This window comes from Pempheris klunzingeri, chromosome 2, assembly GCF_042242105.1.
Source record: "Pempheris klunzingeri isolate RE-2024b chromosome 2, fPemKlu1.hap1, whole genome shotgun sequence".
Classification (NCBI taxonomy): Eukaryota; Metazoa; Chordata; class Actinopteri; order Acropomatiformes; family Pempheridae; genus Pempheris; species Pempheris klunzingeri.
The window spans coordinates 20,991,097-21,115,698 of NC_092013.1; the positions used below are offsets into that span (position 1 = coordinate 20,991,097).

At 42.5% G+C, this 124,602-nt stretch overlaps 1 protein-coding gene across 1 annotated transcript; it reads right to left on the reverse strand.

Moving 5' to 3' along the window:
- Positions 1-20,957: 20,957 nt before the first annotated feature.
- Positions 20,958-105,170, reverse strand: arhgef10la (Rho guanine nucleotide exchange factor (GEF) 10-like a). Its single transcript, XM_070846118.1, has 23 exons — positions 105,100-105,170; positions 102,352-102,447; positions 102,125-102,252; positions 99,876-99,984; positions 98,640-98,740; positions 98,088-98,165; positions 96,626-96,805; positions 95,321-95,437; positions 89,469-89,561; positions 88,475-88,645; positions 85,724-85,869; positions 84,647-84,819; positions 81,694-81,809; positions 80,292-80,419; positions 71,006-71,106; positions 59,490-59,611; positions 44,608-44,694; positions 40,777-40,991; positions 39,732-39,889; positions 37,424-37,566; positions 28,351-28,522; positions 22,752-22,874; positions 20,958-22,185 (listed from the first exon to the last, which is right to left on the reverse strand). The coding sequence occupies exons 3-23, from the start codon at positions 102,248-102,250 to the stop codon at positions 21,635-21,637; spliced, it is 3,210 nt and encodes a 1,069-aa protein (XP_070702219.1). The 5' UTR covers positions 102,251-102,252; positions 102,352-102,447; positions 105,100-105,170; the 3' UTR covers positions 20,958-21,634.
- Between the last annotated feature and the right edge of the window lie 19,432 nt (positions 105,171-124,602).

The following is a 124,602-nucleotide window of genomic DNA, read 5'->3' on the forward strand; positions in this document are numbered from 1 at the left end:
CCATGCTTCACAGTAGGTATGGTGTTCTTTGGGTGCAACTCAGCATTCTTTCTCCTCCAAACACGACAAGTTGAGTTTTTACCAAAAAGTTCTATTTTGGTTTCATCTGACCATATGACATTCTCCCAATCCTCTTCTGGATCATCCAAATGCTCTCTAGCAAACTTCAGATGGGCCTGGACATGTACTGGCTTAAGCAGGGGGACACGTCTGGCACTGCAGGATTTGAGTCCCTGGCGGCGTAGTGTGTTACTGATGGTAGCCTTTGTTACTTTGGTCCCAGCTCTCTGCAGGTCATTCACTAGGTCCCCCCGTGTGGTTCTGGGATTTTTGCTCACCGTTCACCCCACGGGGTGAGATCTTGCGTGGAGCCCCAGATCGAGGGAGATTATCAGTGGTCTTGTATGTCTTCCATTTTCTAATAATTGCTCCCACAGTTGATTTCTTCACACCAAGCTGCTTACCTATTGCAGATTTAGTCTTCCCAGCCTGGTGCAGGTCTACAATTTTGTTTCTGGTGTCCTTTGACAGCTCTTTGGTCTTGGCCATAGTGGAGTTTGGAGTGTGACTGTTTGAGGTTGTGGACAGGTGTCTTTTATACTGATAACGAGTTCAAACAGGTGCCATTAATACAGGTAATGAGTGGAGGACAGAGGAGCCTCTTAAAGAAGAAGTTACAGGTCTGTGAGAGCCAGAAATCTTGCTTGTTTGTAGGTGACCAAATACTTATTTTACCGAGGAATTTACCAATTAATTCATTAAAAATCCTACAATGTGATTTCCTGGATTCTTTCCCCCCATTCTGTCATAGTTGAAGTGTACCTATGATGAAAATTACAGGCCTCTCTCATCTTTTTAAGTGGGAGAACTTGCACAATTGGTGGCTGACTAAATACTTTTTTGCCCCACTGTATATCTATATCTTATGCTGCGACATAGCCTAAAAGGTATTGTTGTTGTGCTCAGTATGAACTAAAGTGTGGCTGCCAGCTTTTTGATGTTGTGCACAAATGTTGCCAGTATGTATTTACAGCACGTGTCTCTGTGTGTGCGTAGACACTGAGAGAAAAGCGGAGAAAGCATCGGCGGTGCACAGGTGCATGCAAGCATACAGTATGTGTACATATGTTGTGGAAGTGCAATTGATGTTTTGCCTACATCACCACAGGCTCTCCTCACTTCATGCTTCGTTGCTGGAACTAGTATAGCTGCAAACATCGCCGGCACAGACATTGATCTGTTGGTTTGATTTTAGCCTACTCCAAACCAGTACGCTCCCAAGTGGTTTCTAATTATCATCGCCGTAACACATGAAGAGGTGAGTTGACTGCAGCACGTTGGTAGCTCTCTCATTAAGTCCTGGAGCAGGAGAACGCCTTTACATGCAGTCGCGTCGAAAGAGCAATTAAAGCTCGACGCCACAGCAGACTGTACTCTTTTCCACCAGTTTACATCATTAGGGCTCAAAGGTGCTTCACTCTGCCTCTGGGAACTTACTCCCAAGTCCTCTGAGCCATCTCATGTATCAAAAGGATGTTTGAATGTGCTTTGATTGCCGCACAGTTTCAGAACAGGTGCAGACAAGAAAAAAAAAAAAAGCTGTGTTCTGCCATGAAATTGAAAATCCGCTTGCTGTCTAAAGTGCCATTAGGATATCGAGTGTCAGCTGCTTATGTTTCGTAGCTAAACTTTAGAGTGAAACTATTTTTAAAAAGTCTGACACCTCAGTGAAAATTAACACACAAGAACAATATGCGTTGGCAACAAACGTATGCAGTGAATGTTTGTAAAGCATTTGCCAGTCATACAGTGAGCGAATAATCTGTTCAGGGACGTTTTGCAGCTAATTTATACCACAGTAATATTTTGTGAGCGTTAATATTGTTTACTGACATCATAACTCTCATCATAGTTTAAGACAATTTCTGTACTGTAACATTTTACATTCTGAATAAACAAGCAAAAATGTACCTACAACTCCACCATCCTAAGATTAAAAAAAAAAAAAGTGCCACCGTCTCATTTCATCAAGTGGCTTTCTTTCCTAATTCCAGTTCTGTGAGCATAAAACTGAAAAGCCTGAATAAGACATTTGTTATTGTTAATGCTTAATGCAACTCAGCAATTTAGCAGGAAATGTCTGTGTTCAGCAGGACAGCATAGAGAATGAAAGCAGGATCAACAACTGAATTTTACTGAACATGTATGTCATCATGTATGTATGGGGGCTTAGAACATGTCTGCTAGAGCTGAGCTTAGAGTGGATTCTGGTGCGTTATTTCTAACATCACAATAATACGTTAGCACCACTCTACCACTGTGAAATGAGAGGTCTGAATATTCACATCATAGCTATTTTGTCATAACTTAAAAGAGGCTTCTGACTGCTACTTTTCACAGTTGCTGTTGATACAAAATGACCCAATTCTGGACCAATACCCAGCACAGGTAATGTTCACCAGCAGTGACGAAGACAAAGAAGGGGCACTGACTCAAGTCCACGTCCAAATTCTCCAAAACCAACTCGTGGTTCCAAAGTGCCTCAAAGTGCCGTAGTTCCCAGCCTCGTGCCTCCTCCCATTCTTCATCCACATTTCTCAACTGGGGGCTGTTTGTCATGAACTCTTATCCCAGTGTCTTCTCCATCCTCCATTTACACACTATCTCTGTCTCCTCTTTTTTGGGGAAATGGTACTGATAAATTGTTATCCATTTCATTAGAATTGAGCCAGAGATGGATACAGTTATTCTCATTGACAAATATGCACCGACTAGGCATTTGTTACACTAGCACTACTTACCTTCTTCCTATGCATAGGCAATACTTCATTTTAATCCCCAGTCTATGAGATGCTACCCTTATTTCCATGAAAAAAATACTGGCCTACAAATGATAATGACACCTAGAACATGAGCACGAGAACATGAATTGATAATGTGTAGTTTTGATGAGGCCTGGAAATCAATTCTGCACGTATGCGGAGATTTTTATCAGATTCATCAAACAGGCAGAAATACTGTACATCTGGCCGGCAATCCCTTAAAAATTTGTACATCAAAATCACACTGTAAGATTAACAAACAACATGCAAGGAAAGGTCAGTGAAGAATCATTAGTGTGTACTAAGATTGAACCTTGAGATGAAGGGAAATCAACAGATTTGAACAGATTTTACCTCGGAAGCTTCAGAAAATGCAAAGAACAAAGTAATGTATCATCTGGCTCTTTGATGCTAGAAAAAACAAGGTTACGGTAACAACTGAGAAGATTCCAGTATATTCTGTTATTGTGTGCATTTCCCTTTCAAGGATACTGCGGGCCATTAAAGGACAACAGCTTTTATTGGCCCTATCGTCCTGTTTAGGCGTGGGACTTGGTATCACAGTTGCCAGAAATATACTGTAAATACACTGACACACTTACACATGAACACATCATATTATACAGCGAAAGGAACGATGCAAGGCCTGTACAGCTGGCAGAACTATATACATATATATAAATATATATATCATCCTCTAAAAATGGAGTCACTTTATTGTACGCAGCCTACAGAGACAGCTTCAAATATAGAGTGATCACGGTTGTAGAGCAAGGAATGGTTAGTGTGTAGTCATCCAGACAGTTTACCAGGATGGGGTTATAGTGAGCAAAATGAGGAGCAGATTAGGAAGATTGTGGAACATGGGCATAATTCCCGGGTCTGGAAAGTCTGATAGTGTGCAAAAAACCTATGTTGACAGGCAGCGTAAGATAAGTGCATCCCTGCAATAATGCTTCAGCAGTAATGCATATCATGGTTATACAGGGCAGGGCAGGAATACAAGTCGCAGACAGCTCTGTAGGTGGTGAAGAGGAATCTGGAGTTTGTGTGTGTGTGTGTGTGTGTGTACTGTAGCACTAGTGGGAATACATTACTGGGAGAATGGCAGTCATATCGGGCCAGTGGAGAATTTTACTGTATTGTATATTTTTGTAGAAAAATATGGCAATGCAGAGTATAGACTTTAGTTACACTTATGTGAAAGTTCTGGCTGTTTTTTGATTTCTGTCTGCGGCGTGAATGTGTGGGATCAGCGTCAGGACAGCTGCAGGATAATATCCTTAAAATTGAATTTCCAATTTGTTTACTTGTGAGTTAATCAGTATTTCGACTGACAGATTACTACTACGTTATTAAAAACTAAAAAAAAAAGCTACAATTTCTTTTGAAAAGAGCAACAGTTTTTCCCTTCACATATATAGTGAGCTAATTCTAGTGATAGTTGTGTGCAGCGGCTATGTTATGTTGTCGTATCATTCACGTGGGAGAACATGAACACTGCATATTTCAAAGCATTCAAAGACTGCAGCGGTCTTTACAGCTACAGAGGCAAAGCACAGGACTGAGCACTTAACATTATTTTTGCGCACCCTTCCCCTGTGACTGATAGTACGTTAAACGTTGGATAGTCTTTTGGATGGAATAATTAAAGGTCATGTATATTTTCGGAACAATGACCACTTAAGTGCTGTGTAATATGCACATTAGCCTCGTACAGTATACACTCTGACACACTCGTGGTTGTCACAGGCACTGCAATGGCATTTCTTAGTTTGAGAGTACAGTTTCCTTTTTCAATTATAGGACAAAAGCACAAAAAGGAAAGGTCTTTTTTATATTGTGAATTCACACTTCGGGGACTGTTAATGTTAAAGGTCCACAGCCTGCAGTTGTACCACAATGAGAATGTGATAAGATATCTAACATAAAATATTGGTTCTAGTAAATCAGAGGTCTGCGAGCCAGAACCGCCCGCAGGATAATAGCCTATTTCCTTTTTCTTGGGCACGAGCTAACCTTATCCACAGATTAATAATTTCTGGGTCCCACTGTGAGGACACACAGCTGAATTGTTCTGATCTGGTGGTAGCAGTTGGGTTAAATGGGACGGGATATGGTTAAATAACTTATTTAGAGGTTATAGGTGAGTTAAAAATATGGATTTTTGATGCAAGGAAACTGAAATATAGGGCAGCCAGCAAACACTTTTAACCTAAAAGCTTTTCTGCAACTTAATAGTGAAAGTGAAAGGATTCATCTCATTTCATGACCCTTGAAATGTGTGTATGTGTGTGTGTGTGTGTGGGGGGGGGGGGGGGGTCCACTACAAAACACATATCTGCTCTGTAAATCACAAAACAGAAACCAAGATGGAGATGTGTTTATTTTTCTTTTTTCGGGTCCCATGATGGCACGTCCTTGTTTTGAATTCATTGTCATAAATACCGTTGTGTTATTCCCCTGCATAGACGGAGAGCTTATTTCAACACAGCCAATCAAATCTTGCACAAAGCAGTGATGTCAGTGATGTCAGGTTTATCACAGAGCAGACAGCCACACTGCAACACAACAAACTTTGAACAACAACCCACATTAGCTTTCCTGATAGAGTCTCCTTCTTATCTAACTTATAAACACAAACACACATCTCGCCCCGCAGCTTTGCTTGTCGAGTAAACACAAGTGCACCGCTAATGTGAGGTTGCAGCAAGACAGCTAATTGGCTGCTATATTAAACAGCATATCAGCGTGGTTGCAAATGTCACTTTGGTCCGGTTAAATGCTGGTGTAGACCACTTCAGTGCCACTAACAACACGCTGTCTGCCCGTGACATGTAGGCTCTTTTGTTTACTTTGTCCTTAGTTCCCCACGGTGAAACACTGACATTGGAAACCTGCCAGTTGCTGTTAAACACAGACAACAGCATGCCCCCTCCAGCCGTACCCAAAGACTTTCCTTTTATGGAAAATAAATAAATAAAATTACTTTTAAAGACACCTTTGAGGGACTAACCTTTGGGCAGGCCAATATTGCCATCCTAAGAGTTATACCATTGCTGTGGCTAAAAATGTCATTTGGTTTGTCACTCTCAAAAAGTGGGTAAATGAACAGGCAATTGACTGCTCTGTTAATTTTTTGTGATTACTTTATAAACAACAGCACACACTATCTTTTACTAGTCATGCTGATAATGGAGCCAGTGGCTCTAAAACTGTGGGTCAGACAATGTACTTTGCAGACACGTCCCTTGATACCATGAAAGGAATACTCCAGTGTATCTGACTTTTATTGCCCCTCGTGACCTACATACTGTAGTTAGGCCAGTTGACCTTCTCGTCATTGACGTACATGAAAAATAACAGAAGAGGCCACTTGTCCGTGGAGCTGTCGTCAGTCCCACCTCAGACGAAGACACTCATGACTTGGTCATTTGTAAATAACAAAAAAAAAACAAAAAACGACCATTTAAAGCCCTTAATTGGAATGACAAAGGTTATTGTAATGGCCATATTGTGCATTTAGCAAGAAACAAGGCCTAATTGTAATTGATGATCTTCTTCTCTCTCTCTGTAACATGTTTGTTATTGCACTTGAACTTGCCAAGTTATTGTAAAAAATATGATTTGTGGGTTATTGACAAATTGTTTTGTTGTATGTATAGCCTGTTACATTATAAATAATATTATTTATTACTTTTCTAAAACCTAAAGCACTGCTGGAGACATTCTTTTTGTAAGAACAATGTAGTGTATATATAACAACAAAACTGATTTTGTTTTGATAAAATATTATATAATTTGTATGAGATGCAATATAGCCTCTATAAACATTTACATCATACAGTATATTACAATACAATATATATATATATATTTGAAGATACATACATCAATAGTTGGAGTTTTAAAAAAAAAATGGTGTGCCTTGGAAATTTCATCTTCATAAGGATATGCCTTGGGACAAAAAAGTTTGAAAACCACCAAATTAAGCTATCCTTCTTAATGCTAAGCTAAGATAAGATAATCCTTTATTGATCCCCCAGAGGGGCTGAATGTGGCGGTTACAGCAGCACAAATACAGAAATAAGTGCAGATAGATATAGAAACTTAAAAAATAAATAATCATAAGTATACAGAATAAAAATAAGACTAGAATAAAATAGAAACTATGCAAGAGCAATTAAACTCCAAACAGGCGATGATAACAGGGTGAACAATACCAACGGCTCAATTAAAGTAACATTAAGAGCAGCAAAGTCAGCAAAGTATGTTGGATTAATATGATACAGTCAGCTACAGTGTCCATCAGAATATTATATGATTATGTAATTATACATTAATGAAACAAATCAGGATGCTCTGCAGACATTTATACCACATCTCTGGTTGAAATAGTGCTTTGATACACTTCAGTAGAATGGACACACTCAAAATTTGGTTAACTCAAAACTTCTTCCGACTATTTTCATTTCTGTTATTAGTTTTCAAATAATATTGTTTTCATCTGACTAACACCACAGCCAATAAATCCTGTCTGTTACTGGATATATTGAATCATCTGTTCCACAGCTACACCCTTATGCTGCACTTCGCACGGCATGTCAATATAGAAGATAAGGAATAAATGTGGTCAATACAAGCTCTGTTCTTTCCAAAGCCACTTTGTTGGTCGACAAACAGACCAGAATGCTCCTGAATATCAATACTGTCACTCATTAAGACTCCCAGCGTAACATGAACACAGATAATAAGACTTATCCTCTTCAATTCAAAGGAACTCTAGAATAATTATGAATGCCAAACTGAGGTAGAGAGAAAATTACCTCACGTGGAAATAAACTAGGTAGTTTCAGTAGTTTATTAGTATTATTAGTTTATCAAAACCAGTTGCTTTTCTCAGTACACCAACTGCTCTTTTAATTTCATCTTCATCATTAATTTCATTTCTCATCTTAATGTCACTGATGCTCACACTGAAGCCATTGAGGGGAATAAAAATATTGTTTTATACGAGCCTCAGTAATATTTCTTAGATCAACTATTGCATGAAAACACTTATCCCATTCAACTGGGCAGTTACTTGAGGAAAACAAAGGAATCATTTCCCATTTTTTCAGCAAACACGCAGTAGCAAAGACAGAGGATCCGTTTCCAGCTCCATTTGAAAGGATTGAACTGTTGGGTCCAAATTATTTATCATATTCCAAAACAACTGGGGATATTGGTTTGCAGATACTCTATTTTTAATGCTTGCGCCCTCTCATAATTTCTTTTGCAAGCCAACAATTTTCCGTCAAACCTCCGCTGTCTAGCCTGTAATTTATTTTTAACCGTTGCTTCCTCATATTCTTACAATGACGCTTTAGAAATCTTCTCTCAGCTATCCTCATTTCTTCCCTCATTATTTTCAGCTGCCCACTCCGCTAAGGTTTACATTTCATTGAAAGTCCACCTTTCCTGGTGGAGGATGGACTTCTACAAACTTCTATTGCATTACCAATATTCATTCATTTAGTCTTTGTCTATATCGCTTATCCTTAAGGGTCACAGGGGGGCTGGAGCCGATCCCAGCTGACACTGGGTGAAAGGCGGGGGGGAGGGTACTGATTGACTGGGTCACCAGTCAATCACAGGGCCGACACATAGAGACAGACAACCACTCACGCTCACATTCACACCTACGGGCAATTTAGAGTCACCAATTAACCTACCTGTCTTTGGACTGTGGGAGGAAGCCGGAGAACCCAATGAAAACCCACTAAGTAAACATATGTACTAAATGTTCCATACCATTTATCGGTTTCTTTTTGATGTTGTGCCGTGAGCTTATCTAAGAGTTCAATAGGCACAATTTGACACTCACTGGATGAGAAGAGGTGAAGATGAAACATTGATGAATGATAAATAAATAAAAATGAGAATATTGCTCTGTAGATATTGTCTAAGTAAAGCATTATCTGAGGCTATGTAATCAGCAGCAGAGCCCCCACCAGCCTGGAGAGCAAAGACTAACACAGAGTGATCGGGTGCTCTAGACCGATCACCTAGCAGTGATGTTCTAATGAGTCCTAATAAAGCTGTCGCCCCGAGGGTGTTTCGTCCAATAGAGTTCTGAAGTTCACCCAATATTTCAGCGTGAGTCTTGGCTGTTCGAATGGAAACTTGTCGAAACTTCTCATTACTCTTCAGCTTTTGTTTCTAAGGTAACATGTCCACCTTATCCGATACACAGTCGAATTCCACCTTTTTCGCAACAGACTCCCTCCTTTCACTCAATCCTTCGGCTGCCACCAGTCAGCGTGGGGCTCTTCCATTGCAGCCCCTCACAGGTCCTTCACGAAGCCCATAACATTTTACCTTTTCTCATAATGTATACAGCAGATAATGGCAGATATATCTGGGTCAGAACAAGTGTTCATTTTGTCTTTCCCCAAATTAATCCTAGCTTCCATTTTTTTATAAATCTAACCGCTACTAAAGGTTAACTGTCTCTGCTTTCAATGACTAACTTTTCTAGAAAGTTACATAGACTGCCCACCTTGGAGTTTAATTTTATATATAACTGCATCCAACTCCTGCAACACACTTTGAGTTTTTGGAATTACATCTTTCCCTTATTTCTGCCCCAAAGTGTAGATCCCCAGCGACAGGCAGGCTCACAGGCCAGTTCGGGGGAAACGGCAGACCCCATGTCCTCCAGGGCCCTGCACATCATGCCATTAAGTCCAGGTACAGTCCATGTGCTCAGCCTAATTGGTCTCAGGGTGGTGAGGGAGGACAAAGTATGTGTGGGTGGAAATTCTCTCATTGCGCCACTCTGTTTATCTTATTTTTTGATATTTTAACTGTGGCTCAGGTGCCTGGCAATGCGTCGCTGGAGCTGGGCAATAACGGAGATGTGTCCTGGGCAAACCACAACGTGTAACGCCCCTCCATGGATGGCCTCCTGCTCGGCCGCCAAGGCGTCAAGCAAGTGTACGATCGCTTTGGCAGGCCGTTCCCTCATTATCACTCTCCTCCGGTCCGCCTGGTTCAACCAATACCTCGTGCTACGTGGTTGATCACCCATGCTCAGCACATGTTTGACCTGTTCTGCCTCAGTCAGAGCAGCTGTCATTGTTTTTGGGGAATGCAGGCAGATGATTCTTGTCCCTGGATGAAGGCTTGAAATGCGTGCTCTTCCTGCATTTCTTATTGGAAGGCGGGGTAACCGCACTGTGCGTAGAACCACTCTCTCAAAGGCTTTAATGGCCTGTGATTGAAATGCCGCTGATGCGTCACTGAGAGCACTTGGACAATTTTTCTTTGGCGCTGGAAGATGCAGCAGGACTTCCATTATTTAGGCAACTTCCAGCACCTCAAGGGAAAGACTGAAGAGGTGCTGGAAGACTTCTGCAAACTGTCTGGCAAATGTTTCTGGGATTGATGTTGTCAGGTCGACAGGCTTTGTTTATTTGGATCCCGGAGAGCTCCCTCTCCTCCTGGTAAGTGTAGAACTAGGGGTGATTACACCACTTAGAGTTAACATAGACAGCAAGACCTCCTCCTCTTTTCTTACCGCTGTTTCCCTGTGTCTGCCTGCACTAGTGTCAGGTATGTTCCCATTCAATGATGTCTCTGTAAAGCAAACTGCACTCTCTACAGGTACGCTTGGCTGTTCACCAAGGCAGCTAGTTCACCTGCCTTGTTAGTGAGTGACCTCACGTTGACCACAGTAATCAATGGAAGAAACAGTTCAAATTTCCTGTCCCACTCGATCCTTTCTGACCTTCACTCTGGCCGCAGCTGTTGCATCTCCATATTTCCTCTGGTGTCAAAAAACGCTAAAGGAACTCCACCTCCTCGCACCGGTATTCCAGGAGCTCATGGTGGGCGTAGGCACCCATTATCTCCAGGTATGTTGAAAAGAGAAAAAACATAAAACAAAAACACAATGGAGTCCTCACCCTCACAGGAGACCTAAGACCAAAATGACTGATGGAAAATATAGATATTGTTTTCACTCCAGCTTGCTCAGCATGTGGATTTCCCATCTACAGTATTGGCTCCCTGTCCACAGAGAGCCTTAAATAAGGTGTTTGAAATGCTTTAACTGTCCCTGACACCCTCTTGCTGAGCTTTTCATCTTGTATGGGCATTAAACCTTAGACACACCAACCAATTTGAAGTGTTTACACATTCTGTCTCCGGCATTTATACTATATAAGATTACCTTCTACCTTCTGGCACCTGGTTTGTTGACATCACAATAAAAGCCCTTCAGGGTATGAAGTTTATTTTATTTTGCCATCTAATTTCTTGAATGTGTGCTGAGATCCCTATCGCTGTATAGTTATTCTCAGGCACTCAGTAAACTGTTAAGTTTAACTTGCTACACATGAGACCAAAAAAAAAAAAAAATCACACTGAGTCTAGCAAACACAGAAACACTTCAGACTGTGACAGCAACATAATCGCTTAAATAACCACTGCTTTATTTGTCTGCACGGCCTTTTTAATGTGTCCATTTCGACTGCGACAACTTCCTGAAGCGACGAGGAAGAACCAGCCAGTTCTTTCTGTTTCAAAAGAAGGAAGCGCATCTTTTGCATTTATTTTGTTAACGTCGCCAAAGCAAAAGTGAAAGAAACAAGCTATGTGCATTTTCCTGACAGCTGGTCTGACATTAATACTGTTTTCATACCTACCCCATTATGCAAAGTGTCCAAATGAATGACTTGGCTGCAAACTGCCATTACGAACATTAGTTTGTACTTTGACAACAACACAGTTGACTGTTCATGAATTTAGAGCACTGACTAAATAAACGTGTACACACCTCGTGTTCTCAGAGCTCAGTGGCTGACGAGGGGAAGCAGAGCGGGGCTGAATTTGTATCACACCTCCACCAGCTCAGTTTACCAACCTCAAAGATGCCACTCCTCAAGAAAAAAGTTAATCATTTTTACAAATTGCATTAATTTACTATTAAGGGAAGATTGGTTTTGACATACCTTTAATTTGAAATATATATTTTGTGGGTTGCAAATGATCTTTTTTTTAATCCATAATCACCTGTTTGAGTTTGCTTTCACTGTCTAAAAAACAGAAATTTCCAGAGCTCCAACACCTGCCACCCCCTGAAAGAAAATGCTGGGGTCCCTTTGGGGGACAAGATCTGCAACTTTTTCTTCAGGAGCCGTTTGTTTACTTCAGGCTGTCGGCCTGCCACTTCATGCTGCGCAGGTACAGTAGCATTCAAATAGCTTATGTAAGCTTGCGAGCTATGAATGGCTGCCCGCTGAGTTCAAGGGTGAGTCAGTGTAAGCAGAAGTGACTTAACCAAAGAAAACAATGAGCTAAAACTAAAAGCTGCACAGTGTTGCAGAGTGTGGTCTCAGAGGGATCTGCAATACCAGCCGCCATTTACATTTGGATCACTGTTGATGAAAAATGAAAAACATAACTTAACCCTGTATCTCTAAAATCAACCGTAAATGTAGCCGTTAGCTTATCTTTTCACATTCGGTAAAAAAAATTTCACGACATGTCGAACCATGCTTTAGTCACATAAACAACTCAAGAGGAAGACCATCATTTTAAATGGTCCCTCTTCGCAACATGTAATCCGTCCTCTAGAGTAGACTTCATCCACATTAAACATTTTGTACAGCATTTCTTCTTGTCATTTCTCCTTTGGTTTCCCATAAGATCCCAGAGTTATTAGAAATATGTGACGAACATGATTTGAAGGAGAACGACGTCACCCCTGTGTGTCCTAGAAAACATGCTAAATAAACCATCCACTTCACTTCAGCTGATAGTTTGAGAACATTTCGGGGTGTTTACTTTACACTAATGAGCAACATATAACACCCTCGCATAAGATTTGGCTGCTTACTGATAATCCAGAGTTATTACTAATGTCCAAATCAAATATTATTTTTCCCATCCTGCCATTTTAAACAATTCACCCTGTGCCAGCCAACCGCTGTGACAGTGTTGGATTTCAGGATTTCTCTCAGAGTGAGAGATGTAAAAATAGAAACTGTCATTGTCGGTTACTGTGTATGTCCACCCTATAAAACAGACAGCATTTAAGCTGCCAAGCTTCCTGCAAAGCCAAACCTCCTCTTTTCATCAAGAGAGGGAGTGCATTTTGAATAATCATACCTGCCACCGCTGATATTGATTTTCTATACCTTTGAAAAGCTAAGAATCTTAACTGCTCCGCGTGTGGTTGTCTGCCTCGATGCCGTGTGGAAAAAGTCCATTAGTCAGTCACACTCCCTTTCTCTGAGATTGGAAATCAGGCGTGATGAGCTGGTGTTTTTTTTCTTTTTTCTTTTAAACACTTCAGTCTGGAACTTCTTGTGCAATCAAACAACACTTGAGAAACTGCAGCTCAGTGAAAACCCTCCATAACTTAATCACAGATACAGTATAAGCTACTGTGCATGAATCATAAAGATGGTCACATGGCTTCCCTCTTGCATCCTATCGCCGTCTTGGGAATAGCAATATTACACAAAACATGCCCGCGTTATTTACCATAATACAATGAAAATGTTTTTTAATAGCCTCCATCTGTCACGTTAACGTTAACAGCACTAAAAGGTACTGTATATCTCTTCTCCCAAGAGGGAAGACAGGCAAGAGTTAGGAAAGGAGGAGATGGAGAGGGAAGTAAACAGTGAGAAAAAAAAAGAAAAAGAAAGAAAGAAGACTAAACTGGACCAATTTGCTGTGAGCAAAATACTGGATGCTTGGCTGGAGACAAGGCTACCATTAAAACAACAGGCCCAAAATGAATATTATTCAGCATTCCTGTGAATTCTCCGATGCAACTGATGCAAGAGTTGCATCATCATGTCTGACAGACAGACAGAGAAAGCAAAGATGAAATATTGTCGTTTTTGATGCCGAAAAATGATTGTAGACATATTTTGCTCCTGTAGTGAAATGCAGCCAGGTTAGAGCAACATTCAACATGTTATTTACCTCTGAAATGTTCTCTGGCTGGCAGCCAAATTCAACAGGGATTGCGAAAAAAAGGAGAGAGAGTGGACCTGAATGCTAACATTCTCATTTTGTTTGAATAGTCAGAGAAATGTTGGCATAAAGTGACTTGATTCACTGCGAGACATAAAAGAAGTTTTATCTTCTTCACAGAGGTCCCGGCGAGATAGTAGCAGAGAGTTATAGCAATAGATATATGAATTGAAGGTCACCCTTCAAATGCCTAAACACTCTTAGAAAATAAAACACTGCAGCCGAGAGGGAAGTGCAGAGCATGTAAACCTGGCATGTTTATACATACAACAATAAATAAGAAGTGGGGATAGGAGTACAGGCCCAGAGACATTACAGTATATAAATGTGTTTCGAGGAAATTGCCTATAAAACTCCTCAGCTGCACTTCACCTATTATGATTTTACAGACTGCAAAAAAAAAAAAAAAAAATGATAACGTCATAGACGCAGACGCAGAATAAGAAAGCAATACAGAGATGCCACTGTTCCGGGGCACTACTTTCACTTTCCAGTACCTCGATACAAACAGAGAAAGAGATAAATATTGCGGGAGACGATGACTATTCAATACAGGCGGTGGTGTCATGCCATTAAGAAGAACCCTCTGCTAGGGGACAATGTGAATAATGTACACTGATCAAATTTTCATTAATCTTTTGCATGATTAAAAGGTAGTAAATAAAACATGTCTGCGAGCAACACTGAGAGCATTGTAAAAGACAGGTCTACATAAAGCGTTGCGAGATTGATGAGTCCAAGCGCCGAAGAGGCATTGCTGGAGTTTAGTCCTCAGATCTAGAAGTTTGGCGAACTGGAAAACAATATCCTCTGCTGAAATATGGATTTTCTTGGCTAACGTAATACTGACTTTGCCAGGGGAGACAGCCACATCTGACACCAAAGGTGTGACCCATCTCATCTCTGCGTGCTGTGTACTGGATGTTGACAGGCATCAGCTCGGAGCGCTGATGGAGGGCGATAATGACATTCGAGGCAGCCCTGTGTGGGCCTTATCCTTGCATTCTCCGTATGCAAATCATTAGTTACTGGCTCCTTTGTTAAGCGAGGTTTGTACAGTGTGCTCCTCTTCCTTTATCATTCGTACTGCCAAGCCTGCGGAAATGAAAAGCAATGCAAATATGCCTGGCTTTTAGGAGTCGACAGATAAAGCAGGGAGACCTTCAAACCGCAACGCTTCATCCGCTTCAGTTTAGCCTTGACCGAGGCATGCAAATTATACCTGAGACGTAGGGAGAGTGACGCCGCAAGCTGCACAGGCGCAAAGCTGGGGCTTGAGATAGGCAAATCTCTCCTGAAGCAGGGTTAATTGGCAGAAAATATCTATAGAAAGGTTTAGAAAAAGGGGTTTGTGAAGTCCCACCAGAAAAAGCACACATATTTATGCCGTATACTGTTTAAGTCTTGACAGTGAAACGCTCGCAAAGCATTTCGGCATCTCATTTTGTCATTTTGCTTCCAGGCGAGGATGTGTTCTACTGCTGACCCCGGCACAAGGTGCAATTCAGCACTGCTTCATCAGATCAGTGGTACATTCTCAATTATGACTGGAGGTTTGTGGACCCCCTTTTTGAAACGCTTCCTGTGCTCGTGTGATCCTCATTGTGTAGCTGGATGCCGGTCTGCGTATTGGGTGCTCCCTGGATAGCATCTATGAGCCAAAAACTTTTGGTAAATGAGAGCTCGCAGCAAAACTGAAAAGAGTACAAGTAAACAAAGCCTAGATTGTACACATCCACAGAGGACGAGGAGGCATATTAATGGCAGAGAATGCATCTTTTCCTCACATCCATCTTTTTTTTTTTTTTTTGTATCGTGAACATCGAAGTGAATCACTGCACGACTGGTGACATTTAAATCATAAAAAAAAAAAAAAAAAAACATCTGTGCTTGTTTGTATTTATATAACATTTTTTTTTCATACGCTGCCTCAAGTCGATTTACATGAAGCTACAGTACGTCTGAAAGCCTCAGCTGGCTGTTTTCAGTTTAGTCATGTGCTGTAATTATCTAAATGTTGCTATAAACACCTGAACCTCCATCTGACTCATTTAGCCCATCATTTATGGTTTCTTTTAGAAGTGACCTTTCCAGCTAATTCCTGTTGGCTACTGCTGAGGCTAAGTTCACTGGATGCACGGCCCCATTCCACCTGCCCAGTTCCCCCTTTATCTGACATTGTCAACTCCGAAAGGGGGCCTTTATGTGGCCTGACTGCTCCATGTGGAGTTAGTGGGAAGAGGAGACTATTAATGTAACTTTTAGGTCGAAGAGCAACAGCACACATTGACCTGATGACTGGTCATGAGGAAATAGCACACCGCTTCATTTCCTACTATGATGGATAGTGGATTTGGATTTCCTCTTTGACACGTGGTGGAAGAGAGAGAGAGAGAGAGAGAGAGAGAGAGAGAGAGAGATAAAGAAACACAGCGAGGGAGTGAGACAGAAAGAGATGGAGACAGGTAGAGAGAGCGTGGGAGGAGGGAGGAAGAGGAGGATGTCAGGGGTTCCCTAGTGTGTTTTCACCTGCAGCTCCAGCTTGCTCGTAACAGTCCATCTTGTCTCCACAAAGTGTGGAGTGCCAGGGATGACACAAGCTGCTGGCACTCCACCCAGGATAAAGGTGAGGAGGCATAAAGGATGTGACAAACTGAAGTCTCAGCGGTGATCATTTAACAGAGAGCTTTACTCGAACACTGCGCTCCAAAATTTTTTGGAGCTGAGCAAGAAGAGGTAATCAATGTTTTTTTTCTTTTTTGTTAAATGCTCTCAACTTACTAAATTGATTCCACTTTAAACAAGCAATCTTGATAGAGCAACAACCAAACCAATAAACTGGATTATTTGGCCCGTAATGTGATGTATGGAGGGCAGTACGCTGGAGAAACAGCACAGTTGATCAGATTTTTTTTTATTTTACCATTAAACCTACAGCACACAACTTTTCGTCCCCCCCCCCCCCCGTCTGGCAGATAAAAGGTGAGAAGGTAAACTACAAAAACACTGTTGACTCATTGATGTATTTTTATTCAGCAAAATAAGCTCCGGTAAACTGCTGGTTGATGTAAAAAGCATCACTACCAACGCAGGAATGTCAGGAACGTCGACACAGAGCGCAGCTTTAAAAAAAAAACAGAGACAGACTTAATGCATTTCGTAGGAGCTTGTTTGGTCGGGGGCCTAAATGTAACAAAAAGTTGCAATTAGAATACTCTGTTGTAGCGAACAGATGAGAGAAGTCTGTCTTTTATGTGTCAAATGAGTGATGCTGATGACCTGAAATTACAGGCTTCGCCAATAGACACCTCATTATCAGAGAAAATGAAACCAGTAGCATGATGTATGAGTCAATAACCGGACGTGCTTTCTCCAGACAGATGAGCCAAGAGTGCAGTCATGGCGTCGGAAAAAAGTAATTAAAGCCCTCTGCGCTTGATGCAAATTATATGACAGGCTGCCAGAATCTACGTGTCCTATAATCTCCTGTACGTTATGTTGTTGCTCTGTGCTCTGCTGATATGGCGGCGTCCCAATCGCACTCACACAGTCACACAACCAGCCGACACTTGGGGCAGCCTCCGGGTGAGGAAAAGTTTCAGGAAGTGGTTATACCCTGCTCTTATAGAAGTTACAGTAACAGGACACGGGCCGACGTTTTTCCATGCTAACCACTCGTCCTCATCTTTGAAGCCTTTCACCTCAGAAAACCAGAAGTGTTTGAAAACTGAATCTGAACAGACACACCGTACTTCTCACTTCTGCGTGGGCTACTGTCCGCACAAATGTTTCCTTCCCCACCTGTGATACAGCGCACAGCCGCTTCCCTAAGCTTTTAAGTGGTAAGCATCCCGAGGCAGGGACACACTCCTAAACGGAGTAAGGTGCAGTACAGAGGAAGTGAGGGGGAACCGGAGGAGACGACGACACAGAGCTGCTGGTTAGAGGAGAGAGACGTGACACTGCAGTCCAATCTTTTTTATATTCCACAGATGTAATCCACTCAATCGATAAGCATGACATATGACATTTCACACACAAAGTTACCCGTTCTTCTGAGACTTACTTTCTTCTGTAACATTATGACTTAATTGTAGTACTTACTTTTACTCAACAAAAACATTTGTGTTGTTTTCCAAGCAATGGCTTCCAGCAGATTTAGAGGTAAGCTTACTGTAATTCGAATAACCAAACACCAAAACAGTGACAAGATAATCCATGTAGATCAAAGGCAGGATTTTCTGTTGCTGAGTCATAGAGAAGTGGCAAAAGTGTCACATCACGAAGCACAGCGCTGCCGCACACGTGCAGTGGATCTCTACAACTGAACCGCCGTCCTCATCACTCAAAATCAGTAATAGAAAAAAAAAAAAAAGATCAAACTCAAAATGTTTTAAGTTGTTTTTAATTTAGCACAAGCTTGTTAGACAATTGTTAGACATGTGACATTGAAGTATTGTACCAAAGGGAAGTGAGCGCTGCGTCTCCAGGCGTCAAATGTAATACTTTTGCTCAAAGGGTCCAGTTTATGTTGCCTTACTTTTGGGGGGGGTTTGGCCATCATTTCAATCAGCTACTGTAATTCTGCACTCACCAAAAGTAATCCTGAAGATACGGGAAGGTTGCTGCAAGGAAGTCAAGACGAGTCAAGAAAACAACACCCTTTGTATCAGTAATAATGCCTCGTGGCACTACTACAGCAAGTTGAGCTGGGAAGTTGGTCTGTAAACTGACAATTTGGGTAATAGACATAATGCTTCACTGTTTTTTTCCCCCCCTGTTTCTGAATAAATAAGTCTGGCTATCCAGGCTGTTTTTCTGTATGATCATGTGACTGCTTTTTTTTTTTTAAAATCTCACTAGACTTATTTTTATTGATGTCACAATGTTCCAAGATGTCAGCTTTTAACTTGTGGATTACATGCAATCACAACTGACAAAAACAAAGGCCAAACCTTTAAAAAAAACAAAAAAAAAAAGAAAGCTCCTCTTTCTGACAAACAGGACTTATCCTTTAGCTCCACAGGAAACAGAAATAGCACGAACCGTTCCTTACACAGTCTCATCGAAAAACACTGTTGCAGAGTCCTCTTTACAAAAGGGAATATAGGTTTAATTAGTACAGTAACAGTTCTAATTAGTAGTACAGTACGTTCATTCATAAGTATCGATATTCAGTGCATGGATAATACCTGTACACGTGTAGCGAACCCAAATGAAATACATGGGTGAATGTCCATGACGGATCACTACACTTTTGATATTAAACATCAGTTGTTAGCAGATAAACATGCGAAACAGTTCGACAGTGCCAACTCTGCGGCAGCTTTTGTAAAGAAGTCATGTATATTTCATCGGGCCATTCAAGCAGGAATACACACTCATCCTCTGGTTAAGGTTGAGCGAACAACCTCTATAGTGACCATTAGGTTGCTGTGTGGCTCCAGCAGCATTGAATCTCACATGAATTAGAGCATACAGTTCTGACGTGACATTGAGATTTACATTTAGATGACAGCATCCAAGAACAGTTTACATCATCTTATTTTCTTTTTTTTTTTTTTTTTTGTGAAGGATTCTGGCTGACAGCAGGATGTTTAAACGCTTTTGAATTTCAGTTATGAGCACGGGAAGAAAAAGGGAAAATAAACCTCAATGCGCCTCAGGGAAATACTAAACCTGAACTTTATGCTTCATCTGTGATGAAGGGATAAGATGAGAGCCCATGTGTGTTGGAAGGGCTAAATAGAAATTGAAGTGGAGAAAAATGATATACCATAACCTTCACCATTGCACAGTTTATTGAAAATCCACAAAGCTATGTTCATGGCTGGATACTTGCATGGCCTCTGATGACTGCGTGTCAACAGACAATGTGCACTGTTAAGTATGTACTTCTTGAATCCATCAGATGGCAGATGGCACATGCCAATGTCAATAACCCGTGTTTACAAGCCTGCCAGCGCTCCTATAACTTTTAAGACGACGTGAAGTAAAAAAAACTTCACAATATTACACACAGTGCCGCCGAGTGCTTTTGATACCAGCTCCGATTCATCACGCCGTACCGCCGCCGCTGTTGGACAAAAGAAACGCGAGTATTTCCAGAATGTCGCATTTGTACAGGTTGAAAGAAGAGAAGGGCTTGTGTGCACAGCCCAATGACAAAGCTTTTTTTTTTTTTTCCTTCATTCAATGTGGTTAAAAAGGGTTTTATAAACCTATCAGATTAAAGACAGGCCGTGTAATCTTTCAGCTGATCTGAAGATAAGATAACCACAGAAAATGTGAGCTTTCCACCCCACAGTGGCGTCTACTTGTTTATGTGCACCCTCATATCCTGGTCATAAAATATTAATGTCTGCATTAAACTCCAAATATTTACCAAATATTAGCATGAAAACAGAAGGAAAAGAAATACTGATGGGACAAGCTTTGCATGACTTCGAGTCCTGGCTAATACCACAAATAATACACATCAGTAGCTGTTAATTTATGCTATGTATTGTAAAACACCGTCTTTAATTAGAATCCTATTGCATGTTATTGAATATTAATGTGCATGTAAACATGCTCAGTGCTGTCTGTTAGGTAGGTTGATTCATAGCCAGTAGCAGTTTGGATGGCTGCAGCCCTTTTATTTCATCATTTGTTTATAGAGTTTCTGCTTTTGATGTGTAACTGGGGTTTCCAGCTTGTGAGTTATGTATTAACAACTCTGTGCTCACATTTGTTTTATCTAGCTGATAGATGACAGTGAATAATGAAACAGATATCTGGCATTTACAGTACTTGGCTAAGATAATACTCCAAAAAATGTGGCACCAAGAAATTTCTTTTCCTCCAATAAATCTGTAGTAATTACAGGATTCCTACAGTGCAAACACAAGATTATGTAATGCAGCGAAATAACATCTTTGAGCCTCATGACTTTTGTTTTCCAAATCAGTTTGTTTTACAGCCAGTCTGTACTGGCATGACCCTCCTCTACAAAGGCGTGGCGAGCTTTTAGAAGCAACTCATTTTTCATAACCAAAAGCCGTTTTTTTTTTTTTGCAACAGCTCCGACAAATCAGGAAAGATTAAATTCTTTCTTTTTTCTTCTTTTTTTTTTTTTTTTTAAGAGAGCACAGACTCAATTTCGCTACACAATAGAAGGTATCGCACATTCACATTGTATGGGATGATAGAGAAGCTGGCAAAGCTAATAAAGTGATGCTAATGTGCTTTGTGATGCGGTGGAAGTCCCCAGCTTTCAGCTCAAAACAGATGGGATCTCTCCCGCAGGATCAGATAAAAGATGTCCATCTCCAACTCTGCAGAGCATGGCAGATTCAACAAAGGCTGCCTCTCAAAGGCGTGCTGTCCGTGGACGCTCAGACAGAAGTCCTCCGCTTAAAATAAATGTTGCAGAGCACACTCAGCACTGATGAGTTTAACTTGTGGCTTATAAATCTTAACTAAGGCAGGAAGAGCGACCAAAATCTAAACAATCATACGGTACTAATCTGTGGCGGCCTCTGCCACTGCTGGGATGATGATGATGAAGCACAATCGTGAACATTCGAAGCGCCCTATGGGCTGACAGTACCTGCAGTAAACAAGCGTGCCTTTGCTTCCTTACTTCTTACCTCACAGGTTAAATCATAAGATGTCAAACTCTAACGGTGGCAACACCTTCTCATCATATATTCAAATCCCTCGAATTTATGGAGGAAGTAATTCAAGGGTAAGACGCGTAGACATCTATAAATTCACCTTGCCATATATTTTCCATATCACACTGTCAGTGGGAGCTGCCATACCATAAGAATATTCTCTAAACCCTCCCCGCTTGTCCTCGTACCTGCTGCTGCTCCTTCCCTCAGTCTACGGAAGCCCTTGCCTCCAGAGATAACCGCAGCAGAGATCACCCTGTCCCTGCGTCCGCCGTCCCGCTCGCAGGGACGTCCCCTAACCCACATTTCTGGGTCATCACTGAGCTCGTAGATGGATCCGTCTTCCACGCTGTGCTCCAAAGACTCCAGGGAGGAGTCGGACGCCTCGTCACCCAGCGCCGTTAACGGCCGCCCGGGCAGTCCCGACGTGGAGCGCAGCCTGTACTGCAGCAGAACGCCGCGTCCTTTTCCTCGGCCCTCTCCCTGGTAGGAGCTGGACTGTTGCAGGGATTCCTGAGAGGAGGTGTCGCTGCGGTCCTCGCCTCCACAGGCAGAGTCTGGACCATCCCCGAAAGAATCCCTCTTCAGCAGTTCAGGAGACAGAGTGCTGGTGGTGGCTACCAGGAAGTCCACGGGCCCACAATGGGCATTCAGTGAGATCATTCCTTTCCCTTTAGGAGGCAGCAGACAGAACATCCAAATGTCATCCAAAAAGACAATACACACTGCTCCTATTGAAGGCTGAGGTCAAGTCATTATTGTGCCAGTTGCACTGTGTACTGATCGGAACTGAACTGATAATGACTGGAGCTCAATCTTGGTTCATACTGTATGTCATAGGCAGTTAACTGCAAACTGTCTAATGCTGTAACAGTAATACTGGCAGCTACAGTTTGTGGTGTATTTAAATAGTATTCCAAAAATAACTTGGAATGAGATAGTCATGAAGTAAGGTGTGCAAGTGGGAAACTAACAACCTCATTCACTTGGCATAATTAACAAAACGCTGCCAGGCAGTTTTTAAATTACCCCGCAAGAATATACACAGTATGATTTGTGTGTTGCCCGCCTGGTAATATTTGCAGTGGTTCCCAGAGCCACAAGAAAAATGTGAAGTGTGACCTCAATAATGGGCAGTGCAGAGTAATTTTCTATCATAAAGAAAACCTCTTCGCTTTTCTTTTGACCTCTCAAGAGGCTGTTCAATCACAGCCAGCCGCCCCCCTATGATCCATACCTGTTATTTTGGGGATGCCCTCGAGTTTGGGAACTGGAAGGGTGATAATTAAGCCTTGGGCAGTGCCCACCCATAACAGCCCCTGGCAAATTAGGAGACTTGTGACTCGCATGCTCTTCTGACCTGCAATATAGAAAACATTGACAGATTTGAATTGAGTTTTCTTCAGCACCAATTGCTATAGAATGACAGAATGGGCAAAAGAGATGATGGGGCTTTTTGAAAGTATGACGGATGACTCCCTGTTGAAAAAATGATATGACTTTTACAGACTGGATGGTCTATCTTTTAGAGAGTGAATTATGAACTTCCATTGATTTTATTATTACGAGGAGTCCTTCCAAAATCCTGTATTAAAATAACTGCTCAGTCCTAGTATGATAAAAAAAAAAAAAGTAAAAATACTTATATTGTTGATTGTCAGTGTTAGCTTGAGGTAAGGTTTAAGCTGTGTGATCAGTTTGTATTTGACAAGCTTAACACATGCACAGCACAGCCACCTAGGGCTCTGGAATACATAAGAAAAATTGGATTTGTCTACTTTCTACTGACCCACCCGAGGAAAAAAAAAAACTCTCACCGGGGCACAAAGTAGGAAATAAGACTGTGAATTTTATGATCTGATTGAGATCTGAGAGGTTTGGAAATATAGAGCTTTAAAGTTTTCACCTCCTACTGTACATAGCAAAAACTGATATGCAGGGAAGTTCTGTCTTATCAGCAAAATGTCAGGCATCCTAAAGTTAGTTCAAATACAGACATCATAATTCTTCCAAATAAGTGAGGTCCTACGTGCCGGCGGTACAACCACATAGGTGTTTTCAATCATTTTGGTTTAGATCAAGGTTTAGACCTCTTCTCCTCTTAGTCAGCTCATCATTGACGTCTTCCTGACTTTTTTTGTTGTTCGTGTTTCCACTTATGGACCACTTCCACTTGTTATGTCAGAGCACTATACAGCCTCATGATTATTTCAAGTGTTCTAGTTTAGTGTCATAAGCAAACAGTAAACACACCAAACTTCAACCTACAAACAGCCTAATCATCAGATCTGCTGATAACTACTGAAGATGTATGCAGACTAATAGTTTAGAATATTTTTGTTTTTATTTTTAAGAAGAACATTTTATCTTGTAGGCCATAAAAAGATATAAGTGACTTTTAATGAAAATTTATCCTTTGTTTTAATACATGCAATTATTATAATGGCTATTAAAAAGAGTCCTGATATTAAATACTTTTATTGTTGAGGTGTTTTATGGGTCCAAGACAGGTCTGTCTTTACAGTATGTTACATATTGAAAAAAAGATTCAAAATTTTGAATCTGAGGTAATTAATGGTATGTAACTACTGTCTGTAGTTACATACAGCATTCACGTACATTCACAGATACTGTGAGAGAGTGACTTCCTGGTATAAATAACATGCAAACATAGATAGCGTTGCATTTATTTGTTTGTAGATTTGTTTATTCTTGTTTGTAGTTTGTGGCAATCAAAATGATTCAACCCTGCTCAGAGAGTAATGATTTACAAATGAAATGTTTTCTGAAGGTCTAAATATTTTATAAATTACATTTGTATGAGTTGAATGAAAATTAATAATTAATAATTTCTTAGTATCATGATATTTTTGTAATACAGTCATATCATAATCATTAAATCCCCGTTTAAAATAGTTGTTTTTTACTCCCTAGCATGTACGTTTATAACCACACCGAATTTGCTTCAGCTGATATAAATCTTGCCGATCCAGGTGTTCAAGCTAAGGAGCAAACATGGCAAAGAAAAAAGAATTTGTCTCAGAAAACAGAACTAAATTATTGCGTTACACCATAAAGGAAATGGCAATTACAAGACTTCCAAGATCCTTAAAGCTCCAAGAGTAACGCTTAGAAGCAAGTTTAAAACTCAAAGAACAGCAGCAAACATCCCTGGGCATGGAAGAAAGAGCAACACTTCTCCACATGGAATCAGGCATTAGAAAAACCCTGTATTTCGGGCAAAGTCTGCAGGAGGACCTGATGAGGGCAGGAACATCATCAGTATCAGACAATAAGAAGACAACTAAAAAAGCAAAGACTTAATACCTGGAAACCTCTGCACACTTCATTCTTGGTCAAAAAGCCCATTCAACGTTAACTAGAAATATGCAGGAAAGAATTTGGATTGGCCTGCAGAGTTGTGGGAGTCTGTTTTATGGAGTAATAACACTGTTTGGACCCATGGATCAATAGTATGTCTGGTGTAAGAAGGGCATGGCCTATGATAAGAGGAACACCATCCCTGCTGTCAAGAATGGAGGTGGGTCTGTCATGCTGGGGGGTGCAGTGGTAAATTTGACCGTGTGAATGCTATCATGGATTTTTTGGAGATACCCGGCCAATTTATAGAAGAACGTGGTGTTTACAGTGTGCAAATTGAAGCTTGGCAATCACTGGACATTCCAGCAAATCAATGGATCCCAAGCATCAATCCAAATCAAACAAAGCTTGGTTGAGGAATCATTCCTGAAATGTCCTTGACAGGCCATCTCAGTCCCCGGATTTGAATCCCATTGAAAATCATTGGTGGGATTCAAAGATAACAGTGGCAGCAAGGAAGCCAAAGAATATGAGTGAGCTTGAAGCTTTAGACCAGAACAAAGGCTTCAGAAGCGTTCTTTGGAAGGCATACAGGCTTACTTACCTGGCTGAATAATTTTGCTTATGGTCCATTTTTTATTATTCGTAAGCTCAACATTAACTTCTGACAGTTTACCGATGCCTTGGTTAACATGTTTTCATTCATTTATATTCGCAGTGCTAGAATGTCTTGCAGGTTAAACAGGTTGAACAATTTTGATTGCAACTGTGCAAGTTGGTATTGGGCTTTCTTTTCCCTTATAGACTGTGCTGACAATCTTTGCGATGAGTTTCTGCAACAAATTACTTCAGATAAAGTCAACTTTTTATGTTCTGTGATAGTGCACGATACAGGAGTCAGCATGCGTTTTCTGTTGTGAAGTTTTCAACTGCAGAACAGTTTTTTATGCTTTGCATTAGTGACGGGGAAAGGATAATTGCACTCTTATAATACAAGAACATCCTTTGTTTCCACTTAACAAAGGGGTGAAAAACATTGTTTGTTATGGATTTACTTTTGCATTCCTTCTGTGGTCCCTCAGCTTTTGGCTCCCATTGTGGCCTAGTTATCTATAGAACCATTTACCATAATATCCATGGCAACCATAATTGAATTACACCGGTGCTCATGCGATCACAACTAAGAGAATGCTGATTTACACGTGTAGCTGTATTTACATGTTTGTTCTGTGTCATGCTCAGATTATGATGATTTGCATGAGTGGCCCAACAGTGTCATTAATTAATTCATTTCATTGTGCAGTGATGAATCATTCCAAGTAGGGGGCTGATGCTGTGCATAGAAGAGGAAACGGAGGCAGAGCAGAGGAGCACATTCAGCAAACAGAGAGCAGAAGCCTTTAGGTGAAGACCTTGGAGGGTCACAGCAGTGAGTGAGGCGTCGGCAAAAACGGCCTTTATCTCGAAACTGTCTGCCACCTGCTCCCATCGCCTCGGTCTATTTGTACTTTGGTTGAGGGCTTAAGTGAGAGAGTGATACTCATGAACACCCACTCTTGGGTTACCACGAAGTCTGAAGTTATTGGAAAGGTGTGGGCGCCAGGCATTGTCTTTAAGAACAGTGATAAAGAAGGATAATGACAAAGGCACTTGAAATTAAGAAGGTATAGCTTAACCTCTAGCAATCTTGCACCTCCGGTTTTTGCAGCAGTGCACACACTCTGCAGCGTGTAGTGGGTTTATCATGGGAGCCGGTATTTGCCTTAAAAAGAAGATGTCTCCAAAGATAAATGTTTCCCTGTGATATGTCACTAAGGACTTTATTTTGGAATATTATTTTTTTCACCCTAAGGATAGAACTATTAAAGGCATTAGTAGAGAAGAGATCAGCAGTTTCCTCTGCCTCAAAAACTTCTCTGTTGTTTACTGCAAGTGTAATTCCCTGTTGAGTATAAATCACATTAAGGGGAAAGGATTAGGGGGTGTATCATTACTGCATGTCCTTGCATAAGTCAAGGAGAAACCTAGAAGAGCAAAGGCCCATTGATAAAGAGAAACTATCAGTATTTCATGTGCAGTATCTGTGGTTGTGGAGTGTCGGGGGATCGTCTTTTCTCTTGTGAGCTCAACAAATCACAACTTAAGTCAAAGATCCTCTTCCTTTTGTGGACCCTGAAGACATGAGCCGAGCAACTCTTTTTCTTTTCACCCTGTAACTTCCCCCAGGGCCGAGCCTTAAGGCTGCCACCCTTCCTCAAATCTGCTGCATATTTCAAGGGGAAGCACTGGCGCTGGGTGAAAATGACCTTTGGGTCACCGCTCACCCCCCCCCCCCATGACACCATGGCTGCAGTCTGTTCTCTTTAAAGTCTCCTCTCGAGCAAAAAAACTTTGATACAAAGGAGAAAGGTGTTTGGTGTCTGAAACACATTCTTGTTTTTATTTTTTGCTTTTATTCTTCCAGTCTGTCTTTGTTAACTCAACTCACGAGAGAAAACCATTTTTTCCTGAGATGAAGTGCTACCACAGCTCTGAGTATTGCTCAAAATGCACCAATCACAGTCTAGTGTGAGTCGACAAAGAGGACAATGTTTTCTAAATCCACATGCAGTTATAGCATTCACTGATGCTCAGAAAGATCTTCAAACTGAATGAGCTGATGGCCCACGTGCAACAGCCTAACATGTTTGAGGCAAGCTGATATTGAGTCATATGTACTGTGGTTATCACCATTAGACAGTTTTAGGTACGCTTCATTGCCTTCTAATTTGTTTACCATAGTTCTTCCCTCAAAAAAAAGGGAAACATCCACACTGGCTGATAAATATTTCATCCATCATGAAAGAAGGCACACAGGAAGTAATGGGCTATCTGTGGCATCCTAAACGGACTGCAGTGAGAAGTGAAATGGAGGATGAGAGGGTTTTAAAGCAGAGCGGATGAGATGAAACTGGGAGTGAGAGGGGGAAAGTGGGACAAAAAGAAAGGCAAATATTAACACAAAAGGGAGGAGAGTGGGGAGGTACATGTAGAGAAAAAGAGGTAAAACAGGCACGATACCACAGAAGCATGGCCGTTTAGAGAAAGACAAGAGTGTTTCCATGGGAACCCTTCCTATGAAAATCTTTAAGGCTGCCATTTTACTGCTCCTCAATGACTTTATTTCGTTTTTTATTAATCCCTATCCCTCACCCAATGGCTCTATTATGGCTTTGCGAAGGCCCGAGACAGATACTTATTCCGGTCAGTCCCAGAAGTGCAAGACCCAAGGAGCAACTTGGACAAGACAGGAATACCATTCTGGTGAGGAAATATTCATCAGTTCCCTCTCATTGCTCTAATATAGTAAAGACAAAAATGTGACTAGTAAGAATAAAAAAATGTGAGCAAGAAACATAAACTAGTGTTTGTTTTTGTACACAAAATATGTGTTTCAGTTGCAGTGTAGGATAAAGGTTGACCTCTGTATGTGGAGGTAAAGACCAACTGTGATCTGTGTGTGTGTGTGTGTGTACCTGTGTTCAGCAGCGTTGACCGTGTTGAGATGTTGATTTCCTGAAGAAGCTCCAGTGTTTCAGTATGAAAGAGACGAATTGAGGAACCTTCTGAGAACGCCATCCACACACCTCCACCAGCACATGCCATGTGTGCAACGCTGACCATTGGGTCTGGGTGGACTTCGAACTTCTGTGATGGGGATAATGATACCGTTATAAATGAGGGGCTACACTAAAAAATGCGGTCACCCTCATCAACAAGAAATCACATTATTTCCAAGATGGAAAGAATTTTCCACATATCTCCACACAAGGAGTTTTATTGCGCACACAAATACTCATTGTTGTATATATAAATAAAAAAATCCACATTTAAAAAACATGATTCACAAATGTATCTCTGATGTGCACACAAATGTTTCTTGTTTTAAATGAATGTGCAAATCCACAAATATATGTATTTTAAAGTATTTTCAATTTTCATCCAAAGCATATTTCGATGTTGTTACATTTACATGCAAATTGTTGAACCTGCATTAACAATCTGCTTGTCATGTGTGAACTTTGCTGTTCGTGTGTGTTGTTGTTGCGACTGCCCTGAATTCAAAAATGCATTCGCCCGTCAGATTGCCAGTCGGATGACTCCTTCTGCCTCAGGGCTAAGATAAGCCTAGATTTGAGGGTATCATTCAATGCCATCACGTAGCGGATGTAGCAACTATAGATGTATACATTATACACTGTAGACTGTATACATCTGTGGTGTTACATTTATCTCAAAGTCCGCCTCACCATGGAGTCTGGCAGCTGCTCTCCACAGGTAAGCGATGACTCTCCTATCGTGCATCCATGTTTCACTGCATGTTTATGATATAAATAGAATTACTTAAATATATATCTTCTGGGGGTATCAGAAAATGGTCCAAGTTCCAGGGCTTTACCTAACACTGTGCTACATAACAGAGAAATACAAACCGTAATAATGAGCCTTTAAAATACAAATTTTACGAACATACACGCAAAGCGAGCTGCCTGATAATGAAACTGGCAAAAAGCGGTAATGATTCTGTCAAAACAACCAGCAAGGAAACTGACTGACTCTTTTTGTTGATTTAAAACATTCAAAACATCACACAGCTTATGAACTTGTAAAGCCAACACAATAACTTATTATCATGAAGTGCTTTGAGAGAGTGGTGCTGACCCACATTCAGAGCTGCATACCAGACACACTGGACCCCCTGCAGTACGCCTACCGGCCCAACAGGTCTACTTCAGACGCCATTGCTGCAGTCCTGCACACCTCCCTCTCACACCTGGAGAATAAAGACTCCTACATCAGGATGCTCTTTATCGACTACAGCTCGGCGTTCAACACGGTCATCCCCCACAAGCTCACCCACAAACTGTTCTCACTCGGACTGCACCCCCCTGGCTGTGACTGGCTCCTGGCCTTTCTGACTGGCAGGCCCCAGTCTGTCAGGATAGGAAACAGGACTTCAGCCAGCATCATCATCAACATCGGCACACCTCAGGGGTGTGTCCTCAGCCCCATCCTCTACACCCTGTTCACCCACGACTGTGTTGCCTCCCACAAGGACAACACCATCCTGAAGTTTGCAGACGACACCGCTGTGATAGGACGCATCACCGGTGGAGACGAAGCATCCTACAGGAGGGAGGTGGACACTCTGGTGACATGGTGTGAGGACAACAACCTCACCCTCAACACGGACAAGACTAAGGAGATGATAGTGGACATGAGGAAGGAGAGGAGCCCTCATCGGCCACTGCTCGTCCGAGGTCAGGAAGTGGAGAGAGTGAGCAGCTTCAAATACCTGGGGGTCCACATCAACGAGGACCTCACCTGGACACTGAACACCACACAGCTGGTGAAGAAGGCCCAGCAGCGGCTGTATTTCCTGAGGAGGCTGAGGAGGTTTGGCATGTCGTCAAAAATCCTCACCAACTTCTACAGCTGCGTTGTTGAGTCCATCTTAACCGGCTGCATCACCGTGTGGTACAGCAGCACCACCATCATGGACCGTAAACGCCTGCAGAGAGTGGTGAAGACTGCGTCCAAGATCACCAGGACTCCCCTGCCCTCTCTGCAGAGCATCTACAGACACAGAGTCCACCGGAGGGCTGCCTCCATCATCAAGGACCCCACCCACCCCCAACACAAACTGTTCACTCTCCTCCCCTCAGGCCGGAGGTACAGGAGTCTGAAATGCAGGACGTCCAGACTCAGAAACTCCTTCTTTCCCTCCGCCATCAGGCTCCTTAACAGCCGATAGGAGTCACAACTACCTCTAATCTGCACATTGACTGTACTTTATGTTAAGTTGCACATTTTGTAAATATATTTATATGTTAAGCAATAGGAGTTTATTTAGCAATAGTAGTTTATATTTATATGTTTTTATATTTTATTCTATCCTCTTCTTTTTTTACTCTTTGGCATTCAGTGTGGATGGCAAAGTAAGATTTTCATTGTACAGGGAAACCCGTTTCTGCACTGTACACTTGACAATAAACGCTTTGAATCTCTTTGAATCAGGGACGTACAGGGAAGGAAATTCCATTTAGAGGCCTGCTGTATAAACGGCCGGGGAGCCCAGTCCCAGGACACGGATGAAGCATGTTCTCATGTGCATCCTGACAGGCAGACAGGCAGACGGCCACCGGTAATGTTTTCCACCGATGCGACAGCCCACTGGGATTTGTCCCGGTGTGCCAGATGTCCACTACGCTACTGCTTACAATGAGCTTTTAAGATATAAATTTAACTAGCACATGCACGAGACAACATGCAGAAAAAGCAGTGATGTGAATGAATGTGTCAGAAAATCCAGCAAAGGCAGTTAGAATAACACAGTACAACATGGCTTTACCCTCTCAAAATGATCCTACATTTCTATCTTAGATTCTTAGTTTCCTATCTATAAATAGGAATCCAATAACCACAGGGACCAGTCATGTAAGCACTAATGTTTGTCTGTGACTGACTGACAGAGTGTTGCTACTTCCTGTGTCCATCGGTTCAAATTAAATGCCCTGTAGCGTTTCATGCACGGTCATATGGGCCAAATTTTGACAAGGTTCAGCTCCCAAATGGAGTTTGAGTTTGTTTATGTATTTCATCTTTTCCTACGACAGCCCGCTAATGAAAACGTGGTTAAATAAGACTCTTCTCATCAACTAGAGTTTTAATTTATACCAAAACATTACAAGATGACTGGCAGTTATTCTGGTTATACCATGACACGATGAGGTCAGCAGAAGCCCCCCTGAATTATACATTCAGTTGTTGCTGTACACTTGCTTTTCTGTAAATAAAGTCTAACTGAGCCTCCTAATTTTGTAATTTACAGACTCCCTGACACACAGGGCATATTTTTGCATCATTCCCTTGGCTTCTATCTTTTTAAAAGCACAATGGGAAATGGGAGTTTCAGGCACACAGTCTTAATGAGGAGCTTGAAATAAATGCAATGAGCCTTATCATGGCAACACATGCAGCCCCTGCGGTTCAAGGCGTGACAAGGGTTGGTTTGGGCATCATCTTGGAACTCATATCACTGTCAATGCATGAGTTGCATGAGGCTGGGCAATTAGTCAGTGAGAGCGAGTCAGTGAGTGAAGATGAAAATGCAACCCCCCCCCCCCCCCCCTCACACACACACACACACACATATACGCACACACATACACACACCCCACCCCACCCAACCCCAACCCAAGTGCACCGGCGGACAGGGATTACCACCTGTTTATGTGCCCTTGCCAGTGGGCCCTCCTTTGATTGAAATTAGGGAAAAGGAAGAAAGACTTTGATGTGTTTTCTCTTCTAATTGACTCCTCAGCAGTGGGTGCCTGCACCGCCTGGGAAAGGAAATGCAGTGCATCTGTGTTTTTTTCAAGCGCAGCCATCAAAAAATTTGATATCCATAATAAAAAGCCAAATTTCACCTTCAATAACCCATTGCAATTCAAATGAGTTGACAAGTTTGTGAGGAAATACACAGCCCTACTATACTGTATATGCTGCATAATTATCACATTAATCATTATCAAGCATGGTGGCTCTAAAAGGGACTTCAAGCTAATCAATGGCTGACATGCTGTAATTGTTGGGTGCCATCTTGCCTACCATATGTTCAAAACCACCTGGAAGGCATTCTGGGAAACTAAACTAAACCAAACTATACAATAGAAAGTGCCTGAAAGTGTGTTTGCTAGAAAACACACTTTCAGTTCTCTTTTAAGATAATATTGTAGATATGATTTATCACGGATATGGACCAAATGTGTTGCAAGTCCGTTGCACTGTGTCAAATACAGGATAAGCACAAGTCACAACTGTTGCCCCCAGCCAACAACCTGGTATTAGTCTGTTGAATCAGTCAGTGAAGCTTGACAAATGGTAATGTGCCCTTTCCACTCAACTTGGCAGTGTCACACTAACATCAGCATCCCTCCGATAGTCTTCCACCAACGGTGGGAAGTAACTGCAGAACTAAAGCCACAAACCTTACAGCTGGTCTGAACAGCTCATTAGTCCTTCATTACGCCAGGTGACAAGCTGTCTTTGTCCTTTTCTGAGCGCTAAGTCCACATCTCCACTCTGAGCTATAGCGAGGGAGTTGAGTGGACATGTGGGTGATAGGACAAAGCAGGCAGAAAAAGATGCAGTAATGGGACGTGGAAGGAACAAGGCCTGCCAGTCAGTATTGATCAAAGCCTGGATGTCCATGCATGTCCCACTTTGTTAATGTTCGGTTACATGAAAGCGACTCAGACCTCTAAAAAGTGTTGAAGTTTGGGAAGCTCTGAAATAATGCATGATTGGCCCTTAGAAACACACCACCAAAGCCCAGAAGTGTCAGAAGTCATGACACAAATGTTTGTAGTTTTGAACCAAATTACATTTGTGTAAAATCCAAACAAACAAAGCACTGCATCATCATCATCAGATTCAAATCAGTCCCTACTGTGTGACAATCTACAAAACAAAATGTAATTTGATTGGTTGAGGTTTTCGTCATTTTCTCTCCAATTAAGTTGTTTCAAATTGCAAATGTGCACCATGATTCCTGCTGCCATTGACCCCCTTTGGTCTAATGGGAATATAATTAGGGTTTATCATTTTACATTTTTACTTAAGGATTACATTTTTTTGTTGGAAGTGAACCGGTTGAAACTGATTTTCACCCTTTTCACATGTCAAAAAGTGGTGTCCTCTTGCAAGAGGGCACTGCAGAAAACAATTTACTGTAAACACAGTCCTCGGGTGGTGAGGAGAGCTCAGAACATGCCTGTAGTAATTGTAAGTGAAAACAAACTATCGGGAGAAAATGGGTAGGAGCTGGTGATGCTGCTCTTTGGACTGCGGGGGGGATGTTTTTTTGTTGTTGCAGTGCCTCGGCTGGCCAATGGGGCCGACACCACCACCACACCATATACAGCTCTCTTGATACAGACGTCAGGGATACCATTAGTGGAAATTAAATGTGGTCTCAGCACTGATGGAAGTGATGGGAATTACCTTTTTGGCAACACTATTGGTCCACCATTGGTCCCGAGTAAAATATTGTTAAATATTGATTAGACACATTAAAATGTGTTAATAGTGTAATTCATGGTCCCCAGAGGATAAATCCTAACAACTATAGTGATCCCGTGACTTATTCTAGTGGAATATCTAAATGTCCTGTGATGAGACTAGTGCTACCGGCGGGTTGACATTTTTGTTTCAGAGAAACGACAACAACTACCGAATGGATCGCCATAAAACTTAGTGCCAAATTCAGGATTTATGAACAAATACCTGTAAAACTAAAGCCATTCTAATCAGGTTCAGCTGTAGTTTTTTTGTTTAGTGCCAGTAATTAGCAGATGTTAGCATGCTAACAGGCTACACAAAGATGATGAGCATGGTAAATATTATAAAAGCTAAACATCAGCATGTTAGCATTGTCACCGTGAGCATGTTAAGATGCTGAGGTTAGCATTTAGCACAAACCACCGCTGTGCCTCTGTATCACCTCACAGAGCTGCTAACATGACTGTAATCTCTCAGTCTTGTTTCCAATGCATTTAAACCTCTGATGTAATATCTACTGTAATAGTCAAAACTGTCAGAGGTATCATTTCGAGGCTTTGTGAGCTTGTTACTAGATGTCGGCATCAAAAGACTGATGAAACAGCTTCTAAATCATCATATTCATACAGTCACCTTTGTCTCTCTATTTCCTCACAGCCAATCTATTGCTGGGGTTTTGTCAGCACCATAATCTTTGTAATTCATGTATAACCACTGGGGTGGAGAATACATAATACAATCACACAAAGCTGAAAGTACACAAACACTTTTAGGTGGTGATGATCCTTTGGGTTTCTGTTGCAGATGATTTCTAACTCCGTGGAAAGTACACAGCCATGTTTATCCAAAACAGACTGAAAGGTTATATTTAGATAATACTGTGTCATCAAGGCATTGACCGTGAAGATTTAAAAAGAGACGACGCAGTAGGGTGCAAGGATCAGCCACGTCAAACCAGACAGGTTACTGTGTCCAGCAAAGTCATGGATAAATGATTCAAAAGTGCAGCAAATCTGACAAAATGGTGAATATCCGTAGGGGAAAACAATAGAAAGAGGTAAATTGAATATGAGCCCATGACCCTCCAGCATTGCTCCAAGTCATATCTCTTGCTACAGGTGCCAAGAACTACTTCTCCAGATCCTGGATATGCACCACAGCCCCTGTGATGTCAGCCCTCTTGTGTCCGCATTAGTGAAAAAGACAAGGTTAGCGAAGAGGTAACCAGAGCTGACCTGTTAAGCTCTGTGGGAGATACAGTGAACCAGAACTGTGGCTCCACTGCGTGGTCATTCAGCTGATTAAGCTCGTGTCTCCGGGGGACTGGGCTAGGGAAAAAAGGTGAAGGAAAAAAAAGGAGACATCCCCCCGCTCAGCTCACTCCTGATTATGAGGATCTTGAGGCAGATTCAATAAGCAACGGTTCCTGTATTATTCATCTAGATTTGACAGCTGCCTCTAAATTGTTGCAACTTTTAAGAGTTGCAACAAATTAGAGGCAATGTTGTTCATCTGCATATTATATTTGACATGTAGTCAACCAAAACTTCTATAATTGCAAATGGAATAAATTATTAAATAAAGGTGCTTCATTTGCCACTTTTCAAATTCTGTTCCTTGTGGAAATTTAGTTCTTTTACATAGAAAATGGAAAACAAATACATATGATGTGAGTGATGAGACACAGGCTGTTTGTTTATTATCAGTATTTTGACTTTGTTTGGTTGTTTAAATTCAGTATCATATTTTTTTTTTTTACATGTCATCAGTTCTTATTGACCCAGGGTTTGCTTGGCACACATGCTCCTTTTCAACAAAACCCTTCTTACCCATTTACACAGCTACGCACATTCACATTTGGGAGCTCTAATTAAATGGTAATGGTTTTCAGTTTGGCATCTGAATACCATATTAACATTACCCAGAAGTGTTTGTTTTCTGTCATTCATTATTGTCTACCACAGCTGGAGAAGTCGTCCACCTGTACACCTCTAATGACACTCTGTACAGATGAATACCTTGGAGAATGACTACACAAAAATGGAGAGCATGACAAAGACAACACCCAGAATGATTTTCTGGAGATAATGGTACATCCCCCCCACCCCCATAACTCAGCGCTATAGCAAAATGAAGCTTATTTGTGTGTGTGTGAGCTCCAACAAACATTGTATGAATCTGCAAAGGGTTTGATCTGTTGTCCATGCAGCAGCTCCAGGCAGTAAATCTTGATGACATCATAGATTAGAGCGCTGGCTCTCGGAGGCTATGTGCATAAATCTTTTCAGAAAATGAAAGGAGGGGAAATTTTCCTCAAATGCTGCAAAAAAGCAACAAAACAAATAAATAAAAAAACACCTTGTCTAGCAGTTTCACTTATGAAACCATCCATTTAGGTCTTCAAACCATGTTTTACTGAAGACTGAGCATATTTATCAGCTGGCAAAGTGGGTGGAGTTGACCTTGGGATGGAATACATATAACAAATATGCTTGAAGTTCATTCATTCGTGGATAGATATACACACAAACGTAATCAAGACGTCATAATCTAATATATACAGAAAAGAAAAAAACCCATCAGAACAAGAAAATTTGGGTTGCACCAAAATATTTGTTATGACGACTGGATAAGTAAAAAAAATATATACATATACATTTAGACGTTCAGTGCACATCAAAATAATTTCAGCTTTCAGGACAAGGATGATAAAAATGGTGACCATATACCATTATAAAAATAACGACGAATCTAGTCACCCTGGTGCAAATATTTGCTCTATGATGTTCATAGTCAGACGACTGTTATTTGGTTATTTACACCGTCACATTTACCGATCAAGCAAAATAAAGAACGATAAATTCCTCAGTGAATTGTTTAGTCACAGGATTTTCACCCAAGAGATCAGGGTTTGAGTCCCGTGTGAGAGCAACCGCAAAGTAGATCTAGACATTTGTATCGGTTTTCTATATTATCATCAGTTTTCAGTGGCAGTTTGGTTAGGTTTAGGCACCAAAACTACTTGGTTAGGTTTAGGTAAAGATTATGGATGAGGTTAAAATTTCAAGTCGAATGCAAATATAAAAAAACAGAGTACCTTAAACACAAAATATAACATTTCCGATATACACCTGGTGGAAATGGTATGTTGGCTACTGAAACGCAGGTGCAAATAGCATCTGCCTTATAATAATCCATTAAACATATATTAATGTAAATGAGTCAAGTCTAGAAAAAAAATTTCAACAGCACATTTGACCTGTCTGATTGACGGACTGACAGTATTTCTACTTATCATCTGTAAATGTGGAAATTCTTACTTCACTTGAAGTTCTGGTCTTTGCTTCTACACAAAGAGGAATATGCAGATAATGCACAATCCTGAGAATTAGCTCAGACGGAAGTCAGTTTCTCTGTGATTAAAAATTATTGCCCATCTATTATCCTTGAATTGCAATATGATGTGCACAGCATTCAGTAATTTACCTGAGTGTTGAGGCTGGAGATGTCCATGACTGTGACAGAGTTCCCGCAGCTTGCCCACACTGAGTCATCTAACACCAACAGTGTCCTCACTGGTTCTGAGCCCATGCTTACACATCTGCGGGAGTCTGGGTCCCAAAGGTCATCTGAAAGAAAAAAAAAAGAACAATAAAAAATATATATATATATACTGTGTTTGAGCCTACAACCAAGATTTCACGAGAATGTAAAAACACTGGTTATTATCACAGCTTTCCCACTGTTTTATTAATAAACGCTGGACACATGCACCACTTCTGTTTGAATACTGTCATAGTGAGCGAGGCAATTAAATTCAATTCTTACTGCTTGTACCACAGCAAGTTAGCTTGATGTTTACTTTAAAAATACTCTTAAAGCTATCTGATGTTTTTGAGCAATTACTACAGCATTAGTGAAGAGGGCTCACAGTGGAGGTTTGTTTTCTTTTACTCCAACAGCCGTTTGAGAGAATATGAACTACAGGTTCACTAAATAAAGACTGTGGACTTCCATTTGAATCGTCACACACTGTGCAGCGCAATGTTTGCACCCTTGCCACCCACATGTTAATAAGTGATGTGCACTTTAATCTACTTTCCAACTTCTTTATAATCAGTTCTTCTCTCTCTCTCTCTCTCTCTCTCTTTGCGTCATCACCGTGAAAATGAAGCAGACCTTTTTTCTTTGAGCTTTAATCACGGGGCACACGTTGCAGCTACCACGGAAGCACATTATAAAGTGAATTACATAAGCATTTCCTTTGCTATTCGTTAATGAAGCAAAATTAGAGAAGGGAGTGCACCCAGCCATTTAATTAACATTTTGAGTTGTTTATTTCTGCCTTTCATAGCAGAATAGCTTTACAATGCCTTCTGACTTCCACAGGTTAATTGCTTGGCATGTTATAAAGGTCATTTTTCCACCTTTTCAAAATTCACTCTTTTAAATGTCCCTCTGGCCCCTCGCGCTAAGCATGGCCATGCCAAAGCTTCTCCCCCGCGCCGAACCAAACTTCTGTGCCTCGTCTAGCAGCACATTCTCATTGTAGGTTGACATGATGTCTGATCTGCCTATCTCACTAAGGATAGCTGGAACACATTGTGTTGCGTGTATTCATATGGCTTTTGATACAAGTCTCAACTGAAGCCTTGGCATTTCCTGGCTGCTGCAGGCTTGTTTTTAGACAGTAGCACGCTAGTCAAGGGCATAAATGTTTAACAGATGTGCCGAATCCACAAACATTCCCCAGCACCCTCCAGAGCTTTTCTCCTGTCCTTTTTTTATATACAAAGCATGAATAGTAATATTTAATCGGCATGCAGCAGCTTGGTGTAATTAATCATTCTTTCTGCTTGGGAGGAGAGAGGAGCACAGGAGGAAGGCAGGCACATTGACATACTGGAGCCAGGTAAGAAGAACCCGGTGATAGAGCTATTGTGCTCTCACTGGCTGTGAAGACTGCAAACCACTGCTGAGATGGTGTTAAGCTCCCCTGGCCTTGTGCAATGCCTGACTAAACATGGCATGCCATCTACCACATAGTGAAGTGTTATTTTCATACCTACAGCGGGTGTGAAAATCGGTAGGAATGGGGGAAGTATAGCGTAGAGGGATAGTGATTCTGAGGCAACCGTTTGAGAGGCAGTCCAAAATTAATAGTATAGTATTAATAATACTCTCCTTCTGAAAATGGGTTTACTGAAACCTTTATCACACGTGATACGTAACACGAATGTTTATAGGCCACGTAAATGGAGCCAATTTAGATTTGAACACAAGATGACACGGATGTTTACGACATTCATAATTTATGATTATTTGTGTAACGACGCACATTACAAATTAACTATAACAAACTTTTTAGTCCATTTCCCCGTCACATCTCATTGAGAGTGGCTGACATGCAGGTACAGATCTTCATAAGCAAAAGTCTTGGAAAAGTAATTTACTGAAATTAATACACCCTGTTTGTCTAATTGTGCTCATATTGTATTGGTAGAAACACAATGGTGGAATACACACACGGCAACAACAGGCCTCTTTTGCAGCATCCACAAGACATCCAAGACCATCTTTATATCTGGCTTTACAAATGTTTTGGATTTTGAGTCAGTGTCAGCTTAGATTTTCATCATATTTGACTGCATATTCTTAGAAAGTAACAGTGACAATCACACGTTATCATTTCCCCGACAGACCACGCATAGAGCATTGCAACAGGCGTCGCCCTGGCAGACACAAAACCGTAATCATACATCTGAGATCTATGAAACATAGGGAGGCACCTTACCGCTGTTACTTCTTCCATAAACCATCACAGTACCGTTCCGCAGGCCTGCAAGCAGGAAGCGAGGGGAGTGCTTCAGGCACAGCACAGGGCAGCCCTCTGGATTATGGAGGGTCAATAGGCATTGTGCTGCAGTGTCCACACTGCCGTAGACCAGTATGCTGCAAGAACAAAAGCAGCACAAGCAAACATGATAAATGAGTGTCATTTGAAATGACAGAGTGCCTCGTTTTCATGCAGTTTGATTTAACAGTGCACTTTGGAGCAAAGCATTGTGTATGTGCAGCCACTCTGTCTTTCTCATGTTTGAAATGCCATCTGAACTGTGCTGCATCTTATTGTCTTCTTCAGAATGACAAATGCACATCGCTGCTTGTTTCTCTTTGAGAAGAAAATGTTAAGTAGCATCGGAGCTGACAGTCTTTCGAGTATACTAAAATGCTGAAATTGTTGATTTTTTTACTCGATGTTCTTTTTCTCTAGGAAAGACACTTACATTGGAAGAGGATGAGTCAGTATAAAAAAAAAAAACTGCTGACATATGACTTATACAAACAACTTAACAATACTGTACTGAAAATATCAGAAAAGTGACACCATAATGGCAAAGTCTGAATTCAAGAATATTCTCTGTAACTATGACAGCAGACTGAGATTAAACTTACCCTCCATTACACACAGTGGGGATCAGAGGGTTTATTGGATTTGAAAATGAAACAGTGATCTTAGCAACGGTGGCATTTTTGAAGCTGTGTTGGTGTATCAACTCTGATTTCCTGCTTTGATGAGATATTGACAAGCAAATCTATACTGCTAGAAATCTCAGGGGGCTGTAACAAAGGATAATACAGGATATTATTTTACTACAGAAGATGTGAGTAGACTGAAAATCATTTATGTTCTTATCAAGAAAGCTTATTTGCAATAAATCTAATTTCATAATTTTACCTAATTTTATGACAACACAAAAGCTTGTTTCTCTGTTTGTTTTCTGAGAGCCTGTTGCTTGTGTCTGTGTCTGTTACATTCTGTGATATCAGTGTCTCACCGCCCATCGTCTAATCCAACACAAATATTGGCACCGATCCCTGAGGGGGCCTTGTGAACTCCAACCTCCGCTTCCTCCGCTGGAGACGTTTCTGGCACATATTCCAGACATCGGACAGCAGAACCAACCTGCAGGCTCTTTAGAGCCCTCGGCATGGGCCTGTTGAGGGAAAATATCTCTATCTGCCCCTGAGAACCTTCTCCTCCTCCAGCCACCTGTAGGGAAACAAAAATCCCGGTTGAAAAAGGTCAGGACCCCATGTTAAGCTGTATGAACTGAACTGAATCATAATGCCATGGGTAATAAACTATTCAGCTGAAACAGGAATAAAAGAGATGCTGCAGGAAGGGCAGAGAGCAGAACCAGGCCGGTCTCTCTTAGATCAGGCTGGCAATGTGCAAGTTGCTTAATCAAATTACGGAGGCCCGAGGATAATGTGTCATTGGTTAAACATTCTCTACCTGTCAGCGATTTAGATTTCAAAAAAGTTCAAATCAATTATCCTTTCAGACCTTGCCGTTTGTAGTCCTCTCTCACTTTTTTGGAATATCACTTTTAAAAAAAAAAAAAACACATTATGTAATGGATTCACAATGTCATCGCTAGAACATCAAACAATTCTTAAAAGTCTGCGATCTTTTCATCAGTGAAGAACAGAGAGGCTCTTGTATGTTTCTGAGAGGCTCCCAGCTGCTTAACAATGAGGGTCTTTTTATAAGTTTACAAGATCAAGTGGTTGATCTATTGCTGGAGTCAGTTTCATGATAAAATGAAAATAAATTAATTTTCAATGCGCCGAACTGACATCTGACGTTTACATATCCAAAGTCCCGCTGAATGCTCGGAGACGATGTTTGAATGAGGAAGCATATTCAAGTGTACAGACAGGGCATTTGAAAGCCGAGGACTTCAAAGGGTCAATTCGAATTTATTGGCAGTTTCTACCATTCATCTCCTGTCGATGTCTGCACAAGCACCAGTTGTTAAAAAAAGTTTTAAAAAACTCCTTAACAAACAGGGAAGCAACCTTAGATGTATCAAAAAAAAAGGTCCACCAATCATAACAAGCTTCTCAAGGCCAATCACACCCCACAGACTGTGTCTTGATTTCCGATGTGCCACATTTATATTGGCCTTTGTGTAAGCCTGTCAATGCCAATTCAGAGAAAACGAAGAAACCAGGAGCCCGCCAACCTATCTCTGATGCAATTCCAATTAGGGTGGCATTGCTCCCATTCCCAAACAATTAAAGTGTCACTGTGGGTTTTCAATATAATTTCATTCATTACTCCTGTGTGAAGCCCAGGTGGATGTCCAGACAAAATACAATGTCCTTCTTGGAAAACAAGCACGGCTGCTTGCTGCTAGACACTGAAAATTTATTCTCTGTATGAATCACATCGTGTGAATGTGACATGAGCTAAATATAGTCTTTAGCTCTTCTCCTCCACACTCACCCTTATTTGCATGCAATCATTTGTTTGATTTGTATCAGCGTGCAGAATCTGGACAGGAGCGATCCTGTGGGCTCTTGAGAATGAGCCAGAACAAATAATGGTCTGTTGCGCAGAGTGAAAAAAAAAAGATAGAGAGGACTTATCTTGCAGCGAGGAGCACACACACACACACACACACAAAAAAAAAAAAACAGAGCTTCAAGTGACTGTGTAACCAGAGCCAGAGGCAATGCCTCCTTTACCCAGACTCCTCCACAATTTATACATTCACGTGTCCATCTGTACCTCCCAAACCCCTGCACACAGCACCGTCACCACTATCCCTGCAAACCAACACTTTCCTCCTTTCAGTTCTCTCTCTCTCCCCTCCTGATATGCAATGCTAATGCCGTGTCCTGACAAAGTCATCACTACTTATTTAGAGAAATAGATATCTGGAGTCGTGCCCTGGACAGATTCCTCCTCTCAGCTTGGGAGAAACAAAAACTTCCCAAACAGTAAATGCTCTGCCAGCATTAATTAGATTGCTCTGGATGCAGAGAGCAAGCGTGGGAGAATGGTCATGATAGCACACTCTGCTCAACTGTAGTCTCCACATTAAGAAGCCAAAGCTACGGGCTACCAGGTTGTTGATGTATTCTGAGACCCGTGCATTTCAAGCTCCCCAACACTCACGCTTGACTTTTATGAATTGCTAAAAAATTCCAAATTCCTATACAGTGTGTAATATTCACTGTGCCGGAAGAAGGTCACATGTGTTTAGTCCTCAAAGAGCTGCTTTGTCCTCTTTGCAAAGTTGCTTTCCGGGAACATCTGAGTAAGCACAAATGTACTGCTAAGTAAATTCACTGTTGAGACTTTAATTCGATTCCTAATGAAAATGTAGACTATTACACCTCCTAGCTAGATGCCATTTAAGCCTTCCTTATAGATAGTATTCACATAAAAAAAAAAGGAGCCACAGAACTTGTGTCTCTACAGTTTCCTCAAGTTGTTCAAGTGCAAGCTTATTCGGGATATCAAATGTGACTACCTCCAAATACAAGAATGCAATTATAATTCAATCAAGAGGTACATTTTCATTGTTTACTGAGCAATGCCCCGTGAACCATTAACATTTTTCTTCCCTAGGATTCAGGTCCGGACTATTTCTTTTTTGAGCACACTTTCGTATAGAAAATAACTGCCATGAAACGACTACGTGGACTTAAGTTGAACAAGAGGTTGGGCGTTGACGTTGAAGACTTTTTTGGACTTGCCCTTAAGGACTTGAGACTTGCTCTGCCAGACTTGAAGCGTGACTTGAACTTGTCTTGAATCAAATGAGACTTGATTTGGTCCTGACGAAATGTTCAGCTCTTTGTCTTGCTGCTACGCTTTAAAAATGAAGCAACTTCGTCACTACAGCCGACCGCTGAAGCAAACGCTAGTAGCTAGCTGTGTAGGAATACATGCAGGTGAAAAGGAGCTGAAACCTCTCTGATACAACACTTCAGTCTCGTGTTCAATAACTTTACTACTTTCTACCAGTGCACTCCTACACCACAGAACACAAGCTACCTTTATTCCTCCACATCGTGCGGGAGGCCAAGGTCAGGTGCATTTAAGTCATCTGTAATTGTATGTGCTCTTGGAGAAATTGAAGGTCAGAGCGGACTATGCGCCTTCAAACACAGATATCACAGTGCCCTTAACACCATCTCCACCATATCTCCTTTTCCCCATCTGAGTGAGCATCCAGTCCTCTTTAGAATAGCACAACACAAGCAATTAAGTCGGAGAGACTGAGCCTTACGCTGTCTTAGAGGGCCTACACTTTATTTAGCCACCTTTTAGGCTGAGAGAGGAAAGAGGATTACCTGATAAATTGCCCACCATCTCTAAAAAGGAGAGGGAGCAAAAATTGAAACTTAAAGATTAATAGCAGATTCTTTGCATCTTTTTTTTTCCCACTGAATTCCTCCCTCTTTCTACATCCAGCTAAATTCCCACTAGACCAGGGATTGTGATGTGATAGTCTGGCAGCACAATTTGCCCCACTCATCATAAAACACTCTGCAGCGGTTACCTACCACTAGCCTTTATACTGTATTAATTCACAGTTTCTTGGCGACATTTTACAGAGAAAAACGGTGCATGTCACATCCTCAACCTTGAAATACATTAAACATCCTCATTCATTTTTTAGTGAATGAGAATGGAGTGTAGAAGAACATTTAAGCGGTCATGGCAACTGTGTTAAAAGCTAAAATTATCAGCAACGGTAAAATAAGCATTCTTTTGCCTCGCCATAAGTTTAGTTATTTGGCATTTACTTGAGCGTGTGGTATGTATGAATATGCATGCGTGTCTGTGTATGCAACACATTACCTACCCAGAAGTAACCTTGAGGTAAGGAGGTGCTCGCTGCAGAGAAGCCCAACAACGCGCAGTGAACAGGATTGTGGAGAGCAGCTTCAAGCTACAAGAGACAAAATGAACATTGGTTTAGTACGAATGGTATTGTAACCTTTAGTCTTGATTCTTTTGATCTAGTCTCAAAAATACTTTTGAAAAGACCACAGAACTGGCACTGTTAACCGGGATGCATGTGAAATCACAATTCCTGCTAAGGAAGTGCCTAATCTCAACCAAAACGCTGAAATGAAATAGTTGTTTTGACACACTGACTGCTTAGACATTACATCGTTTTAAACATTACATGTTTCCATATTTTCACAAAATATCCCAAATAACTGTTGACTCTCTGTAAGATTTCATCCCATTTGCTGTGAGCCCACGACAACTTTTGACAGACATGTAAAAACATTGTATGTAACATAGCAATTTTATAAGTCAGTTTCTTAAAAGCAAGAATGTAAACAACCAACCGGCTCGTGCCACAATGTTCATAGAGTACTTTCTATTACCAGTGCCAGGATCAGAAGATCAGCACAAAAATAATGTCTGACTTAGTTTTTATTGCAGGTAAACATTAGAATTTTGGCCTGGTTTTTGGTTTTCTCTGCACACTTTTATTTCTATATAATCAGATTTGTTTTTTTTGCGCCCGTTTCGGTGTTACATTTAGTTCTAGTAACCGTACTGTCAACTCACATGGGTCCAGAAGATTGATGAGTCGAGCCAAGGCAGCTATCTGTCTATGTATTATCAATAAAAAGAGCCAACATCTTACTATCAGGGAAAAAAAAATCTATATTGCGTAGACATTTAGCAGATTTGTTTGCTTGAAACGGAGTGATGGACGTTGACATTTACAGCAAAGAGCCTGTGGCTGATGCATCAAACCCCCAGTGGTGATAGCTGCTCTTCTAACCAGCAGTCCGTCTGGTAGCAAATTATTATTATTTTGGTGTACGACCGCTAAGGCTGGGCCATATGACAGACGGAACAGCTAATTGTGTGTTATTGGGGTGGTGGAGTGGTGGTGGTGGGGGGGTGGGGGAGCAGGTGGGTCTGAGATGGGGAGGAGGGAGTGAAGAGAGGGTCGGCAATGAGCACCGCGCGTCTTTAACTGTCGTCCCCCGCGGTGGCAAGCATCAATCACAGGTAATTTATAGCCTCCTCTGGCCAGGACCCTCCCCCTTTTTCTCCCTTGTTGTGTGTGTTTGTAAACACTAACCAAGAAACAGGATACTGGCCAGATCACTGCTCTCCCCATCTGCACTGCAAGGGTATTCCTCCACACCCCCCTGTCTGTCTCCGTCTATTCAAATTCACCATGCAGATGCATGGCTCGTCCTCTCTATCAATCTCTCAGTCCCACGTTCCCATTTCTCCTTCCCATCTTTCACTCTTTTTTTTATGCCTGCTCTTGCTCCTCTGTCTCTGTCTTTTTTTTTCTCTCTCTCTCTCTCTCTCCCCTTCTGCCAGCCCTCCATCAAGTGCAGAGAAATGTTTTTTGATAGGTAATTAAGCGGCAGCCATAATAGGTGTCCATATGGAGGCCCTGTGGTTAAGAGAGAGAGAGAGGGAGAGAGAGAGAGAGAGAGAGAGAGAGAGAGAGCGTGGCGGCGGACCGGAGGGACTGGAGCACTACAACGGACGGCACTGGTAGTTCAATAGTGGTTGGATTTTATCAGTCACCTGAGACTGGCAAACATCGTTGGCCAATCTTCCAGGCCTAGATTGCTTTGTATGTTAGCACTCTCCAGAGTCAGTCTGGCAGTACGAGTGAGATCTATTCACTCCATCAGAGCAGTTACATTACAGGTTCATAAGGTATGCAAAGGCAGGAATTGGCACTGGGATCATTCACATAAAGAGCTGATGCTTAAATGAAGATGAGATATCAACCATTTGAAACATTTGATACTTACTTTTGTAAAATGATTGCTGGTATAAAGAGGAAATCTCATTTTGGAATATTGTACAAGTGATTAGCTGTTTGCTTAATGGCACATTATTATGCTTAGAAATGTTAAACAGCGCTTCTTTTCAATTGGGAATGAAACCCCACAACTTTTCTACCAAGCAGGATTGTGTGAGAATGGCTCACAATATTCAAACATACCGAGGCGAGGATAGATTTTGTTCCCATTAAAGTGCAGACAGTGACTATGATCGATACAGTAAACCACTAGTCTGCTTATTGAACTTCTTTAAACAGCCAATGGAAAGAGGCCGGGCGAGCACAACAACAATGCCTGTGAGATCATTTCCACCTGTGAATGTGCAAATTATATCGACAGACACAAAGGACATGAGGGTCTTCAGCAATGACCATATCAATGGTGATCCCCATGCTAATAAGGTATCAGTGAGGCACCATTTAAAAATCAATGAGATCCAAGCTTTCTCGAAGTCAATTGCCAGTCTCGTTTATAGCACAGTCTGTGCCTGTGTGTGTCTGCAGAGCTGTAGGTAGGAAGTTAAGAGGCCGAGGCTATTCCCAGGTGTGGAGGCAGGATGAGAGAGGAAGGTGAGCCTGTATGTCGGCCGAGGGAGGTTTGATGGGTGGACTTCAGAGACCGTGGGGAGGAATAGGGAGGAAACAGGCAGGTGAGCTAATTAAAGCGAGATTTGTTGATGTGATGAGAGGGCGGCCTCCCAGCTGCTGGTTACCAATGACCCAATAGTCGTCAGCAAGTCCGCCCCACCCATTACCCCAAGAGGGCGCCGGCCCATATGCTGGTTCCAGGTGGCAATGGTTAGCAGAGGAGCATCCATTGCTTCTCTGGAAGATAAATGCAAAATGTGTGTAATTACAGCTAGGATAGAATGGATGGCAGCTACAGCTCGTGGCTCTGGATGTCAACAAATGTAAGCGGTGGTGGTTATTGGTAGTGGTCTGATATGACAGTGTAGGGTTTTAATGATTCATGCTCTTGGCTTTTCAGACTGTCAGTGTAGTGTCCCCTCGGTAGGGCTGACTTCCCCAAATCCAATTAATGTTGTTTTACTTCCCAAGGCTGCTCAGGTGCACTGTTTTACCTTACAGCAATATTCCTCTGGAAGAACTGTGATATCTGTGCTCAGACATATGTGGGATTTACCACACATCAGATTTGTGACAACTCCTATCCAGAAAGGGTCCATGCATCATATCCACTCGGGCCCAATAATGTTATCAATGACAAGACACGCCGCAGCCAGCGTTGCATTGTCTGGCCTCCACCGTGCTTATGTAATTGATTCTCTTTATTGGAAAGAATGCTCTGCAGTTTACTTGCATTAAGAGAAACTCCTGAGCGCACAGTCCTGGGCTGAAAAAAAATTAGTTTGCAAATACTACATATTGCACTGTATAGCCTACTGAAAATCAAATAACAAATATTATCTCGATAAATGAGATGCAAACAGAGAACTGGGGGCTGTATATAACACCCAGGGAAAGAAAATGTGGCTGTATTTTTTTTTTGTTGTAATTCCATAGTCACAGTGCCTTCCCCCAATTCCACATACCAACAATCTTTTACACGCACTAACAAGCACTAATAGAAAACTTCCACTGTTTATTAACTGGTAATTGACTGGTGCAGGAACTCCCTCCCCACTGCAACCCCACTGCCTAAGGCTACAGACAGGACGGCCGCAGAGTAAATTGCCAGTCAACCTGAAATTATTTACAACCAGAGCACTGCTACAGGTAATGGACATTAAGCAAGTTACTAACAAGAGGGGTTTTGTCAAATTTCTTCTCGAGTTATCAAGAAGGCTGGCAGTGATAGGGGAGGTGCATTTCTTCATTGCTAAAATACAGTAAAGGGATTCTGAGTTTGTTAAGCCTGTTTGGTTGGTGATTCGACCTTTTATGTCAACAAAGGTTGCGAACTCTGACGGGTCTTTCTGCTTTGGAGCATGCTCAAAATCTTACACTAGAACTTGTTCTGCAGCTGGCCCTCGTTGAGTGACCTCACACTAAAATTCCCCTCCAACAGCTAATATACTGGAGCCATACTGTGCATCTGGACGAAACCCTTTGGCACAGGAGTTAGAAAATAGGAGTCTTCTTACTTTCCTCCTTTGATCCTTCCTCGTGATCTAGAAATTCTGAGGATGACTGATCACTGTAAATGAGAAGGGGCGGGGGGGGCACAATATTTCATCTACGTAGGGTGAAAGCATACCGACAATTTTCTGAGTTACCAATTATCAAGATTACATGGAAAATACACTGGCCTCTGAAAAAAAAGGTCAACATCCTATAAATGAGGACAGTAAATACTAATTAAACTAATGAAACTCATTCTTCAACTATTTGGTTTTGCCAATATAAAATGCTGTTAGACAAATTGACTATGGCAGTTTATGTATGTGTGTGTCTATGTATATATATATACACACACACACATACATATAGGCTATGTATATATATATATATATATATATATATATATATATATGTGTGTGTGTGTGTGTGTGTGTGTGTATGTATATATGTGATGTATATATATATAAGTTACTCAAACTCAAATCACTCAATATTTGAGAAATAACTTACCAAATCTTTGGCTGATCTGGTAACAATGTCACAAGGGGTTGCAATTAGGCAAGCAGGTGAAGACGGTTGGGAACCGCTGCTCTATAGTAAGTCATAAATTAGGATTTCTGACACTTGCATCATCATTATTTTTGCACTATAACAGACAGGCATAGAATTGCATTAACATAACTTCTGAGTTCTGTCAAGAACAAAATAATAATTGTGTTTTTTTAGGAAAAAGTCATGAACATGCGACAACTGTGGAGATTTGACGCCACGATACCATGTACAATGTATAGATTCAACAATTAGGACACATTTGGTAGCAAATATGTAGCTGATACTAAAAAAAAAAAAAAGGAAAAAAAAAAAAGTCAACCTCCACGCTACCACTGGCTACTGAATAGGTGTTATTATCACACATCCGCCCAAAATATCTGGGCTGCTAGGAGCCTAATAATCCAGAGCAGCTAATAGGTCCAGGAGACTGTTATCACTCACAGTTGGATTGAAACATGCAGAATTATTTTACTAATATCCAGCTACAACTAAAACTAATGCAATTTATTATTATAGATTATATTATATATTATTTTGTCCACCACATTTACATTAATGAAGGTTGGATGAATATCAGAAAGACTTCTCTGTATAATACAGCAAACCTGCACCACAAATTACATCCTCCAAAGTGATCACAGAGCTGGCAGCTGAGAGTACACAGCATTCATCGGGCCATATAAGCCTTTATACACACATTGTTGGTGGACATGCACGCCCTCGTGACACAACCATAAGGGGACGGCAGCATGTTGTTTGTTCGTTATCTGTTTTCCAATACATCATACTCTCTAATGAACCTAATACAGAAGGACAACAGGATCAAAGTTGAAACTTACTGTGCATGTTATGATTTCATGAGCCCGATGTCACCCTGCGATTTAAATTCCACCAGCATCTACAAGCGAAGATCAAAGGGGCCAACCACCTGCTGTGCTTGCAGGCCTGTGCTACGTTCAGAATATTCAAAGTCATTTGAAGACAATAAGATTAAACCATCTGCACGAGAGGGCTGAGTAGACAGTCTGATTTTTAACTCTTGATAGGCCTGTATCAGGTCCTTTAGAGGTGGTGGAGAGGAGGACTGTGCAGTGAAACCATGTGGCTATCAGCTTATTATTAAAACCAGCTCAGGACATTTCCCTCAATTTAATAACCAGTGTCTGTACAGTAACGATTCCCTGTCTCCCCTGGCTATGCCACAGATCATATCAGCAATAAGTGGAATGAAGTTGGAGAGTGGTTTTGCATATCGCCGCTCAGAGCCACAGCCTGACATTGGTAGGACATCACAAACTCATATTCATGACTCGACTGAGATTTTCTTCCTCGTGTCCTTCACCGCTCCTAGCTGAACGATTGCAACACGCCCAACAAATGTGATGCAAATTCGCTGTCGCTATGCCCTCTCTTCACACACACACACACACCCACACACACCCATACCCACACCGCTGACTCCCGCGGCCATGGCAGTTCCAACTCTGGATGAAAGCAGTGTACTGCCCCTGCATTAATGGGTTCAAAAGAAGACTAGGGGCCAAAACTTCTCTGTGTAGTCAATCGCTTCCTCCATCTTCCCTTCCCTTTTGCGAGCCACAGACAGGAGACATCCGCAACGGGCCCGGACAAGCTTTGGATAACCAATCTTAACCCACCTCAAAGACAGAAACTGACACAACTGTTTGTCAACATGGGGTCCTAGATGAAACCCCGGGCACAAGAGAGGACAAAGCTTTCTATAATCCTTAATATCAGATGGCAGGAAACGCAGAACAAAGAGAGCTCTGGTGCCAACTCAGTCCTAGCCATGTGGTGGTTGTAGCTACTTTTGCCAAGTAAGCTCTGCACATCAAGGAGCACCTCCCAAATTTGAATCTGCCCCTTACAATCCTTGGATCCTAATTCTATGCTGGCCTGTTTGGCATGACATGAAACAAACACACATCACAACTGTTTCACACATACTAATCTGGTTGTTCAACCGCCACACTTAACGCCTATTGTTGTCAAGACTGTATCTTGATATTCTAAAACTAAATCTTTCATTTTATTTAACCGCCTTGTGCAGATCAACTCGAAGGGTTGAAATCTCCCGACAGAACTGGAAAAGGAAAGATCGAGTCGACTCCTTAGTTTCAACATACAGCGCTTAAATTGAGTGAAAGCACTTTCTAAATCACATTGAAGTTCACATTTGTGCCTACACTAAAAGAGAAAGGTAAAGGCAACTTGTCTTTAAATCTCTTAACACTCGCCAGCAACAGTAAATTAAGCCGCATTCAGAGTGGTAGTTGTCCATGTCTTGAAAGCAAGTAGCAGGAAGACTAATTAGCAGGGCAGAGAATTAGGAGAGAACATATCACTGCAACAGACACGACTGGTTTGCCACAATAGGAAATCAAAGAGGAGAGACGGCTTTCTTCCTTTCCCTTCCGAATTGATGCAGTTTTTGCCTATCGTCCTCTCCACATTGATGTATAATCACAGGGGGAGAATGTGACCAAATTAGCACATTTAGCAGATCTGCAGGATTTCCCTTCTGGGTACGTAATTTGTTCCTGCATGCTATCTTGACAAGTACAGAGCGAACAGAAACCCACGGCCAGAGAAGGAGGACTCTACTCTGAGGCATTGCCAGAGTGTCTATGATTCCCTGTAATTAGTATGTTAACTGTCACAGCAACAGATCAGGCCCCTCACAAATGACCTCGCTGTCAAGCAGTGGGTGTGTCTACCCTGCTCCTATAGACAGACACATAGACATATATATGTAGGCACTACACTGCCCTCTGTTGTCGGGGAGTGTAATGAAGGGAAAAGGAAATGCACAGTATGCTGTCCAGGCTTATGTGTGCACAGTACTGTACAGCACATGTGTACTGTACCACGGTACAGCACCGCAGTGGGAGCGGGGAAAGCATGTAACTACATGTAATTGCCATGTCAAACATATAAGAAAACTGAACTTACACCTAGTAAATGAATGTTCTTAGTGCGCTGTGAAAACCAGACTCTGCAGTTACAAGACCACCTTGATCCTGTCATTACAGCAGCAAATTAAAAATCCCAAATCCTTTACACCATCCCTGTTCCAACTGTTTAGTAAATTAATTAAAAGCTTAGGTACACAGGATGTAATGATGGCATGACTATATTAGCATGCTGATGCTAACACAGCCTCTTGGGTATTTGCGCTGTTTATTTCAATACACTTCTATTCATTTTAATAGACACGCAGCTGAAACACTGCTGCCTACTCTGGCAGCACAGCCAGTGCTGCTGTCTTGGTCAATAAGTGGCAGAGAGAAAAGGCTGTACTGTTGGAGAGCGTGGCGGCTTTTTATAATACAACTTATGCTCTCATGTTGTCGGTAACATCGTTTGTAACATGAGAAACTTTGTATCATACATTATGCAATTAAAAATCCAGACATAAAAACCTCTAATAAACATTTTGGACCCTTTGTATCTTTGTATGGATGTTCTGGTCCTCAGGTTTATTCAGAGGTGCTTGCAAATGTGGTTCCAGCATCTGCGTTTGCTGCTGACAAAGGATTTAAACTTATCGTAAAGGGAGGCGACACTGCAGCTCGCACTGCTTTTGGCTCGAATGTACCTTTTGACTATTACTTGAGTTCAATACTTTGACTGCTGATGCTGCTTTGCCCTGGCAGAGCAGAGATCCAGATCTACAAAGAAGAAAGCCTGACCTCTCTACACTCCTGGTGCATTAGCCAAGATGTTGGAAACTGTCACAATTCCCTTAGAGTTGTTCTCTGCGAATGCCAAAGTTTGACTTGTGCCCTGACCTCAGGGAGAGGTCCTCTTTGATCGGGAGTGTTAAGCAGTCAGAGCTTGTGTGCTGTCACAGCTCCCTGTATTTGTGACAGTGACAAGTTTGGTGTGTCTGGAGTTCGGTTTTACGGAGCCGAGCCACATTGACCAGAAGGGCCAAGCCGTATCAGCCCCAGCGACAGGTCTGCTGTGATCCAGCTTCACACAGAGAAATTAGATTGACACCTCCTCCTGCATTCTCATATTCCGCATGCCGAAAGCTTGTCTGCCCCCTTTGAACTAAGGCGATGAGTGGTCTTAGAGCGGTCTGTTTTTGTGCTACGTGTTTACAAAGCTTCTGAATCGGAGAGTGGCTCCGAAACGTGAATTTTGGCGGATTTGAGGAAAATTATTTATCAACGAGTGCAGTTCTCACTAAATAGAAACTGATCAGGGGACATGTCACACTGAATTGCACAGTGAATGCGTCTCTGCAGAGTGAAGTTTGCTAAAAAAAACCATAAGAGGAGTTTAAAAGAATCTGGCAGTATGCTAGTATTGTATGCTAGAGGTTAATTTTGCAGACGGTACCTGCTGGTTGGTGGTGAATGCCACATTAGCTTCTGCCTTTCATGTCCCGAAAACATCAGCACGATGCTTGATATTTGGCGAGCATCTCTAATGCTATAAAATGTGGTCTCCAGAACCGCTGAAGCCGACACTGCAATGGAAATCTGACATCATTCAGAAACTCGTGTACTGTTTGTGAACACTCATTACATTGTGGGTTTAAAAGGAAAGAAAATAGAGAACCGTTTTTAACGTGTCCCCTAAATTCACAAGCTGATGGGTAGCCGCTGCTCACATACTGGCAAACATTTTAAGCATAACTTGTGGAAATGATGACAGCCAAATGGAAAAACAGAGCATAGCACAGTCACCAGTGTTGGCTGTCATCATGATTTATTTGACCCTGATAGCCACAGAGAAACCTGCATACTGCAGATTATCCATTTCTAATAAGCAATGCACAAGGCAAAAGACAAGCAATCTTGATGAGGATCAGGTCTGAGAGAGAACGGTGTGCTCTCTCCAAACAGTCTCAAGCACATGCGCATCCCACTGTTTGTGTTTTTCTGTTTGCCAGAAGGATATTACTGCAGAGTTAGAAAGGGAGCTGCTACACCCCAGTGGATCTGTGGTTGGAACGAGCTTTTAATCCATGCTGTGGCATCTATTCTCGACAAATCAGAGAGGTAGCTGATATCTGCTACTCTGAAAGGTAGCAAACGACCTTCAAGAAAAACAGAGGGAGAGGGATTGTGTAACGTGTCAACCTGATGACTTTGCCTAAAAAAAAAAAAAAATTTTGAAAAAAATACAGGCTAGAGGGCAGAGAGAACATCAGTTATCACAAAGGCGTTGCATCAGAGAAAGGCCACCTTTTCATACTGTCCTTTTCCTTTTCAATCCATGTTTCATATTTACAAAGAATCTCATGTGTGCTATACATGCACAGCCTTCACATTTGAGCCCTGTATTCATCTTGGCTTGAAGAGCTTGAAGTGTTTATGTTGGTAAAATCAGTCATTCACCAGACAATACTAACAACATAGCCACGGGCAGGGTGTATTTTCTGCTGTAAGGGCTGCCGCTCAGCCAGCTAATTTTCTGTACATGCAGTCACTTTCATGTGGCTAGCAGAATGCCCAGCGTTCTCTTATCACTCCATCAGCAAGGGAAGATGGATGACACAGCGAACGAGAGAGACATGCACAACATGACCCCAAAAGCACCAGCTAGTCCAGTAAACAAGCACAGACCCCGGTGACCCGGTGCAGTGCGATTTCGCTGGGATGACAAAGACGTAAATGACCTATAGCACGTTTAATGGATTTCAAGACTGAATCGCACCCACTCGAAAAGAAAAAAAGACACGCGTGAGTGCATAAATGAATGATAATAGTGATCTGTGTGATCCATGTAAACTAGTGGAGTGTATTAGGGTTGAGATGTGGCCAGGCTTTGCGGTTTTCTGAGCTGAGACACAGAAGCTAATCCTCTCAGAAAAAGAGAAAGGAAGCTAACCCTGATGCAGCCCAAACCCTTTTCCAGTTTGTCATTCCGCACTTCAAAGCATACATGATGAAATCCCCCAAGGTATTATAAGAGCTCTGGCATAGCAGCCATCCTCAACCCTGTCCTAGCCTAATGCCTCATAAACGGAGTCTGGAAACATGTCCCTATACTATTTCGAAAGTCTTTGTAGCCTTGGATGTTTAAGAACCTTTTAGAGTTGCAGAGGAAGAGGTGCTTTCTTACTGGTGGAGATATGAGGCACTTGCGGATCATTATGTGGCCGAGGGATTCCTGTCCCCTCGCTGTAAAATACTGCACATATAGTGCGCGCGTGTGCCTCTTTGGGAATGTTTAGATCAGGACAGGAACAAAGCATTGATCTCCGTCAGAGCTTTGCTGAATGAGCGCTTATACAGAAATACAGTGCCCAAGAAAATATGTGTCCTAGATAGAGACGGGCTCATCATTTAAGCCATTCACTTCCCAGTGCACTATGTGATGTGTTCAAATTCTACTTGTTATACAACTTGTTGTGCTGTCACATTATTGGGTTTCATAAATACATCCATTATTGATCTCCGGGTCTCATACTGATGTAGCCTGCTGGATAGAACTGAAAGGGATAAGGCACTGAAAAGCTCATCTACTCAAACAGGGAGATGACGACGAAGCAGTGAATATTCTTAAGCCTTGTTGACTTCTAGATACTATGTAACTATTATTATACAGTATATCGGAAATATTATTCCAGGATTTCACTACTACTTCTGGGACAGAGAGTTGGCGTACAAAATGAAAGGCCATGTTTTCAATTTAGGTCTGCGACTGTTCTATTTTATCGTCCAATAATCATTTAGTCCTGAAAATGTCAGAATGTAATGAAAGATGACCATCACAGATAACCAGAGGGAATGAATAAATTAAACGTCTTGTTTTGTCCAACCGGTGGCCCAAAACAACAAAACTATTTCATTTCCATTGTTTATACCAGTAAATACTCACATCTGAAAAGATGGAATTAGTAGTATGGTATTCATCCTCGACTAAAACATCAATCAATGATCAAGACCGTGCACCACTTATTCGCTGCCACCTGTGTAGTTGATAAATCTGACTCAATGTTTTTGCCACATCACTGTGCCAAAATAAACCACAGCACTTAGGAACAAGACTAGAAGTGTGTGTGTGTGTGTGTGTGTGTGATTTCTGAACAACATTACAGCTACAGATTCGGTTAAATTCTGAGCTGACATGAAATCTATTTATCTGTAATAATTTAACGCATCCGTCGTGTTAAGATCAACGCCATGCACCGACACGGTACTTGTGCAGAAAATGGCAGTAATTGCACCGTTTAACAGCTGATTCTACTGTACAAAAATCTGGCTCAAGTGTTACCCTTTCTGCTATAGTATCTCCTTTTAATCCCTTAACCCTACTACCTCACACCGTCCCTTTGGGCCAACTGCCAAACCTGCTCCGTTTCATCTTTCAAAATGGCAGAGAGGGCACTGAAACAGAGCGTGCACTGACTCTTTAAACAACAAGGACCATCAGGATGCGGTTTGTCTAGTAACCAAGATCGCACCTGATTCTGTGTGTGTGTGTGTGTGTGTGTGAGAGTGAGAGAGAGAGAGAGAGAGAGAGAGAGAGAGAGATGGAGAAAATGAAAGAGATAAATTGAGAGGACTCAGTCTGCCCCCGCTGTTCTCACTCAGCAGACTTGTGATAAGGTTTATCTCCGGTGCCTAACGAGTTCGCCCGGTAGCCCTCTACAGCTCCCACTGAGTGGACCAGGGCGCGCAGAGCTGCACACAGCCAGCAGTGGGTTGAGCTCCCTTAGGTGACCTGTGCGTGTTGTTCATGCTACGCTGCTTTAGAACTTTATTTTCTGTAGGAAATGGCTTCGGCCCCTTCGGCCACATCTCTTTTAATCTGGGATTTCTTTTTTGCCTCCTTTTCTTCATCCTTTCTACTCACTGTAACTCAGACTGCCAAGAGAAGCTGCAAGAGCTGGAGAAAGAGATGCTGCGGAGCTTTGGCACAGAGAGGCGTGTGTGTCCCAGAGGCAGTGGCTGAGGCAAAGATGGAGACACGGAGAGGGAGAGGGGGGCTGCAGCTGAGTTAAGCCCCTAATCACAGTCTGCTCTGCATGAAGGACTTAAAGTCACTCCATTTAATGCTACCTTCTCTTTAGTCAAGAAAGGGAAAGAAATACTACTGCTTACCTCCTCAGCTTTCTGATACCCAGGCCCCCTTTCCTATCACATGCCCATTCTTGTGATGCACAGAAGTGCACAGCTACGGAATATAATCAAACAAATACGGAGAAATATGCAACTCAAGCACATACATGGAGGCAGGAAAACATACATGAGCGTGTATTTGCACACACAGCAGCGCGAGCATAAATGTTTCCCTTCCCGGAAACTCACATTAATCTTAATGGCACGAGTGGCCATTATAGCTCTTTACAGCAATGACTTGTGTGAAAGCATACGTGCTCAATTTGACGGCTCTCAGAGAATAAAGCCACGTGAAACAATTTCATGGCAAACCACATCCGTGACTGACGCGGCTGCCGTGCCCTTCACTGGCGTGCTCAGGTGCTTCATTTGTTTGTGCGAGAAGTGGAGAATACGAGCAGATCCTCAGAGACTGTCGGGTCCCACTGGCTCAAAATATATTAATTGACTTGGCTCCGCTTCCAGCCAGGTGTAACACACTTTTTCAGAATACTCCGGAACGCCGACAAGATCTTTTGGGAAATCCCCCCCCACCCCCAACTGTGTCAATACTAAACTTTCCGCACTTCCAGCTGCTGTTTCACCTCACCTTTCTCCTCTCCCGTCCGCATGGCTAGCAGACTATGGGATGGCGTGTAGGTCTTAATCTAATGTTGGAACATTGATTTATGCTTGGGTGTCCCACAGCCATTAAGATAATTGCATGATCACTTTATAACATCCTCCCCTGGTGGCCGTGGTAATTTGGCTCCCCCCACCACCCACCTTGCTCAGTATAACCCGTAACCACATTATAGCGATAGAAAATGTGGCTGGAAATATCATCTTTCAGCCCCTGCAAATTGATTTCATACCATTTCCACTGACTTCTTAAACCCTTTTAGTCTATCTCTCACCTGTGCTGACCATTTGATCTATTGGAGGCTTCTAGGTCTTAACAGCTTGTATTGATCGAAATTCCTCAGCCAGCATCTTGAGGGGATGCTCTCGTGTCACCTTGTAATTCCAATAGTCGGGGTATTTTTGAGTGAGATCATCCCTGAGACAAAGTATTTTTAGCTGTAATGGCAAGGCAAGTGGGCTTTGATTGCCTTCAATGGGAAATGACTGTGTTAAATGGCACTATGATCTCTTTTGACAAAATCTTTATCAAAATAAAGATCGGACCACCGCTATGGACTAATGGCTGCTTCAGAGGAGAAGTTAGTGTCAGTGAAAGTCAAATCACTTTGACAGATTGATCCAAAGGGTGAAACTGTGCTTCTTGAGTATAAACACTGCCAGTTAACACACGTCAAAATCTTTGCAGTACAAGTAAAAAAAAAAATGGCAAGCTCAGACAGATGATTTGAAACTTAAGACTTGCACCGGGAAGAGGATTCAGCTGAAAATGTCATCTTTTTTTTTTTTTTTCTAACTCCTTCATCAGTTATTTCTTATATTTTGTAATCGTATCAGCTTTACTTGTGTGTCCAGTTTAATTAGACTGATAACAGCGGGAGAATTAAAAAGCAGAATTCCTTCATACACTAGTATGCTAAGTGAGTCACCACTGGGACGCACACTTTCATGTCTTTTATTCAGATCTATATCTTTTATGTAGTTATTTTAGAACATTTATTTGCATTCACGGTATTTAATTTGTTTTGTCAGTCATTACTTAGGGGTATACTTTATGTACCAGGATGTTATAAATTAGAAAAGAAAACTATCAGAGGTTGTGCCACAGCGACATAACTAGAATATTACATTTCTTACAATCAGCAGGATTTTATTTTTGCGAAAAGTGATTAATTACCTTGGACTGTTAGGTATTCAGTTCACTGTACTGTTTACAAGCAGAAGCTCCTTTTTAGCCGTCACTGTCATGAGGGTTATACAAGTTGTGCTGCATTGATCATCAATAGTGAGTCAGTAGGCTCATGAGTCCCATTATGTTGAGAAGTGGGAAAATTCCTTACGCCGACACTCATTTTTGTTTTGAAAATAAGTTTTTAAGTATGATTTCATTAGCACACATGACATCCTAATACGGAGAGACGATGACACCTAAACATGGATGTACTATACGAGAGTTAACCGCCTTCGATCGCCTGAAACTGCAGAACATAATCAGCCCCTTGTCTTTGATTAATGACATTTGTCTCGTAATGGTGGCGGTGGATTTACCTTCCTCTCTGGTGACTTTGTAGCAAAGACAGGCATGTGAGAGGCAAGCAGCGGACACCAAAACGGGACCATCGTCTTTCCTTCGTCCTCTCCACACAACCAGCCCGGTGAATTCTCCTCTCCTGAAATAGAAAAGGAGACTTTTTTTTAATATTTTTTTTTATTCCTACGCACAAAGGTGGTACTAACTTAAGCCCAGCTGTAAACGCTCCTTCAAGCCATGTCAAAACCAAGAAAAATAATCAGAAAAGACATTTCTCTACCTCAAGTGTGTAATATAAATGGTGTTATTAGCATGTGAATGCTATAATCAGCCAGAGGCTTATTCCCCGTTGCTGGATGCGAGGCCAGGTACTGCCAACACAGGGCCTCAACAGTGATTAAACCCGCACTTAATCAACAGTGAGAGTCAGTCCCAGCAGGAAAAATGCAACTGCTGGATTTGAGTTATAATAATGGATTTACCTGGTGTATGCGCCATCTCAGCATTCATAGCTCTGGGCCTTACAACAGGTGCGCCACTGACAAGGCGCCGGGCAAATCTGCCAAAGTACTCCCATTATGTAATTTTGCAATCATAAATTTCAATTTACAGAAACTAAATTGTGCATGAAATTTAACAGCTTGCTAAAATTTGCTTTCTGGTTCGTGTGCATATGTTACCTTGGAAGAGGCTGCACTCCATATCTGTAGTTTGCCTTCAAGGCATTATTACAGACGCCTTAGACTCATCTGTGGTAGTACAAGTGGATCACGGAGTTTGTTGAATAAGGGTATTGTCTGCTCACTCTTTCTGTGGCAAACAGGTAGAAGGTTTTCACTTTAAGATCAATTAGACGAGCTTTCACCGGCAGCGCCGAGGTTGCAAAATCGGTTTGATTTCTTTGTTTTGGCCACACACACACACTTCACTACTACAATATGTTTTTTTTTCCTCCATTCATCGTGATAATCTATTCCTTTATAGTGAAAAATATGTACTTTACTGTTTTAACTACTGCCATGGAAATGACTGAGCTTACTGAATGTGCCATCACTTTGGAAAGCAATCACAGTGGAGCAAAATATTTGTCACATTCCAAGCTTCAATACATCTGAACACTCACTCACACTCACAAAACATATTTGGAGTAAGAACTAACAAGAATGATCAAGGACATGAAAAAACAGCACTGGCTAAGTGGGTTTCTTTTAACGGCTTTTGTCGTCGCTTTTGGGTTCTTCACATTTCCTTATCTACCTGGCTGCACAACTCTAAGGTCAAGATACAGTAAATGGAAAAAAAAATGCAGAGGCGACGATGTGTGTAAACAACATTGTAAGTAATGTCATGTTACTAATATCATACACTTTACGTATGTTAACTTACTTTTTCACGATGCACTTTTTAAATCTGATATACTTCATGTAAGTACATAAGTAAATGTACAAGATGTGTCACAATCTAAGTATAATTCTTAATAATTTAACCACCATCTCTTGCACAACGCAGTGAATAAACAGTACTGCCTCCAACAAAGGTTACCGTGACGAATGTGTCAGACAATTATAAGGTTTTAAATCATTCAGTCATTTGTATTTACAGTCATCTTGAGTTGTTAAGTGTTCTTTAATAATTCATTTCTTTTCGGGGGGGGGGGTTGGCCTGTGGGCTGACAATCCCAGGATACAGAGGGGTGTGAGGTCACTTATTAAACGACTTTAACTGAGGGCAGATTGCTGAGGATGGGGCAGCAGTTCCAGCGGTTTCCTTTACCCCCGAGTAATCATCAACTTTCTTCAGCTAATTAATAGATTAGCATAAATAATGTTCCATTTGGGTATGCCCAGTTCTCCCGCTGAATTTGTCAGTCAGTAAAAATGGATCTAGTTACCAATTTAACAGATACAGAGAGATGGAAAGACTGAAAGAGAGAGACTGGGATACATACAAAGGGACAGATAGAGAAAGTGGATGTGAGAGAACACAAATTAGCCTTAACCTTCAGTCTTTGCCATGTGGTAATGATGATGAATAACGGTGAACAAATGATAAGCACGGACCTAAATTGAAAACGGCACTAGCTAGGGACACGCAGGCCACTCACCTCAACACACACCCTCTCACACACACATACACACATACACATTTACGCTTCTTCATTCATGAATTCATTTCATCAGTTGAACTGCTAAACACAAAAACATAACATTCAAGAGTTGTTGCTTCACCGCATCCCTCCTCTGTGTCGGAAGAATTACTTTATCTGCGGGCACATCACTGTCACAGTTTGTCAAAACAAGTCAAACTGTGTCATTTGTTTGGCTGGCGATCGATCGTGGCAGGTTATCGTAAAATGAACGTGATAATTATTACATTTAGCCAAGTATCCAGGCTGATAATGTCCTTAAAGTTACTACATGTAAAACACCACTTGGATACATCATTCTCTAATTTTGATGGCATAGTATAATGACTGCAGGGAAAAAAAAAAAAAAAGTGTTATATATATGTTTTGGCCCTTATGTTTATTCTGTTTCGCCTCTGGTACAATGCCCTGTGAATTCACATCATCATGTTAGCTTTAGCATGAATAGGACTACTGACTACAAGAAGGAAAACAAAAAACATTCATGTCAGCCTCCTAATGGTAATTACAAGTAGGGGCCGAGGACATGCGACTTGCTGTGGCTCCCAATATATGCCAATTAGTGTCAAATAGCAGAAGTGTGCTGACACAGGCAGCAAACTGTAGCAAAGCCACTAATGCCAGCAGTCAGATGTAATGAAAATCAAAGCCAGAAGTTGTATTATTATTATTACTAACACAACGAGCTGGTTATTTGCATGTGGCTGGTCAATTAGTTAAATGTAAAAGCGTGTAATATGGATTATGCATACAGTGGACCGTAAAACATATTCCATATGATGAGGCCTTTTCAAAGACCTGTGGTTAAAAGCAAGAATATCTCTCACAAAACACACACACACACACACACACACACACACACACACACACACACACACACACACACTTAATACGTAAAAACATGTTATTTCTTGCCTGCAGTGTATATAGACGTGATGTCATTCTTAAGCACCTCTGTCAATACAAAATTACTCAGTATAATTATGAATCCGTTGTCAGAACAACAGCAAAAGAAACGATAAAAAAATAAATGTGATTGAGCTTCATGACAAAAGAGCCAGAGAAAAAAAATTCTCATTCTGGGCCATGTGGGGAAAAGTAAAAAGTAGAATCCTTAAGAAAAAAAAAAAAAAAAAAGGACAGACCACGGAAAACATATTTTCCACTTCTGCACACGCTCATACAAAAACATGGGCAGAGAACAGCACACTATTTCACTCATTTATACATTTGGTACGAGGGTCTGCTCTAAAATTGATTCACACTGGTGTCGGAGGCGAACTGTACACCATCACTGAATCAATCTATAAAAAGCAAAAATCAATACTGCACTAAATTGATAATACACTAACAAAATGCTTTGGCAAATCAGAGACAAGACACGGATGCAGTCTGAGCATTTATATCAATGAGTTGTCACAAAGCCACGATGTGCATGGCCTGGGCTCACTGCAGACCAGGAAATAAAACATCTGAGGAGCCTAGGTAAGGTGACATGCATGCTGAAGCACACATTAATATATATATTAACATATTGCTTTATTGATTTCAACAAGGTGTTTGACTGGATTAATAGGGATCTTCTTTAATATAGGCTGTTAAAGTCTGGTGTTAATGGGAAGTTATATTATGCCATTAAGTCTCTTATCAAGCACCCGTTGCTGTGCTCAGGTTAATGACTACACACCTGAATGGTTTTCCCCAAAAGCAAGAAGATGGCTTGTCTCCATTCCATTTATGTTCATTTCAAATTAAAGCTTGTGTTTTAGGAGATGAAGTTGATGTTAAGATTGAGTTTTACTTGCTGAAATTGAGGAAAATCTGCAGATTACTCTGAACATTGCTGCACAGAGGTGATGAAAATGACTAGTTGCAAATCAAGACATAACACAGACCTGGTTGAGTGAGCTAGGTGAAATTTGAGAATGAGGTTCAGTTTTTGGTTTGCTGTCCTGTCTACAAGGACATAAGAGATGTACCTTTCAGTAAAATGTCCTCCATTTATCCAAAGCCGTTCTTTTGGCTGGATGATTATGAAGAACCTAACCTTTGTAGCAGATTTTATTTGCCAAGCTTGGGAGAGGGGGGGCGGCAGAATTGCTTTGTTCATGACGGAGCTATCAAATAACCTGTAATTTTGCAATGAAATGAAATGAAACGTTTGACCACTGCAACTGTCCGTTTGGTGTCTTCTAAACCCGTGAGGGCTGGGCACTTTGTGCACGAAAATAAAATGAATCATCAAATTATATTAAACTTTCCTGGAACAGACTTGTTGGTGTGTGCATAGTTCTGTTATTACATACTCAGCTAGCTCTCAGCTGCCACACGATTGGGCAGTAAGTGCACTAATCATCTCCGGATAAACCAATAACGACGTTATTCGAGTCACTTCCAGAGCTATGCCTGTGCTCAAATAACTAAAGTTACATCCACTTCTAACTTCTATTTTCAGTGCCTTGGGATATTATATTAATCCTGGATCTGCGGTTGCTCTATGCATGCATTGCATGGCAGACTGCTGACAGCTAGATTAGTGTAGTGACTCCCAATCAGGGGTACTTGTACTCTAGGGGGTACGTCTCCAAGAAAATAAATTTAGAAAATAAAAACTTTGACCTAGAAAAAGATCCACATATTTGTGTTTTGGAGCTAAATAAACACATAGCAAAGTGATTGTATCTATTACCAGACTAACCGTTGAAGTACCAAATACGATGAGCCAACTCCACCTGACAAATCTGCCACCAACCAGTCACCCGTGACACCTGAACGCAACATTCAGATTTAGACTGCATGGAAAAACTGGAAACTGTTTATTTGTAGATAGGTCAAGGTTCCAGCTTCTGCCTGTGCGTGTGGTGGCATGCACTAACGCGAAGATGACCAATCCTTCTGAAGAAAGACAAAATCTAGACCAATTCCAGGATGGCTTTGCCTTGAATGGAAAAAAAAAAAAAAAAAAAAGTGAAGATATCCTGCGAATGATTAACTGTAATTTCATTTGAAGTCAGTGAGTGATGTCTGTGAGGGGGCACTTGAACTCATCTGATACATGGGGTGGGGGTACGTCAGATAAAAAAACTGTTCAGAATCAGTGGATTAGTGAACGAGGGGGGGTTACAAAATGTGACTATCCTTAATATTATCACAGAGACTTAAAATGCTTACATGTATAACAGTCCCCCAAGATAGTTCTGTAATTTATCTGTGTACACTGTGAAATTTGTGCTAAGCTGAGTGTTATTACAGTCAAAGCTAATCCCTCTGCTAACAGTCTTTAATTAGTGAAAACAAAAAGTGCTGTATCGTCATATTTACAAATGTTCACTGTGACACATGCAGTAACGTCACGTGAAGATGTTCCGAAAAGGAAATCAGAGTGAGTTCCGCTGTGCTGCAGTCTCTTAATTTACGGCGTTAATTAAAGTCGATCAATATGAGTGATGAGATTCCACAAACTAAAGGTTAAGGTCACTTCTGTCTACTGTGTGTTTAGCCTCGGCTACTGTACAGTACAACAACATCATTTGTGAAGGTGCGCGCTTGGAATGCCAAGTGGGGAGATTTAGTTTCTTGGTTTCTATATTCCAATCATGTCTTTGTTTCAAGTCTTTTGCTGATAAAGATTAATTTGCAGAGCATGGCGCTCTATCAACCCCAGTGACACAAAGGGCAAAGATATAAACTAATTAAATACACCAGTGCAATTGATATTTCCCATGGATCAATGCGAGTGTAGGATCTGTTAATTAAATCCGTGATAATGTTTACTTATCATAAACATTTCCCATGTTTGAGCACAGTGAGATAGCGAGATAATCTTTGCTGTCTGACAGATTAATTTTAGGGCTAAGGGAAAATCCTTCCAGCACATACAGGGTGAATGTGTTTTTTTTTTTTTTTGTGAGGGGAAGGGCTCCGTTAAATGTTTATATTAAAAGTGTTATCAAAGGAAATTTTGCCAGCTTCTGCCTCGAGTAGACAGACTTTAAAGGCATGAAACAAAAAGAGAGACAGAAGGTAAACCTCATGTTATTTGAAGAGATGCAAAGAAATCAGCCAGAAATCACCATAGCAACCAAGCAAACTGAGCCCTGGGGCTAATAAAAGTAAAGCACGCACACTCTCCCTTAAAGCCCATGCACCCCACCCCACCCCACCTCTCCGCGCTTGTCTCCTGTGTGGTATACATCGGCATGGCACAGGTTATCACACAGTGGATTAAGAAGGCGTGTCAGAGTGGGTGCCAGAACCTCAGAGCCACACTCCACTCGTCTATTGATCCACGTGCGAGGGAAAAAAGCAAAAGACCGGCACACTTAGCAGTGTAACCACAGGCAACAGCCCCCTGCCTGCCCTCTGTTCCCTGCAGCGGGACTGATTGCTTGTCTCAATCACCCCCCACCCCCCACCCCCCTCCGCGCGCATACACACACATTCACATACACCCAAACACATTCTCCTGCACACCTCCGACATCTCCCTCGCTTTGACCACGTTCATTTCTCTGCCTCTGTCTCCAACGCCTCGGCAGCAATCTCTCATGATTTGACGGCCTCTTGTACTTCTTGTGAGGGCCATCAAAGTCTGCAGCCTTAACCTTGTCTGAAAGGGCTGGGACTGCATGGTAGGAAGCAATTAATTCTGCAGTGAGAAAGTCCATTAATTAGGCAATGCTTCTGGCTATTTCGCAAAGCCCCTTCAGGAAGAGTAGGGCCACTCGGAGAGGCATAAAAGATGCAGTGGCACACCGGGTTATTAATGGACCCCGGGGCTCCTGGCGAAGCACCACCGTGGGGTAATTCTCACTTTCTATTTCAATGCCTCATAACTACACCACATGCACTCACAAAGTGACAAATGCTGTTTACTGGGAATGTGTCTTATCGGGCTTGGCTGCCATATTATATCATGTAAAGCCTGACTACCAGAGCAGCTTCAACATCCTGCTAAAGCAGAACCATCCCCAGTTCAACTTTTTTTTTTTTTTTTTTTAAAAACCCTACTAACCATGGGCAGCAAAATTTTATAGAAATGTTGAATGTGCAAAAGCGTTCAGATAAAACCCCAAAGCATTAACAAGGCATCGCTAACAGGCAATACACTGAAAGGACTTTAATGCGGCGTGCAGGAATGTCACTAAAAGCCGCTGATGTTCACACATGTGGCACAGGGAAAGGCTACAAAGTGCAGCAGTGGGATGTCGCTGTGTTCCCTCTAAATGGAGTTAACAGGATAAACACTGGTGTGAAGATGGGTCTGGGAAAATGAGTTTCGTGATGTCTAATCACTCACTAAATCATGCATGAGAACATTAGCTATTTGTGGTGTCCACCATTCGGGGACATTTCGGAGCACGGCACCCATTTCAAACTAAACAAGACCATGGTTCGGCGCGTTTAAAATGCTGATTCAACTGTAGGTCTCCCCTCGGCACAGGGCAGGACTGCCGCCGCCGCCTGCTATGACGAGGAAGCCTCGGTGACAGTACACCATCCGTGAAATTAAATCAACAACTCGCTTATTGTAATTACATTTGGTTAAATGGGGAAGGCAAAGTGTGGGTGTAATACAATTAACATGTAATTGTCATCCTGACCAGGTTGGTGTTGATCTATTTCCCCAAGGGATTCAATGAAATCCATCACCCCGCCCTCATCTCTAGCATTTGTTTTTAATGAATGACTCGACGAGTACCAGCACATCACAGTGCTGGTGTGTGTGTGTGTGTGTGTGTGTGTGTGCGTGTGTGTGTGTGTGGTCAGGAGCAAAGCATTGCACGTGATCTACACGCTGTAGCAAATAACTTTAACTATATTGTTTTTTCGGACTTTTTAAAATCAAGTTATTCTGATTCTGTTTCATATCACTGTATTTTAATTGTTAGCATGAATGGAACATGCTGTCCTGTGTCCTAACACTGACTGGAATATATAAGCTATATATGAAATATATACTATACACTCGATGCCATAAAAACCAGGTACGCCTTCACACGTAGGGGGTTTCAAATGCTGGTTTTAATAACTATGAATTCAATTTGTAGTTTATATTTCTGTGCATGGCGTATTATCCAACAAACAAACAACATGAATAGTACACTGTCTTAATTTGAGTTTGTAGTTTACTTTTACATTTACATTCACCGCATCGCTGCATATGGGGTTACTCACCCCAATGCATGCTGGAACAAGCTTCCACCCTCCCAGTGAGGATAAGGAGCTATAAAAAATGAACAGGTGGGTGAACTTTGTACAGGAAGGTCATTCACTTTATGCATTTGGAATTTTTTTTTTTTTTTCTCAATCAATCAGTCCAAGTAAGGAAGCTTCTATTTTTTATGTGTTTATAACCTCCACTCTTATTAGCTAATCGTGATTAACATTTCCATTAACCTCAGCTTGTGAGACTACCTAAGACTGCAGATGAAGACGATTGTGTGGGCACTCAACAATGAATATGTATATAAATTCATATAAGCCATTCGTGACCAAGGTAAAAGGGAAAGGACCTTGGATGAATGCTTTGAAAGAAAAAAAAAAAACAGAGTAAAATTTTTTTTTCCAGTGTTTGTTATTCGACGTTGCTTCATTTTCCTGCATTCCAATCAGTATCTCTCTCTTCATGTACGGCTGTGGTTAGTTAGGACTGCGGGGATTTTAGAACTGCAGCGATATATGATATATGATGCATGATGCATGATATGAGAGTTAGTAGTATCGCTTTTTGGCAAAAGAGACGAGATAGCGCGAAACAACAAAACCAGTATCTGTAGAGCAGAACAACTGTCAAGGAGATCAAAGTAGCATGTGAATATCAGAGTGCAAAACATGATCAAAATTCTGTTCCGTGTTACCGCATGATCTCCCTCATTTCATTCAATTGTTGTGATTGTTTCCAGATAATTCGGACGTAAACGAAACATCCTAAAATTGAACTCGGGTTTAAATACTTGCTGCCAATCATTTTAAGGAAAGACAAGTGAATCAATATCTGAGTAAAACATGTCTTCTGGTTGAAACATGTTCTTTATTCTCTGTGCAGCTCCGCTCCTCAGATCTGTGTCTTGAGCTTGATATATAGAAATCATCTAATTGTTTGACTGTCTTGTCTTGACTTCACCGTCTCAGTAATGTACCCCCTTCTCTTTTTTTTCCCCTCCACTTGCCATGAAACCTTTTTTCTGCATTTCTCTCCGCTGCTTATTTTATTTCATGTCCTTGATCTGCTATTTTATTACTTTTCCTTGCACCTCGATGCTTGTTCTCCTTACACTTGGTTGCTTGTCATGTTGATGATGGGAGGAATTGAAGGTTATTTTGCTGCTGTTCTCATGGTAACTTGCTCTGGATAGCGGTGTCGGCTAAAGGCCCGAAGCCTCGCAACCTTAGATTTGTTTATTTCCCCATATCGGCCATTTGATCAGAAACTTCTTTGAGTCAATGAGAGGCAAAGATTTCATATTTATCCTAACACACAAGAGAATCATGTCTGCGACAAGCGCCTGAGGGTACAAGGTAGCAGGATCGCATAACAAAGACTGGTGCTGAGACTGAAAACCATGCGCCACATTTACATTTTGATAGCATTTTATCCCTTGTTTTCAGGGTGTTAAGGGTGTGTTTTCTACAAGTGTAAGATCAATAAACTAAGATTCAATCGATGTTTATTTGGTGATTTCTTTCCCAGTGAATTAGAATGAGATCCTTCTGATCCTCCTCTGTCAATTTTATCATCCTCACGTCATGCTTGTTGATGCTGATGGTCTTTATAAACAATATTTCAGCATCGGGCTCCTTGTCCATGTGACAGCTATAGATAACTTGCATTTGAATATCACCCGTGTCCACACAGCGGCCATAGGGGGTGGAGAGCTGCATGCTATGACTATGCCACTGTCCTCATCAGTACGCCTGCTGTGTTGCTGATAAAGGTGTGAGCGCAACAAGGAAGGGCTGGGGATGCTGCGCTTCACTGCAGCCACAGCATCCTTTGTGCTCAGCCTGATGTTTTTGATTTCACTCTGACACAAAACCATATACAGCAGGCTCTGCTGGAAAGTCTACAGATGTACTGTTTGCTTCACGCACCTCTATACCCTCAATGCGAAAGGTGGGCCAGCAGTAGAGGGAAAGGACGCACTGTTGTGTGTTGTTTATAATTGTAATGTGCGAGGATGGAGAATCTCGAGATGAAGGGGGGGAAAAGGTCTCAGGAAAAGCAAAGAGCACTCAAGGCGCTCTAGCACGTCTGCTCTTCACCCAACCCAAGTGTCACCGATTTTCTCAGGCGTGCGTTTGCGTATTAGAAACATTGATAAATATATGTCACTCGTGTAACCGCGGCATTTGATTGCGCGTCCTTTAATCTACCACTAACTAATAACTTCCTTTGACACTTTGAGTGTCTCTGTGCTGACACTCACAGCAATGGCCTCTGGGATGTAAGGAGACAAAGCAATACGATTGGAGCTCCACACGAGTGCGGGGCTGAGAGACATACCGCATGCGCAACAAACCCAGAATAAAGTATATGTGACAAGGAAGAGCGCTCAAGGCGACGGAGGGAGGGGTGGGGATGGGGAAGGATGGGGAAAGGAGGACTGGGGTGGTGAGTGGGTTGAATATGCATGCCATCATAGCCAAATAAGCAGATTAATGTCCTCAGTAGTCACGTCTCTGTTTTGCCACTGGATGACAGCACGCATTGATGAACCCCAGTGAGGAAGACCTCCTATATAAAAGTGAGGTTGGACTGCATAGCAGGCTTAGGCCTGCACAGAGCAAGGCAAGGGTTGGAGAAGAGAGGTTAGGAAGATAAAAAAGAACTGTGCTGCTCCCTGCTGGGCAGGGTCTAGCCATTCTTTTCATTCATGGATGGTGACCATTGCTGAAGCCTCCACAATCAATGAATTTGAAAGCGGGAGACTTGCCCCCTACAAACGATTTGTAGTACAAAACTGAAAGGAATTCAAATGCGAGCACGTAACCCCTCGTAGTCCTCGTAGTGCAACGCGATCTTTCCTGAATGATGAGCAATGTTTGTTTTCATAACAGATAGATGATATTTTAGAACAGAGGTTATGAATTTAACATTGCTCAGTTTGCCTTTTTTTCTCAGAACATAAACTTCAGATGACCCAGTTGAGAGTCTCGTTTTTTTTCCCTCTCTGATTACATAAGGCACAACACTAGTTGTGCACTTAGCCAATAGAGAGTGAAGCAAACACTGATGATGTGTCTGAGCCTCTGACTTAAAACATTGTTATTACATTTCATCGCATTACATCAGCCTGTTTAAATAGAAATGGCATAGTAATCCTTTCTGTGCGTGTATGCCTCTGTGTGTGTGTGTGTGTGTGTGTGTGTGTGTGTGTGTGCTTACGTTGTGCGATCTTGGCCAAGTGCAGACGGTTGACCCAAGAGATCTTACTAAGGGGGTTTGGAGTGTTGAGGACCACCATGAAACTGACAGGACGGCCCGACCTAGAGAAAAAGACACAGACGCAAATACAAAGGCCCGGGTTCAGATAGATGCACACATCAGATGAGTTGATATTGAATTTTTAATACGCTTGTCACAAAGTCTTCACCGAAGAAAGCAGAATATAAACATTGTTGCCGGCTTTGTCTGTTTCTTTTTTTTTTATTTGATCATTTAATGAGATGAGACAGACAATGTTGTTGAGGACTAGAAAATTGTGATCCTGTTGTTTACTGGGATTTGACACCAAAGTAGAGGGGTTACAACTGCATTACCTCATGAAATCCTGTATTGTGTGCCGACAGTGAAGCTGAACCTTGAGCCGAAATGCATTCAGTTTATCAGATAAAATAACAGCGGGAACACAGCATTTCTTACACGTGTAGTTGCGTGCAGGTATGTTTTAGCGGCCCTGTCTCCTAGAAATGACGTCTACATATTACGCTTGTTCTCCAGATTATGTTCTCAGAATGGGTTTTTTTGAGGGATTGAGTGTAGGGAGGTGGATTAGGGTGGAGGGCTGGTGTAGAAAGTACACGACTTTGACTCTAGAGATTGAGGTTCAGATCCTGAGTCCTGTCTGTGGTTAGGTTTAGGCACCTTTGATTGAGGTAAGGGAAAGATATTGGCTTTCGCTGATGCGTTGATCACTTTGTGCTTGGTGACACAAGAATCGTGATTCACCATGATCCTTCCCTACTCTTAGCAATGTGCTGTGAGTGCATAAACCGTTAAACTGCTAAAATGTTTAATGATACTGTGGTTACAACAGGCAGATATTGTAGAACAAGACCAGATCAAAACAAATGAAATACAGCGTCAGCAAATGTTTCGCAGAATCCTCGATAGCAGGTGGGTATTCAACAGGTGGAGCTCTGAAAATAGAAGACAGCCCTGACCTAGCGGTTACAGTTAATGGATTCTTCCCATCACCCGTCACCACAAGCAGTAATAAAACTAGTCATGCATGCCCATAAAAGCAGTAATTTTATGAGGATATGCCAGAAAGATTCAACTATTTGGTGTTTCAGCAAAAAAAAAAAAAACTAGTGTACAGTTCTGCATTTCAAAACTTTGTTATGGTGGAAAATTCCACTTTCCCGGGGAAATAATGACACACTCCAATAGTAGATAGTAATCACTCTTACGTGAAATTAAGAAAAAAAAAAAAAAAAGGAAGCCGCTTTGAGATTGTAATTTGTGTAAATGGTTTAATCTGGTTCCAGAGTTCAAAGGTGGGCAGTGAAAAGATCCCAAATAGATATTGACAGTAGCCGTGCAGGATAGCACGACTTTTCCATCATCTCTCACTAAATCCTGAACATCAGGTTAATCTTACCGGGTGCTTTGAAATAACAAAAGGGCAGGAAAGTGCATGATTTGGACATAAAATAGGCAAAGGTGCGTTTTTGACATGTCCTGTAGATGTGCTTAATAAAAAAAGAAAGCAAGAACAATACAGTCGGAGAAACAGGGCACCAACAAGGAAAAGACATTTTTTCATTTCATGGGACTTTAAGTTTAATACATCAAGGTTTTTTCTGTTGCCTGCCTGCTTGTAGTTTTACAGCGGTTCAGTCTCGTAAAGCTGAGGCTTTATGATTTCAGGCTGCACGTCAAAACTCAGGTCAGGTTGCGATGACAACACAGCCTGATCACAGTAAATCGCTTTTAACTCAGCTCCGATGTTCAAAATGCCACAAATGTGAGGGCTCTGCTGGGATCTGGCACGGCCAGCCCGGCTCTGATCAGTGAGGGCTTTCTGGTGCCAATGCAAGCTCACGCTCAGTAGGACATCTTAGGTGTCTGTGTGTGTGTGTGTGTGTGTGTGTGTGTATACAGGGCAGATTATAAAATACTTTCACACAACTTTCAGTCTCAATAAGCCATTTCTCCTGGAGGAGAAAAGGCACAAATACCAAACATATAAATGGATAGTGAAGATTTGAATTATGCTGGAGTGGTATGAAATGTTGCGATGAACCTTTTTCGCGTTGAAACTGGGTCACTATTGAAATCTATTGTAAAAGCCATGAATTCATACCAGCTACACCTGCCTTCCTCTGCAGTGGAGCGAGCTACAAACTTTTCATAGACACCTTTCAAGCCTGCAGGGGGTGAGTATTTGATATTCGAAAAACAAAGCTCTTTGGTGGAATATTCCTTTAACCTTCAAAACGCACAGTATCCCGGTAAACCACAAAACAAATGTACTGATCAGGAATTAATGAAGGCATTCAAAAGTTTAATAAGACAGAATCATTTAGCAAAAGTTCTCCAGAGACAGATGTCTGACAGGTGCCCCGCTGACTAATCTAAGCATTTCCATTATGAACGCATAATTTTCAAGTTTAACAAAGCTGAAAAATGTCCTGTCTTCCCTCTGCAACCTAAATCATGTAAATATAGTTTGCTCAAGGCTTTGTAACATGTCAGATCATACTAGAATTAGCATTTTGCCTCTGTCCCTATATGGTAATTTAGGTGATTTTGGCAAGTGGTTAATATGCTGTCATTTCATTACTAGGTTTGAGTAAGTGTGTATGTATAGAGGGCTCAGATTATCCGCCACCTCCGAATAAACAACATGCTAACTTTGATATGTTTCTGACAAAAAAAAATTGACTGAACTGCAGATGGCAGTGCAGAAATAATTGAAAATTATTAGAAATGTATACCTTTTGCAATACACACCCATTTTGTGGCGAGTTTTTGCATTTAGTAAGGAAAGAAATTAGTTCTAATCTACTTTTACTGAACTGTTGAAACTGCACGGCGATCCTTAAAAGGAATTATTTCAAATGTAGTTGAATATCTTCAATTTGAAGTGTTGAATTCTGAACTGATTATTCAGATATTATTTCAAATTTGGTTTCTCTTCTTTGAGTTTAAAGAGTCACAAATTGTAAACTTCAGGTGTCTGAGACAGCTTTTGTTCACGTCTCGCTCCACAGTGCCAAAGCAGGCAGCGGAGCCCTGAGAGATAACATGCTGTGAGGCATTTTTCTGTACAAATATTCTACTTTTCATACTGGATGTCTTATCATGTCGAAGCACTTAATTATTGTCACAAAGTTTCTCTTTCAGTTTGGCGACCACAACGACTGCAACTGAGACACTTTTACCAGTTCTTTTTTTTCACCTGATCATTCATGCTGTTGTGCTGTTATTTCAGGTAGGGGGAGCAGAGGAGGGAGTTCTCCCAGTCTGTCGTGCTGCAAAATGTAACACGATGCGAAAACGTGTTATGAAACACAAAAACTGAACAAGACCGAGAGCTTCATTCGGAGCACCGGTGGCAAACCAGCTCTCACACGTCTTCTTCTCCCCATCCAAAAAAAAAAATCACGGTAACTCCAAGGGATTCCAAAAATGTAATGACCCAGCGATAACCATTCCTGGGTCTTATGAGAGTGATTTAGGGGAGGCCTGCCAAGTAGGGAAAAACACACCTAAAGTCAATACCGAAAGTCAATACGGAAATGGGCCCCGAAATGCAAGGTCTCTTCCTGAGCAGAGTTTTAAAGTGGATTTTTGCTTTGCGAGCCGTGACTTAGAAGCAACAAACGACTGTTAATAAACACAGACTTTATGGATAGTCCTGCACAGGTTGTGTTAAATGCTCGGCAGAGAAACATACAAACTCATCCACCAGTTGTAAACTCCCACATGAACATTAAGCTTCCTTAAGCAACTATATAGTAAAATGTTTCTGTCAGCTTGTTAGACCACTAGCCATGCCAGCATTTCCATATTCAACTCTCTCTCCTGTCATCTGAAATAAAATAACCGCTAAATGCTGAGCGGTCTAAAGTGAGACTGGCAGCTTCGGCCCTGAGTTAGCGATGACTCAGCCCGTGTCTGCCCATTGACAGGGGCACTCTGTTGTCTGGATTGATCAGGCTTTATTGGAACTACAAGTAAGCTGTCTGGCAGAGAATGAGACGTCTTTTTAAAGCACTAAGCAGCTTTCCAAAATAATGGCCTTGCTTCAGTCACCTGTGCGACTGCTCCACAGTGGTTCTGAGGCGATGAAAGAAAGAAAAGGAGAATGAAGGAGAGCGTGTGAAAAGAAGGGAAGGGGGAGGTGGGGGGAGGGGGGCTCAGACACACATAAGGAAGACAATTTCACATTCAGACATCATTAGAAAGTAATAGAGTGGAGAACGGTGTGCTGCCTGATATTCGGCTTCTGTCATACCTGCCACTGCCCGCTACAAATCCATTTCCTTTCCATACAGGAAGGGAGAAAATGGCAGAGAAAGAGAGACACGCACGCACACACACACACACACACACAGAGAAAAGATGGAGGGAGAGAGATTGCAGACAGGAACAGCGTAAAGTAAGTAAGATCTCAAACTTCCCTGACGTGTTGAAAAAGTGGAACCTTCACAAAGAGGTGTAATTCATACCGTTCGCTGCTTAAATATAGCAGAGGCAATTTGCCGAAGACAGAGGGGGAGACGGGGTGTGACAAGAATACAACCACTCACTTGGTTGGATTCCTCAGCCAACACTTCATGCCCACGCGGCCTCAAACATGCTAAACTGAGCGCGCTCTCCGATTCCTCCCTCCTGCCCGCTGATTGACAGCCGCAGTGCAGGTGGTGGTGCACTGCCAGAATGGAGAACTAGTTTCGGGGTGCGCTGGCAGAGGGGAGATGAGGAGAGCTGAGAGGTGAGGAGAGTCGAAAAAAAAAAAAGGGCGGAGTGGGGGCGAGGAAGCGGAGCGAGGAGCCCGGCCCGGCTGATTTATGGGAGCAGGTCAGTGCCGAGGCACACGTGTGACACTAATGCACAAGGACGGGACAGATGTAGGAGTGAGTGCTCAGTGGCAGCCTGTCATGCACCCATCCTTCAGTTCACCTCCAGAGAAACAAACAGTCAGAGAGAAAGACGAGGAAAATAGTGAGGTAAGTTAAAAGAGACGGTTCAGTGTCCCTACAAGAGAGTGGTGATCTGGTCCCGGACTGACTTGACAATCGGTCCCGCAAAAGTATTACAAGAGGCAGATTTAAAAGTGGGTTCAGGCTGACTGGGACTTTTAGAGGTGACAGGATTGAACGGAAGAGAGTGAAAGAGAGAACAGAAAGTTCCCGGTGAGATCTGAGATCTCAGTCTGAGCGTTTGCATAACCACATGCGTGCGCTCGCTGCCACAGACAGCTGATGTCTATACGTTCAGTACAACAAGCTGTTTGCAGCGTTTGTAATGAATTTACATAAATAAAGTGAGGTAAAAATGTTCAATCTGAACAGTGGCCACTGCCTCAGCAGTTGTCATGTCACTTCCAAGGTTCCTGACTGAGCATTAAATCGTTGCATCCAGGGCAAACAGTATGTGAAGGGCAGATAAAATCCCCCCTCCGGGTAAATAAGCTAAGGAACACATTTCCTAAATTTGTTTTGACTACTCAAGCAGCATCACAAACTTTTCCACTACTGTTGACCAAACAAAATGTGCCGTGGGTGCCCTTCAGCTCCAGCCCCACTGCACCTGATAACTGGCTAAAAGTAGAGGACTGTGTTTATTCTTGGTCGCTTCCAGGTGTGAGTGTGTCTACATGAGTGAATGTGAAGACAAGAGAGAGAGGAAGGGAAAAAAAAAACAAAAAACAGTAAGCTCTCCTTGGAAACAGTGGAGCAGAGGTTAGAGTGTGTGTGTGGGGGGGGGGGTGGAGTGCTATTCACACACCATCATACGTTAAAGCACAAGCAGAGAATAAAAATAAAGCATCTTGAGTGACGGCACCAAAAAGCCTTGTTGCTGCTGAATTTCTTTGTCATTCGTCAGTGCTTTGAGCGCCTCGAATTAAATGCCATTACCATTATTGTATTGGGGTGGGAGCAAAAATCTGAGAGGCAGATATTGCAAAGTATTAACCAATATATTTAAAACTATCTGCAGCGTTAAACACCGAGCAAGAGATCGTCTTTGTCTGTAATTTGGCCAAACTACCTGTTGGACTGGGATCCTGCTGTGCACAACCTTCTTCACACATTTGGAACAATCATGTGCGTCTGCTATCCAGACACTGGGGTGAGGTCACGAGGACCCTCCAGAGCCTCTTTGGGTGCATGTCTGTTTGGACAACACTCCGGGCCAGAATGAACTAGAGATGGAGCCTAAATCAATCATATGATGGAGAATGCAAAGTCTGCCATTTGCCTTGCAGGTAGCCTGCACAGCCTCCATAAAAGGGCCCATGAAAACACCGAGCTTCGGGCTTACAATGCTGTTCCTTCATGAGTGCTGGTGGGAACGGGGAATGCAGCAACAAACACATTTGGTTAAAGTATGAAATTCCAACTATCTATCGCTTGCCAGTATGGCCCATGTATCTGTGCCTGTGGTTGCTACAGCAGACGCAGTAAAAGAGGATGTTAATGAACTGCTGTCACACGTAGGCTGGTGCCTTTGAGGCAGCAGTCAGGATTCTCTCCACGTACTCAGTCTGTTTGCAGTGTGGAGGCTGTGATGTGCTGCCTGACTGCAGAGAGTCGCTTGCGGCCAGACAGGAGGGGACCAACTCAGTACAGGGGGTCCCTGCTGCGGTCCCACTCTCTCACCAGCAGAGCAAAGGCTCAGCTCTGTGTGCGTGCCCGTGTGTGTGTGTGTGTGTGCGCTTCTGCACCTGTGTGTGTGTGTGTGTGTGTGTGTGCTTCTTTGTCTGAGATGCAGGAAGCACATGTGAGTACACCTAACGTGAACATACAGACTGTACATTGTTACCCATTTCAGCAACAAAACCAAGAGGGATAACAAGAGAAAATCAATGTATCTGTGTGTGTGTGTGTGTGTGTGTGTGCGCGCACAATTCTGTGGGTGTGTTTGTGTGTGTGAGAGAAACACAGCCAGTCTGCCCGCTGCTCTCCCCTGCAATCTGCCACTGCTGCACCCTGGGTAGTGTCAGAATGGTTTGGGCACCCACTGTGCCACCTGTCACCCCCAGCCCCGAGGCTCACTGCCGGTCCAGCCACCCGACTCTCAGGCCCAGCCTCAATTAGATTGCTATCACACGAACCAGGATTGGCTCTTTTTCCCAACAGGAGATTTCTCTCTTTGGACACTGTTATCTTTCACCTCTCCGCGAAAACGCTGGGCCATCTCCAAGTACGGCTGCAGCGCCGGTCTTGTTCTGCATTATTTCAGTTTTGAATACAAATCTAAAAGCTTGGACATATGTAGGGGGTGGGAAATCTCCTTGTCAGTGCAGTTGCTAATGACGTTATCACAAAAACCCGGCAAATAGGGTACCCCTAGAAGGGGAATTCGGGGACTCTCTTGTAAGGATGACATCTGGCTCCACCAAACATCTGAGTAAGCAGATTGGCCCTGCAGGCCTGGTGTGACAGCCGACGAGGAAGCTGGGAGATGTGGGAGAACTGATCTGCACAGCTCCGTTGCTCAAGCTGTCACTTTAGCTTGGCTTGGCACAGTTAGATTCTCCCTGGCTCTGAAGCATTAGGCCCACTCCTCTGACTGCCGCTGTCCTGTCGGCGCCGAGCCAAGTCTTTCATGGGGGAGGTCGATCATCGCTCTCACTCTTTCTTTCTTCCTCTCCTTCTTCCACTTAGTCTCTCTCGGCAGGGCTCTGGTTTCTCCATCGCAATCTTTCGCTTTTTGTACTCCCCTGTCTTTCTCTCTTATCCTATCCCCCACCAGAAGCCACAAAATGGGATCCATTATAATCTGCCATTATTTACTATTCCCAGTTCCGGTGCTGTACTCCAAGCCACTCATATGCTCTCTCCTTGCCATCTTTGTTCCGCTCTAAGTAGGCATTCAGTCATTCAGCAGTCACTCCACCCAGCAGGAGCCACTCTGACATGTTAAGGCAACCACCTCAACATCTTTAGAATGACAAGGTAACCTTCGGTGGATTGCGTATTGCTCAGATAAACAAAACTGCAACTGCTGCTGTTTTGTGTTTGGACTGATGAAGTGAAACATTACTAGTGGTCATTTTTGCACCGCAAGCATCAACCTGGAAGCGGCAGCCATAAATATAGATAAGACATAAACTGTATAGGCTATTAACTTACTCATCACACAGTTTATTCTTGTATATTAAATCTTATAAAATCTAATATAAAAACAGTTTTACCTTGGGGGCACCATACAACCATGAGATGAATTATAGCGCTGTGGAAGCATTTACTGCTTTGCGAAATCCTGACTCTTTGGCTTTTCAGCACACTGTAAACATAAAATAATATGGATCTTAGTTGAGCAATTCAGAAAAGTTATGCGCTAAGGTCCGATGTTGGCGAAACGTGTCTCAATTAAATCCGGCAAAAGACACATTTTGTGGAGGCTATTCGATATTCCATCCAAGCAGTGAAGGAAATGAATTATTTGAGTTAGATAATTACCCACTCACGACAGAATAAACTGTTCTAACCTCTTATTTGCAAAAGGTCAGAGTGGCCTGTTGGCCCAGTCATCTGAGTGAATACATCTAACCACAGTGTTGTGGTTTTTAGCCATCGCTGTCTTTCCTCCTGAACCTGAATAACAGACTGGAGACACATGTTAAATTCAGATGCTTCCATGCAGCACGGGTGGTTCGGCAGGTATGAAGATGATGAGAATAAAACGCCTTTACGGTCGCCATTTCTCAAGCCAGTTGAACACCTGTGGAGGTTTTTGGACTAATCCACCACCGTCTCCATAAGGCCTGATGATAGAACATAAACTTTAATTATAAAATCTACTTATTTATGATGCAGTGTCTCGGCTCTCTCTCTTGTGAAATAGATTTTGATCAGGTTGTACCTATAAATGCAGAAATATCTTGTGGAAGTGTGTGGTGGCCTGACTCCAAACTCATCTGTGAGTGTGTGTGTGTGTGTGTGTGTATCACATACACGTACAATATATATACACTATATGACCACTGGCTGTTATCTTGTAGTGGTTTATATGATGGCTTGGTTCTGCCCGTTTATCTGTTTGTCTGGTAATTTCATGGTTTAAAACTCTGGAATGAACTCTGCTGCACTTCCACGTTTAGTCAGTCAGCCAACATATGCGAGCATAAAAAAATAAAGAAACCTTTTGGTGTTGCTGCATTTTTTTTTGGTTGTCTCTGCTGCTGCTGTTGAGGTCATTTCTGTTCTCAAACCCAAACCTAGACAGTACGTTTTACTTAGAGCACATCTGTATGTAAGCTGCTACTTACTTGTCTGGTCTGCCAGGCACCTGCAGGCGTAAGCGACATTTGTTAGCACTCTGAATCTGTTCTTCTTTGATGCGAATAAGCCTCTGCAGAGCCAGACACCAGTCCTGGGCCACAGTGGTGTTCAGGTTCTTTGATGGAAAAACACACACAGTTAAAACTTGTTTCTCAGCTGCAGCGTACAGTAGGTCATCGAGCTGAGGTACAGGCGCGTGTGTTTACATACTGATTATCGTACACATAAACCACCGCACATCCACTTGCATTAAACATAGCTTGAAGCTACATGGTTGTGGCATTTTCATCCCCCCAAAATTGTAATTCACTTCAATAGCCGCATTCATTTTACAGTAAAACCATGTCCCTCAAGTCAAATAGAATCAAATCAATTTTCTGAAGTCAATGAGCTGTGAACAAGTATTTCATCTATTTGTTCGGTGGACAATATTACAACTGGGTGGAAAGTCGAAATCTGTCATTTAGTGCCAGGCCAATATCACTCCTCCAGAGGACACTGTGCTCATTAAGTGCAGGGAGGCAAAGGTGCCACCATTAGCCTGAGAGGCTCTTTGGTGATTGCTGGAGTATACCTCCCTTGCTGCGCCATGCAGTGTATGGTACTGTTAATGTGTTAGTGGCAGACTACTGGGAAATGTCCTGATTTGAACACTACAGGAGGGGCGCCGCCGGTTTGTTTTGCAACAAAGCGAATCTGACACCTCTATCTCTCGCGCATCAGAGGGAACATCTCATTCCCACCATTGTGGCGCACTTGATGAGGAGATAGATGGGAGACTTCATGCTTTTAGAGACAGACGATTCAAAAAAAAAAAAAAAAGCATACGGCGCTGCTCTTTGATCACATTTTAAACGTGTAGAATTATTTTGCAATGTCTTTCTTGCAACAGGAATAGCATTAAGAGATTTGCCCCAAAAAGTTCGCCTTGTACCATCCAAACTTGATGTCTTCGTCTACACTGAATCTGGCAGTTCAAATTTAAACAACATGATTCTTTGGAGTTTTCTCAGGGGTTATGGGCTACTGCAAGGTAAGCTGCAGTTTACAGAGTAAATTCAATATGTCATATATTATATATACATATATATCAATCAATATCTGGCTTATAAATCATTTGTGATAGTGAAGGCAGTTTTTTTGGAGGAGAGTGTTAAGGTCAGTCTATGTTTGTTTTTTTTCCAGTGGCCAATTTGAACTTGAAATTTGAAAAAGAAAACCAGAAAATAGCGTGCTAATGCAACAAACTGTGACTTCAGCGGTTTTCGGAGACCTATGACTGAGACTGTGCCTTTCAGCCGACTTTGTTGCATTATATATGTTGCATGATACACATTACCCCAGTGAGACGGTCCAGCCGCAGAACGAGAAATGAAGTAAAACACGTACCTGGTACATCCCCTGAAGCGTTCCAACAAGGAGAGTGACCTCCTCCACGACAGAAAGGTCGTGTTGAAGTTCTTGCAGCTCCTGATAGAGTCGCGGAGGGCCCAGGATCGCTTTACCTAACGGGAGGGCAAAACACGAAGCCTAAGAGTTTGTAATATCACCGGCACGCTGCATAATCCTATGAAGAAAATGAAGTGCACATCTCAAATGGCCGTCATGAATTCACTGTTTATTCGACCAGCAGTCCAATACCCAGTGATATTCAGTACACAATAATAAACATCTGAGAATTCTCATTTTTGAGAATCTGGGACCGGAGAGTGTTTAACATCTTCCACTGACTTGTTTAAAAAAAGAAATAGTCAATTCAATTTGTTACAATCTCAACAAAATATACAATAAACATTTATGGCATATTGACTAACTATCCTGATGTAGCAATGAAAATCCAAGGTTAAAGTATTCCACAGAAAAAAGGAGAAAACAATGACAGTGCCTCTGAGAACTAGTGGAAGTAAAGAAAGAAAAGTTGCTTTTGCTGAAACTCCAGTGGCACTAATAAAAGAGGTTCGATGTGTATATGGATCGATCTTCATTATTTGTTGAACTACAGAGAGTGAATTTATGAGTAAAAACAATCAGATGGAGAAACTGTTATTTGGAGCTATGATGCCCTTTTGCTGGCCAAAAGGAATGCAGGTGTCTCATTAGACGCAAAATTCAGCATCGATTTGAGGCCCGCTACCTTCAAAGTCTCTCTCTCCTGCTGCCTCGAATCAATAGCTGTGCCTCCTCCTGTCTGCCATCCTCCGTCCTAGCTCCCCTGGCCCATATCTTCCCAGCAGGCTCTATGAGAACTGCCTAATTAAATTCTGCAGGTAGATTTTGCTCCGGAGCTGTCCTCACCACTGCCACATAAAAAAAAAATAAATAAAAAAAAGTAGCAGAAGAGCTGAGCTTGTAGGCGGGCTTAGTGAGGCATGCTCCTCTGAGGGGACCTGCTGCCTTTTGTCTATCCGCGTGCATAAATGAAGTGAGAGTAAAGCCGTGAGAGAAAAGGGAGTGAGAAGAAGAGAGGGGTGGGCTGGGATTGTTCATTTAAAGAGCTCTATTGTAGCTTTTGGGGTTTCATGGGATCTTTGTCACAGGCAGCCAGTGACATCTGTCAACTGTGCGAGGAAATCAATAGGTGAGACGTCTGAATATAAAAAGCGTGAGCTGCAAGCTGCAAAAACAATGTCTTCCTGTCCTCTCCAAAGGGATTGCCTGGACCCCTGCACAGGTTCGTTGAGTCCTCTGGGGCTTGCTGTTGGCTACAGCCCGAGAGGTGAATGTGCTGAGTTGTAATCCAGCGTAATCCCGTTGGTGAGGCAGGATATGGTTTTCATACTCAGACATGGCTATCCACGCCGGCCGCCAGGCATGTGTCTCACTGGTGTGGAAGGCCAGAGCCCAGAAGGGTCCATCCCCGCTTTCTCTGGAATAAGTCATTGTGCCAGTAACGCTAGCCAGTGGATTTAAAGACAATGCAGCTTCCACACCTGCATCAAAATCCTTGTCTGATCCTCAGCCAAAGCCCACTGGTACACTTCGGACAAAAAAAAAAAAAAACTGCACTCCTGACAGCAGGTCAAATGGGAAGCGGCAATAAGGGAGGTGTAATGGGGGCCGAATGAAGGTAAGACAGCGAGAGAGTAAATAACTGGAACACAAAAAGAGCATATACATCGGTGGGCTTTCTGTGTGTTGACAGGAGTAGACGGGGATAGAGGGACGGCTCGACAGAGACGTAGGCAAAGACAAAGGGGAAGAGTAAGAAAGACGGGCCCGCATTTCCCTACAGGCCAGCTTTCCTCAATAAAGAGGGGCACCAGGGTCCGCAGGAGATGAAAAATGACTCAATTCTGAGCCCCGCTGAGGGAGAGCGCACGATTTAGAATAGACACCCCACTGAATGACATCACAGGGGATGAAACTAAAAATAGACAGGACAGGCAGTCTGTGTGAAAATTTGGGGAACGGCCCCGCAGATGCTGGTGAAGGTTTCTGGATTAGACGTGGTTAAGGTGACCGCATCGTGTTGAAAAAAGGTAGGGAGAGAAGAGACCGTGTCAGAGTCAGAGTCCAGCACCCTGTGAAGGGCATAACGTTTGAGGATATAAGGAGGGAAGTAAGGGGAGACGGGGAGCTGCATCGAGGGTTAACCTTAAATGATCTCAAAACCTTGCAGCAAAGTTGTGAGTATACAAGTATGCACCGCCTGAACAGAAGCGGAAACTTAATCCAGTGAGAATCTAAACCAGCTCTCCTAGCTGCTTGTTGAGAATGACACGGGTAGCTGTGAAGAAAGCGCCATTAATATTTAAGTCGTGGAGCTGCAACTTTAAAAAGCCTGTGCCATTACATCCTGATAAGGCTTTGTATCTCCCGTTTCCCCTGGCACATTTATCAGGGATCTCGTCAAGCTCTGTATACACCAGAGTTTAGTGAGAGGTGGTGGGAGAACTAGTGTTTCAACCACCGATTCCGATCTACTGCTACTGGCTCTCTAATTGGGCCTAGAAAAGGAGGGAATAATCTCTGCAGATTGATGACTCCACTCTGGATGTGTTTGTGGTCTATCAGAGAGTGAAATGAGACAGTGGGGATGCTGCGGCAGGGGGCTTTCTGCCCCCACATCTCTCTCGGAGATAAAACACCCTAGGCAGATGGGAACAAGTGACCGTCATCACTATCCTCCTCACAAACACATCCTCAATCAGAGTGACAAGCAGCACGGATGCATCTCCAGCCCTCCGCGGGACACTTGAGAACAGAAACAGATTAGCCTTGCTGAGTCAGAGTAAGGGGCTGAGACTAAAAGTCAGTCCAAGTGATGAGATTAACTGGAGGATGACACATGGGGGAGAGGAGTGAGATAGGACTGGGTAAGGTTTTTTTTTGTTGTTTTTACCAGAAGTGAAGGCACCACTTGCCCGCTTGGCCCCGCTCTGTTGGAAGAAGGTGTCTTTGCCTTGAGAAGCCTCCTGCCCAACCTCTACTACTTGCACCTGCTGTAAGGGAGCGCTCCACTTCATGGTGTACCTGGGGCCGACAGGAACCAGGCTGCTGATATCCGGAGGACCCCTGGCGGAGATGAGAGGAGAAAAAATTACAGGAGGGAGTTTGGAAGGAAAACAACCAGAGAGAAATTCCCTCCCTATCCGCACGCTGCTAACAGCACTACACCGAGCACTCGACAGGAGGAGCCGCTCTTTGAAATGTCACCAAGAAGACTCGGGAGTGGGAATTGGAAACTGTATGATCACGCAAGTTCCCCCGCCAAAATTGTACCCCTGGCTGTGAAGAGAGAGTTCATTGCTATTCATGTATTCCTGTAATCACGCAGACAATCAACATTGTGATCGGTTTGTCAAGATCCTGGAGGGCAGACAAAGTCAACTTTGGGACACTCGAGTTGAATGAGATGTGGAGTGATAATTACTTTGAAGGCTGAAGAAGAGGGCTTTAAGCAACATCTTTGACAGGAGCTTTAGCGAAATATACAAAATCCCTTTCCCGTTTACTTCGAGAGAGGGAGAGAGACAGAGGGAGGGAGGGAGAGAGAGAGGGAAAGAGAGAGAGAGAGAGGGGGAGAGATGTGATCAATGGTGCTGTCACATAAGATAAATTGGAAAGACACCAAAAAATGTTTTATGTCAGTAATCTAGGACTCCTGTAGCTGTAGTTAGGCATTCTACCATTTGTTTAAAGCTGATAAAGCTCCTGCAACTCAAGATAGTGCTCAAAACCCCTAGCAGCTATTTCTCTTTCCTATGCTGTTTGCCAAAATATCCTTGCAAAACCTAGGGCATCACATTAGAGCCCTGTGCCACCTAATAGCTATTTCTCCTAACTGTGCAGTTTAGCAGACTCCCCTTTCAAAACTTACACACAACTTCATGCTACAGCTACAAATAAGGAACGCATTAGCAAAGTATTTTTGAATGCAAGGGCGTTTAGCTCAACTTGCTCTACAAGAGGGACTTACTTGACATTTATGTTGGCACAGATGAGCACATCATCAAAGAGGAAGACCTTTCTCTCCTTCGACTTCAGGACTTGTCCCCGCTCGCCGTACACAGTCTCAATGAGCGTCTCACAAAGGACCAGTGACCCCTGCTCCGAGTTCAGTTGCTAAAGGGGACACAGAAATCAGATGAGAGGCGGGTGAGACAGCATCACAAAAGGCCCAGTCCTCCAGAGTTCAGATATTGGAGGACACAGAAGTCAGGCTTGGAGGAACAGATGTCTCATCAGGGATTAGCAGCACATTCATGCCGCTGAAGGTCATTTAATGTGTAAATACGTATACTCACACCCGGCGCACACATCTCCAGCCTTTTTATTCAGCAAAGTTCAGTGACAGGGAACAAGGGTTTGCACATTTGCATTGCACATGTGTTTACAGTGATCAGAGGGACCCGAGGACAACCTTCAATTAAATGGGGCCACAGGAGCTGCGACAAACTTTTTGGTTTTTGTTTTTAACCCTTGCGGAGTCTAGGACCGCCACACGGCGTCAAAGTCACATGTCGCACGTTTGAAAACGTAAAGCTGTGACACAAGCACGCAGGTGCTCAATTCAAAGACTGTTGGAAAGCGGACGCTTCAAACTTTTTACAAGTGTTTGAATTTTGTCGACCGGCCTATTAAGACTAAATTTATGAAGAGCCGAAGTCGCGCACTACAGCTCTTCTATGAGTTAGAAGATGCTGAATCTGGGGAAGAACGTTCTGATTCTGAGGAAGACTCCTCCACTGGAAGACTCTGACTCCAGTTTCAGAGGATGAAGTGGATGCTGCGCGTGAAGACGAACGAGAGGAGGTGTCCGCGCAGACCCCCGCTCCTCCAAAGATCCAACTAGTTCCTACTCTGATTTTGTGTTTCTTTTGCACTTTTACATACAGTGTGTCCATATATTATGTCAAAATAAATAAATGCTTGTAGAATCACATAGGTGAGGTTGTGCTGAAAAAGAAAGACACAAAGAAAGTCAAGCTAAGCAGTTTTAATGGGAAACACAAAGGTAAAATGAAAAGTAGTAAAAAAACGCCGTTTTACCCCAGACTCTGAAGGGTTAATAAACACTTCTAATGCATGCTTGTGTCCAAGCTTATAAGCACTGGAACACGCAATGCTTGCCGCTAGTATGAGGCAACTGCACATGCATTTAAATGCATAAACAGTTTGCTGTATGGACACCTTTGCACACATGCACCCGCACACAAAAACACAGTTAAAGAATCCTATGACAGATGCAATTAATGCCACAGTATGTTGGCACATGCTGTGTTTTCCAGTCATCCATATGTCTGACATGGGGAAACAGCAACAGAAAGCGTTTTTTTCCCACTTTGGTCCAGCTTCTTTCTATCACTGCCTAAATCAGTGCTTTTACTTTCACGGACGCTGTCACAATCTAGCAAGGCTCATCACGATGCAAGTGAAGCCACTACACTGCAAGCAGCAGGTTAAGTCCAAATTAGGAATTCACATCCCGACACTCTTGATGTTTGTGTTTGTTCACAATCGCAAATTTTTAGCAAATAATGCTCTCTGCTGATTTCATTCTACGACCTGCAGTGCAGTAATGCATCTGACCATATTTCACAGTAGAGGATGTCCTATCTGCTGGCAAGCTGTAGCTGCTTTCGACTGCGGCTCTGATAGCACACAGAATGAGTCATTAGGCCGAGTGGGACGGCCGTTTGATGGCCACAAAGTCCTACAGTTCTCTCAAGATGTGGGCTGCTATAAGAATACACCCTTAAAGTCTTCAAGCATCGGTAGGCACAGAGGGCATTGCACCATGCACGTGAGCCTGTGCGAGCGGGAGTGCATATGTGTGAATGTGTGCGAAACCCATTCTCACTCACATTGTTATCTGTCCTATGCCGGCGACTTAGATACTTTGAGACAAAGAATGAATATTTCATCGGATGGTTATGGGGGCAATAGAGGAGACTGTTTCCTATTGGAATTCTGCAGTGTCACTGTGGCAAATGGAATTCTGTGTGGAGTGGAGGAGATTGGCCGAATCAGCTCATCTCAGAGTCCTGGAAAGCAAGGGCTGATAGAGAGAAATAAAGAGCGGGGTAGAGGGGGAGAGAGAGAGAGAGAGAGAGCGAGAGAGCGGGAGAGCAGGAGAGAGGAAGAAGGCAGAGGAAGTTACAGTCACACTAGAGAAAGAGAAGAAGAGTCTATAAGTGGAGTGAGAAAGTAAGCAAGAGAGTAAGCAGGGGAGCGCAAGAGGGCAATAGACGCGAGGTAAAGTGGAGAGAGAGAGAGGAAGAGCGACAGCGTGAAAGAGATAGCTCTCTTACAGTTTCCAATTAAATGTCTCATTTACCCCCTAATTCTTCTTATTCAGAGCAGCATTTGTTCAGATTTGCAGCGGCAGGACTGTAATTTCAGTGTGGTAATGGAGAGGCAACGCCTCTGCCATTGCATTTGGTACTGTTCAGGGATGATAATGGGCATCATTTCTAGGAGATAATTTCTCTAAATAAAAATGCCTCCCCAGATTAATGTGTGGCAAAGTGATATAAGCGATTGCTATATACTAGTTTAATTTATAGGTGTTTGGCTCACTGTGATAACAAACCAGAGGAGTTAAAGGGCTCAGCGGCTGGCTCACACAGCTGATTTGATTGGGGCATGTGCGCGCGTGTGTGTGAGTGTGTACAAGTGCGCATACATGAGCATGAGGGAGCGTGTGTGTGTGTGTGTATCCAGTCACCTTACTGAGCAGGCGATCACTGACGCTGCGGGCTAGTTGTTGAGTCTCTGCAATCTGGTCAGCGACTCGTTTCTGTTCATTCAGCTTCTCAGCCAGCATCTCCAGCTCTGTCAGAGCAAGCTGCAGGGGCAGACGGTCCACGTGGCCCTTCGGTGTATTCTTAAGCATGTCCTAGAAAAGGTCACGAGGAAAGTTTTAAGTAAAGACACTGTGAGTTAAACTACTCTACCATTTAATGCTTTCTTCCACGTTGATGAATATACTGTAAGTAATGTGCCGTGGTTGGGAATGTTGTCTTCGACTTGTAAATTTCAAAGCAGGGTCAAAGGTTGTCTTTGAGTTTAGTGTAGGTGTATGACTTTCCAGAGGTTATGTGAGGTTTGTAAAGCTCATTGTGTTGCAGCATCTCTTTCAAAGTTTATCTAACTGTAGGCTTTGTTGCCCTGTATGTATGACCTCGTGAAAGCTTGGTGTTGTCTTGATATGCATCTCAGATGTACCCCAGTGACTTGAGCTCTAGTTCCCTGTAATGTATGATTTAATGCGTACACTTCCTCTTTGGAGTACTGAGTTTAGACTGGAAGAAAATGCCTGATTCAAATTCATAACTTATCTTTTGAATTCATGGATAATCAATGCCTACTGAGGGATGAAATGAGCTACTGCAGATCCAGCAAGTCAAGCTCAAATCCAAATCTTTGCTCTGAATAGAAAGCGGAAGTTGGGATGTACAGCCAGCAATATGGAAAACTGACGTGGCTAGCTACTTTTCAAGCTCTGAGTAACTCCATTGTAAAAGTGTACGAAGCAGGACTTCATGTGCTTTGGACTAGTTCAAATCCATAATCAATTCTGAGGCCTTGCAGCTTTGCATCTTAATTAGTGCATGTGCAGCTGAATCTTTCATTTAAGCGTTTCAACGAAGACGACTTGAAACGATTCACTTCATCAAAATAAAGGAAATGACTAGCTCTTTCCATGTAGCGTTTTATACCTGCAGGAGCAGGATGAACTGAGGGAATCGCTGAATGGGCTTCACCATCAGGCCGTACAGAGTGATCCGGTCAACGCTTGACGCCTGCTTCTTCTGGAAATGAGAAAGAAAAATGAAGACATAACATGCAGTTGGAAAAATACTCTTGCACCAAAAGACCATTAAGTGGAAACTATGCTGCTCCTACTTTAAGAGGAGCCCGCGAGAATCCTCTATAGGCCACGTGTGGGCGTGCGAGTGGGTGAATAAGGTATGAAAATCAGGGTTTGTTATATGAGAGGATGAAAGAGGAGATTTTTTTTCTAGTGTTAAGTCTAATGTATAACTGTGGGCGTAGGTCAGGAGAAGAAATTGCTTCGATGCGGTGTCAAATCTGTGCCACGATGACACCATCAGTATAAAAAGGCAAATCACTGGGCACATTTAATAGATGGTATGGTAGCAAAGGTAAGACGAGATCAACTGAGAGGCAGAAATAAACAAAACCAGAAAAAACTTCTTTTTTTTTTTTTCAGAAGCTTCAGATATCTGACATCATCTGCTAGACAGTTCCAGCAGCTAACATATAATCTTTTTCCTTTTTACTTTAAGTATACTTATGTGCCCAGAACTAGAAAACTGTTTTTGCATTGAAAAGACACACTTAGATTAGAACATGGTGATATCAATTTTTATCAATCCTTCTATTGGATAAAAATGTATATTCTGATGTGAGATATGACTGTCTGAGAGTTTGGTACTCATCAATAATGCTCCAGCCTAAGTTTGTGTTTTTGTAAAGTTTCATGTTGCAGTCAATTAGATTTACAAACGTCAATACGTGATGTTTCCAGCTGAGTGAAATTTAGAATATATAGATATTTTGGTTGTCACATCCATATTATCAGACGTCCAGTCACTGTCACATACTGGGTACCGTCAACTTACCCTGACAGTATTTGGTCAAAAACATTGTGATGTGTGATTTTGTCAATACCGAACTCTCACTTTAAAAAAAAAACACCATTTTAAAAGGTGATGTCTTCTTATTAAAAAACTATGTAGGGCAGTAACTTATTGAATGTAGCTTAGCCTGTGGAAAGCCCTGTGGAACAGCTTGACCTAACACAAACATGAACAGGGGCAGGCAAAAACACTCACTCACACCCAACCTGAGCAAAACATTCTCACAGTCCAGCTGACCAAAGAGCGCCTACACACTATGCGGAAGAAAAAAAAAACAAAAATCAATCTGCACATATCTGAGCAAGACTGGTGAAAGAAAGCCTGGACGTAGCGTCAGCAGAAGCATAATGCTAACTCGTCTGTGAATTCTGCATCATCTCATGTTGTTTTCCCAATTGGTTTGGGTTGTAAATGTGGGTCACAGCAGCAGTTACATTTTGGGACTGAGCTCCATGCCAGCCATTTGGGGGAATTTGTCTCACAGTATGGCAGGAAGCCAATGTTTTTGATCGACAAGCAAAGATTTCACCACATGGCACAATGTAAAAAGGCCTTAGGAGTATGGACCTTAGTAACTTTAGTTAGTGTAAATACACTAGATTAAGTGAAGGAGACGCCAGAGGTCAGTAGGCGGAATGCAAGGATGGGAGTAGGATGATGGGAGTAGGAAGGACGCGCTCTCAAAGATGATATTTGAAGGTAACCTTGAAAACCAAAAGGTGACCCCTGAGTGGATGCCATAAAAAAGTTTGGGGAGTTAAGTCTTTTACACCACAGATAACCGAGGTCAAGATGTTATTGGATGAAGATTGGCTCTTTGCTGCTTCACGCACTGAAAACGCTTAAGTGGTGTCAGGTAGAGAAGCAGTTGTGGGTGAGTGGGGCTTTAAGGAGAACCTCTGTTCCTCTGGTTTGGAGGGTAGTCATGTTTAGTCAACTCACACAGTCTCTCACACAGACAGCGTTTAAAACAACGACAATGCCTAAGATTGTACCATTGAAGCAGCACTTCACCAGACTGGCCTCTCAGTCAGGTGAAATTCAATGGCTGTTTCCACCACCCACCGGAGCCTGGACCAACAGCTAGGATTATTTAGACTGACATATTTCACCATCTTGTGTGTTTGAGGTGGACGTATAGGACTCCTGCTTCCCACCCAAGTGGAAGAAATGGGCGGCAAATCCAGGTAGTGCAGCCAGTAATGTAACTACAAGCTGTCAATATTTCTCCACAGTGGAAGCAAGAAATACTGGGTTATCTGAAGTGACCAGGCAGAAGGCGCCCGAGAGCCAGGACCAAATCATATTCAGTCTCATAAAGTCAGGTGGGGTCCTGTTGTATTGCCACAGGTCTTGGATCCGTGTGTCAATATGCCCGATACCAAAATGGATCAGAGCAGACGAGCTATCAGCTCCGATCCCGTGGTTATGATTATTGCAGGAGAAAATGTTTTTCCTAGAGGCAAGACACAAAGAGTGAACTGTGATGTGCAGGGGAAAATTACATTGCCACTGTTTTCTGCTGCAGCTGTTTGTTAATTGGTGGCAGATCACGGCGCAGACAATCTTCTCTGTTTGGGCACATTCAGGCTGTTGGTTTTTGGATCAGGTTTTATTATTCTTGTGTCAAATTGTACCGGCCCTTAATATTCTCTGTGCCCTTTTGGATCCGGTCTTTGCGGGCATTAGATTTTACCCCGGATCCATCAAGGTAGAGACGGGGCTTTCCATGACCACAGGTTACTCGTCTAAATACTGTATTTTTTTTCCCGTTACTGAACAAACGTTAATTCGAGCACCATTTAAAAAGATTAGACCTGACTGGCTGAGCAAGTGGCTGCAAATTTCAGTGTGCTGCTCTGCAGAGGAGAGTGGTCAAGCTTTAAGATCGCATTAGTGGGCGAAACCTGTGTGAAATAGAGCAGGCTGTGATTTTTTTTTCTTGTCAAAACAGAAAACGGAGTGGATTTGTTAGTTACTATTTATAGCGTATTCACAGAGGCTTGTAACCAGCTCTTACTGTATAAACAGACACTATAATAGACCTCTGTATGGGTTATATATGAATCAGCAACATTTGGGCTTTGATCTATTTTCTATTCTACCTATTTTTTATTTTCTACCTAACTGAGTAGAATTACATTTGTTGCCAGGCAACGACTGATGGACTGCTGGAACTGATGGAACTGACCCTGATGCTGATTTTGGGTTAAAACTTTTGACACCTACTTTTGATGCGAAGAAAAGGGGAAACAGGCAAGACTGGATATGTCACTGGTAGTGCTGTAACGGTCTGTCGCTGATCCGTGATCCATACGGACGTCCAACCATCACAGTGTGAAATACACTTTTACTGCCACTGTTGCTTTTAAAAGCAATAATTCCTCAAATCTCGGTGCAGAGTTGCAATGAAAAGACAGGGAAAAGACGGATGCATGCTGTGTATGACTCTGGAGCGTTAATTGGTTGATCTGATTGATCAAAAAAAAAAAAAAAAAAAAGCAGTTCACGTGTGTGTTCGCGTGAACGGGGTATGTTAAATCCCAACAAATCAATCCGGGATGCTCACGTTGCTAAAATCAAAGCTCCATTTCACTAGCATGTTCAAAGGAAGAACGCCTCATATTGCACTTTAACAAGTGAGTACTGAATATTGTATATGTTTTAAGATTATATTTAAACACTGAACATCTTGAATGTTGTTTTCATTTAAGAACATGGGCAAGAATTCCTTGCTTAAAGCATTTCGCTTAACTAATACATGGACCTTGAGTTCTGGGATCCACTGCACACTTGTCATACTGAACATTTCTCTCCACAGCTGATGTGAACTAGAACAGGCCAATGACGCACGTCCAGTGGGTTCAATAATAACTCCGTAAACAGAGTTATTATTGAGTTCTCCTCTGTAAACAGTAACGCTGCACTACACTGTATGCATGTGCACAACTTCTAACACCACAATATTAACCTAATGGGACACAACGACTCTCAGATTTTATGTTTTGTCCCATTTGCTGTTTGAATGCTTTGTTCAGTGCACACAAACAAAGAAGCGTTACTTGCATAATTGCAAACATCTATCCAGAGAATGAGAATCAATTTGCTTTATCTTTTGAAAATTTGATTCTATCAAAAACGACTGATTTATACTGAACTCACCTGGATGCCTGTCTGCAAATGCAGCTCTCACATCACGCATCATATTACAGTGCAATGTCTGCAAACTATATTCTAACTCTGACTGTGATAGTCCGCATCCCCGTGAATCGTCCATGACTACGATCATGTGCATGCAGTCAGAGCAACCACAATATTCTAAATGAAGTCTGTCAAATGAAGCCCGTCATCGATTCAGTGCCTTTTTCCCCCCGTCTCTGTCTAGTCAATCTATTATTGGGTTTTTCTCCATGTTGTCTGTGAGAGCTGCAATAGGCAGTGAGGGAATTAGATGAACCCTCCGGCAGAAAGGAAGGGATACATGTTATCTGGAGTAACATGGAAGGCTGTCAGCTGTGTGATCTGGTTCTATAAATTAGCATTACAGTTCAATGATCCAGGTCATAGTCATGCATTAATGCTGGAGTGCACAGGGAATTGTAAAACTCACATTTAAATAATTTCTTGGCACCTTCTATGCACCCTGCCGCTATTTTTCCTTGCTCGTGATCCCTAATTATCATCCGAAACATTAAGAACACATCTCGGCTGTCTGATTGTGAAAAGTTGTCAGATTTCCAAATATATATTATTATCAGATTCTATAAAATAACCATGTGATTACAGCATGAATACCAGACATTCGTGTTGGATTGTTGTGTAGCAGTGGGCAAAGCTTTCAGCGCACCAGCACAAAATTTAGGAGCACCGCTTAAATCAGCATGCAACGCAACACATTCCTATTTTTTTCAACTGAACTGTGCTACTGATAAATGCTTTGGTAATAAAAGGATAATAGAGAAATAACAATGTGCCATGAAGTGAAGTAGTGCTTGAGGAGAGAAAATCATGAACTTAAATAGTGCTTTTTTTAAAACAAATATTACCTTTGTACAGTATGTAGTCAGTACACTGGTGTCATTACAGCACGACAACCACAGCAAGAAACTATATGTGCACTGTATGCATTCTATAAATCAGAACCAAGACAAAACACTTGATAATTCCAGCTTGTTAGAGGCGTTCTTGTGCAGAAACCTGTTCCTATTTACATCTGCACAGAGTTTAATGCCAAGCCTCGAACTTCTTTTAACACTGACTGGTGATTTCTGATATTCTTATTTAAAGGTTGCTCTGAGGTATCCAGTCGCGTAATGGCCATCTAGCACATGTTACCGGTAGAAATCCTGGTGGACAATTCAAAATTCCCATCGACCGACCCTGTGTGTCCCTTTAAGAGACCTCTCTCTGTGCCTGTCATTTGGTGTGTGTGCCTGTCATTTGGGGTGTGTGTGTGTGTGTGTGTGTGTGTGTGTGTGTGACAGCATGTTCTGGGATCTCATGACCCCCCTCAACAAACCACATGTGCATGTTCCATTTTGCAAAACACAGCCTGCTCCTTCCTACGAATTCATGGTTGCAGTCTGGATATAGTAGGTTGTACAGTGCTTCAATCTATTTGGGGCTTTATGCCAATACTACATGGTAGAAAACTCAATTCCACAAAATAAGGGAATTCATAAACTCTTTCACAATTTTGAATTTGTGTAAATAACCATCTTTTCACACGCTGTATTACTTGTTTGTCTCTTTGGAAAGCAGTAGAAAGAAGTATGTGCTACTGAAGCCTTTCGCTTTGGGGCTTTGCTGAACACTACAAAGGAACTAAAACACAATTGGATTATTTTAATTGAAAACTGAGGAGGGAAAAAAAACAAAAAACAGTGTGCTCATGGGCTGAAACTCACCTTTAAGAATTCCAAAAACGCCAGTTTGGACATGCAAGCCTTTTTAATAAGCGCCATGGCATTGGTGAAGTTGTTCACGTAGTCACTGTATACATCCAGCACCATGGACTTGGAAAACTGTGGAAAACAGAGACGTCTGAATTATTATTCATTCATTGTTCGTAACAACAGCCCCAGTGTAGTGCTTTGCCATGTTTGATGATTTGCCTTCGCCATTACATGGAATTTCCTCTGACATCTTGAATGCCTGGCTAACATCCTGTTTGCAGAGTGACCTGCTGGTAATTTCAATGTAAAGAGGAGCTAGAAAATGGCCATTTAAGTATAGTACTTAAAAAAATTGGTTTGTTTACCATCTGTGTTACCGCGACACCCTTCACGAGCCATTTAAGAGGTTGGGCAAAGAGGAATGAGGTGGCGGAGTGTGAGAGAGTGCCTGTGTGGGTAAGGGGGTGTGTCTGTTGTGCAGTAGACATTTATTCTCTCTCTTCAATTAAATCCACACCAGGCAGCTGATAGTGGCAGTTTGAGGAGTGGTGGGGTATTAGCAAATCACATGAAGGAATTAACCCTCTTTGCTCACACCCTTCTTTCTTGATCCTGCCTCTCAGGTATTAACACAAGCCCCTCAAGCGGAGATACATTGCCACATGAAAAAGGGGGCAGCTCAATGAGGAGTACACAGACGCAGCTCTTCCCTTTTCCCCCCATTGTGGCCTCATTTGATGCCAGGTCTTAGGATATCAATGAAAAAGCACTATAATGGCCAGCAGAGAAGGAGAGGGTCGAACCAGCCCCTCTAATAGGCAAATAATGAGCAGACCTTATGGACGAGCACACTACAGAGACTCACAGCAGAAAACTCGCGCTGAACACTATCTTTCTTGTGCCAACATGTGTAAACATCAGATCAGATCAACGTGAGATCATTATATGCAGTGTAGATATTCATCATAGCTGTAATTGATTCCATGTTTGGGGTAAACTACCCCTGTTTGCTAAAATCTGTGGCTCATTATATATCTGGTAGCACAGATTGTGCTATAAAGTCAGATGGAAATGCCAAGAAAAAAATATGATGCCTTCACCCAGAATGCAGGTGATTGTATTTCAGACAGAAACAACCAAAAGAATGCCCACAAACACACACACACACACACACACACACACACACACACACACACACACACACACGGAAGACATTCATATAAGCCTATAAGCATAAGCATATAAGCCTCCAGTTTGTATTCCTTGGGAACACATATGAAGATACAAACCAAAACATGCACATGCACGCACACTAACCGAGGCAACAAATAAGTCTCCGATTTTCTCACTGCTGTCCCATTCGGCCACACGTGACGCCAGTGCAATCTGAAACATGGAGTGGCACTGTGTGATCTCCCTGATTCGGTAAAAAATAGGCCGGATCTTCCTTGGGCTCAGGATGCGTGGATCAGCTTCCATCAACGGTCTGTGGTATTCCTGGTGAGATTGTGAGAGAAAATTGGGCTTTCATTGTTGGCGATATGTGCATATGCCTGTGTGTGTGTGTGTGTATGTGTGGGTGGGTGATTAAGATGAATCAGCAGTCCACCTGCCTTAAGCGTCTCTTCTTTTCATAAAAAGACAACTGGAGAGAAACAGACAAATATCCTATGAATCGAGGAAAATTAGGAAATGTAGTCATGCGCCTGGAAGCACAATCATCCAACGGAGGCACCCATAAACAGCTTTTGCCACTAGCAAACATGTTCAGAACTCAAGGTGACTTGTAATCATAAAAGCCAGAGTAATAATGGCAAAAAAGCAGCTCCCAGCAGAGTTACAGATGCAAAAACAACATGGTGAAAGAGGCACTGATTGATTCTTCAGTCGGCACTCATGGGAATATTAGCATAGCCTACAGAAATGAGTTGACAGGCTCTTTGTGGACAATATTCTTTGTGAAAGCCAGTAAACATGACTTCTTTAAATCTGAGGATGCCGAAGTATACATAGCACCGCGTACAAGCCAAACATGAAAGATGAAAACACTATTTAAGACCAGAAATCAATCTATCCGAGCAGCAGCAGCAGTGATAATTTTTGTTGATGTTTTGCAGGTCTTATCTCTGCAAATTCATCACAGCAAATGAATCATCGACAGAAGGAACATGTGCAGGCAGCACAACATGAACAACGGCGCGATCTGTTTTACAGCAATAACGGTAAAGTTAAAGCCCCATTGTCTAATTGTGCTTGTGGCCTTTCATCTTTTAATGTTATTCATCTGAGAGACACTACATTTACCACTTGGCTGGACTTTCTGAATAACAAGAGGGATTTCAAAAGAGCTAAAACCCTTCCCCCAAGTATCGCACGCAATGATGTCAATCGACAACAAAGGTAGTGCATTGTATCTTGACAGTGAAAGATTTTGTGGTGTAGAAGGCAGCCATTGATTGCTGCTGATTCCACTTCAGTAAGTGCTCCTCTCATTTTTCTGTGATGAGGAGATAACAAGTGTCCATTTCCCCACTAAAAAAAGATTAAAGGAGAGAGGCTGCACCCCATCCTGCGCAAGCCTGACAGCCTCTCTCCCTCTCTTAGCATCAGCACAATGCCACAGAAATGAGGATGGCTGTTTTATCAGGATTATTTATGCTGAGACACCCTCGGTAATGTGATAGATATCACCGCGTCTCTTTTCAGCGTAATTCATAATAGCTAAATGGTGAGGATATTGCATGTGGCAGAAGAGGACAACGGGGACTAAACAGCTCACCTGCAAGATCCTCCTGAGAGACTCCAGGTAGCTTCGCTCGCTCTGAATGATGGAGCCGAGGATATGGCGTCTGACAACCTGCGCAGACGAGAGACCAGTCAGGAAATCTGGCACTAAGAGGACATGATAGGGCGGCAGTGTGTGGTATGCTTTCAGTTAAGCGCGGCTGAGGTTGATGGATTGCACTATAATCATGCGTTTGTCATAAGAGGACAAAAGACTCAAAGAGGAGTGGGGTCTGTTTGAACGAGGCCTCCGTCGGAGTTCTGAATCATTGGATTTCCTGTGACATGAAAGCAGATATTACAAAACACACTGCTTTTGTTAACAGGAGCATAGAGTGTATAAAGTAGATATCTAAAAATACTGAGGATATATATCTTTTTTTTTTTTAACATGACAGCCTAGAGCCTTATCTCAAGGCTATTGGAGATAGAATGTGTTCACATAAATGCTAAATGTTAAGTACACTACATATGTCTACATATGCAGGCTACATTTATTTAGAAAAAGAATATAAGAGGAAACATTCGCAGAGAGTGTCAGGTGTACCTGGTGGCTGGTCAGGCCCTCTGGCATGGAGCTTAGCTGTGGGGGAGGGTGCTTCTCTTCTGACACAGCCACATCCAGGTATCCTGCATCATCTTCCTCTTCTGCAGACAATCAGAGATGAAGGAGAAGAATACTGAATGGTTTACAAGAGAGAGAGAGTGTGTGTGTGTGTGTGTGTGTGTGTGTGTGTGTGTGACAGAATGAGACATGGAGGGAACAACAAAAAGGCAACCTTCAGATCTCACTGCAGCTGGAGACACACTGCGACACACTAAGTATATTACCTCTAAAATATGAAGAGACTTCTATACTCTCTGAGAGAGAGACAGCGAGCAACGAAGAAAGAAGCAGGAGAGCGAGAGAGAGGTAGAGAGAGAGGGAGGTCCTTGAAGAAAAAAAAAAAAAACACTTTAAAGACAATACTGTATCTCTGTAGGTGTAAAGAAGGCACACAGAAGTGCGTCTGCAAAAACACGATCCAACGCATTCACATCTCTGCATCGGCACAAAGACAAAGAGAGACAAAAAAAAAAAAAAAAAAAAAACACTTCACCCATAACCATGAAGACACAGATACCAGAATCTTCCACCGTTCCAATTAAAGACCTTGGAACGATAACAGAGGATTGGTGGAAAAAGAAATATATTGTCGTGCAGATTTCCCTCGATCAACACCTAAAAATAGCAGCATTGGCCTCTTTACCTCTTTGTGATGGCTCAGAGATTTGTTTGAGGCATGGGTCTGGTATCTATGGTTAATGTAGCTGCTCGATACTCCATAAATGGATGCTAATCTCTCCCTATTGTTAGGCAAGGGGATCCTATAACACAACATATATTGTACTGCATGGGTTGCTTCATCCCTTTCTCTCTCTCTCACACACACATCAAAAACCTTACTCGACCACGTCGACTGTCTTAAAACCGAGAAAGCCTGTCTGTTTTATTTATTTTAGTTATAATCAGTGAGATCTTTCTTTTTCAAAGTGCTTCCATTTCTCCCTAAAGGGATTTGTATAAAGAAAAAGTAAGACTTTCTACTCTATCTGCCTCAAACAGTACTTTGGCTTAGCTAGCTTTACACAAAAGCAACTGCCTGTAATTCAAGAGTCGAATGTTAGGAGTTAGAAATCCCAAACTTCACAACCAGTACCCGTTAATAAAAACAGTATGACTTTCATCCAAAAATGCCGAACTGACCAACATTTACAAAGTTTTCAGACATCCTGACATTACCCAATTGATCTTTTCTCTGCAGGAAGGAAACTTTTCGCATGACAGCTATTTTGGTCTTTTCAAGCCCATCCTTCGTTCCGCTTCTCGCCGCCTTCATGAGCTGCTGAACCTGGTTGGGAGGAGCACACAAAAGCACAGAAGGAGCGTGAGAGCAGGAGGAAAACGCCATGCTGTGGAGACTGTTGATAACCCACGGTGCTCCTCTGGAGAGCGATGGAGAGAAGTGGCGCTCGGTGGGCTCATCACGCATCTCACCATCTGCAACTCCCTGCGGGTCGCTGTGCAGCCTCTAATCAGAGAGTCTATGAGCATATCATGGCGAGATTATGGTAACAGAGTGAGCTCCACGTCGGAGTAACAGAGCTGCATTGCTCAGCGCGGGAGAATTCGGCTGACCACAAACTCCACCCTGAGCATCACAGAGGCCCTGCAACCAGACTCCACGGACCAAGAATACACCCAGAGTGGTAGTATTTTTAAATGATGCCACTTCAGGAAAGTAGGTCATTAATTGGGGGCAGGTTGCACTGGTGTTTATGGAAGTAAATGCGCAGAATATTATTCAATAATTCATGTGTCCCATAAATATGTCTTAATATTAAACCAGGCAGGGAGAGCGAGGAGGAGACTGACAGGGAGTCTCAAAGCAAAGTCACAGTCCAAAAGGAAAGCTGGGAAGGAGAGTGCAGAGACTCAGTCAAGTCAGTGAGTCAGCTGAGCATACACAGAATATTTCAGCTTTGTGTGATCATCAGTCCTATAGGCAAACATCTAGCAGGGTGATTCGAGCCCTGTGAAGGAACAGTGTGATTACAGCCGTGTGCACGTGCTGCCGGAAATATACCTTGATGTCATAGTTGTGCTTTCCAGACAGCCTCATGGCCAGCTCACGTTTGGTCTTGGCACACCGTTCCCTCAGCCGACGCACTTCAGGAGAGAGCTACAGGTGTTGGACAGGGGCAGGCGGGGCGCGGGAGGAGGTCGCGTTTAGCCGTAAGAGGTGAAGGGAGGAGGAAAAAAAAGTAGGGAAGAGGAAATAGAAAAAGGCAAATGGAGGCAAAGTGATCAAGGCGAAACCAGCTACGCAACATTGGGTATTAATCACAAGCTTAGAGAGTGAAGGCTTGGAGCACTGCTTTGGTCAAAGGGATTATGCTGTATGAGACTAATGGACACTGATTTATAGAAGTATGGGTGGGGGGGGGGGGGAGGGGAGGTGCACGCAGTTTAGGGCAAATATTAAAGAAGCAAACTCAGGCACCGCACTCCCAGGCTGCTCGAATTAAGTAGTGAACTAAGCAGGAGAACTTCAGGTACACTTGGTGAGAAATTAATCGAGCAAGACTAATTAAAAACAATGTGTTTTTGATGGAGGCTGTGCTAGCCGCAAAGTGTTCCTCGGCCCTAATAGTCAAGGTTTCTTCATTAATTGTTCAACCAGTGCAGCCGAATCCTTCCTTTTGTTCAGTGGCCTGGGACAAACATGCAGAGAGAACTGTGGGGGATTTTCACACCGCACCTTGCTGTAATTACCTGAGCAACTCATTTTCGGTCCCAATATAACTAACTTTTTCCCTTTTTTTTGTCCCCTTTTTTCCCCCAACTCAAGATTTTCTTGGATTCAAATGGCATTATATCCATACATAAACGTCTGCAGGAAGTGAAAATATGTAAAAGGTATAAATCTATACGTTAATACTGAATCAACTCACTCCTTTCTATCAGTATGACTCCAAAGTTTCTCTATGCCTGCAGCAGTGCATGCACGTTAAAGGCCGGTGAAGCATAAAGGAATGGCAGCACAATGTGAATGTGCACACAGTGCCATCATGTGGAAGACCGACACTGTGTGGCCACGCTGCACAGCACTGATGAGCAGGATCCTTGGCAGAGAAGAAGCAAGGAGATCTGAGGCTTTTCAAGCAGGAATGCCTCGTTTACAGTCATCCCACAATAAAAGTGTAGTGCCGAGACAGCCCGTTATACATTTTTCATGTTCTTTATAGTTTCCTTCCTGTTCCATACATTAATAAAGACAACAATGAAGCGCTAGAGGAGAGCGCACGACATTAAATATTCTCCTTGATTATTTTTTAAGAGTTGGAAACCAAACAAAACAACCTGGCCAACAACAATGCCATTTAAACTAAATGGACAGGATGAGGCGTGTGAGACAAATACACACATCAGGCATTCACACACACACACACACACACACACACACACACACACACTCCACACAGTGGTACCTTGCTTCGTGTTGGTAGTTTGGTCTCGTTATCAGACTGCTCGTCATAGCTTTCAAACTCGCTGGAGCTCCATCCATTGCCTGCATCCAGAGGACCGCTGTCCCTCTGGACGTCTTCATAAATCATATCTGCTAAACACACAAAATGTTGCACATCGGTGGCTCTTTACCGAGGTTTAAGAAGGGACACACATCCTGAACAAGCGGAATTGTGCCGCAGCTACTCACCTTCATCAGGAGAGAGGGGGTCCTCACATGGAACGTCATCATAGATCACCTCTGGAGCCTCCGACGGCTGTGGCTCGGCTTCAGCCGCGCATGAAGCTGGCAGAGAAAAGCAGGGGCATCAAAGTAAACAGACATTGTTTTTAAATAGAAAAAGAGCCGTTCCTGTCCTCTATCTTTTATCTCCCTTTCTGTTTGATAGTTGCACCTCCTGCTGTTAGATCACTCTTTTACTTTTCTACCCGAAAAAAAAAACAACACACAGGAAGACACGCTCATGCAGCTCCAGACTCTGTTGCCTGAATCCTTTTGGCAACGCAGAAGAGATAAAAGACACAGAGTATTCTAGCCCTGTAGAATTCACACAGCCTTTGAATATTTACATACTTATTGTTTCATTTGCATTGAAAGGTTTTCTTCATTAGGGAGATTTGATATTCGTTTGTATACGTTACCATAATGGGCCTGTCCGTATGACGCAACACGATTGTATCCAGCTTGTTTGAGCTATTGACCCATTCTATCTCCACGCACGGCAGGATTTGTCATTAACTGCTTTGAAAGTGTTTCAGCCTAATTTAGCTCAGTGAGCTTTATTGATTTGGTTTTAAACTGTGATTTGTCTGCAACACTTTCTCCTAAGCCCCGAACAGCAACAATCACTGTTTTCAATTAATCTGATAGGAGATGTGCTTTCTGTCATGGATTATTCAGCAGAGTTCGGTCTAAAATTCAAAATAACCTTGGACACAATCCAGGAGATGAACAAAGAGCAACTGTTTTCCTACAAAAGAGGATTAGCTACACAAATGTTCTTTATATCCTCGCTCACTTTCCTTCAATTGTGCATTCAGAGATGATTCAGAATAAAGAAGAAAACAACTGGATTTGGGCTATCAGCCTGACTATCAGCATACTGTCTGCAAAGCGGCTGGGCCTCTTGGGAATATGGCTTGTTATTTCAAACAACGTAAACCAGAAGTTTTCCACTGCGTTCCTACTTTTAGCACAATGACACTCCTACAAACACATTCACAGGTCACACTAACACTGCAGGCAATCAAAAACATACACTTTGCCTTTATGAATACGTCATAGTTGTTAAAAGTTGTGTGAAAGAAAAAACAGGGCAAAGCATTTGCGAATCAATATCAGATGGTCATACAGAAATGTGCCACGGCCGCCATCGAGGTGTGAAGGGACCGGTGAATGTGTGCTTTCACGAACAGGAAATGCTTACTTAATCATAATGATCCATGTTAAGTGCATCAAACTGAAACACAGTCTGTACACAAACAACTGTGCCCTCCGCAGCAGGTCCACATATAGACAAAATATTTCCTAGAGCCTGGTGTTTGGAAACTAAAAGTAAAAAGTGCCAAATGTAAAAACACAAATAGCATCGCAACAGATTTCTGATTAAAGGTCCCATATTTTCAAGGTCAAACATGTATTTGGAGGTCCTACTAGACCAGGTTTACGTGGTTTCATGTGCAAAATATACATATTTTCCTCATAACAGACTGAAGCTGCAGCTGTTTTCAGCTTCTGTCCGTTTTAGAAGAGCAGAACATTCAGCTGCTTCGCTCTCGTCTTTGGCTTCCTCTTGTTACCAGGAGCTGCTTTTAGGGAGGAAAAACAACGGTGGACAGTGAGGTGGATTTATGAGGTTTATAGACAGTCGGCCTGCTGAAGGGCAGGAGGAGGTCACAAAGATCCTCTTATGACATCACAAAGGGAGTCAAATCCAAACGGTGTGTTTTCACACACATTTACTGAAAGATGGAGCAGGAGACGAAGAGACAGGACGGTCTTTTCTCAGAATCTGGTGGTCTCTACGTACAACTGGGACACATTTTTATGCTGAGAAGACAGCAAAAAGTGCATTTTGCACAATATGGAACCTTTAAAATCAGGAATAAAGCAGTATCAAGTTATTTAACTTAGCTCGCTTTTTCCACTTCCTGTTCTAATTTTAGATATCTAGGAAAGAGGTTTAATATAATTAGATTATTCAACAAGTTTAACTACACCATACATGTTCCGAATGATAGCAGAGGCCCCGTGTGTGAAAATACATCAGAGGAGTGGGACATAAAAATGTCATGCAGCATTGCAGGGCTCCTTTACATCTCTCATTTCTGAGCCACCTTCAAATAACAGCAGCACTGCTGACTGAGTCGGAATCCAAAAGCAATTTTCCCTCATGGAAATGGTTCTCTATTGATCCTCATCCTGAATTAATTGGATTCATGTCATGTCTGTGTAGAAATCAAATCACGGCAGAGAATGCGTGTGAGCCAGTGTGTATTCTGTATTGTGATGGCATGGGTTAGAGTGGAGAGAGTACCTGAGTTTGTGCACATGGATTTGTCTATGCATGTCTCTCTGGCCTGTTTCAGTGTAGAAATCAGTGAACCATGAGATGACCATAGGCCTGTGCAGTAATACGGTGTTCTTGCCACCTCTGATCAAGGTCAAGAGATGTAATGTGCTGTGCTAACAAAATACGGGTACACTATTTATATTGCCAGTGTCATTATGGTGTGGTCCACAGTGCTGTTTACGCAGCTCTGGAGGTCCAATTGGTTTTCTAACAGATCTGTCCGCGATGTGAACACCATAATACATAGGTGGAATGAGCCTGAATCCCAAGGCAAGCTTAGGTTTAATCTCGTTGGTCTGAAATTGAACCTTTGATCTGCAATATAAGGTGCATCACTTCCCTGTCAATATAATTTAGTTCTGTACCTTCAGAGGTGTCCCTTGAGCCAGAGCTTTCCTTGACGATTTCTTTCCTCTGGTCTCCCGAATCAACCGGCGTCTCCACGGCTGAAGGCACCGGAGGAAGGCCCTGGAGCTCCTCTTCCACACGAGGAGCTGAGGTACCGGGCTCGGCTGCTGCTGCTGCTGCTGCTGCTGCTGCCGAGGCCCTGGAAGGTACCCAAATGTTGGCACAGTTAAACTGACACCGAGTGCTGTGTGCCTCATTACGAGTTAATTTCAGTGAGAGGAAGGGGAGGCAGAGTGGCTCGAGGTGGGGGTTGAAATACTTCTTTGCTATCCAAGCATGCAAATGCACACTCCCTTGAGTCTGACAGAAAACATACCACTGCTGTCAAATAATTGTGATATTTTTTTGAGGTGACTTCTTTGAAATAGTAACTCAGGTTTTTTCCATAAGAGCAGATGTTTACCTCCACCAAGGAGGCGTTTTCCCTCCCTTTTGTTTGTCTGTTTATTTGATTGTTAGCAGAGATATGTCAAAAACCAATTATAGATTTCAATGAAATTTGGAGGACAGTGAGGGCACGGGCCCAGGAACAAGTGATAAGTTAAAGAATAATAATTCATCACTGATTGTTCATCTTGTGTATCGAATAATTTGTTTTTCGTGCACTTTTGGGTGCTCTTCCATACTTGAACTTGATTCACAGTATGGATCAAATATTTCTTTAGAGAATTACTGCTTGTTTTTTTCTTTTAAATTACTTTTTAAAACTACTTTTTTTACAGAATTACTGTAATCATGAAGTCATGAGCCACGATTGTCCACCATGATGTGTATTCTGATGCACATGTGGAGTCTGATACAGATAAAACCTGGGAAAAAACATTTAGCATCACCAAAATACACATTAAGAGGATAGTTCAGGCTTGGTGGAGCTATGGACTACTAAGTGTGTCCTTTATTTTTTATTTATCTTTTCCATGTAGGCATCATTGGTCCTTTGGTCATGAAACATTTCCACCCAGAGAGGAAGCTGAACATTACAGAGTGGATTCTTTTACCTTATTGTTTTTTTAATTTATATTATATAATAATATTTTAGAATTTCAGCCACTTTTTCTCAATAAGTTGTGCTAGTAGTGACGACCACAGCTGTGTGTGAGATAAGTTGTGCTGATAAATTTTGTAAAAGATATTTAAATATAAACATAAATGATCACACCTACTGCTTGTTACTTGTGTTACCCAACGTGCCCCTGAGCACTGTCAAATTATTGTCTGTCATGCCTGTGGCTTACCATAATCACCGCTGGCTTTTTGAATGAAAACATGCCCAGAGCCAGCTATTAAAAACAGACTCTGACATCACAGGGGAAAATCTTGTTGACACAGCTATCACATGGCCTGTGTTGATGCTGCCAGTGAGGGATTGTCCTCCCCCACATGACTGATAATATGACAGGATCCGGCGTGTAGGAGAGTCCCATCTACACTAATTAAATCTGTCCCTCTGCTAAACACCTCAGCAATGCTTCCGATGCCAGCAGCAGCAGCAGAAGCAGCCTTTTAGAGTGACGGGCACATCGCAGACAAACAGGACGTGCCAGAAAAACAGTCATATTATCAAAACACAAAGCTGTTGAGGTGGCAGCCGTACAAACTCTTGCTTTACGTTAAAGTGGCGATGGAAGTAGACTGCATCTGCATTCGATGATCTTTCAAACCATTGTCTCTCCTTGTAGGGTACAGCACCAGATGAGGGATGTATTATGAGTCAAAAAGGAAGGACAGCACGCCCAGAGCAGACAACGATAAAGACACAACAGGTGGTATTTTATAGCATCTGCGTTGCCATACACGGAGCACTGATGGCTTGCATTCTCTACATGAGGATAATTTAGTTAGTGTCTATCACAAACGACTGTTTCTACAATGGGTTGGATTTGCAGTTGTGTTTGTGCCATGCTCTCCCTGTTGTGCTATGCATGCCCGTCACATATCTGGAAGCAAATGTAATGCCCTGCCAACACGTCATATTAGAGCTACTGATAGTAGCCATTTGGTTTTGCAGTGGTGTCAAGCTGCAAAAGACTGTAAAATATTGCTCGGCTGCGTTCCCTATGATGCTGGATCGTTCATCTCAATCTCAAGAACGAAAATGATCTCAACCCACATGAAAACACAATAAAGAGCTATTTGTCAACACATTTCTTGCGATAAACTGATCTCTTGTCGTTAAATTTGCTTGTGTGGGAAAAGAGTGGAGCCAGAACAATGGCGGTACACCGCTTGTCTGCCCGACTGTATGCATTCGTGTCAGGTGTGAGTGATTTGAGCAGTGCGGCTATCGATCCAGGCATATCTTTTGCGCACCCCTTCACAACTTATCTGTGCCTATAAACCCTAGTGAGTCATATAGCTCAAGGAGAGAAGCAGAAATCATTTTTCAATGCAAATGACATCGCCCGGGGCCGAGCATAGCCTAAAGCAGAGGCTGCCTGAATGCAAATCTCACACTTCCATCTGTTTCCATTCCCTTCAGCTACTGTGGGCACCAGGGCTATACTACCTGCCATAGCTCTGCCTGTTTTGCCCCCTGGTCTCTCCCGAGCATAGCTGTTCTTTATAACTGTGCGAGCGCTGTGCCGACCATACTGATGGAGCTCTGTTTGTCCTCGGGTCATAAATCTCGTCCATAAACAAGTGGCCACTCCTCATATTGAACGATTCCCAAAATGCGCCCAGTGTTACAGCACAAAGTTATTCTCTACTAGACAGAGTCCAATTAGACGGCTGGTTCACGGCTTCTCATTATGTTTGTACACACGTTTGTTTTTAATGCTTTTACAGTATCACCTTTCCTTTTGCTTTCGCAGCACATCCAACTGAGGCGAGCACAGAGGTGAGGGGCCCTTCAAAGAAAAAAAAAAAAGTGGCTGTGAAAAATAAATGTGTTCTGTAAGCTACATTAGATGAGTTTCTTCACATGAGCAAAAGTGTGAAGTTCTGCAAGGCTGCGAAAGGGTATAAAGGTGAACTCAAACAAAAGAAAAACTATCGACGGGGAGAAAAAAAACAAAGAAAAAAAACGGCTGAAGTGCAGCTACACTCTACGGTTAAAGCACTGTGCACATAAAAGAGATGCATACATGCCATGTTGTCATGGTTATCTTTTGTGCTAAACCCTCCATCGCTGAGGTTTCGTGCAGTGCATTTAATGAAAACTATCTGTCATGGGGTAAAAAGTGAAGTCAGAAGTAAATGCTGGCATCAAACACTGGAGTGCAAATAAAACTCACACGAGAGAAATGCTGCCTTGAGCCTAATAGCTGTAACAAGCTGATGTGCTGTCATTGCAGTGTTGAGAAAAACCCATATTTCTTGCAATAACAATCGCAAAGTAATTTTGGCAATATTATTCTAAAAGTGCTGACAGATCTGGTGGATGTGCTGACAGTCTTAACACCTTGATGGTGGAAAATGCTATTGATAGCTCTTCCTTAAAACGCAGGCTGTTCGACTAAACCCAAGTGGAAACGTGCACTCAGCAGAAATCTCCCTGCATGAGAAATTGCCAAGACCTTTAGCACACACATAAACACACCCGAATGCACATACGCGCATGCATATGCAGCACTGAGGCTCGCACATGTGCACACAGCCGACGTTTCTGCGCATGCGCTCGCACCTGTACGCAAAACACAGGCCCCTGCTTTCATCACAGGAAAGCCCACAGGAATCCGAACCCTGAAGTCCGCTATCGGTAGAGGTTTCTGAGCACACTTCCTACAGCAGACGCAAAGGCGTGGGGCCTCACCAAAATCAGAGCCAATGCACGGCTTCGTCGTGCGGGGCAGAACGAGAGTGTGTGCAAATAACAACTAAATAAAAGTTACTGTAAATCTCATAACATTAAACTAACAGGAAGAGCATGTCAAATCATTATAGCACATTAGGATTGTGTGTGTGTCTCTGAGCTACTTTAATATAGTGATCGCCGTCTAGTGGTTCAAGCGGTTGAAAAAATAAAAAATAAAAAAAATGTTATTATTATATGTAGTATTGTTAATAAGCGTCCCCTTTATGAAGGTGGTTTGGCCTAGAAACAATAGTTCAATGTTTATATTTTCTCACACTGACTACTGAGATTCCTTTCGCTTAAAGAATTCAATAGGCTGGATCTCTTTCAAATGGAGAGCCTGGCCTTAACTCACTGATAGGAAGCTGAAGTATCCCATCAGCTCCAGGGCTGCTGTTCTGTAGGTGACTTTGAGTGCCGACCTCGCTAAGAAAGGGGGGGGCAGGCAAAGAGACAGTTGCCTAAGAGGAATCAATAAACTATCACATTATCATTGACTGTGGTGAGGCCTTGAAGCGAGCGGTCTTCTTGATTGTGTGAAAGATGACCTCAACCTTCCGCCAGGTTTGGGGTCACTTCATTCATACACCGACTCAGACAGAAATATACAGAGACTATAGTTCACTTCACATAACCAAAAATAAAGCAGTTGATTTTTTTTTTTTGCTTGGATTTTTAACCCTTCCACATGAGGATGTGGGAACTCTTCTTCAAAAGTCCTCTTCACCTGAGTTCACCTGAAGCGCAAGAAAAGAAAATGCCCCCCCCCCCGTGCTACAGCACCACGCAGCCGTCCACCTCTCAGAGGCTCTGCACGCCCACACGGGCCGTTTGACCCCTGCTCGGGTTGAAGGTAGGCGGACCTGCGCTGGTAATTAAGTGAGGTCACCAACTATGTACTAATGAGAAGTGATAAAAGTGGAATATGTCCTCAACCTAACTCGTGCGGCAAAGCTAACAGCGAGAAGTGAGGGAGCTGCCACTCACAAAGCCATGCAGGCACACACAGTCGCCAAAAGACATCCAACAGGCCAAAATAATAGCGGTCACCTGTGTGGGTGGTCTGCAGATGCGCAGGGCTTTTAATTTGTGCCACTGAAGATTAATGAAATATCATTTGTGCTACTCACAGTACAAAAAAATGACATCTGAAAGACTTATATAAGACTCAATATGAGGGTCTTTTTTCAAGGTAGACATTTTCACGTCACAGGACATTAACTGACATCAACTATCAGTGTTGCTTCTGGAAGGAGACGGTGCTGTTAAATTGTTCAAATGCCTTTACTCGGCGCGATCACAAATTAATTCCCATTTAGCTCCACCGCATTAGACGTGGCAGCAGAAATCCAAGAGAGGGTTTATCAGAGAAAACACAGTTTGCACGGCGACATACCGTACCGCTAGGGCCACGCAGGGAAATGTGGTTTTTGTAACTGGGTGAACTGACTTTTTCAATTAAATTCATCTCAATGCTGCACAAGTATAAACAAGTCGTATCATACTGCACGCATCATTGGGAAATAGGCAATTCTGTGATTTCCCTCAGGAATTGTGTGAGCAGCATCACTTTAAACTTGACGTTACTACTTGTCACTGCTTGCGAGTGTGACATGCCATCTGGCATCTAAATGCAGTACAAATAGATGTGGCGCAACATAACAGTATGTCATAGCCACTGTGGTGTGTTTGGATGGAGTGTATGTACACCATTATCTCAGACATAATGACATGACACTGATGTGCCGTGATGTGGAGTTTACTTTCTCCGCCGCCCTTTAGTCATTTTCCCCATACTGTGATAGGAATCAGAGGCAACTTACCAGCTGGGTGACTCATTAACTGGAGCATCTGTCAAAATAAGAAGAACAGCAACAGTGAGACAAACTATTCCAAGGCAACGGAGGTGAGCACTTCTCTGAAAAATGACGAATGCAACCTTGTCAGGATTTTAAAAAGGCAGTTTAAGCGACCGTGGCTTTGTGCTGTAATAACTTTATTCTCCGTTACTTCCAGTGTGCAGTAGAACTTTTCAAAAACTTAAAAGACGAAAAAGCTACCGTCACAAACGTTATCCCGCTTGCGCACACGGTGGAACACCAAAGACTGAGATTATTAAGCAGACGGTCTAAGGGAGTTACACCTAAAGGTTGATTTTACATGGCTGTGCTGTATAGTCACAGCAGAGGCATGTACAAGGATGCCACGATCGATTTCCTTTAGCTCTCACCATGTAAACTCGTGTCATCTGGTGACGACGGCATCTGAATCTCTGCTCCTCTCAAGCCTTGATTGCATAACAGACCTCCACTACACACTATTATCAACGCCTAGAATTCCCCCACGCATCTCCACAGCCCACTTAACGGATTACCACACTCAGACGCGGTAAAAAAGCTTTTTAATTAAGCACTAATCGTTTCACTTTGTCCAAGAGAACTTCACCAAGACCCCAAATCTCCCTCTTTATCTAGGCGTGTAATTACCGGGGCCTGTTTGGCAACATTAGCCAGGTAGTAAATATATCATACTTACATCTACATAACGTCATCCAATTAAGGGGAAAGTTAGCTCTGCTCTCTTATGCCTGTTTGCCTCGGGCAATAGTCAAATCCTGTTAAATAGAGATTAAAGCCACACACAACTGGCTGAAGTCACTCACACTGTTGAAACTAATCAGATTACATTAATTTAAGATTCATAAACTTTACATCTAAGAGCCAGTTTATCAAAGATAGACTATTTCACAGGGACTAGGTAGGTAATGGCTCGGTGTTGTGCCCAGCTGCAGTTTGATGTTGTGGGGAGGGACGTGGGTTTACTGCTTCCCTGTGTCTATATTACAATAACCAAATGGTTCAGGTTACGCTGCATTCATTTAAGATGGATAGTCACATGATTCCCCACTTTGGCAGATTGCTGACAATCAGTCAAACCTATTTATTGCTGTTTTTTACTCCACTTACATTGATTTGGCAGCTATAGCTTATCATATTAATATATCTCTCTCTATATATATATATACAGTGCTTAACAAATGTATCAGACCACCTGTCATAAAAACGAGAAAACACAAATATTTTAGAAATCTGTCAAAAACTTGTTTCAAATTAAACATTGTATTATTATTTATTAGGCAAATAACAAACTGGAACAGCTAAATAGTGCTTATTCACATATTTTAACCAAAAATCTTAATATTTAGTTTGACCTCCTTTGGCCCTGATTGTTTTCATGGACTTTTCGACCGTCTCTTTTGTTATTGAGCTCCAAATAGTTCCTAGCTGTTCCCAGAGACTTGCTTTGGATTAAATTTGTGTGTGATCTATTTTTTTAATTCAATAAATCCCAGATGTGTTCGATAGGATTCAAGTCTGGACTCTGACTTGTCCGGTCCATCAGTTCCTCTACTCCAGATTCCTTTTATATCATTTCAGATACGTCATTGTGATTAAAGAGCTGCACATACTGGTGGGTTAACCATTACAGGAATTAAAAAAATATTTTGTTAATCAGCAGTACTGTTAATTTAGGGCAGGGGAGACAAACACCTTACACTGGATGGTGGTCTAATACATTTGTTAAGCTCTGTATATGTGATCTCATTTGAGAATTAAACACTCCATAAGGCCGTGACTTCCTTTATGGGCATGCTGGGCAGCAACTTTAAAGCGCTACATTAATGTGATTAACTACTTTTGTCAGTAAATAGTGAGTGGTATAAAGTATAGTAATCCACAGCTCGGTTCTACAGTTACTAATACGTTTTGGTCATTTTGGTGGTTGTCTTATTCTCTGTCTAACCAGGAACTGGCTAGAAAATGTTACTATGAGTTGGTCCGATGTTAGCTTCCTCCTGTTCAGTGTCCACAGTGCAGCCTGTCCCCCTCCTGCTAGCTTAGCTTGGTGCGGGGAAGGAGGGTCTCTGAGGGAGGCTAATGTCGGCAAAAACACACACTGAGGAGCGTTTTCACCCTCCGGTGAGTCGCCATGTTTACACCGTTGTTTACACAGCTAGCTAACAAGTCTCTCCCTACATTCAGAGGACATGTTTGGTTTCGTTCATAGCTGGAGGGTGTGTGTGGACCCCGGCTTCTCTCTTAATGGGGGAGGAGGGGGGGGTCGCCGGGCTAGCTGTTAATTTTAGCATAACTAAATACGTCGTTTTCTCTTTCTACACCAGTCTGAAGTTGTTTTAAAGCACCTTCGGTAGAGCTAAACTGAGCTAAGTCACACAACGAGTAAGGAACTGTATGTGCAGCACCGAGGTATGGAGGTTTACAAGAGCAGGGCCACCCCCTCACACACTGACTCACAGTGACTCACAGTGAAGGGACTGAAACATCCTCCCAACAACACATCCTTTAACACAGTATTAACTCATCTCACCAGTAATAGCAGCATTAAAGACGTGTATCCCACATCAATGTCGGCTAAATGGAATAAATTCACTTTGTCAGTCACTGCGGAGCCACAGAGTAAAGCAGAGCATCCTCATGTTACCTGGCTCACAGACTGGAGCTCCATCCTTGGTGGAGGCGCCCTCCGGTCCAGCAGGGGGCGCAGCTCCGTGAAGTGGAGTGCTGCCTGTGCCTGGTTTTGAATCACTGCCTGATGTCTCTTCCTCCTTTGTGGACAACTGGGCAGCTGTGCCAGAGCCCGAGCTGATCCTTTTACTGTCCTCCTGAACTTTCTCCTCATCCGCACTGTCCTCAAACGAAAACTCTTCCCCTTGCTCCTCTTCTTCCTCCTCTTCATCCTCCTTTGGCGGCTGCTGAGACATCACAGTGGACATGATCCCTGCGGAGGACAAGGAATCCCAAGTGTTAATAGGTTTTCTCCAAAATGAAGTGTCCACCATTTGAGTTGAAAGGGACAGTATGATAGGAAAATGATTTAAAAAAAAAAAAAAAAAAGGATACGGTTAGTTAAGGCACTGAATAACAGATTATATAACACTTAATCTACTATAATATCAGACACACGGAGTTATGGACACCGTTTATTCTTTCTTCAGGGATTCGCAACTTCATGTGAACTCAAGAGCTATTGCTTGAACTTTAATGTGCCATTTCCAGAGAACTGCCATTAAGACTGTTGTTTTAACTTCCACCCTTCATACGAAAGGAATTATTTGGATAAAGGCAAAAAAATGTGTAAATAGACTGAGGGCTTGTAATGTTCTCTAGTCTCTATAAACAGACAAAAGCAATGTTTAAAATACCTTTTACCATATAAAATAGATGTTGTGCTAAATGACTCTGAAGAGAATTGAACTGTTAACCCTACAGTACGGTCTCAGACTTCAGCACATGCACTAAAGTGTAGCTGGCGATTTCTTGAGCAACTTTCTTCCAAGTGTTTGACTAAGCACGTGAAATATAACTGAAGCAAAGCACACTTACAACCACACGTGTGGCGCACAGCGAGGGAAACAGTATAATCCTAGCACTGTAAACATGACATATGGCCGTTGGAAAGACTGTTAGTTAAATCAAAGAGTCTGGCGAGGCTTAGCGGCAGATTAATTAAGATAACCACACATCCACTGATGAAAACATGTGCCCTAACATTACAGACCTCAATTATCCAAGAGACTGATTTCATCTCCTCTTATCAATGAAAACAGGCGTGGCAGCGGACAAGAGAATTTAGGAATTAATTAGAAATTAATGGAATATTATCAACACAGGCATACATTATACCATACACATATTTGCAAACACACATAATATACATATATAGCGAACAGTGATTTGGGATCCATGGAGCTTCCTCAACAAATAGCAGGGCGTGTAAACCGTCAGCTGTAATCATGGAAATTAGATTTGCTGTTAGCATATTTTCAAAACAGAGAAGAAATCCTCCATGACACACATGCCCTCAAAGTATTACATCGCCTCATGTAGTGATCGTTTCATTACTTCACAAGGTTGGGATTTTCTATGACGCACAGACTCTGTTTTTTTTCTTCTTCTGTTAGTGTACCACTCCTGAACCCAGCATCTGCTTTGCATTTTGATGAGCACCGAACTGCTCCCACTCCTGCAGCATTCTTGGACCCGATGGGGTAGTTTGTCGGGCTCCCTCGGGGGAATGACAACATGGTGCAGGGGTGCCTCAACGTGGGGGCCGCCCGCACGGGAAAAAAACACAGCCCCGACATGCGCCGCTCGTGGACTATAAAATTCATTGTCAGCACTTATTGTTTAACCTGGATACAAGGGTTGTCATGATGTCAGTTATGGCCCTCGTTATGTTTTACCACAGCTTGCTGACTGACTGCTGAATACGGGCATGATATTTGCGAGCACTGTGGTTCAGGAACAGTCGTGGCTTTGAATCCTGAATTACCACCTTATGTGTTTAAGAAGTCTCTAAACAGCAAGCACTGCTACATTCTTTAGAAATCAATTTCCCCCAGCTTGTACACAAGCTACTGCAGTGGTATTTCAAGTACCACCACAAGTACAGTATGATATGCCAGTGCAGCCTTTGGACCCAGTCGCCTCCTCTGTGCCACAAACACAGTTTTTCCAGTCGACCCACTCATTGGTCAAATCAACAATGACTCTTTTGTGGAGGGAAAAACTTCTGCTCGGCCTAAAAAAGCATTGTTTCTGCATTCGTCACTGCAGCAGTGATTAGCTCACAGGTCATGTGGGCCGTGGCTGTGCGGTCTATAGCGTAGCTTATATGACTTGGAGGAAGAAAGCAGCGTCCTCTTTGAAGGAACCGTCCTTGAATGCATGTTAAAGAATTCATCAACTCTAAGGTTTTATTGAAAGCTATTGCTATTATATCTCCACAGATGAAAGCCTGCCTGCTAAACTGGAGTGAATTAGATAGACCTTGAAGATATAATGTAATTGATCACATTTTTACAATGAACAAGACAGCGGCTGCCTTGAATAGAAGTTCAACTTGCTACCACTAATACAAGACTGAAACCCGAAAGGTTTTCACTTAAAAGGCTCTCCTTCGAATCAGAATGACAGGTATTCTGAGCAACTTTCTTTGAGGGAAGGCATTTGGACAAGCCATCAAACAGACTCCAGCTTAGAAAAATAAAGAGCCCCAGGAGTGGTGCTTGTTTGAAAGCTATTCTTGAGAGGAAAATAAGATACATCACAGAGTAGACATGAAACTAACTCCTACACACCCTGTCCCTGACCTACATAGAGCTCTGAAAACTCTCCCGCAGCGTACCAAATGTGCTAATGAGTGGAGGGATGTTGTATGTGTACAGAGGAAAGTGAGGTATGTGTGCACTTTAATGGGTGATCCGCGGTACACCAGGTCACTAACTTGCAGTATAGATTCTGAATGAAAACTTGTCTTGTTTTAAACGGAGCACTTCTTGGATTTGCATAATTTAGTGCTGGTTTTACATACATATGTTTTTCGTTCACTTTCCTCCCATTCAAATTGTGCAATCTTTGATTACCGAGCAGGTTTATGTGGGCAATTGGCATTTGATTTATGTTGCTGATTCCATCTCAGCTCTCTATTGTACTGCACTTCATTTCACAAGGCAGCGGGGATATCTAATCTGCTTTGAAACATTAAATTCAGTGAGAGGGTGTAAAAACAAAAAGAGGAAAAAAAGGCTCCTAAGTAGCAACTCTACTCACAGCTCTCTTGCAGATCTGCAGGGCTCTATGTTTGGTTCTGGCCACTCATTTACAGACTTCTGTGTTTGAACAAGTGCAGACAAACCTCTCAGCGATTGGTCAGTTGCAGTCGGGTATATCAATAGACAATGGCATAGAACAGCAGCTGGTGACAACTGAATCAACAGCATTGGAAAATCTAACAGAAAGTCACTGAGAGAACCCCTCCTTTAGGCTTTTCCTTAACAGGAAATGGCACAGAGACACCCTGCAGACAATGAGAGACCAGCGGACCATTGACAACAACAAACAGTGCCAGGCAGAGACGACTCTTCCTCTGGCACTCCTTCCCTCCTCAGATTCCCCGAGGACTTCCTATCAAGAGATACGAATGTGACTCCGCCAATTTAGGAATGGCAAACAGCTCCTTGAGAACAGACGGAATATGTCTTTCTTTGGCTGTCAAAAGGCATAACAATCTGAGTGGGAGGCTGTTCACAGGCATTTGTGGATTTCATGGATTCGCTTAAACATAACGTTGCCCGACCAAAGATTTAAGAACACAGAAGAATCTAAGCTTATTGCATAAAATATTACGAACATTATGAATATTTTAAATTTCACTTTGAATGGATTTCTGAAACTGTGTGCAAAAGGGCATGCGGAATATTATATCACACTGTAAACACAACACGATAAGCGGGTTATCTATGCATATTTGTGCTTATTCCTACTTTCCCCCAGGTTTACTGTCATGCTGCCACTGTTAAGACGGGGATATACTGTATTATTCATTCAGCAGCCAATCTGGCCTTCATATGTCCTCTGCCATGGAGAGGAGCGCCAGTAATGTTAGCCCACGACAGCAGTGATGTGCCAGTGGTGTCACAGTAGTCAAGGACACAGTGGGAGTAACCTCCACCTCCCATCTGCCATTTGTGCCCAAAGCACAATAGCCTTCTGGTCTCATGTGTGCTGCACAATACAAATACCGACCAGAGATAAGAATGTCCTCAACGTGTCGTCCAGACAGTGCTTTAGATTATCAAGAAAACTGTCCAGGGTAAACAGGTCTAAGTTGTTTCTTTGACTCATTTTGTCATGTCACTTTTCAGCCTCTGGCAGTTTCAAGATGAGTAATAAACCGTGCAACACAGAGCGTCTGCCTTACATGTGGTGGCTTGACTGACTAGTTGATCAAGGCTGACTACTAAACATTTACCTTTCTGTGTGTCAGTTCATCTGGATTTCAAACCCCAGTTTCACTCAGTCTCTTCCCTTCTCCCACCTAACTTGCCTGGGAATCATCACATTTTTAAGTTTTCCTCAGTGTCACAGTAACCCAGTGACAGTTGCCCGTGCATCCATGGCTACACTGCAAACAGGAACTGCTAACAGCTAATTCAGCATATGTTTCATAATGCCAATTTGCCAAAGCCTTAACAAAAATAGGTTCAAGAAATAAAGTGAAGTAGTAGCCTGCAGTATGACACCTGTTGGGGCAGTTGTCTTGAACTGTCTGGGCGGTGATCTGAGTGTCACACTTTAAAAACACCAGCCTCAGTGGAACAAATAGCTGGTGACTCCCTGCCTGGTGCATGCCTTCAGCTTTAACACTCCACTTTTCCAGGTTCCAAGCCCAAGCTGAGATGTCTTCATGGTTATTTTCTCAGACTTGACACAGCTTCTCCAGGGACACAGAAGACTTGTTTTCATTGGGCCAGCTATCTAGATTAACACAGGAAGTCACCATAACATGTAAAATCAGCAGAATTAGCACACTGATGGTGCTTTTTTCTGCTAATTATTTCTTTACATAAGCTGACCACCACTTTCACATAAGTCAAGCGATTGCTCATAGCTCAATAACTGTAAGATTTCGCCACCTGTATGATCAAATATTTTTGCAGAAAGCCCCATTTGAAATATTGATTGTAGTTTGTGTGATAAGATTTGGCACTTCTGCATGTTAGAAATAGTAAAGACCATGAAAGTATCCAAATTGTGTTTAGTCTATTTCAAAGTCTGATCTTGCTCTTGGAAAACAGCATCACACATAAACAACTCCTGGTACCACAGAGCACGGATCAGCGTAACAACAATAGTTATTTGAACTACACCTGCGTTGATCTAAAAATTCTGTTGTGAACAGACTCTGACAATTGCGTTTTTGGCAGGTGCAGTGACCGAACTCTTGGATTCAGTGGAGTCAGTTAGTTGTTACCTTTGGCATCAGTCACTGCGTTTGTTTGATGTTGACTATTGTGCAGTCTCAGGTAGCGAGGCCTGCTTCCACTATCAGCGAAAAAGACGGGCGGCTGCTACTTTGATGTGCCAGTCGCATCAGATATCACATATGAAAATATACTCCCGAATGAAAGCGTCAAGTCATTCTTCAGGAAGTGTCTGACAATGCTTTTAATATTAGCCATATTAAATCTACCCACAATTCAGTGTAATGTCAAACTCAAAATGTCAGGTGATGATTGTGGGTTATTCTTCCTGCCAGCGTGCCTGCGTTGCGTTGCTTTGGCCTTAGAGTCAGAGGAGCTTACAGGAAATAAGACGAGTCGCGTTTCGGAGACGAGATTCGAGTGTGACAACAAAATAGTGTAGATAAGCCTCAACATACAAACATCCCAGAATTCCTCCTTCTAGGTGGTTATCTGACAGTCCCAGAGGAGTGAAGTCAGTGTGTGATACAGTGCACCAGTAAACATTTGGCAGGCGTGTCAGCACTATCAAATGACTGATTGTGTGCTTGAGCACCAAGGCCTTGCATGTGTACATATCATTGCGCGAGTGCACATTTTCATGGGTGAATGTGTTGCGAAAGGGGAGGGTTCCCATTGATAGTGGGGTCTTTGTGGTCGCTTCAGGCCATGCATGCATGGATTGTTAATGTCTGATACAGTGAGTTCATGGAGTTTCTTCTTTTCTTAAAAAAAAAAAAAATGCACTTGGACATCCGGCAAATGAGGCAGAAACAGTGCCCTAGCTTATGATGCAAATTAGTTGGTCAGAGGTCCCTCAGCCCTCCCCCTCACCCCTCTCCTCCCTGCCTCCCCCCCCTCCATTCTGCTCAGAGTATAGAGGCAGCGTGAAATCCATCCTGGGAGGGGCTATTGTGCTCCGGGAAGCAACCGTCAAACTGGAATGGTTAAGGCCGGCCCGGGCCAGGGAATCTCTTTTTATAGCCCGAGGCTTTGGAAGCAGTGCAGTGCTGCTGAAAAACAGCCGGCCAGAGGTGTGGGCCCTGGGATGAGCCGGCAATCTCTCACTCATCCTTCCTGGTGTCTGTCTCAGGAACATGCTGCTATCATAACAAGGCCTCACGCTCTGCAGCCATGCCGGCTCTCTGAGGCCGGCTCAGGTTTAATCGTCCATGATGGTGTGTACCCTGCCAAAAGGACCACACGGGTATCTGCCTTTCCCATCCTCTCCTCCTCTTCCTCCACCTTCCCTTGTCCTCTCAGCTGCCCCTATAGCTGCTGGACTGAGACAGAGAGGCACAAACCGGCACAGCCACCCCCCCAACTCCACTCCATCAATGGCCCCCTTTGGACAAAGCTGCTGTCTTTGCAACATGCTAACCATGCTGAGAGTGAGGAGGGGGTAAGAACAGAGACAGAATAAAGGAAGGAATGACGGAGAGTGTTTGGAGGTCAACAAATGCATTCGCCTCTCACCTCCTTGTCCTCAGTAGTGTGTCCTCCGAGAAGCTTCAGGCACTCCCTGATGACCCTTTAATCCCGGCAACCTCCCATAAACTCTCAGTTTTTACCACACTGCCGGGTCCAGCACACTCATCTTTATGGTCTCCTGCGAGGGCTGCAAGTGGCTCAGAACAGATTGGAATTCTCCTCTGCTGTTTACTTTCCCACAACTTCTCCCCTGCACCGTGTGCACGAGCAGCTCTAGATGAGGTAACCCTCTTTGCTCCCTCCCCTTTCCCTCTGCCTCTCGCGTCTCTCCGGTTGTGTTCCTCCCTCTATCTCCCCTCTCTGTCCCTCTCTTTTTTAGATGGGTCCTTTCAGCCCCTCCAGTCTCACTCTGTCCTTTCTTTGCTTTTCTCCCTCCTCCCACTCTCCAGACCCCTGCTGCTGCCCAGACAGCAGCACAAAGCAGGGTGAGGGCTCTCAGACGCAACTAGCCAATGGCAGAGCGACAAAGTCAAGCATGCAGCCAATGAGAAGCCAATGGGGGCGGTATTTGTACCAATCGGGGAAGCTATTTAGAACAAGTGGGCTGGACAAAAGGAATTAGGGGCAATACTGTCTCAGGGCACTTCCGCATGGGACTGAAGCTGTCTGTTCACACAGTTCTTGAGTCAGCTGTGGGAATTTGTTTGCGGTGGCTGAGATTTAAAAAGGTGGTAACTGTTTTCTGGTCATCAAGACAAGGGAGATTTGAACTGAGCAGCCAAATGAATTGAAGCAATGTGTTTAATACTATTGATAGCAATTTTAACAGGCAAAATAATACTTTACACATGCAAAATAATATTAGGTATTTCTTATCAAAAATATAATATAATTAATTAAAAAACATTAGCAGGCATTAGCATCTGTCTATCTATATTATATCCTGTTGTTTTCAACATTCATGATTCAACATGGAGTAACACTGAGTATGTCGAATGAAACATAACAATATGGTATAATTATACTGAATGGAAAAACAGCACAGACTCCTTGCCACCGTATTCCTGGTGACTATGTAAACTGTGTATTTATGTGTAGTTGTATCAGATGTCTGTAAATGGGTCTATGCTGTACTGAAAAACATTTAACAAGCACCCTGGTGTCCAACTTGAAAAGAAATATAATTGCAGGATTGTGTTAGCTTAAAAACAACAATTAAAGCAAAGAAATTGTCCCCCACTCCCTAAAAGATGCTGGTGTTGGGCGGGGAAAAAAAGCTCAGTTGGTCTATTTAACCACCCTTTTAGTTTGGGTTTGGTTCAGTTGTTCTCTGTGCATTTCTCATTAGGTTGCTTATACAGTTGCACAGCAGTTTTAACTTTAACTTTATGGTATTCATGAAATACATTACAGCATATATAAGCACAGGACAGCAGGACATAAAACCTGGAGCACTGTTAGTTGTTGTAGGCTGTGTGGTACATCTTTGAAACCTATGGAGAGAGTTTGTCAGATTTTTCTTTTTTTATTATATGATTTTATTTTACTTTTATACTTATATTTCTTTTGTCTTTGAGCTAGTCTGAGACTACTCTAAGAATGGTACTCTGTCTGCTATTTTTGTCCCCGTACTGACAGACAGCACCAGTGTTTCTATTCCTGCCTCTAATCACATTTGCAGCACTGCAGGCTCTTGCAGATTGTGACGTGCAGCGCTGGAAGACGCTCCACAATGAACACAAGGAGACGTGCGAGGTCACGTCGAGACAGTCGGCCGCGTTAATTAAATCCAAAGTCCTCCTCCACTCTGCTCAGTTCCTCGCATGCGTGTGCCTTTGTAGTCTGCAGACTAACGGCGAAAGGGAAAATCACACACGGGCGTCACTGTTGTCCAGAAGATTTATTAAAACACATTGAACAAATACACAGAATACAAATAAAAAGATGACAATTCACTTTTTCATTCAATTGCTATACAGCACAAATATCAGAACCATAACACTGCTTGGAGCTCGTTGTCTGTAAATGCTAGATACACTACCGCCTCCCCAAAGTGAACCGTCATATCAAACGCTTCACATGCTGTGCATTCACTGCAACAAAGGTGCCTTTTATCAGGGTCTTTTGGTAGCTTTTGAAGCCATGTTAATAAGCATGTACATACATTGTTAACATATTTATAATATTAGACTGAAGCCTTTTTTTTCTAACAGACATTACATTCATACTGACTTCAGTTTGATTGCATTTCATTGTGTTTTTGACGTCATCTCATGGTCATCACTCCAGAGGGAAAAGGACATGATTTCGACTGATGAGCACACACGGCGCACACTGCAGTTCTATGGCAACACCATCCAGCAGACATTCATCTTTTTTTTTTCAGTTTGATACATAAATCTGTATGAGATGGACTCATCTCTGAAAAATCTTTCAAGTATTTACATGTTTCTGAGGTTCTATCTGTCAAGCAACCTAATACATGTCATGGTCAAGTAATTGATGGCATGAACAGGAACACAATGAACAAAACAGCACTGAGAAACACTAACAGAGAATAGCGCAAACACTGGCGTGATGCACTTCAAGGTTCATTTCGTGGTGCTTTCAAAATCAGTCCGATAATGTTTTGAAACTGAGTTGTAGCTCTAAGTTAAAGCATGTAAGTCTGAGAGATGAGAGATGGGCGAGGGGGAAGGGGGGGGGAGGGCGCTGCAGTGACACAATCGAAGTAAGTGAGAAGGGGTCAGAGGAGAGCACCTCAGGACAACCATTTGAAGTCGCAAAAGGAGAGTAAGAAAATACACTTACCAACTCTGTACAACACTACCTCCTCAGTTTAGATTAGTCCAATCACATTCATCATCCCGACAATGTCAAATAAGTGCTGCGGCAATGGCAATAATAATACAAACAGGTAATGCCACCGGTCTTTGGAAAAAGAAAAAAAGACAAATATATGTCAATTACAATTTGCACTTTGAGTCCAAACATTCGAGCAATGCCTTCATAGAAAAGGAAATATAGTAAGCTTGAATTTATAAAAGATTGTTTTACTCAGTGGACAGTCACTTTAGCACATAATAGTATCAGATGGAATGGACAAGATATGTAGCTATACCATGCTAATGTGCCTTCACACCAGGTAAAGCAATAGGCAACAACGTACACTCTTGGGAGAACCCAAACGTAACCGAGGAAACTGGAAGTGAAGACATTATCTAAAGAGTAATGCTGTGCAACATTGGTCCTTAGAAGCTGATATACAGAGAATATTCCTTCAAATGTAGGTTTAGATTGTGTGACACCACCGATTACAGCGTTCCCATCCACGGAGGAAATACACTGCAAAACATACTGAATCATCTTCTTTAACGGCACCAAGTGACCAAGTACATTTTATTTTACCTTAACGTAAAGAGAGGAATTCAAAAGCTCATTTTGCAACAGATACTCGACTTAAGGTGACATCGCACCATAAGCACATATGTTCTTATTCAGTTCTAACAATGAAAGGGACCCGGGAAAGTCCCTGGGATGTATGTAAGAGGAAAAAAAGCCACTCAGGACTCTGTTCTCAGGCCTGAACATTAAAGCCCTGCATGTGGATGTAGACCAGATGAGTTCCTGTTTATAGTGCAGTCCCACTGGTCATGGCCCCAGGGTTAAGCTCTACAGCCACTACTAACATTCAAATATAATAAGAATCACAAATATTGTACCATACACAGAAATACTCAGTCTTCTCTGAAATGCGTTAAAAACCGTTTTTGCCACTCCTGCAGCGTTTTCTTCTCTGCTCGCTCTTCATGTACGACGCCAAGCCAAGCTTCTGATTCTATCCATGTATGTATACATAATTTCACTATGATTAGACCTATGTGAGGTAAAATAAACAGCAGTCTCTGAGTATGTACAGTACAAGAAGCCACCCCTCACAGGTTACTGGTACTGCAGTCAAGCGCATCTGCAGGTTTGGCAGAGATTACTTTCCCCGCATTACCAGCGGGTGGCAGTCTTTAGAGGATTCAGACAGACTGTGTCCAGCTACTGCATACATGAGAATAGTTTTTGATGCTTTCAAATCAATAATTTATCCACTGGTTACTACATGAATGACAAAACACATATTCATTAAAAGTAACAATGGTGGCCCTCAAAAAACAGTTTCCTATCGAACTATGCCTGAAGACGTCCTTAACCTCACTCCTCTTCACTGGGAACAAGCTCCAGTGGGCCACAGTCACAGTGTACAGTGAATAGGCAGATGGGTAAAAGCAACAAGGGGCAAGCAGAATGAAAAAAGTCGAGGCTGGCGAGAACAAAACACACATTCCAAGATTAGAATGAGCCCCAATTGAGAGCATCAGAAACTCATGCCAGCTCGCTTGAGTTTCGCCTTGTAGT

Excerpts from the sequence above, each read along its gene's own strand:
- arhgef10la (XM_070846118.1), bottom strand. The coding sequence starts at position 102,250 with ATGATTTATGAAGACGTCCAGAGGGACAGCGGTCCTCTGGATGCAGGC. Across the intron at positions 96,806-98,087 it reads CTCTCAGGAGGATCTTGCAG|GAATACCACAGACCGTTGAT; the intron begins GTGAGCTGTTTA and ends CAATCTCACCAG. Across the intron at positions 80,420-81,693 it reads CGCTTCAGGGGATGTACCAG|AACCTGAACACCACTGTGGC; the intron begins GTACGTGTTTTA and ends TTTCCATCAAAG.